Below are 143,457 nucleotides of genomic sequence, written 5' to 3'. Positions count from 1 at the left end.
GTTGAGGATTTCCTTACTGAGCATATTTTTGTGCTCACCCCTTATTTTGTTTTTGTTTTCAGGTTATGAACAGAGAGACGTAGGTGGCCGGGATGGGATCTAGGAATGCATTAGGACATTTCATTTATGTTACCCTAAAATATTCAGTTATTGTATCTTTTATAATTAAATTTTCTAAATGACCGTTTCCGCATTTATTAAAAACTCTGAGTTTTAAAATCATTATTATTTTTATTTATTTAAATCAGCATACTAGTTAAGATATTTGGCAGACCTTACGAATCTTTGCAGTTTTTAAAGAGAAAGTGACGAACCTAACCCTTAGCGGTTTGGGGGCGTTACATCCCCAGTTGAAAGGATCATAGTGCATCTAAGTGAAAGTAATATTAATTTCTTGGGTAAAGCAAAAATAAATCACTTAGTCAGAGTGCCTTTTGTAAAACGTCATTTTTTTAAAAAAAAAATATTCCATCCTTAAAGTTTTTTGCGAATTTGAAAGTAGTCCTTTTGTGATTTTTTTTGTCCAATTTTTTAACTTTCGTTAAGCTGAGTCATCGTTTGTCCATGTAAGCATCGACATATCAGCCTAAAAACGACGTCATTTCATTTTTTTCCTTTACACCTCTGATGTAGGACAATTCAAGGAAGCACCTTGGCAAGACACCTATTTTGCCTTGGACAATATCCATGTTGGGTATTCTGTCTCAGCAACTAACTGAGACACGTTGGGATATGTCTCAGAAAATAATCGAGACCCGTCTCGGTGAATAAGCACAGAAGTTGACATGGACAGCTGGTTGATGTGCATGATCGATGCAAGATTTATTGCTTTCTCAGTATTTTCCTTTTTATTGTAGATTTGATTTCAGTATCGTATTTTTCCTAAAATGGGTTTTACTTGTCAACCAAGCATCTCCTTTAATTAGGGAGTATTTGCTAACTCCTATTTGTTGACTCCCATTATTACCATAATATCGTTTATTTCCCACCTTGGGATATTTCTTTCCTTTACAAGTCTTTAGGTTTTCACTATAAATAGGGATGCAATGTAATGAGAAAGACAGTTTTGATTATCAATAAGAATACAGATTTCTCTTTCAACATGTGTGTTGAACGTTTGTGCTTTGATAACACAGCTTTTCAATCACGTCTATCTGCTTGCGCTAAGTCAATTGGTATCAGAGCCTTGACTATCCTGGTCTGATGGTAAATGACGGAAACGATGGCAACCGTTCCAATGACGAAGAACGTGGAGTTCAAGCCTTTTCAGCAGCCATGGACACCAGGAAACAGCAGTTTCTTCGTATGGAACACTCCATTCAAGAGTTACAGCAAGCAATTTCCGAACTTGGAGTTGATGGCAATAGGAACCATGAATACTATTGGAATCACGACCATGAAGAGGCTCATGGCCATCCCGGAGGTGAACGTGGCCCTGGACCTCGATGAGGGCATTGGGCCTTCAAAGAGTCATATAGTGACGAAGACGACCACTTCAGGGAGGACGTTGGTGATAGAAGAAGACTGAAAAATTCCCATAGTTTTCGGGTCAAAATTGACCTTCCTTGTTTTAATGGTCATCTCCTCATCGAGAATTTCCTTGATTGACAAGTAGTACCATAATTGTCGACAAGGGTTGAGTTTGGCTACGGATTATATTGAGGAGTTCTATCGCTTGGACTCTCGAAACAATCTATCCGAGATGGAGGGTCAACAAGTAGCTCCGTATGTTGGTGGGTTACGGTTGAACATCCAACTCTCGAAACAATCTATCCGAGGTAGAAAACCTGGCCATGAAGATTGAGATACAGATGGCATGCCAACCAGTTCGGTCACAAGCTTTTAAGTAGATCAAGAAGAGAAAGGAGAGTCAGTCACATTGCTGAGTCTACAGCAGAGCTCACAATCCCGACGGTTGCAAGGAGAGTGTAATAGTACCCAAGCTGATAAAGGAGTGTCCTTTCCCCCTTGGGAAAAGAGTCTGCCAGCAGTAATGCTTATGCCCGGCCTATTTATGAAAAGTGCTTCTGACGTGGCCAACTGGGTCACCGATCCAATGAGTACTCGAACCGGCACCAGGTGAATATGGTGGACTCGGCAGGAAAGGATGGGGTTCCACAGGAAGAATTCAAAGAGGTGGAAGAGGGCGAATGCACCAGGGGAGAATTCGCTGAGGGTGATGAGGGCGAATTTGTTAACTACATTGTACAAAAAGTGTTATTAGCTCATAAGCTAGAAGAGTCGATGCAGTGACACAACATTTTCAAGATCCATTGCATTATCAATCAAAAGGTGTGCAACTTGATCATTCATAGTGGGAGCTGCGAAAACATTGTCTCCCAGGGTCTAGTAGCCATTTTACAGTTGAAGATCGAGAAGCATCTGAAACCTTACAAGATCAGTTGGGTCAAGAAAGGAGCTGAGACGAGAGTGACAAATATGTGTCGAGTACCATTTTTGATCAGTCATTCGTACCGAGATGAAGTTACCTGTTACATGGTCGAGATGGATGCCTGTCATGTGTTGTTGGAGCGGCCATGGTAGTACGATGTAGACGCCACGTATAAGGGTCGGGATAATACCTACCTCTTTTGGTGGAAAGGGAAGAAGATCATATTAGTTCCAACCAGGACTAATAACTCGCTTCAAATGAGTACCACGACGGTCGGATTGTCTTTGCTCACTCTTGGGGAAGAACAATTCATGGAGGAAGTGAGAACTGCCGGGAAGATGCTCACCTTGGTGATCAAAGGGATAGAGGCGGTGTCAAGGGCAGTAATTCCGAAGATGATACAACCGATGTTGGAGGAATTCAGAGATCTCGTGCTAGTTGAGCTACCGACCGCATTGCCTCCCATGTCGGACATTTAGCACCAAATTGATTTGATGTCGGCAGCAAGTCTTCCTAATCTACCCCATTATCGAATGAGTCCTGAAGAGCATAAGATCCTTCAAGATTAAGTGGAAGACCTGATCTGAAAGGGATTGATCAAGGAGAGTCTGAGTCCCTGTGTTGTGCAAGCCCTACTTATACTGAAGGATGAGAGTTAGAGGATGTGTGTTGATAGCCGAGCCATCAACAAGATAACGGTGAAGTATCGATTTCCCATTTCGAGACTCAACAACATGCTGGACATGTTAGCCGAGGCAAAGGTCTTCTCCAAACTTGACCTTCGCAGCGACTATCACCAAATTTGGATCCGACCCAGGGATGAATAGAAGACAACCTTCAAGATGAAGGAGAGCTTGTACGAATGGCTGGTGATGCCGTTTGGGTTGTCCAATGCACTGAGCACCTTCATGCGTGTGATGAACCAGATGCTGAAGCCTTTCATTGGCAAGTTTGTAGTGGTCTACTTTGATGACATTATAATTTACAGCCAAGGTGTAGGGGAACACTTGAAGCAGTTGCGAGAGGTCTTGCTCATGTTGTGGGCCAACAAATTGTATGTCAATTTGAAGAAGTGCACTTTGCTCATGGACAAGTTACTATTCCTCAGAATTATTATGGGTGCAGAGGGCATTAACGTGGGTGAAGAGAAGGTCCGAGCCATCCGATGGTCGACTCCTACTGCTTTCACGGCCTAGCCACTTTCTACCGAAGGTTCATTCGTGAAAATTAAAGGACTTCTAATTTTAACAAGTGTGTACAAAAGAGTGCAACAAAATATCACAATGTGGAAAATAAAGAGACATATATTTTGTTGACGAAGTGGAAACTCAATTAAGAGAAAAACTACTCAGGGGTAGCCAAACACAGGATACCCACTATTCAGAAGACAAAGCTAGTTACAAAGCAGTAGCATTTACATACCCTTATGCAATGGTCGTACCTTGAACTCTGACGTGTAACCAAACACAAACGCTTTCCAACCAAGTCTCCTACTTGAAGGGGTCTTCTATTGAATCCTTTACCTTAGGGCTAACCCCTAAGATAGACTTCAGTTCAACACAGCACAACAACAACACTTGGCAACAGCTTTAGAGAGACTTTAGAACAATAATCCTCACAATAAACTCTCAAAGCTCTACGGAATTCAATACCGAATTCTTACAATTCTCAAGCCTGGAGGCCTCTATTTACAGGCTACAGAAGACCTAAATCGCATTTGATTAAGTTTTCCTAAGCCCCATATGGACGGTAGACATAAGGCGTCCGAACGGACAACTGTGCGATCGGCTTTCCAAAATTCGCTAAAATTCTTTCCTGAATTGAGCCGCGTCCGAACAATGTTGCCCTAGCATCCGGACCGTCGCACTTTAGCTGCACACAATTTCCATATCAAAGCTAGGCGCGTCCGTACGATAACATCTGTCGTCCGAACGGTTGATCTGATGCATGCAATTTCCACATATGAAGCTTGAGCATCCGGACCATGAATACTAACATCTGGACGTTTGAATTTTGAATGCACAACTTGCCTTATGAATGAGTGTGTTTGGACGGGAATACACATCTTCCTGACGGTTGCAACTATCTTCCCATATCTATGTTTTTGGAAAGAAATCTCATAGCTGATCGAACATTAGACGGGGTCCGAACATGCTGTTGAGATGTCTGGATGGATGAAAGCTGGAGTAGTTCGACGCTTCTCGACATAGAGGAAGGTTCGGACGAAAAGTTCTCATCGTCCGGACGGATAATGCTTGGACAGTTAAGCATCCGGAAGGTATAACATGTCGTCCAAACGGTTGTAAGGGAACTGAATTAACTGCTTTGAATTCTACACAGAGTCGTCTTTGAAGCTCAAAACTGAAGTGTAGACTTTGAATAAAATAGCATCCTTGTATAATAAGCATCATTGCATAAAAGTGATTTTGTCCAAAATGTAGCCAATCACAAACTAACAAACTCCCCCTTTGGCCATTCTAGGACAAAAATCACTTGATCGGTTAAAAATACAATCCCGGTCCGAATCAAAAATTACTCCCCCTTTTTGTCATAAGAGAACAAAGGGTAAAACTGAGTAGTAAGAAAAACCACACATAAATTACTCCCCCTAAATGTCTCAGTAGGACAAGGGTAAACAGAGTAATAAAATATCCAAGAGTTAAAAAGTTTAACAAAACATCCAAAGTCAGAACGATAAAATTTGTCAAAATAAATAAAAACCTAGCGTAAAAAAATAAAAATAAAAAAATAAAATGCAGCTTCAGCCATAGGCGCATCATCCTCATCATCACTGCTGGATGGATGGTGGTGCTTGAGATAGTCCTAGATGTCTAACTGAATCTGCTCCACATGGAGGGAGGTTGATAGAGTGCACCTCTTGCTGCATAGATGTAAACCCCTGTTACAATGATGAAATCGCCAGCTGCATAGAGATCATGCCCCCCTGTAGAGATGCCAAAGCCTCCAAAATTTGAGCATAACTGGCATCCTGCTGTGAAGGTGGCAGAGCAGTCTGAGAGGAGGATGATACGTCAGGTGCCACAATATGAATAGAAGGGGGTGGTGGTGCATCATCCGAATCATCTCGCCTCAGCTGAGCATTTGACTTCATCAATGTCTACTTACTGATGGGGTCCTGTATCTTCATCTTCGGCTCTCTAGCAACAGAAATGCCTGACTCCAGAATGATCTGAGTGAGCAGGCAGCCAAAGGGGAGACCGGTATTGCCCTCATCACGAGCCTCCAGGATAACTCCCAAAATATGCTTGCACAGGCAGAAAGGCAAGCGAAAACAAATGACGTATACAAACTGGGCCCTCTTCAAGATCAAATCATTGCGCCTAACAACGGGCTAGATATTTTGCTGGACAATCTAGGCAAGCATGCGGTGTGAGGCAGTCAGGGCACAGATCTTGATGGTAATGGCACGCTCCTCTCCTTGAGGGAAAGCATGGAAAAATTCTCTGAGATCATCCAGAAAAGGAGGCAATACTACCTCATTGTATGGGCTGGCAGAACTCTGGAGCACAGGCACCCCGATGAACTGACTGATGATTTGAGGATCAACAGTGATAACATGCCCTTCCGCAGAAGACTGAAGAACCTTCCCATGGTCATCATCTTGAACAACCTCGAGATTAGCATAAAATAGTCTGACAAGCCTGGTGAGCACAACACATGCACAATTGTGAAGCAATCCCCAGTGGTAGGTCTGGATAAGATTGTGGATGCTGTCCAGAGGAGCCACCATGATGTCCGCACAATCAACATTTCGCTCGGCAATGACGGGTCTGTCCATAATTTTGGCTCTAAGAGCTGCCAAATCTCCTTCTGTGCCTTGTCAGACTCTGCGTTGTGGACTTCTAGCAAACATGATTCTGAAAAAATAACCAACAGGGTATGCAAAAAAAATATTCTCCAAAATATTAGACCCTTGTTAGTTCCAAAAGAAAATTCGGAATTATAACGGCAATAAAATTGACTTTTCCAAAAATTACAACTAGTAAAAATCACAATACAATCCAAAATAATACAAAAACATATAATCCCAACACAGCAGATATCATGAATATGCACTTTATAATCTTAAAAACATTCCCAAATGATTCAATATTCTAACAGTTAACAAAACATTGAAAAGAATAACAAGAACTGAAAAAAAAACTTGGTGAGATGAGAAAAATGCCCAAACTGACAAAATAAGCTGAGATAATGTAATAACCCGCGAGAAAACAATCACTAGATGACAAAAAGTGAAGAAAAGTCGAAGAGAGTGTGGCAGCTAGGGGAGAAAGCGATGTTTAAACCTTGTGGGGTCCCCGTCTGGACGGATCACTAACTCATCCGGATGTGCGTTGACACTTAAGCATGTGATAGGCCACGTGTATCCTTATCGTCTGGACACCTAAGCCACATTCGTCCGGATGCAAGGAGAGACCGTTCGAACGCTTCACACTAAAAAATAGAAATTGAAGGAAAATTTGCAGAAAAAATATTTTCCCTAATGTCAGTTTCAGAACATGCATGTATAATTAACTGATAATGCAGTCAAATAGCTTCTCAAAACTATGCAGAGATATAAAAGAGAGGTCAGAGGTCAATCGGCATAAAATTTTCCTGTAGATAGAAAATTTAAATAGATTACTCAACTCAAGTAATGTGTGTGTGTGTGTGTGAAGACTTTCACAATAAGGTATAAAGTTCACTGATTTGACAAAAAGTAACAAATTTTCAAGACAAGTGAGAAAATCAATGAAAGATCAATCAAAAGTCAAACCTTATTATTTACTAGGGCCTAACCATCCTCATATGTTACACTCCCACTAATATGCAGCACCTAATTGTTTTTACTTGTACCAGGAAGGACAAGGTAAAATTTTTACTTGTACCATGAAGTATAAGATATAAAGCTAATTCAGCGTAGAAGTAGTGAATATAAGCATATAACACAGAATTCAGAAGAATAACTCTTGGTTCTTATTGGTGCTAGAGAGAATGCTAGAATTTTTAGGCTCTAGGTTCAACTAGCATGTTTGTCAATTTGACCATCTTATAAAAAACATCTCTCTTATTTAGAATTTCCAGAAGCAAGAAGTCAGAGAGGAAAAGATGTACCTTAGGGGAGCCTCGAAAAGTGCACATTTTCATTGCATGAGGAAAGTAATTTTCCAGCTTTTACATACACAGGAAAGACTTGGCAGATATATAGTCATAAACTATCAATCATATCTAAGCAAAGTCAATCAATGCACAATGAACTAAGATATCAGGCAAAAGTACAAGCAATATTTGACATGCCAAGAAAAGAAAAAATAAAATTCCCTGTATTGTCTCCCCAATTTTTTTATTTTTTATTTTAAAGAAATAAATAAATAAATAACAACATGCTATATGGAAACAACATTAGAGAATGAGCATGCAAGACAAGATCAAACCTGTGAAGGATCAAAGTTGCCAATACAGAAAAGCCGTCACACGACATGCTTTTTCTGTCTTCCCCAAATAGTACCTACAAGGTTCTCTTAAGGGGCAAATAACAGTGGTTCCAAGATTGCATAGCAAACACAAGTTATATCAAGTAAAAGATCATGCAATGCAATCAAACCTGATGCCTTAGGATTGGGAACCAAACCCTAGGCATGATAAATCTCACCAGCTAGGCGAGTCCACTCCCCCTTACGGGGTGAATGCTTTACTTCTTCCTGACCCATGCCTACCTTTCTGTCGGTGGTTGTTGGCAGGATCATCTGATGATCCATCCACTGTATCATGATATGCATCTAGATGGGTAGCTCTTTGCAATTTTGATCATTTGCCACCTTCTGCGGCTTTTTGAAGTGCTTGGATTTGTTAGTCTTTGATTTGTCATTTTGCTTGGCAGGAACAAATCTCTGCTGAGGCCGCTGATGCTGAGGAGCCTGGCATCGTGGGGCATGATGTCTTGGGTCTTGATGCCATGTGGCTTGATATTGAGGAGCTTGATTCCATGGAGCCTGATAAGGAGCTTGATGCCATGGAGTCTAATATGGGCCAGAGGTCTTGTGCCGTAATTTGCTTGTCTGGCACTTCTTTCTTGACCTTTGCTCTCTGAGCTTTGAGAAGGGAGCATTGGGGTCGGACATGCCCACTTAATCTACAATGATGGCACATGGGAGATTGTAGGTAGTTTCTGAGTAACCGGAACATCTCCATTGATTTTGTCTTTCCCTTTATCCCCAATAGTGCGTGGAGGCTCGGGGACTGTAGGCTTAACAAAGACAGTACTGGAAGTAGAGGGAATATCAGAAGGAGGAGCTATATACCCAAGTCTAGTCTTGTCAGTTGGGCTCTTCTGGATTGATAGCATGTGTGTCAGCTTTTCATTGGTGATCCTCTCCAATTGTAGCTGTGTCTCTACTTGCTTCTCCTCTAGACCCTATATCATTGAGTAGCAATGAACTCTTCTCAGTCTGTAAACTATTCAAATCATGAATGTGCTGCTTGTGAGCTTTCCTCAGGTTTTTGAACTTTATATAGAGAGTTTTATAAGCCTCCTTGAGTTCTTCCCCAACTTCATCATTGTGCTCTAAGTAAGAATCTTCCTCTTCTACATGCGGAGCCACAAAGGCTAGAAATTTCTCTTGCTTAGGAGCTTCTTCTTCTTTGGATTCATCACTGAGAGTCGCATTGTATGCCTTCCCCTTTCCTTGCTTTAGGTTCCCACAGTCAGCCCCTATATGCGCAAACCGTTAGCATTCAAAGCATCTTGGGCCTCTAGGATCTTTCTTCTCAGCTTTCTCAGGTTCAGATTCTCTGGGGGCCTACTTCCCTTTTTCGGAAAACTTCTTCTTGAACTGTTCATTTCTCATTAATCTTCTGAAATTTTTGGCCAGCATAGCCACAACTTTTTCTTCATCCTCAGAGTTGTCTCCAGATGAGACTTCGACCTTTTTTTTGAAAGCTTTCAGGGCAACGGTCTTCACCTTTTTGACCAGGGGCAGGGACAGCTCATAAGTTTGAAGAGATCCCAACAACTCTTCAATCTTCATTTCTTCCAAGTCTTTGCTTTCTTCAATTGTAGTTATCTTGATTCTGAAATGCTCAGGCAAAGATCTTAGAATTTTACGGATGAGTTTTACATTCGAGACAGTTTTCCCATGACTCACCATTGAGTTTCTTAGGTCGCTCATTTTGGAGTAAAACTCTCCGAAAAAAAAATAGAAGCCATAGTTCGTACCATCAAAAGCAGGAACAGTATTAAGATTTTGAGACATTAAAAAAAACTTGAAGTCAAAAGAAAGATAACACTCAAGAATTGAATCTAAACAGAGTGTTCCAAGCTCTGATACCGATTGAAAATTAAAGGACTACTAATTTTAACAAGTGTGTGCAATAGAGTATAACAAAATATCACAATGTGAAAAATAAAGAGACATATATTTTGTGGACGAAGTGGAAACTCAATTAAGAGAAAAACCACTCTGGCGCTGCCAAACTTAAGATATCCACTATTCAGAAGACAAAGCTAGTTACAAAGCAATAGCACTCACATACCCTTATACAGTGGTCGTACCTTGAACTCTGACGTGTAACCCAACACAAACGCTTCCCAACCAAGTTTTCTACTTGAAGGGGTCTTCAATGGAATCCTTTACCTTAGGGTTAACCCCTAAGATAAACTTCAGTTTAGCATAGCAACAGCACTTGGTAACGGCTTCAGAGAGAATACTTTAGAACAATAATCCTCACAATAAACTCTTTGAGCTCTACGAAATTCAATACTGAATTCTTACAATTCTCAAGCCTATGGGCCTCTATTTATAGGCTATAGAAGACCTAAATCACGTCTAATTAGATTTTCCTAGGCGTCGTCCGGATGGTAGACATAAGGTGTTTGGATGGACAACTGTGAGATCGGCTTTCTAAAATTCGTTGAAAATCTTTCATGAATTGAGCCGCATCCGGACGGTCACACTTTAGCTGCACGCAATTTCCATATCAAGGCTAGGTGCGTTCGGACAGTAACATCGATCGTTCGGACGGTTGTTCTGATGAATGGAATTTTCATATATGAAGCTTGAGTGTCCAGACCATGAATACTAACGTCCAGACGTCTGAATTTTGAATGCACCACTTGCCTTATGAATGAGCACATCCGGACGGGATTACACATCGTCCGGATGGTTGCAGCTATCTTCCCATATTTGTGTTTTTGGAAAGAAATCCCATAGCTGATCGAACACTGGACGGCCTCCGAACATGCTACTGAGACGTCCAGACGGATGCAAGCTGGAGCAGTTTGAAGCTTCTTGACATAGAGGAAGGTCCGGACGGAAAGTTCTCATCATCCGGACGGATAATGCTTGGACAGTTGAGTGTCCGAACGGTATAACACGTCATCCGGACGGTTGCAAGGGAACTGAATTAACTACTTTGAATTTTGCACAGAGTCTTCCTTGAAGCTCAAAACTATAGTGTAGACTCTGATTAAAGTAGCATCCTTGTATAATAAGGATTGTTACATAGAAGTGATTTTGTCCAACAGAATGTAGTCAATCACAACCTAACAATCCAGAATTTCAGCAATCTGGTAGCTCCACTTACCGAGTGTTTGAAGAAGGGGCAATTCCAACAAGAGGCTAGCTTTGCTGTGATCAAGGAACGGCTATCGTCGGCACTAGTCTTGGCCTTGCCTGACTTTGATAAATTGTTTGAGCTAGATTGTGATGCCTCCATTGTAGGGATTGGAGCAGTGTTATCACAAGAAGGTCAGCCTATCGAGTTCTTTAGTGAGAAATTGAATGAAGCTCGACAGAAGTGGACTACCTATGATCTTGAGTTTTATGCAATGATCCGAGCCCTGAAGCATCGGGAGCATTACCTAATTCATTGGGAATTTTCTCCATACAGTGATCACCAAGCTTTGAAGTTTGTCAATATGCAAAACAATTTTAACTAAATGCATGCCTTGTGGATCGCCTTCATGCAGAAGTTCACTTTTGTACTGAAGCACAAATTGGGTAAGCAGAACAAGGTGGCAGATGCCTTAAGCTGACAAGGGGCTTTGCTCATGATGTTGTAGTCCGAGATAACCAGTTTGGAACACTTGCAAGCTCTATATGCCAAGGATGAGGACTTTAAAGAAGTCTAAGAGAAGTGTATGTCAAAGCAGTCGAACGCCGACTTTCATATTTAGGAGGGATATCTATTCTAGGGAATCAACTTTGTGTTCCCCGAACCTTCTTCCGAGAATAGATATTGCCGGATTTACTTGGAGGAGGACTTGGTGGTCAAGCAGGTCGGGACAAAACTATTTCATTAGTGGCGGACCGGTATTATTGGCCCCAGCTCAAGCATGATGTCGGCAAGTTTGTGTAGAAGTGTCCTATGTGTCAGACCGAGAAGGGTAGCACTCAAAATACTGGGCTATACACTCCTTTGCCAATGCCTAAGACCATTTGGGAAGACCTGAGTATGGATTTCGTGCTTGGACTTCTGAGAACCCAGCGAGGTATGAACTCCATTTTTGTAGTCGTTGATCGGTTCTCCAAAATGGCACATTTTATCCCTTGTAGGAAGACCTCGGATGCTACCCATGTAGCCCATCTCTTCTTTAGAGAAGTAGTTAAGTTGCATGGTGTACCGAAGACGATTACTTCTGACTGAGACGTCAAGTTCCTCAGTCACTTCTGGAGAACTTTGTGGCAGAGGTTCGATATGTTAATATTTTATATTGGCAACATTCTGGTTAACAAAAACACTTTATGTAACAGCTGCTTTTTAACAGGATTATCGGTTCTATTTAGAGCCTTCAAGTAATATGGACAGTGTCTCATTTCATGCCATGTGTCTAGTCACAAGTTTCTAAAAGATGTCCATGAAGATTCCATACAATTATCAAGTCAGAACAATCAGTTCCTGTGCAACCGTTCGGACGGGCCTTTGAAGGCGTTCGAACTCCCCGCAATGTTTAGAAGCTTTAGCATTGCAGCTATCTAGACGACCAAGCTACACCGTCTGGACGCTAGGTCAAGCTACTCTGAGTTTGACACGGATTTTGATTTCAGACGACACTATTTGGGAAGGTTCTGCCAGACGTCTGAATGCTACCCTGTGTTCTAGAATATTTTGGGTCTCCTTTACGAATGCGAAAATGAGTGACAGCGTTGACTGTCCGGACGCTCTGTCAAGCCGTTTGGACGTGGTCCTATTTTGGGAAGAATATTGCTATTCTGGAAAGGAGGTCGCAAAAGACCATCCAGAAGCAACTAAGTGACCATTCAGACGCTACTCGCCAAAGTCTGAATTTGAACAAATTTAGGTTTTCTGTAAGCTTATAAATAGATGGCTCTAGGCTTGTAACTGGAAAGGCGGTCGCAGAAGACCATCCGGACAAGGCTATCTTCCATCTGGACTCTCCACAGCTAGAGTCCAAATTTGTCTAGAATTAGGTTTTTTGAAGCCTATATATAGATGGCTTTAGGCTTGTTATTTGTAAGAATTTAGTATAGAATTTCATAGTTGTTAGAGAGGGTGTTTAAGGGGAATTGAAGATCCACTAGCTCTCTAGCCGTTGTCAGTGTGTGCTCAGCTGTTCATGTGAAGTCTATCTTAGAGGTTGGCCCTAAGGTCAAGGATTCCATTGAAGACCCCTTCAAGTAGGAGACTTAGTTGGGAAGCGTTCATGATGGGTTTCGTGCCAAAGTCATAGGGACGATCACTGCATCGAGGTATGTGAGTGTTAATTTTTATGTACTAGCTTTGTCTTCTGAATAGTAGATATCTTGGGTTTGGCTGCCCTGGAGTGGTTTTTCTCTTCACAGAGTTTCCACTTCGTCAACAAAATATTTGTCTCTTTTAAATTCTGCAGTTGTAATATTTTGTTGCGCACTATCACACACTTGGTTCATATTTTATTTTCAATTGGTATTAGAGCTTGGTACACTCTGGTTAAGATTTATTTCTTGAGTGTGATCTCTTGACTTCTACTTCTCTTCTTTTATTTTTATTATGTCTCAAAATCTTAATTCTGTTCCGCCCTTTGATGGGACAAGCTATAGTTATTGGAAAGCTCGCATGCGCTTCTTTTTAAAATCAATTGACGTCTGGAAAATTGTTGAAACTGGTTGGATTAAACTAAAGGATACAGATGAAATTACTATTACTCAAACAAGCGCACGACTCTCAAATGATAGAGCCCTCCATGCTCTATGTCAAGCACTTTCACCATCTGAATTCGCAAGAATTTCAAATTATGAAATTGCCAAAGATGCATGGCAAATTCTAGAAACAACATATGAAGGAACGAAACTTGTTAAATCTGTCGAGCTTCAAAATGTTGATTTCTAAATTTGAAGAAATATTAAGATTCTCGAAGAAGAGACATTCGGAGAGTTTTACACCAAGATTAGTGACTTAAGAAACTCGATGATGAGTCTTGGGAAGTCAATCTCGGATGTAAAACTCATCCAAAAGATACTAAGATCTTTGCCTGAGTGTTTCAGGATTAAGGTGACTACTATAGAAGAAAACAAAGATTTGGAGGAGATGAAGATTGAAGAGCTGGTAGGATCTCTTTAAACATATGAATACTTTTTGCCTCCAGTCAGAAAGGCAAAGACCATTGTCGTCCAGGCATCTAAGAAGAAGACTAGAGTCTCATCTAACAAAGACTTTAACATTGATGAAGATGCTGTGGCAATGTTAGCCAAGAACTTCGTACGATTCATGAAGAATAATAAGTTCAAGAAGAAGTTCTCTAACAGACTGAAGAAGGCTCCCCAAACAGTTGAGCCAGAAGAAGCTGAGAAGAAGGATCCAAGGGGTCCCCAATGCTATGAATGTTTAGGCTTTGGGCACATTAAAACTGAATGTGCAAATTTGAAGAAAATAAAGGGGAAGGCCTTTAATGCTACTCTCAGCGATGAGTCTGAGAAAGAAGAAGAAACTCTTGAGGAAGAAAAGTTCTTAGCCTTCGTGGCCCCTTATGAAGGAAATGAGGATTCTCAATCCTACTACTCTAAGAACAGTGATGAAGAAGATATGAAGACAGCCTATAAGCTTCAATACATAGAATTCTTAAAGCTGAGAGAGAAGTACAAACAACAAGTGCTAGAGCTAAACAGCCTAAAGACTGAGAAGACCACTATGCTGATAAAGATCAATGATCTAGAAGAGAGGCTTCTAGAAACACAGCTGCAATTAGAGAGGGTTACTGACGAGAAGCCGACACACATGCTCTCTATTCAGAAGTGCCCAACCGACAAGATTGGTCTCGGGTATGTTCCTCCTTCTACTTCTGATACTCCTTCTACTTCCAAAACTGTATTTGTGAAACCAGCTATTTCCGAGTCTCCACCCTCATGTGTGGATAAGGGAAAAACTATTATGAAAGAAGTCCCAGATATCCCTCAGCCTTTAGCCAAGCCTCCTATAAGAAGAAAGCCTCCCACATGCCATCACTGTGGTGAGCTTGGGCCTATCAAACCTAGGTGCCCTTATCGGCAAGCTCATAAGAAGTTGAAAATAAATAATGGCTTCTAAATTACCAAGTGTGTGTTCGTGTGCAACAAAATATCTTAAATGCGAAATATAAAAGAGACAAGATATTTGTTGACGAAGTGTGTAACGACCCGCTTTTGACAAAAAAACGTAAGTAATTATATCTGGATAATTACGTATCATACACCTTTCAGAGATGATAAATCTGGCAGTGGAATAACACGAATATCTTCTTCTTCTTTTTTTTTTTTTTTTCTTTTTTTTCAAACATCATAGACAATTCCCTTACAATACATTCAGAGCTTTGACTGAAATTCCTTTAGAAATACATTTAAACTTCTTTACACTAATTACAAAGAAACATGTGTTACATATGACACGAAAGCATACATGAAAAATTTACTAAATACAAGTAAATACAAAGCACTAGAATCTAACTACAATAGATTTAAATCTCTTAAGCTAGCAATTAATCCAATCCATGATCTTCAAAACCTACACAAACATCTATGAGACGGTGGTAATAATCACAACCCCATAGTTCCATAAGTGACCTAACTGTCATTCAACAACATCATGATTTATGCGTTATTTAAGGAACAGAGATGACATAATGATTAGGTGACAGTTTTCTATGCAAAGTTTAACAGTTCAATATAGTCATTGAAATCCTCTTGTTTAGAGCCGTTACCAATCAATTTTGCCTTATTTGAGACGTTCGACGACGTGTCTGCTACATTACATTTTATTAGCATCTTTTTGCATAGGCAAAGTACGTTCCACGTCACTCTACTAGCACTTTGAAGGACAATAGCAATCAATACGAATTATTGGGTTTTCGGTTTCAGGCACTATTCCCATCCTGAACCTTTGGGAGACGTTGCACCCAATATTAATAGGTTGATTATTCACAGTATGCAATAATCAGTTACACGCATCCAATTAAAATAAAACATAAACAAAACACTATTGAAATCCAATATTACCCTCAGTAGGTAATTTATACTTACAGCCATTTCGTGCAGTCTCAGTTCATCATCTGCATCAAATACATACATATATGTGCATAGAAGGTCAATAACATTTCTTTTAGAAATTCATGCCTAAACATGAATCTTAATCACACACACACACACACACACACACACACACACACACATATATATGTATATATATATATATATACATAGGAACAATTATCTTTGGAACGTCATCTACATTAATTAACACTTCACATGGCACGGTTAAGTAATATTATTTCTCAATATTAACACTTAACACTTCTAACAAAACCTAATCATTTTTAAGAAACATCAATCCAAGCACCAAATTAACTCTAACAATTATTTCAACCAACATATATTAGAAATCACACCAAAATAGCATACTCAATTTCTATAATTAATTTCATATCAAATCATATAACTCAACAACAATACTCATATATTTTCCTTTGATTATAAAACTCATTTACATAATGTTCAACCCTTTTCATTTTAAAAGAATTCTCTTTATAGAATATCAATATCAATTTACTAACAACCAAGCATAATCTTTTACAATAAAATACACTATCAAATCAATCACCAAAAACCATGGTCATGTACAAGCACTCCAATAAGCTAACAGAGGAACACAAGCAACTCATATCCAATATACACAGCCAGATCATCAAAATACCATCCAAAAATCACAATCTAGCCAAAAATCATCAAACACTTAATCCAACCAAGAGATCAACAACTATCAAGTAAAATCACTACAATGGCATAACAAAGTACCCAAAATCATATCTTCCACATATCATCCAAACATCTAGTCTTTAAATACTACTAAACTTCCAATAGTTGAACAAAACCTGAACACTTACCAAATCACCCAAATCAAAACATCACCATACTCATAATTGGTCAAAACACTATACCTACATACCAAATTAATCAACTTAAACCAGCAGCCTCATTGAAAGCCATTAATCCTCAATTTAAACATTAAATCAACCAACAATAAAACTCATCAATTAATTTGGTTAGAACACCCAAATACCAACACCTATCTCTTAAAGATACCATAACTGAAATAGACACCAAAACAGTCAGCAAAACTCCTATCACAGTACACATAGCCATCCAAAATACCCATAGCCAACATACAATCAATTGAATCCCAAAACAGTACACGTATACATAGTCAGAGAACCACCCAAAATCATTCCCTAGTTTCAATCGGCTAACATCAAACCAAAATCTCCTACTCAATTACATACCCAATCGGCTACTTCAAATAAAACAGGGAGTTCATCAACAAATCACCCACACGGGTACATAGTCAATCGAAATAAGGAACACGACTACCAACAGGGAAGAACACAATCGGAACAGGGGTTTTCATGCTTTAACCGAAACAGAAAACCAATACACTATTAACAAGAAACACCCACTGCCATCCACTGAAATTCCATACGCAATACTCATCAAAACAGCATAGTACCCAACTGCCTAAGCCCACATCAATACAACCCTCACGGCTCAGCCAAAACAGAGGAAAAACACGGCTCAGCCGATCCAACAACAAGTGGGGACTACAATAATCCAATTAACAAATTAAACTAAATCATAGGGTATATATACCTTGGGGATTTTCCTCAAAAATCCATCAGAAATTGCCTCTGATTTCGCCGAAAAACTCACCGAAAATCGATCGGGAAATCGGGTCACATGGGTTCTCCCGAGTTCGTCAGGTTTAGCTCACGGGTCGCGGGTCCAAGCTCCTTGGTTCGTTGAAAATCGCGTCGCCGGCGTCGATCCATGGAGGATCAGCCTCCCCTGGGTCACAGGCTCGACGGTTCTCTCCTGGGTCTCCTACTCACAGATCCACCGGATCCTCTCTCTCTCGATCTCTCGGTCTCTCTCTATCTCACGCTCTCTCTCTCTCTGACTCTCAGTCTCAACTCTCTCTCTGATCTCACTCTCTCGATCTCACTTAGTCTCCATCTCACATCTCTTCGTTTGGTGTCTCTCGGGTGGAAGAGAAACGAAGAATAGTGAAGAGGAAAGAAGAAAGAAAGAAAAGGAAAGAAGGAAGAGTGGTGCGTGCGTTTTAGAGAAGAGAGTGTTTGATTTTTAGAAAATAATTAGGATATTATTTTTTTCTTAATCATTAAGTTTAGTAAAATATCTTCCATAAAAATATCTCTCATAAAAATATCTTGAGATACTTTACCCTTGGATATTTTACATTGTGTCTTTACTATTATGTATTAATCATTAAGATAATAAACTAAGTTCGTTTTAAGTCTAGTTCATTTCAATGATAATATTATTATCTCAATAATATAATAACACCATAAATATATATATCAAATATATATTTATATATATTACACGATAATATTATACACGGTAAATATTACACAATAATATTATTCAACAATATTATCATATCAATTAATCCACTGATTAATTCAGTCTGTCTATTTATTAATCTTGTAATATTATTAGAGTCTAATAATATTATTCTTTATTTATAAAATCATGGTTTATAAATAATAAGACCAAGGAATATTTATTTTCATAAATATTTATGTATTCCTTATTATTTATCGAGGATCAAAATATCGTGTTTAAAGCCACGTATTTTATTAACTACTGAATGCGATTATTGTTTCCTACAATATTAAGTCGTTCGAGCGTCGAGTCTTGAGAATCGAACGTCAATTCTAAACTTGTCTATTTTATTCAATCTTCAATTATAATTTAAGACATTTTATTTTATTACTTAAAATTTGGGGCGCTACAAAGTGGAAACTCTGGGAAGAAAAAAACCACTCCAGGGTAGCCAAACCCAGGAAATCCACTATCTAAAGACAAAGCAAGTTACAAAGCACTCGTACTCACAAAACCTATTGCAGTAGTCATACCTTTAACTATAACACGAAACTCATCGTGAATGCTTCCTTACTAAGTCTCCTACTTCAATGGGTCTTTGATGGAATCCTTTACCTTAGGACTGACCCCTAAGATAGACTTCACACGAACTGTCAAGTACACACCGGCAACGGCTAGAGAGCTAGCGGATCTTCAATTCTCCCTAAACACCCTCTCTAAGCACTATAGAATTCTATATTGAATTCTTACAAATAACAAGCCTAAAGCCATCTATATATAGGCTTCAGAAAACCTAAATCTAGACAAATTTAGACTCTGGCTGTGGAGCTTTTAGATAGAAGATAGCCTTGTTCGGACGGTCTTCTGCAACCGCCTTTCCAGAATGGCACGATTCTTCCCAAAACAAGACTACGTCCGGACGGTCTTCACTGTAACTCCTTTTTCGCTTTTGTAATGGAAACCCAGAAAATTCTGGAATGCTGGGTAGTGTCCGAACGTCTTGCAGAAACTTCCCAAATAAGTGTTGAGTGAAATCCAATTCCGTGTAGAAATTGAAGAAGCTTGACCTAGCGTCCAGACGGTGTTGCCTCGGTGTCCGGACGTCTTCAACACTGAAGCTTCTAGACACTACAGTGCGTCTGGACTCCTTCAAAGGCACGTCCAGAAGGTTGCATAGGAATTGACTAGTTGACTTAGAATTTGCATGGAATCTTCATGAACATTGTTAGTATTTTATGTTGGCTACATTTTGGATGACAAAAACACTTTATGTAATGGTTGATTTTTAATAGGATTATCAGTCTTACTCAGAGTCTTCATGTTATATGGACAGTGTTTATTTCAAGCCATGTGAGAGGTCACAAGTTTTTAGAAGATGTCCATGAAGATTCCATACAAATTCCAAGTCAGTTAAACTGGTTCTTATGCAACCGTCCGAACGTGCCTTTGAAGGCGTCCAGACGCCCTATAGTGTCTAGAAGCTTTAGCGTCGAAGATGTCAGGGCAACATTGTCCAGATGCTAGGTCAAGCTTCTCCAATTTCTTCACGAAGTTGGATTTAAGTCGACACTATTTGGGAAGTTTCTGCAAGACATCCAGATAAGGTGGCAACTTGTTCGAACGCTGTCCAACATTCCAGAATATTTCAAGTTTCCTTTACACGTGCAGAAAGGAGATACAACGAAGACCATCTAGACGCTCGGTCAAGCCGTCCGAAAGTGGACCTGTTATGGGAAGAATTGAACTATTTTGGAAAGGTGGTCGCAGAAGGTCATCCAGACGAGGCTATCTTCCATCCAGACGCTCCACAGCCAAAGTATGAATTCAGTATAGAATTCCATAGTGTTTAGAGATAGTGTTTAGGGAGAATTGTAGAATTCAGTATAGAATTCCATAGAATTCCATAGTGTTTAGAGATAGTGTTTAGGGAGAATTGTAGATTCGCTAGCTTTCTAGCCATTGCCGGTGTGTGCTACCACTATTCGTGTGAAGTCTATCTTAGGGTTCGGCCCTAAGGTAAAGGATTCTATTGAAGACCCTTTCAAGTTGAAGACTTGGTTGGGAAGCATTCACTATGGGCTTTGTGTCAGAGTTAAAGGTATGACTACTGTATAAGGGTATGTGAGTACGAATGTCTTGCAACTAGCTTTGTCTTCGGTATAGTAGATATCTTGGGTTCGGCTACCCCGAAGTGGTTTTTCTCTTCACAGAGTTTCCACTTCGTCAACAAATATCTTGTCTCTTTTATTTTCCGCATTTAAGATATTTTGTTGCACACGAACACACACTTGGTATTTAGAAGTCATATATTTATTTTTTAATTGGTATCAGAGCTTGGTACACTCTGATTAAGATTTATTTCTTGAGTGTGATCTCTTGACTTCAATTTTTTTTTCTTCTTCTATTTTTATTGTGTCTCAAAATCTTAATCCAATTCTACCCTTTGATGGGATGAGCTATGGCTATTGGAAAGCCCGCATGTGCTTCTTTTTAAAATCAATTGACATATGGAAAATTGTTGAAATTGGTTGGATTAAACTAGAGGAAATAGATGAAATTACAATTAGTCAAACAAGCACACGGCTTTCCAATGATAAAGCCTTCCATGCACTATGTCAAACGCTTTCACCATCTAAATTCAATTTCAAATTGTAAAGTTGCCAAAGATGCATGGCAAATTCTAGAACCAACATATGAAGGCACAAAACTGGTCAAATCTGCCAAGCTTCAAATGCTGATTTCTAAATTTGAAGAAATTAAGATGCTCGAAGAAGAGACCTTCAGAGAGTTTTACACCAAGATTAGCGACCTAAGAAACTCGATGGTGAGTTTTGGGAAGTCAATCTCGGATGTAAAGCTCATCTGAAAGATACTAAGATCTTTGCCTGAGTGTTTCAGGATTAAGGTGACCATCATAGAAGAAAGCAAAGATTTGGAGGAGACGAAGATTGAAGAGCTGGTAGGATCTCTTCGGATGGATGCAAGTTGGAATAGTTTGAAGCTTCTCGACACAGAGGAAGGTTCGAACAAAAAGTTCTCATCGTTCGGACGGATGATGCTTGGACAGTTGAGCGTCCAGACGGAATATCATGTCGTCCGAATGGTTGCAAGGGAACCGAACTTAACTGCCTTGGAATCTGCATAGAGTCTTTTTGAAGAACAAAACAGAAGTGTAGACTCTGGAAAAAAATAGCTTCCCTGTATAAAAGCATCATTACATAAAAGTGATTTTGTCCAACAGAATGTAGCCAATTATACACCCACCAACTCCCCTTTGGCCATTCTGGGACAAAAATACTTGACCGGTTAAAAATACAATCCCAGTCCAAATCACAAATTACTCCCCCATTTTTTTTCACAAAAGGACAAATGGTAAAACAGAGTATGGAGAAAAACCACACATAAATTACTCCTCTTAAATGTCTCATAAGGACAAGGGTAAACAGAGTAATAATATCCAAGAGATATAATGTTTTAACACATAATCAAAAAAGAAGAAGATAAATTGTCCCAAAATCACTAAAAACCAAGAACACAAAAAAATCAAGATGCATCAGCCATAGGCACATCGTCCTCATCATCACTACTGGACGGGTGATGATGCCTGAGACAATCTTGAATGTCTAGCTGGCTCTGCTCCACGCTGAGGTTATAAAGTGAACCTTCTACTGTAATGAAGAAATAGCCAGTTAGATGGAGCTCATATCGCCCTGAAGTGCAGCCAAAGCCTTCAATATCTGAGCATTGTCGGCATCCTGCTGTGGAGGTGGTAGAGCAGTTTGAGAAGAGGATGCGATATCAGGTACTGCTACATGGATAGGAAGGGGCTGTGGATCATCATCCTGGTTGTCTCGCCTCATCTGAGCATTGGACTTAATTAGCGCTTGCTAATGGAGTTCTGGATCTTCATCTTGGGCTCGCCAGTGACACCGATGCCTGACTGCAAAATGATCTGAGTGAGTAGGCAACCAAAAGGAAGATCGGTAATGCCCTTATCATGGGCCTCCAGAAAAACCCCCAAAATATGCTTGCACAGGCAGAAGGGCAAGCGCAAGCAAACGACATAGACAAATTGTGCCTTCTTTTCAGAATGAGGTCACTGCGCCTAGTAATAGGCCATATATTGTGTAGGATGATCTTGGAAAGCATGAGTTACGGAGTAGACAGGGCACTGATCCTAATGGTGGTGGCACGCTCCTCGCCCTGAGGGACAGCCTGGAAAAATTCTCTGAGATCATCCAGAAAAGGAGGCGAGACTACCTCATTATATGGGCTGGCAGGAAGCTAAAGCACAGGCATCCTGATGACCTGACTGATGATTTGAGGATCAATAGTGATAATATGTCCATCCATAGAGGACTGAAGAACCAACCCGCGGTCATCATCCAGAACAACCTCGAGATTAGTATAAAACAATCTAACCAGCCTGGTGAGCACAATATAGGTGCAGATGTGAAGATGTCCCCAGTGGTAGGTCTAGATGATATCGTGGATGCTGTCTAGAAGAGCCACCATAATGTCTACACGAACAACGTTTCGTTTGGCAATGACAATTTTGTCCATAATTTTGGCTCTCAGGGCTACCAAATCTCCTTCTATCCTTTGTCGGACTCTACGTTGTGGAATGCCAGTAGACATGATTCTACAAAAATAACCAACACGATTTGCAAAAATAATCTCAAAAAGGTTAGGATCTTGTTAGTTCCAAAAGAAAATCCAGCATCATAACAGTAGTAAAATGGACTTTCCAAAAAAAAAAATTACAGCCAGCAAATATCACAATACAGTCCACTGAAAGGAATAACAAGAATTGAAAAAGTACTTGGAGAGAAGAGAAGAATGCACAAATAGACAAAATAGGCCGAGATAATGCAAAAACCCGCTAGAAAACACACACTAGAAGACAAAAAGTACTAAAAAATCGAGTAAAAACAAAAAGGAATGCAGCAGCTAGGGTAGAAACTCGACTTATAACCTGTGGGATCCTCGTCCGGACGGATCATTAACCAGTCCGGACGCTCATTGCCACATAAGCATATGACAGGCCATGCGCGTTCGAACGTGTAACCTGACCGTCCAGCCTTTTTAGCTGCACCCGTCCAGATGCAAGGAGAGACCGTTCGGACGCTTCACACTGAAAAACAGAAATTGAAGGAAAAATTGCTGGAAATAATATTTTTCCTAATGTCAGCTTCAGAACACGCTTGTATAATTAACTGATAAAGCAGTCAGATAGCATCGCAAAAGTATGTAGAGATATAAAAGAGAGTTTTAGAGTTTAATCAGCATAAACATTTCTTGTAGACAGAAATATCAAATAGATCACTCAACTCGTGCAATGCGTGTGTGTTTGAAGACTTTCTCAATAAGGTAAGAAGTTCACTGACATGACAAAAAGCAACCCGATTTTCTAGACAAGAGAGAAAATCAATGAAAGATTAGTCAAAAGTAAAACCTTATTATTTACTAGGGTCTAGCAACCTTCATCTGATACACTCCCCCTAAGATGCAGCACCTAATTATTTTACTTGTACCATTAAGGACAGGACAAAATTTTACTTGCACCATTAAGGACAAGAAATAAAGCTAATTTAGCACAGAAGTAGTGAATATAAGCATATAACACAGAATTCAGAAGAATCTCTGCTTGGTTCTTGTTGGTGCTACAACCTAGAGAGACTACTAGAATTTTTAGGCTCTAGGTTCAACTAGCATGTTGGCCAATTTGACCATCTTATCAAAAACATCTCTCTTATTTAGCATTTCCAAAAGCAAGAAGTCAGAGAGAGAAAAAAATGTATCTTAAAGGAGTCTTGGATGGTGCACATTTTCATCGCATATGGAAAATAACTATCCAGCTTTTACATACACAGGAAAAACTTGGCAGATATATAGTCATAAACTCTCAATCATATCTAGGCAAAGTCAATCAATGTACAATGAACTGAGATATCAGGAAAAAAATACAAGCAATATCTAACATGCCAGGAAAAGAAAAAATAAAAATCCCTGCATTTTCTCCCCCAATTATTATTATTATTATTTTATTTTTTTTTAAATCATGCTATATGGAAACAACATCATAAGCATATAATGCGAGATCAAACTTGTGAAGGATTAAAATTGCCAATACAGAAAAATAGTAGCCCAACATTCTTTTTCTGTCTTCCCCAGATAATACCTGCAATATTCTCTCAAGAGAAATAGGGGGCAACCAACAATGGTTCCTAATTGCAAAGCAACACAAGATATGCCAGTAGAAGAATAAGCAATGCCCTTAAACCTGATGCCTTAGGATTAATAACCAAATCCTAGGCATAAATACCTTTATCGACTAGGTGAGTCCATTCCTCCTCAAGGGGTGAATGTCCTCCTTCTTTCTGACCAAAGCCTGCCTTCCTGTGGGTGGTTGTTGACAGGACTTCATCTGATGATTCATCCACTGCATCATGCTCTGCATCCAAATAGGTAACTCCTTGCAGTATTGATCATCCTCCTCCTCCTGCGGCTTTTTAAAGGATATGGATTTGTTGGTCTTGGATTTGCCACTATGATTGGTAGGAACAAATCTCTGCTGAGGCCACTGATGCTGAGGAGCCTGGGGCTGTGGGGCATTGTAAAGACCAAGAAAATAAATGAGGGGTTTAGCAATTAGTAAATGGTATTTATAAATAGATGGGATTAATAATTAGATTCTAAGTGATATTTATATTGTTTAAATTAAATATAGGATTGAGTATTGATTGATAAAAGATAGAAAGAATTAGATGGGGGCAAAATTCCAATTTAGAAAATATAGAGGCTAGGATTGGAAAAGACCAAGGTTTGGTCTTATCCACAGCCACGTGTGTGGCTGTGGATTGTTTTTTGGAGAAAGGATTTTCTCCCTTAAAGCCCCACGCATCAACCCCCCTTCCTCTTTTCTTTCTTCTTTCTTCTTTCTTCTTTCTCTTCTATTCTTCTTCCTTCTTCTTGGTTCTTCTCACCTGATCACACAGAGAGAGACGAGAGAGTGAGATGGAGTGATTCAGGGAGATTGAGAGGGAAAGAGAGATAGAGAGCGTGAGATAGAGGGAGAGTCAGAGATAGGGAGTGAGAGAACCGTCGAGCCAGGAACCCAGGGAACGCCGACGACTTGATTTCCGGCTGATGCTACCGGTGGGTCAACTCCAGTGGTGCCTAGGACGAGGAACCCGACGAGCCCAGGAGCTTGAACCCGCGACCCAGGAACCCATGGAAACCCAAAACTCATTGAACCCGAGAGAGAGACCCGTGACCGTGAGTGATTTGGTTGTATGTGGGTGATTTGGTGTTTGTTTTGGCTATGCATGGTATTTAGGAATTGATGTTTTTCTTGGATGAATTCACTGTGTATTATGGCCGGTTAGTGATAGTGTATTCATTGTGGAGGGCCATGATTATAGGTTTATGTTCAGTTAGGTATTTTGGCTAAACCATGCTCTATTATGTAGTTCTTTGATTATGTATATGTGTAGAGATTTTAGGTATGTCCTGATGATGGGTTGAGTATTGAAGTTGTTGAGGATTTTGCAGTGCTTCGCCTGTTTTGTTGATTTTATATCCCCTGCGTTGACTAAGTTTATGTATGTGGATTTAGATTCGATTAGTGACGATTTTGTGGGTCTTGGCTGAATCTGGAGGTGTTTTTGATGATGTTTAGTTTGAGCTTTGATGAGTGTATTTTGTTGTTGAAGATTGAATTTAATGGTTGGATTGATATTGATTTGGGTTATTGTAGGATTGGTTTCCATAGAGTTTATTTATTCCCAATTGTTAATTTTGAGGCATGTGTGTGATTATGTGATTTTTGGTTGTATTTTGAGAGCTTCGATTTAGGGTATGGGTGATTATTAATTGGTAGGGAATTCAATGAGTATTGCTATGTGATTTTTGTGTAGAGAATCTATGAGTGTTCCCATTAGGTATTTGGAGTTGATTTTGATATTTAGGGAGGGATTGTTAATTATTGATGTTGGTTCTCATGACTAATTGAGGGTTTGATGTTAGCTTGAAAAAGATGAGAGTTATGACTTCATTTTGGATGCTTAGGTTTAACTAAATTATTGAGTTGTAGATGTACGAGTTATATGTTGTTTAGGAGTTTAAGTGATATGGCAAAGCATGAATTAGACCTAGAGCCTAAGCCTAATGTTTAGCTTTGAAGTCTATGTATATGTGTAATAAATGAATATATATTACAATATAAGATCGTAGCCTAAGCTAATAGGTGTTACGAAATTGTAATGCTATGAGATTGAAGTCCTAAGTCTAAACTACCTATGTGGTTAGTAAGTAGTAAGAGTGTTAAAGAACCATAGACTACTCCAATAACCCTAAGTTAATAAGTATAAGTTAGTAAGCTTATAGGAACGCATAAATATAATATGAATCCAATATGTGGCAACATAGTAACTAATCCACCTATACAAGCACACGTGATATTTATGTGTCATCGGATTAAATTAAACGTTGTATGTATATATATGTGTGTGTGTGTGTGTATACACATATGCATGTAAATAAGTTAAATGTATACTGTTAACTTAGTAAATAAGTAACTAGCCATTAATGGGTTAACAATGACAATAAGATATTATAATAATAAATAAACAAGATAGGACACAAACCTATAACTAATGACTAATCTAATAATAGCTTAAGGTATCTAGCTAGCTTTAGAAGCAAGTGACATGACGTGGGAGCATACAGGTAGCTTTTGTGTCATAGAGTATAGCATTCAATAGCATAGTCTAATGTTACCAATGTTTGCAGGATTGAGTTATAATTGGAGACTTCAATGGGTTCTCCAATGTAGAGTTCGAGTTGGAGTCCAATGCAGCCAAGGTGGGTATTCCACTTACTGAGAAGATATATATTTTTATATGTATTGGATTGATAAAAAAATATATTCTGTTTATTAAACCGAACCGAACATATGATGAAATGTATATGCTTTGAGATGATTTGATTAGTTTCAATTATGTTTAAACTATATCAATGATGTTTAAGAAATAGTGCAAGAGTGAAAAGTATTGAATTGATTTAAAGTGTTAAGTTCTGCGGTTGGGATTTAAATTATGTAAAATTGTTTGAGAACATGTCATGTTGAAACTATTTATGTTTTATGAAACTATGTTTTGAGTTTGAGAACATGTCATGTTGAAATTGATTATGTTTTATGAAGAAATTATATTTTGAATGATTTCAAATGGTTGGATAAAATGTTGGATTTGTTTAGTTTTAAGAGGACGTGATTTAGCAATTGCATGATTTCAGCGTAATACAGTAGTGAAATATATACTGGTCAAGCACAGAACATTGAGCATGTAGTATAGAGCATATATACCAGTAATATCGGTATATTAGCAGCATAACAGTATCAGCAGCATATCAGTATCAGCAACATATCAGTATCAGCAGCATAACAGTATCAGCAGTATATCAGTATCAGTAGCATTATTAGTCCCAGTTCATGGATATCATGTATAACATTGTTTTATGTGTGATGTTTTTATGCTATGAGTAGTTTTGCTAGACGTATTAGTATGCATAAGAGTTTTAATGAAAAAGAGCTTATGCATATTTCTATGGGATGGTCGCATGTGTTAAGATCATACATTGAACTTGAAAGTACATGGATACATGACTACCCAGGTGCGAGTAATGGCATGTCTATGAGTAAGAAGGTTGACTGTTCTTGTTCTCCAGGAAAGACGTGTTAGCATGATTGAGTCTAATTCTAGTGCTCTCATGATCTACTGACGTTCAAAGCACGAAGTTGGAATACGATTAGAGATGGTGTTGCGAGTGTTTTGTTGAAGGATGTTATCCTAGTACGGAAGAGTAAGATGCCATGTTCCTTGCTTAAGACCTATGTGTATACGTAATATCTGTGATGGAGTGATCGTGTGGACATATGTCTGAGTGACCGATGAAAAGTATTATTATAGAGGGGACTATATGTAGAAACTTCCAAGGAGGGACGACTAGAATTTCTACATATGTTCACAGCTATATAGTATGTTTTAAATGTTTCTGAATAGTCGGTGTTTGCTGCATTAGCGATTGGTAAATTGTGGCTAATATAGTGCTCGTACAACTAAAAATAAACTAGAGTTTGGTTCTTTATGAAAACTCAGTTAGTCTTATACCATTGAGGTCTTAGTGTGTTTCATGCTAAGGCGGTGAACTCATTCTTTCACCTATACGGATGTGGATACCACCACAACCGTGTAGATGATGTTTCTTTGGCTGCAGGTACTTCGGTATAGTTGATGGATTGGTAGCAGTGTACTTGGGATATTATGACTAAGCTCGCCGCGACAGTTGTAATTGTCGGACCACGGGTTGTCCACTACTTTATAGGTTTGGTATGGCTTGTGACGTTTGTGTCACTTATTCTTTGTAAAGCCATTATTGTTATGTAAATATTATGTTAATAAGACTCAAACAGATAGATGTTTAAGTTGTAATTTCCGCTATTCAGATTTATGTCTTCCGCTGCATAGATCGATATATGTTATACTCTGATTATCAGGTACATGTTTTGGGGCATGTACCATATGCTGGCTGAATGACACATAGTCATGCCACTGCGATGACTCGTTTATGTTTGTATAAAAAAAAAAAAAAAAAAAAAAAAAAAAAAAAAAAAAAAAGGGTCGTCACAGGCATGATGCCTGGGGTCTGGATGCCTTAGAGCTTGATTCCATGGAGCTTGATGCCATGGAGTCTAATACTTGGCCAGAGGTCTTGTGCTGTAATTTGCTTGTCTAGGCATTTCTTTCTTAACATTTTCTCTTTAAGCTTTGAGAAGGGAGCACTAGGGTCGGACATGCCCACTTAATCTGCAGTGATGGCATAAGGGAGATCTTCTGATGGTAGGTACACTCTGAGTAACTGTAGTATCTCCATTGATTTTGTCCTTCCCTTTAACCTCAACTGTGGGTGGAGGCTCGGGGACTATAGACTTAACAAAGATAGTCCTGAAAGTAAAAGGAATATCAAAGGGAAGAGCTACATACCCAAGTCCAGTCTTGTCAGTTAGGCTCTTCTAGATTGATAGCATGTAAGTCAGCTTTTCATCGATGACCCTCTCCAATTGTAGTTATGTCTCTAGCAGCTTCTCCTCTAGCCATTGTATCTTGAGCAGCAATGAACTTTTCTCAGTCTGTAAACTATTTAGATCATGAATGTGCTACTTGCGGGCTTCCCTCAACTTTTGGAACTCTAGATAGAGGATTTTCTAAGCTTCTTTGAGTTCTTCTCCATCTTCATCACTGTGCTATGAGTAACAGGCACCTGATGAGTGCCAAATACTGTATATTTGGACTCCTTAATTCACATTTGTTAAACCTTTAGCTTTGTTATTTTTTAATGTTGTTGGTTAGTTTTTGTATTTTGGTATTTTCCATATCATGGAGAGAAAACAGTAGTTTTAAAGTGAAAAATGCAAAGTTTGGAAGTCAAAATCGGATTGGATTAAATTTCAGGTTTTGCACAAGTCATAGTATTTTGACCGTAACTTTCAGTTCAAGCATCGAATTAAGGTGAAATTAGTGGCATTGGAAAGCTAATTCAAAAATGCTACAAATCATTGTGAAATAAAATTTTCCTAATTCGAATGTCTGCTACGTTATAAGTGTCCCGCAATATAAGAACGCGAATTTCCTTGCTCCTGGTGGCTGCAGACACTCCAAACCCTAGCATTCTTTTCTTTTATTAGGGTTTTTGAAGGGTAGAGGCGCAATTTTGAAAATATGGTCCTAAACCCTAGCATTCTTTTCTCCAGTTAGGGTTTAGAGGGGTAGAGGTGCCATTTTATAAAAGTTAGGTTTAACCTAATCTTCTGTTATAAATACCCCATGCTAGGCACCACTTAGAGCATCGATCATTGTACATATCAATTTTTCTCTTCAGAGCACTTGTCTTAGCTCTTTTCTTTGTAAGTTACTTTGTTCTTAGTTCTTTTAATTTAAATTTTCCATTGTTCTTTATTTTCTTTGTTATTTAATTCATCGCTTTTATTTAAAGTTATTTAATTTTCAATTGTTCTTCTTTCTTTTTTATTTATTACTTATCTTTTGTTTATTGTTATTTCGTCTTCGTTCTTCCTTTCTTTCCCATTGTTTTAATTTATTGTTTTCATTTTACTTTTATTAAATTTTTGTTCCTGGTTTTCTTCTTCACTTTTATTATTTCATGATGTCATTTCAAGAGTTTTTTATGTTTTTAATCATGAGAGGCTAAAATCCTCAACTAAGGTTGAGGATGAAAGCTCATCAATGATAACACCTATACTCTTGTCATGATATTCATAGATTCAATGTTTTTATGTATATTCAAATTCCATGTCAATTTATTGAATTGTATTCTTTAAATTGACGATTTTTATTTGATGTTTGTTGTAATTTAATCAATGGATACATCGATTGAATTCTTTGACATTGGGGTATCTATTGTGATTTCCGAATACAATAGATGATTTTGATTAAAATGTGATAATAGTTGTGATTTGTTGAGTTGAATTCTTCAAATATTTTCATGCTTTGTTACTTAAGAATTTGAGTATCAAGTTTATTGAGTTGAATTTATGAATAAAATGCGAGAGTAGGCTGTTTGATTTGATTTGGTGAATTCCGATACCTTAATGTCTTTCTTTATAAATTGTTCTTATTCAGTTTTATTTTTGTTTGTTATTTTGTTTGACAAAAAAAAAAAATCAAAATCAAAATATTTGGCTCTAGGTTAAAATAAAGTTAATCTAAATAAAATTTATTTTTACAACGCAATTCCTTGTGGATTCGACCTCCCATTTGCCCACACACTATATCGCAAACGATTCATCCGCTTGCGAGTTATTAAAATTTGCACATCAGCACCTTCCTCTTCTACATGAGGAGCCACAAAGGCTAGAAATTTTTCTTGCTCAAGAGCTTTTTCTTCTTCGAACTCATCACTGAGAGTCGCATTGTATGCCTTCCCCTTTCCTTGCTTGAAGTTCCCACAATTAGCCCGTATATGCCCAAACCCTGAGCATTCGAAACATCTTGGGCCTCTGGGATCTTTCTTCTCAGCTTCCTCAAGTTCAGATTCTCTGGGGGCTTTCTTTATTTTTTCGGAAAACTTCTTCTTGAACCGCTCATTTTTCATTAATCTTCCAAAAAATTTGGCTAGCATAGCCACATCTTTTTCTTCATCCTACAAATCATCTCCAGATGAGACTTCGACCTTCTTCTTGGAAGCTTTCAGGGCAATGGTCTTCATCTTTTTGACCGGGGGCAAGGACAGCTTATAAGTTTGAAGAGAACCCACCAACTCTTCAATCTTCATTTCTTCCAAGTCTTTGCTCTCTTCAATTGTAGTCACCTTGATTTTTAAATGCTCAGGCAAAGATCTTAGAATTTTACGGATGAGTTTTACATCCGAGATGGTTTTCCCCAGACTCACCATTGAGTATCTTAGGTCGCTCATTTTGGAGTAAAACTCTCCGAATGTCTAATCTTTCAACATCTTAATTTCTTCAGATCTAGAAATCAATATTTGAAGTTTGGCAGATTTTACAAGTTTAGTGCATTCATATGTTGTTTCTAAGATTTGCCACGCTTCTTTAGCGGATTCACTGTTTGAGATTCTTACAAATTCAGACGGTAAAAGCGCTTGACATAGAGCATGGAGGGCTTTATCATTAGAAAGTCATGCATTTTTCTCAGTGACGAGTTCGAGAGTTGCATCCGCTGGCTTAGTCCAACCAGTTTCAACAATATTCCAACAGTCAATTGATTTTAAAAAGAACCACATACAAGCTTTCCAATAGCCATAGTTCGTACCATTAAAGGTAGAAACAATATTAAGATTTTGAGACATTGAAATAAAACAAGAAGTCAAAAGGAAAGATAACACTCAAGAATTGAATCTTAATAGAGTGTACTAAGCTATGATACCAAATGTAAAATCTGTGACTTCCAATTTAAACAAGTGTGTTCAAAAGTGTGCAACAAAATATCAAAATGCGGAATTAACAGAGACAGATATTTTGTTGACGAAGTAGAAAGTCAATTAAGAGAAAAACCACTCCGGGGAAACTAACTCCAGGATATCCACTATTTAGAAAACAAGACTAGTTACAAAAGCAATAGCACTCACATAACCTTATGTAGTGGTCGTACCTTGAACTCTGACGTGTAACCCAACACAAACACCTCCCAACCAAGTCACCTACTTGAAGGGGTCTTTAATGGAATCCTTTAACTTAGGACCAACCCCTAAGATAGACTTCAGCTCAGTACAGCAACAGCACTTGGCAACGGCTTGAGAGAGACTAACTCAACACAATAACTCTAGAATATAACTTTCTAAGCACTACGAAATTCAATACCGAATTCTTACAATTCTCAAGCCTAGGGGCCTCTATTTATTGGCTGCAGGTTTAAATGAGGGTCTAGCTTTGAAATACCTAGGCGCCGTCTAGATGGTAGACATAAGACGTCCGGACGGATAACTATGAGATCGGCTTACCAAATTTCGCTGAAATTCTTTCTTGAATTGAGCCGTGTCGGGATGGTGTTGCCCTAGCGTTCAAACGATCGCACTTTAGGTACATGCAATTTCCATATTAAGGCTTTGCACATCCTGACCATAGGATCTGTCATCCGGAAGGTTGATCTGATGCAATTAATTTCCATATATGAAGTTCCAGCGTCTAGACCATGAGGACTAACATCTGGACGTCTTGATTTTGATTGCACGACTTGCCTTATGAATGAGCACGTCCAGGCGGGAACACACATCGTCCGGACGGTTGCAGCTGTCTTCCCATATCTGTGTTTTGGAAAGAAATCTCATAGTTGATCGAACATTGAGTGTCATTTGGACATACTGCAAAAAATGTTCGGATGGATGCCAGCTGGAACAGTTCAAAGCTTCTCGAGACAAAGGAAGGTCCAGACGGAAAGTTCTCGTCATCCGGATGGATGATGCTTGGACAGTTGAGCGTCCGGGCAGAATATCACATTGTCCAGACGGTTGCAAGGGAACTAAACAGAGTCTTTTTGAAGAAAAAAACAGAAGTGTAGAAACTGGAAAAAAATAGCTTCCTTGTATAAAAGCATCATTACATAAAAGTGATTTTGTCTAATAGAATGTAGCCATTATACACCAACAAATTTCCCTACAGATAGAAATCTTTCAATAGTCAACTTAACTCAAACAATGAGTGTGTGTGTGAAGACTTTCTCAATAAGGTATGATCTTTGCTAATATGATTTAAAGCAGCTGAATTTTCTAAATAAGAGATAAATTCAAAGGTAGATCAGTCAAAAGTCAAATCTTATCTTACTGGGGCCTAGTCACCCTCATCTGATACTCTCCCCCTAAGAAGTAGCACTATTTTTCTTTTTACTTGCACTATAAAGGAGAAGATATAAAGTTGAGTCAGCACAAAAGCAGTGAATTTATTCATATAACAAAGTGCTCAGAAGTATAACTACTTGTTTCCTTTTGGTGCTGCAACCTAGAAAGAAAGCCAGAATTTTGGGGCTTGGTTCAACTAGCGAGTTGGTCAATTTGACCATCTTAGCACATAAAAAATCTTTCTAAAAAGAATTTTCAGAAATAGAAAATTAGAGATAAAAAAATGTACCTTAGGGGAGCCATGGATAGTGCACAATTTCATCGCATGAGAAAAGCAACCAAAGATGCAGCAGGAGAACTCAACACATATCAGACTTTAGAATCTTAAGCATATGAATGCATATTCTATCAAAGCACAGAGAACTGTCAAAATAGATAAATATACAAGAGATAGCTGAAAACCTGTAGAAGATACCTTGCATCAAATTCGCCTTTTCTTTTTTCTTTTTTCTTTTTTAAACAAAGCAACATGCATAAAAGGAAAAGAAAAGACAATCAGTCCAAGCATGTAAGGTAAGGGCAAACCTGACCTCAGGGAGAGAGGTTTACCTATACCAAGATAGAAAAGCAGTCGCCCGACATGCTTTGTCTGTCATCCCTATGAAATACCTGTAGAAATTTCTCAAGACAACAAGAGAAACTATATAAGGATAGACAAATTGGTTCCATAACAAATACGCAAAGCATGCACAGGATATGACAATATAAAAGATGCAATGCAAGTGTACCTGACATGCACTAGGATTTAGGAACCACAATCCTATGCATGTGTGACTTCACCTACTAGATGGGTCCGCTTCCCCTTGGGAAGTGAGTGTGCCTATCCTGTCCTCCATCATTCAATAGCAGTTCCATATATTTGATTAAGTTCCGCATAAAGCTGCCAGTAATAGGCAATTCTTCAAAGGATGGATCCTTTTTAGGCGTCTGCAGCTTTTCCTCATGATGTTGAGATTTGTTCTTCTTCGATAACCAGGCCTGTTTTATAGGAACTAACCTCTACTATTGTCATTGATGCCTTGGAGCAGGATATCTTGCATGAGGTTCAGACTTTCTAGGTGGGTCCTTCTGAGGCCGAGGACCCATAGGTCTGACATGACAATTAACTCCACATTGGAGACATATGAGAGTTTTGTGCACTAGTGGAGCATACCTTGATAGTTTCCTCTGAGCTTGACGCTTCCAAGAAGGTCTGGTGCAAACAGAATCTTTCTTTGGCAACTCCTTCTTCACTTTAGACCTCTGACCAAGTACGTGTGGGTACTTGGGTCAGATGTGACTGCTCAACCCATAGTGATGACAAATAGTGACAAACTTTTGAGTGGGTTGTCTCCTACGTGGAGGAACATATTTTTTCTTGGAATGTTCTTCAACATCTTTTTCCTCCTTGGAAGGATTCTTCTTATTCCAAGTTCTTGGAAATTTTAACTGACCATAATTTGGTTTAATATGTCTCATCATCCCACAATGATGACATGTAGGTAGGCTTCTCTCTGTAGAATGCTTAGATTTCGCAGGTGTAGTATTATCATTCTCACAAGAAACCATAATAGCCTTACCTTTGTCATTCTGAGGTTCTGAACCTGAGGGCTTCACAAACACAATTTCAGAAGTAGAAGCAATGTTGGAGGAATCAGTAGCTATATACCCAAGACCAGTTTTGTCAAATGAGCACTTCTGTCAGCATCTGAGCTAGCTTGTTGTTTGAGAACTTCTCCAACTATAACTGTGCATCCATCAATTTATCTTTCAAGTCCATTATCTTCTAAAGTAATGTGTCTCTTTTTGTTTTCATAGTGTTCATCTTCATCACCTTCTTCTGATTGGACTCTCTCATCTTCATGAGTTCCATGTACAAGACACAATATTCCTCTTTTAGTTTTTTGTCACTATGCTCAAAGTAGTGAAGATCGTCCTGGTCTTCATGCGGAGCCACACATGCTAGAAAATTCTAAGGAGATTTTTCTTCTTTCTCAGACTCATCACAGAGAGTTGCAATGTAAGCCTTCCCCTTAGCCTGCTTAAGATTTGCACATTCAGTTCTCATGTGCCCAAAGCCAGAGCACTCACAACATCTCTGACCTCTTGGATCTTCTTTTAGCTCTGCTTCACTCTGAGTTTCCTTCAGTCCTTCGATGAATTTATCAGTCTTCATCAATTTATTGATCCTATTGGCGATCATGGCTAATTCCTTTTCATTGTCTGAGTCTTCATCTAATGAGACTTTGCTTTTAGTTGCTTTGAAGGCCATCCCTTTTGCTTTCTTGACTGGGGGTAGGGAATACTCATAAGTTTGAAAAGATTCCACCAACTCTTCAATCTTCATAGAATCTAAGTCCTTGCTTTCTTCAATGGAAGCCACCTTAATCCTGAAACGCTTTGGCAAAGACCTTAGAATCTTTTTGATGAGTTTTACATCAGAGACCCTCTTCCTGAGACTGACCATCAAGTTTCTCAAGTCGTTGATCCTGGTGTAAAACTCACCGAATGCCTCATTCTCTAACATCTTAATTTCTTCAAATCTAGAAATCAACATCTGGAGCTTGGTAGATTTAACAAGTTCGGTGCCCTCATATGTTGTTTGTAAGATTTGCCATGCTTCTTTAGCGGATTCACAAGTCTTGCACTATTTTGAGCCACAGATAGTTCGGCAGTTGTAGCCTCTGGTTTAATCCAACCAATTTCTACAACTTACCAAACATCAATAGATTTTAAAAAGAAGCACATACTAGCTTTCTAATACCCATAATTCGTGCCATCAAAAACAAGAATGCAATGAAGAGATTGAGACATTATATAAAAAAAAAAAAGAAGTAAAAAAGATCACACTCAAGAAATAAATCTTAAACAGAGTATACCAAACTCCAATATCAATTGAAAACAAATAATGATTTCTAAATTACCAAGTGTGTGTCCGTGTAGAACAAAATATCTTAAATGCAAAAAAATAAAAGAGACAAGATATTTGTTGATGAAGTGGAAAATCTGTGAAGAGAAAAACCACTCCGAAGCAGCCAAACCCAGGAAATCCATTATCCAAAGACAAAGCAAGTTATAAAAGCACTCGTACTCACAAAACCTATTGCAGTAGTGATACCTTTAACTATAACACGAAGCCCATTGTGAACACTTTCCAACCAAGTCTCATACTTGAAGGGGTCTTTGATAGAATCCTTTACCTTAGGGCCGACCCCTAAGATAGACTTTATACAAACTGTTGAGCAGACACCGGCAATGGCTAGAGAGCTAGCGGATCTTGAATTCTCCCAAAACACCCTCTCTAAGTACTATAGAATTCTATACTGAATTCTTACAAATAACAAGCCTAGAACCATCTATATATAGTCTTCAGAAAACCTAATTCTAGACAAATTCGGACTCTGGCTGTGGAGTGTCCGAACGGAAGATAGCCTCCTCCGGACGGTCTTTTGCGACCACCTTCCCAGAATAGCGTGATTCTTCCCAAAACAGGACCACGTCTAGACGGTCTTCACCATAACTCTTTTCCATGTTCGTAAAGGAAACTTGGAATATTCTGGAACGCTGGGTTGCTTTCGAACGTCTTGTAGAAACTTCCCAAATAAGTGTCGACAGAAATCCAACTTCGTGTAGAAATTGGAGAAGCTTGACCTAGCGTCTGAACGGTGTTACCTTGACATTTAGGCGTCTTCAACGCTGAAGCTTCTAGACACTGCGGGGTGTCCAGGCGCATTCAAAGGTGAATCCGGACGGTGGCATAGGAACCGGCTAGTTGACTTGAAATTTGCATGGAATCTTCATGAACATCTTCTAGAAACTTTTGACAAGGCACATGGCTTGAAATAAACACTATCTATAACTTGAAGATTCTGAATAAGACCAATAATCCTATTTAAATAGCAACCATTACATAAAGTGTTTTTGTCATCCAGAATGTAGCCAACATAAAATAGTAACAGAAGTCATATAGGCAGGCTCCTAAAACTCCCATGTGTCACCAGTGTTGAGTTAACAGTCATGTCCGGCCTAGGGGTCCTTCACCTTAAAAGAAGTCGCCCAGGCATTATGGACCTCCTCCTAGAAATCCTATTCCAAGGCATCAGCAGCAGCAAAGGCCTATTCCAGCAAAGAAGGCTTGGGTTTCCAAGAAACCTCATGTGGAGAGACTGAAGACTCCAAAAAAGGAATCCTTCTATGAAGGAACACCCTTTGTCAGCTCTTTCATGCGAGATCTGGTAAGATATTTGGAGTTACAGCTAAAGAAGGGAGGACAAGACAAGGAAGAGGATGCCCACTCCCCTAAGGTACACTTGCATAATTTTTTTATTGACATATCTTGTAAGTGCTTTTGCATAGTTGTTATGGAACCATTTTTTCCAATCCTTATATTCTCTCTTGTTTGTCTTGAGATATCTCTGTAGGTATTAAATAGGGATGATAGAAAAAGCATGTCGGATGACTGCTTTTCTATCTTGGTATAGTTAATCCTCTTTCCCTGAGGTCAGGTTTGCCCTTATCTACTATATGCTTGGACTAGATGTATTTTCTTTTCCTTATTAGCATGCTTTTGTTTTTTTCTTGCTTTTATTTTTCAACAAAGAAAAAGGGGAGGAAAGATGCAAATTTTTATTCCCTTATTTAGCTTTCAAGATATCCTATGTACTTTTACCTGATGTTTCTGTTCTTGGTGCTTTAATTATGTTCGCTTTTATATAACTCAAAGTTCATGCTTGATATCTGCATAGGTTCCCTGCTGCATCTTTTTGATAGATAATTGATTTCCTCATGCAAAGAAATTGTGCATTATCCAAGGCTCCCCTAAGGTACATTATTTTTTTTATCTCTGATTTTTTGCTTCTGAATATTCTTTTAGAGAGATTATTTATGTGCTAAGATTGTCAAATTGACCAACTCTCTAGTTGAACCTAACCCCAAAAATTTTGGCTTCCTCTCTATGTTGCAACACCAAAATGAAACAAGTAGTTATACATCTGAGCTTATTATTATATGAATTTCACTACTTCTATGCTAACTCAACTATATATCTTGTCCTTCATAGTGCAAGTAAAAATTCAAAATAGCACTGCTTCTTAAGGGGAGAGTAATAGATGAGGGTGACTATGTCCTAGTAAGATAATGTTTGACTTTTGATTGATTTAACTATGAAAATTCTCTCTTTAGAAAATTCAGTTGCTTTAAATCATATCAGCAAAGATCATACCTTATTGAGAAAGTGCCCACACACACATGCATTGCATGAGTTAAGTATACTCTTTAAAAAATTCTTCTACAGAGAAATTTTTGCTAAAGGTGGGCAGAGCCCACCCGCACCCAAAGATCCGCCCCGCCCCGCCCTGATGTTCACGGATATTGCGTGAATTAAAGCTTATGAGGATTGAAGGATTGTTGATCCATGACTCACGGGGCAGATTACGAAAATGGATTTTCTCCAATCCTCAAACTCGCCCCGCCCCGAAGTCAGTTTTAAACCAAGTGAAATTTTCAATAAAACTGAAACCGTATAGGCATAGCATCAGATTTTCCCCCAAAGCCAAAGGCCAAAATCGTGAACCCCTAACCTAACATGACTTCTCTTTCTCTTCTTTCAGTCTCATATACCAAGTGTCGCATCTCCTCCTCCTTTTTACCTTCTTTCACTCGTTGTTGTCCAAGTCCTCTGTTGTCGTCAAATCTTCACTCGTCGTTGCGGATGCATACGCAACTTATAGATTTTATCTGCCAGCGTTCATGGACTTCCGTGGTAGAATCTACCACGTACGTGTATTGTGTCATGGGCATTCTACTGAAGCTTGGCTGAGAAGAGATTTGGGCAGAATAGGAGTATGTGGAAGCTTGGAGAAGGTCTAGGGATAAGGGGTTGTCTTGCGAAGGGAAGCTACATGGCAGAAAGTGGTGGAAGCTCTGGTGTGTGCGAGACAGATGGGTCTCACTCAAGCTGATTGAAACGGCAGTGCTTTGGAGCTTAGTGGCTTCAGTGTGTTTTACATAGATAAGCTAGTCGTTTTGTCTAAATAAGCAGCCTAGTCGTTTTGGGGCTATCTCATGCGTTTTGTAATAAAGCTGGGGAAGGCAGTATATAAGCCCAACCGGTAGAAATCTAACCTAACTTTGGAATTGTATTGAACAGTCTTTTGGAGGGATTGGCATCCTCGAACTTGCCTGATTTCTGTATTTCCATTTATGATTCAATCCATTTCAATTTCCTTCTTCCATTTTCATCTAGATCTTCTCTAAATAGCCTAATCAGAAAGAAACTTGTTCCAAATCGCATTTTCACAAGCGTGATTTGGCTAAAAGTTTGCTTTTCTTTTCCCCTAGTGCTAACAACCAAATCAAACTTTTAGGTGTTTAGATGTATTGTATTCATGTGCTTTAGCAGCAGAACCAAATAAGTGTGAGGAGTATAAGCTGACTGTTACTGCAGGTATTTCAGATTGTCTTCATCTCTATCTCAAATGGCTTTTGGTATTTCAAACTTTCAGTATTTATTTTTTTTATTTTGGGCCCAGGAAAAAAAAAAGAATACCTGAACCTGCATGAACCCGTCTCGATCCGTGCTACCCAAGTCCCAATGGGTTGACCATTCGTTATGCGGGTTGCGGATCTCAATTTTTAAACCCGTTCACTACGGGGCGGGTTGTGGAAAACATGCAAATCCAGCCCAATTCGGCCAGTGCCCACCCCTAATTTTTGCTAGTTAATTACTTAACTCCACGTCATATTTTAGTATCGATGTTAAAATGCTATTGAACTACATTATCAGTTTTTTATAGATGCGTGTTTTGAAAATTTTCTTGGGAAAACTTTTTTTGCTCTTTTTCTCTCTAATTTTAGCTTCTTTTTTTTTTTTTTTTTTGTGTGAAGCGTCCGGACAGTTGTTCTATATGTCCAGACGGTGTTGTAGTTTCGTTCGAACATTCCAACATCTGGTCCGGATGTGCGCAGTAGTGCCGATCACTTACGTGGCACGCTGGTTCCGGATGACTTTAGTGATCCGTTCGGACGGGGAACCCTACAGGGTTATATTGCATTCCCTATACGCCACACGACAGTCCTCCCTTTTCTCTTTGGTTTTTGGACATTTGTGCTGATAAGCGTTGAATGTTACACATTCAAGGCCTTTAACTTATATATGTTAATTCATTAGCATTGTTATTTGTTTGATTTTGTGTTGTTTTAATGTTTTCGGGTTTTAAATAAAGATGCAATTAATTCCATTAATTTTGGGCTTAAAGCAAACTTTGAGAAGACCTAGAAGATATGTTTAAGCTTAACCAATTATAATAAAAGACCTATATGATGTGGTTAAGTTTAATCAAATCAAGAGAATGATTAAATTGGAATTTCTCCATTAAGAGTCAAAATCGGATTGGGTTCAAATTTGGATTCTGCACATATCTCAGTATTTTGATTATAACTTTTGACTCAAATATTTTATTGCAATGGAATTGGTGGCGTTAGAAAGACAATAAAAAATTAAACAAATATGTCAGAAATAGCTTTTCCCTAATTCGGATGTTTACTATGCCAAAATCGCTCCACAATAAAAGACCGCAATTCTGGACGAATTTGGAATCCTTTTCCTACTTGGATTGAAGTTTCAATCTCCTACTTGGACAAGAAGACTCAAGAGACGATTTTTCTGAAATTCCAAGACCTTCTAGGCCTCTCATAGTCTCTATAAATAGACCCCTAAGCCTCAAGAGAAGGTGTACATGTGCTTGTGCTTGTACTTGTGCTTAGCTTTAGACAGAAATTCTTCTTGGAGGCCTAACAAGTTGAAGAGGAGAATACCATGGCAGGAGGTCATCCCAGCACTATGATGAGGGGCTAAATTCCTAATAGGGTGTTGATGTAGCCCTTTCCAAGTAATGATGGTTTAATTGTATTTTAATTTTGGATTTTTTATATGCATGATGGTTGTATAACTGTGAGAATTGATCTTAATGTTTATTTTCAATCATTATGAATTTCTTATCTTGTCTTAGAAAGTCTTTTATATTGATTGAACTCAATCCTTCATATTTTCTATGATTATGTGAATGATTGTTATACAACGGTTTTAATTGACAAATGATCAAGAGGGTTAGACAGGCCATGCCTAGGGAAGACAAATCGTACTACACCCTAGTTTAGTGTAATTTAGGTAGACAATTCGTGCCACCCGAAGATGGGTTATACTTTTCCATTGATTGTATGTATCCTATTAAAGACGTAGCTAATCCATGCCTAGGGAAGACGGGTCGTACCGCATCTTAGTGGTTAGGTGGACGGTCTATGCCAACCGAAGATTGATTATACTTATTCTTTAGAGGTAATTTCTTGACTACTCGAGTGAGACGAGTCCTTTATCATGCATAGTATAAATTTTTCTTGTTAATTTATTATTGACCATTGTTATGCGGTGAGTGGTGAAATCAATCCCCTATTTTTTATCTCATCCCTACTATCTTTATTTTTATGTCTTTAGTTTTATGCATTTAACTTATCTATAAATAAAATAAAAATCAAACATCTTTTTAATTAAGTTATATTTAATCTCGAAAAACTTGATAGTAATACCCCTGCAATCCTTGAGGTTCGACACCCTCATTATAGCCCTATCCTACAAGGATTCGTCCTATTGCGAGTGGTAATTTTATTATTGATATATTTTGCTATAGTCATTATCATCATGTTAAAGATTGTCCTACTGCAGAACAATTTTCTAACTATTCTTATGAGCATATGAACACACAATTCTCTAGACCGAGGAATGAGCCATACTGTGATTCCGATCATCCGGGATGGAGCAACCAGTCTAATATTTCGTGACAAGCTCAAGCTCAAGCTCCTGAAAATTATGCTCCACAATTTCATGAACTATACCATCAGGCATATCTGCAGTTTAATGATCAAGTAGTCTATCCACCATCTAACTTCCATCCTCCCCACCAGCAATGGCAATCATCTCCATATTGTGCTGACTTTGAGGATAACTGGTAGCCTTCTTATCAGGCTACACCATCTCCTCAGTCAGATTCTGACGTTTAAGCTCAAATATTAAAACTTATGGGCGAGATCAATCAGAGACTCACTCAGACAGTGACCTCTCTCAATCAAACATTGAACTCTCACTCTGAATCCATTGCCAAGATCAAAGCTCACGAAGAGGAGCCATCTCCCATCTACTGGCCTCTACAGCAACAGTCTCAATAGGAACAATATACTCCTCAATTCTTTGCCGAGATGGAAGCCAGGATGGATGCTCACTTTGAACAAATCATGAACCACCTCAATAGAGAAGAAGAAGAGCTTCAAAGACAGTTGGTGGCCAATCTTGATGGACACTACGTGGTAGATGAGAGTACATTTTATAATGAGCAAGCCATCACTACAATGAAGGATGGAGAAGTGGTCAAAACTCATGGGGAAGAGAGGAATGAGGAGCAAATTGATGCCCCACAAGCTCTACATCGGGCAAAAGGAGAGGAAGCGAGCACTATGGCTCTTTCATCACCCACTCTTATTCTCAAGACGCCATATGAACCCCAAGCCCCTATTGCTTGTGATTTACCAAAAGGTCAAGAGAGTAGTTTGTTAGGGATATTAGAAGAGAAAAAAGAGACCATCAAGGTAGAAAACTTCCTTGTGTATTCTCCTCATTCTATTCCAATTCATGATTCCCTTCCGGATGAGAAACTGTTTGAGAATACTCAAAAGAATCTACCTCGATATGCGGGCATTCAAAATTACCTTTCTGTAGGTAAAATTTATTCTCCTTGGTCAAAGAGAAGAAAAGATTGGTGCTTCAAATTTAAACTTAAAGGTCAGAGAGCACTGAGTGCATCAAGGACGTGGATTCCATTGGCTTGGCGGATCCCATATATTTTGACTAAATGAGTCAGCTTCATAGGTTCAAGCACATGCCCTGTACGCTCGAGTCCTCTATCAGGCTAGGGTACATGATCTTCGTCCAGGTTTATCTTCTCCATTGTTGCTTCATTCTTAGTTTATATTTTTACAAAAATGTGTTGCACTTGACTAGTATTTGGTTGGAGTATCACTCTCTTTTTCAAGACATGTGTTTTTACAATCAAGTTTGGGGGTATGATATGCCCCGCATATGCTCATTCAGGTATTCATATCATCTTATTGTTATGTTTAGTTCTATACACTCATTGGGGACAATGTGTGATTCAAGTTTGGGGGTATGGAAGAACAAAACACTATCCAATATTTTGCTATATTATTCTTGAGCTTGCTGTTGATTTTGAATTCTGATTCGTATTTCATTGGTGAGCTTAACATGATGAACACATGATCACTTGACTAAGGAATTAAGAAGTTTTGTTATTTTCTTTGGCAGCATGAGATAGTACTTGTTTCAATTTGATTCTCACAAGCACACTAGCACGTAGTCTGTGGGGTATGAAATTTGAAATCAGTTATGACTGTTATCAATATCTTGAATGCAACTGGGTAACTTATTAGAGGAATAACCTTGGCATAAAAAAAAAAAGAAAAAAAGAAGAAGAAGAAAGAATAATATTGATCACTTTGAGCTTTTCACTGAGTAACTGGATCTCTTGCCTCATTAAGCATTGAGTATTCACGTCAAAAGGTGAAAGTTTGTTTTGATTGATAAAATGGCTAAGTTTAGCTTCGTTGTCTTTTTTACTCGACTTAGTAAGTCGTTAGGGTGTTTTACACCTAATGTCCTAAAACCATCTGGTTTGGGAGTCATTGACCTAACACTCGTTATATGGGTCAATTAGAAAGCTTAAGGGAGCTAAGCATTGCACAGCCTGCAGAATAATAAATATATATGCCTTGGTTGTTTTATCTAATGGGGAGTCCAATGAATTTTGAGTGATTAATTTTGAAATCTCATGACTATGTGTTAAGTTCACTTTACACTAGTTGAATCTTGTGATATCTCATAATGCCATGTTAGTAACTTAATTTTTAATTCCTTGAAATTGTGAAGATGGAGTTTATTTTCTTAAGCTTACCAATGAATGAGAACCATTATTTTTATGATGCTACATTCTTGGGGATAACATAGTAGGAATAATGTTTGTGGGTATCATTACTGGCAAACCTTCACGAGACTTCACTTGTCCACTAGGGAGTCCTAGGGGTTTAAAAGGCTTGTTGCATACGCTAAATGCAATCATACATCCCACGAAAGAAGGATTTATTTTCTTGTTTTAGTTTTATTTCTTGTTTTGTATTGCTAAGGGGCTAGCAATACGTAAGTTTGGGGGTGTGATAAACGTTGAATGTTACACATTCAAGGCCCTTAACTTATCTATGTTAATTCCTTAGCAATATTATTTGTTTGATTTTGTGTTGTTTTAATGTTTTTAGGTTTTAAATAAAGATGCAATTAATTCCATTAATTTTGGGCTTAAAGCAAACTTTGAAAAGACCTAAAAGATATGTTTAAGCTTAACCAATCATAATAGAAGACCTATATGATGTGGTGAAGTTTAATCAAATCAAGAGAAGGACTAAATCGAAATTTCTCCATTAAGAGTCAAAATCGGATTGGGTTCAAATTTGGATTCTGCACATATCTCAGTATTTTGATCATAACTTTTGACTCAGATATCGTATTGCAATAAAATTTCTGGAGTTAGAAAGACAATAAAAAATTAAACAAATATGTTAGAAATAGCTTTTCCCTAATTCGGACGTTTACTATGCAAAAATTGCCCCGCAATAACAGACCACAATTCTGGACGAATTTGGAATCCTTTTCCTACTTAGATTGAAGTTTCAATCTCCTACTTCGACAAGAAGACTCAAGAGACGATTTTTCTGGAATTCCAAGTGCTTCTAGGCCTCTCATAGTCTCTATATATAGACCCATAAGCTTCAAGAGAATGTGTGCTTGTGTTTGTGCTTGCATTTGTGCTTGTGTTTATGCTTGTGCTTGTACTTGTGCTTAGCTTTAGACAAAAAAATTTCTTGGAGGCCTGAGAAGTTGAAGAGGAGAATACCATGGCAGAAGGCCATCCCAACACTACAATAAGCGGCTAAATTCCTAATAGGGTGTTGATGTAGCCTTTTCCAAGTAACGATGGTTTAATTATATTTTAATTTTGGATTTTTTATATGCATGATGGTTGTATAACTGTGAGAATTGATCTTAATGTTTATATTCAATCATTATGAATTTTTTATCTTGTCTTAGAAAGTCTTTTATATTGATTGAACTCAATCCTTCATATTTTCTGTGATTATGTGAATGATTGTTATACAACGGTTTTAATTGACATATGATCAAGAGGGTTAGATAGGCCATGCCTAGGGAAGACGGATTGTACTACATCTTAGTTTAGTGTAATTTAGGTAGACAGTTCATACCAACCGAAGATGGGTTATACCATTCCATTGATTGTGTGAATCCTATTAAAGACGTAGCTAATCCATGCCTAGGGAAGATGGGTCGTACAACATCTTAGTGGTTAGGTGGACGGTCCGTACCAACCGAAGATGGATTATACTTATTCTTTAGAGGTAATTTCTTGACTACTCGAGTGAGACGAGCCCTTTATCATGCATAGTATGAATTTTCCTTGTTAATTTATTATTGACCATTGTTATGTGGTGAGTGGTGAAATCAATCCCATATTCTTTATCTCATCAATATTCCCTTTAAATTTATGTCTTTTTACTTTTATGCATTTATTTTTAGAAAACAAAAATCAAACATCTTTTAAATTAAGTTATATTTAATCTCGAAAAGCTTGATAATAACACCTACACAGTCCTTGAGGTTCGACACCATCAATATAGTCTTATCCTTCAAGGATTCGTACTATTGCGAGTGGAAATTTTATTATTGATATATTTTGGTAAACAAAAGACCACATCATGTGCGTTATTTTTCTTGAGTTTTTCACGTGCTTTTCTCACGTGCACTTGTCCTTTTATGTTTAATCTCCATCCCATGTATGTTTCTCTATCTTTTTTCATGATCCTTTTCAGGTTTTATGTTTAAAATAGTGGAACTTTAGGGATTATTAGTTTTTTTTGGGTTTAAGTGAGTTAAAATGCTTTTTACTGATAATATTCTCTATTTTGGGTTGAGATATTGATATTGTCTGTGTTGTGGACTATATTTTGGATATTTATACGATCTGTAATTTTTGGGATAGTCCATTTTACAGTCGTCATAATGCCCAATTTTTTTAAAAAACTAACAGGATTTAATGTTTCCATGTTATTTCTTGGAATATTTTCTTTGTTTTAGTCCAGGAAAAATGTTTTCAGATAATTATCCACCCAGAGTCAGGCAAAGAGTTGAAGAATTTGTAGCTGACAGACGTCTCCGCATGGAGAAGCGACAAGTTCTATCCGAGCGGAATCTTCTATGTGTAGATCTAAGGGATCTAGTCTTACTCTCTATTGGCCAGATGATTCAAGAGAACCAGTGGGAGTATCTCTACAATTGTGCCTACCCGGCCTTTCCTAGACTAGTGCAAGAATTCTACGGCCATATGATTATGACTCAAGATGACGACAAAGGCCTGATCATGCAAAGTTTAGTCAGAGGGCACACCCTTCAAATTGACCCACATCTTATGAGTCCTGTGATCGAGGTCCTAGTGCTACCTATTCCAAGGGTTCCATTCCCTGAAGGAGTTGAGGCTCCTAGCATTGACTACCTCTTGGATTTCTTTGAGGCTTGACCACAAGGGGAGAAGAGAGACCACTCTCATATCAGGATTGGTTCCTTTGCTCCTATGCACAAGTTTTTGGCAAAAATTGTGGTGACAAACTTTTGGCCTCAAGCCCGTCGAATTGAGCTTACCCTCAAGAAGGCCAGCCTTCTGTATGCTATCGTGATGCAGGCACCCTTCTATCTGTGCAAGCACATTATGCACACATTGCTTGAGGTTCGTGATGAGACGAACACTAGTCTTTCCTTAAGGTGTTTGATCACTCAAATCTGTCTTCAGTTTGTGACAAACATTTCTGATTCTGAGCCCAAATCAAGGATACCAGATCCTCTTGTAAAACATACTCTCATGAAGTCAAATGCTCAATTACGGCACGAGGGTTAAGGCGAAGTTCCTTAGCCTCCACCAGTTCAAGTTGACTCTTTAGCTACTACATCATCATCTCAGACTGTGCCTCCTACCTTCAACATTGAAGATGCTTTTGCTCAGCTTAAGTCAGTATTATTGAAGAGTGTGTCGAGCAGAGTCAGATCAACATTCGGGAATGCTTGAGCTATCATCACCCTAAGCCTGATGATGATGAGGATTGAGAGTTTTTATTACTCTCTTTATTTGTTCTTATTTTTTTTTTGTTATTTAAGAACAATTTACCTTTATGAGACTTTGTGTATTTTTATACCAATGGTTTTTCTCTAATACTCTGTTTACCCTTTGTTCTTTTGAAACAAAAAGGGGGAGTATTTTTTGTTTTTGGACCAGGAATATATTTTCAAACCGGTCAAGTAATTTTTTGTCCCAAAATGGGAAAATGGGGAGTTTGTTAGTATTTTATATTGGTAACATTGTGGTTGACAAAAATACCTTATGTAACGGTTGCTTTTTAATAGGATTATCGTTCTATTCAGAGTCTTCAAGTAATATGGACAGTGTCTCATTTCATTCGATGTGTCTGGTCATAAGTTTTTAGAAGATGTCCATGGAGATTCCATGCAATTATTATGTCAGAACAACCGGTTCCTGTGCAACCGTCCGGACGGACCTTTGAAGGCATTTGGACGCCTCGCAGTGTCTAGAATCTTCGGCGTTGCAACTGTCTGGACGACCGAGCTACACCTTCTGGACGCTAGGTCAAGCTACTCCAAGTTCAACACAGATTTGCATTTCAGATGACACTATTTGGGAAGGTATTGCTAGACGTCCGGACGGTACCCAGTGTTCTAGAATATTCCAGGTCTCCTTTACGGATGCGAAAAGGAGTGACAACGTTGATCGTCTGGACTCTCGGTCAAGCCGTCTGAACGCGATCTTGTTTTGGGAAGAATATCGCTATTCTAAAAAGGCGGTCATAGAATGCCATCTGGACACAGCTAAGTGACCGTCTGGACGCTACTCACCAGAGTCCAAATTTGAACAAAGTTAGGTTTTCTGTAAGCCTATAAATAGATGACTCTAGGCTAGTAACTTGTAATAATTCAGTCTAGAATTCCATAGTGCTTAGAGAGGTGTTTAGGGAGAATTGAAGATCCACTAGCTCTCTAGCCGTTGTCGGTGTGTGCTCAACAGTTCGTGTGAAGTCTATCTTAAGGGTCGGCCCTAAGGTAAAGGAATCCATCAAAGACCCTTTCAAGTAGGAGACTTGGTTGGGAAGTGTTCACGATGGGTTTCGTGTTAGAGTCATAGGGACAATCACTGCATCAGGGTATGTGAGTGTTAATTTCTATATACTAGCTTTGTCTTCTGAATAGTGGATATCCTGGGTATGGCTGCCTGGAGTGGTTTTTCTTTTCACAGAGTTTCTACTTCGTCAACAAAATATTTGTCTCTTTTAAATTCCACAATTTAAATATTTTGTTGCACACTATCACACACTTGGTAAATTAGAAGTGATATTTTGTTTTCACGATACGTCCTTGAACTATAGCAGCACTTGCCATCCACAGATGGATGGACAGACCGAGGTGATCAACCGCACTCTCGGAAACATGCTCAAGTGTGTTTGTCGAGACAAGCCGAAGCAGTGGGATGTTAATATTCCTCAGGTGGAATTTGCCTTCAACAGCATGAGCAACAGGTCCACCGGCAAATCACTGTTTGAGATTGTCTACACCAAACCTCCAAAGCATGCTCTTGACTTGGTTCCCCTTCTGAAGCTTCCAAGGTTGAACATTGCAGCCTAGCATATGGTTGGCTGAGTGCAACAAATCCATGAGGAGGTGCGCCTGAATTTCGAGCAGGCCAATTGTAAGTACAAAGATGCAACCGATTCAAAGAGGAGAGTGAAGATTTTCCAAGAAGGAGATTTAGTCATGGCTCATTTGCGCAAGAATCACTTTCCAACCGGGGCCTGTGGCAAGCTGAAGAGTCAGAAGTATGGACCTTTTCGAGTCAAGCAGAAGATCAATGATAACGCTTATGTGGTAGAACTTCCCGAGGACATGTCCATTTCGAATACCTTCAAGGTTCCCGACTTATTTGCCTACCATCCGGATGACCCCCTGTATGCTAATCTAAACTCGAGGTTGAGTTTTTCTGAAGTTGAGGAGACTGATGTAGGACAATCCGAGGAGGCGCCTCGGCAAGATACCTATCTTGCCTCACACAATATCTAAAAGGGGTATTCTGTCTCAGCAACTAACCGAGACACGTTAGGATATGTCTCGGCAAATAGTCGAGACCTGTCTCGGTGAATAGGCACAGAAGTTGAGATGGACAGTTGGTTGATGTGTAGGATCGATGGAAGATTTATTGCTTTCTTAGTATTTTCCTTTTTCTTGTAGATTTGATTTCAGTATCTTATTTTTTCCTAAAATGAGTTTTCCTTGTCAACCAAGTATCTCCTTTAACTAGGGAATATTTACTGACACCCATTATTACCAAAATACCGTTTATTTTCCACCTTGGGATATTTCTTTCCTTTACAAGTCTTTAGGTTTTCATTATAAATAGGGATGCAATGTAATGAGAAAGATAGTTTTGATTCTCAATAAGAATACAAATTTCTCTTTCAACATGTGTGTTGAACATTTGTGCTTTGAGAACAGAGCTTCTCAATCACGTCTATCCGCTTGCGCTACGTCAACCTCAGCCCCAAATGATTTGGGGATTTTGTTGTTGGACTGTGGAGGTGCCGGCCTCTTGTTTTTGGAGTTTACTGTATGTTCAAAAATTTAAGGAAGTGATTTTGGAGATTTTGTTTATCGGCACTGGATTTTAGGGATTTTGGTGATTTGGGTTTGTCTTTGATTTTGTTCCAGTAGTGCTACAAAAACAAATGATCTGGAAAAAAAAAATGAAGCATAACATTTTCTGCAAATTCTCGGACATACCTAAAATCACTCTGCCAACTCCATGAACAAGAGGCCGACATCAGCGAAGAAATCAACATTTAGGTCTGCCAATTTGGGCATGGAGACTCCGAATTCTTCTCAGATTTTCATGGGTTGTCTCTCTACAATTGAAATGGAGCTCTCAGAGGACTATACTTGTGTGATATCTCATGGTCCTAATCCCAAAACCACTGATTTTTGAGGACTGCATTGTTGAGAGCTGTTGCGGTCGTGTTTTGGTCGCTCTGGGTCCTTAATTGAAATGTATTGACTCGAATTAATTGGGACTTAATCTCTAACTTACTTCAAGCTCTTTTCCCTAAACAAATGTCAGATTAGCATTGTAATTTGTATTTATTTTTGGACAAAGATGTAGATCGTGACAACAATTTTTTTTTTTTTTTTAAAAAAAAAAAAAAAAAGAAGAAGGTGTTTTATGTGACCAAACCACTTTTCATGGTCAAGGGGTAGTTTAGTTACTTTTGTTAGTTTTAGTGTTGGCTGCATTCTGTTGGACAAAATCACTTCTTTGTAATGGTGCTTTTGAACAGGGATTCCACTATTCAAAAGTGCTTCCAGAAGATTCAGCACAGTTTGCAAATCAGAAAAGTTAATTCCTTGTCAGCCATCCGGACGACGTGTCATCCCGTTTGGACGCTCATCTGTCCACTGTTCCATCCATCCGGACGACGTATCATACCGTCCGGACGTTCGACAGACCAAGCATCATTTGTCCAGATGACGTGGATTTTCGTCCGGACCCTCCACTGTATTGAGAAGCTTCTGTTCTAACTTGCATCCAATGACAAAATATTGTCCGCTTTTGGCTCCCCAAACCAGACTCCCCAGGAGGTCACCCATCCTTGGATTACTCTTGCAAAAGCATGCTTAACTGCGGAGTTCTTATAGGTTCATGACCATCACTGCTTTAAAACGCATTGTATCATAAATGGTGTATTTATACATATAAGCGCATCCCCATTCCCAGGCGATGTAGGATGTCACAAAGTCAGTTGTTGTTTTGAGTCCGGATGCATCAGCAGTCCGTCCGGATGTGCCCATGGGAATCCGATTTCTTTTAGAACTAGGATTAGTAAAGCCTATATATAGAGGCTTAAGGAGTGGTTATTTTGTAAAGAGTATCATATAAACTCTAGTGTGCTAAGAGAGGGTGTTTAGGCTAACATTGTTAGATGTTCTAACTCTCTTAGAGTTTATTTTAGTATTGTGTGTAATCAACCATTGAAGTTTATCTTAGAGATGAGCTTTAAGATAAAGGATTCCATTGAAGACCCCTTCAGGTAGGAAACCTAGTTGGGAGGCGTTTACGTTGGGTTACGTGTTAGAGTGCAAGGTATGATCGTTGCATCGAGGTATGTGAGTGTTACTGCTTTGTTACTAGCTTTGTCTTCTGAATAATGGATTTCTTGGGTTTGGCTGCCTCGGAGTGGGTTTTCTCTTAATTGAGTTTCCACTTCGTTACCAAAATATCTGTATTATTTAAATTTCGTACCTTTACATATTTTGGTATTTGGTTGATTGTTCACACACACACACACACACAAGGGATCACGATTATTCACTTGGTATCAGAGTAGATTCACTCGTTTTATTTGAATTTTATTCCTAAGTGTTTCCTTGACTCCATTTATCATGTATTTTGTTGAATCTGATAAGTATAAATTAGAATATGAATTTCAGAGTATCTATTCCTTGATTGAGAAATATACTAAAATTAGAAATTCCAACATCGAACATTTGAAAAGACTTAAGGATTTTGAAGCTGAAAGAATTAAATTATTTGACAAAATTAAGTCTTTAGAAGATGTGTTGAAGGAATCTCAAATTTCTTTGGAAAAGTCTTCTAATTCTGATATGAGTTTTGATTGTGTTAATTCCTCCTCGCGTGTTGTTTCTGATTCTAAAATCATGTTTGTTAAGTCTAGCATGCCTAATAATCAAACTCTTGAAAAGAGTAGGGAAAAAGATGAATCAAAATTTTCTCAATCAAGATTCATCCCTACTTGTCATCATTATGGCATCATAGGTCATACCCCACCAAAGTGTTTTCAGATTCGTTCTCAAAAATCTAGAAATAAACATCTTGTGCCCAAAAAGGATGAACCAGGTTTTGAGAATCAAGTTAAAGCCCTGAGTGAACAAGTGAAAAATTAGGGACTCTGACTACTGATAAACAAATTTCTGCCATGACGAGTAAAAAGATTATCCCCAAAGAAAAACAAGTTTGGATTAAAAAGGAAGATAATTTATGTTTTGTTACTCATACTGCCTTAAAGGTACTTGACACTTGTTTGTGGTATTTGGATAACGCTTGCTCTAAACATATGACAGGTGACAAGAATCTCCTAAAAAATATCAAGATGGGTAAAGGAGGAGAAATCACCTATGGTGATGGCAATCAGTCCAAGGTCATCGGAAAGCGCCTCCTAGAAATCCCAGGTTTTCCAGAATCTCAAGAAGCACTATATGTGGAAGGATTGAGGGCAAATCTCCTTAGCATCAATCAATTCTACAAAAATGATCTTGTAGTGCAGTTCTCAAAGAAGGAATGCAATATCCTCGACTCCAGTGGCAAGTGGTTGATGGGTTGAGAAACAACTACTGATAATTGCTATGGATTGTCGAGTACTTCCTTAGATCCTCAATTCAAATGCAACAAAACTATAGTTGATCATTGTGAGTTGTGGCATCAACGTCTTGGGCATTTGAACTATCATGATCTTGTTTCCATTGCCAATAAAGAATTCATCAAAGACTTGCCCAAGATTGCCAAGACCAGCAATGGAGTCTGTGGTCCATGCCAACTAGGAAAGCAAACTCATGCAGCTCACAAGAAGAATTCAGGTATTCTTACTTCTAGAAATCTTGAACTTCTTCACATGGATCTTATGGGGCCACCTAGAATTGCTAGCTTGGGAGGCAGGAAACATATTCTTGTTATTGTAGATGATTTCTCTAGAAATCTTGAACTTCTTCATATGGATCTTATGGGGCCACTTAGAATTGCTAGCTTGGGAGGCTGGAAACATATTGTTATTGTAGATGATTTCTCCTGGTACACTTGGATGCTTCTTCTTCGGGAAAAATTAGATGTATTTGATTAGGCTCAGCAGCTTTTCAAGAAAATTCAAATTGAGCAAAATTGCTCCCTCATGAGAATTCGCAGTGATCATGGAAAAGAGTTTGAGAACTCAAGCTTTGAAGACTTTTGCAATTCCTATGGCATCAAATAGGAATTTTCGTCCCCTATCACTCCTCAACAAAATGGCAAAGTGGAATAAAAAAATATGGTGATTCAAGAGATGACTCGAGTCATGATCCATTCCTATGATCTAGCTCAACACTTTTGGGGAGAAGCTATCAACACTGCCTGCCACATCATTAATCGAGTCTACTTGAGGCCTAAGACAAACAATACTCCTTATGAAATCTGGCTGGGAAAGAAGCCGATAGTCAAATATTTTAGGGTTTTCGGGAGCAAGTGTTACATTCTTCAAGTCCGGGACAATCTTGGCGAATTTGATGCTAAGAGTGATGAAGGGATCTTCTTGGGATACTCTTCCAACAGCCGTGCTTATCGAGTATTCTGCAAGAGGACTGGGACTGTCATGGAATTAATCAATGTTGTGATTGATGATGAAGAAATTGGAACAAAGGGGGAGCTTCTTCAGATTATAGATCCTTCCTTGGAAACCTCAGATGTTGTCACAGGTACTCTCAAGCCACCTTCTCCTTAAAGTAAAAAAGGTACGTCTTCTCAAGTCCCTGCTGCCCAAGATGCCGTGGTCATTGAAAATCTAGCAAGGAACTTCGACTCCCCTTAAGAAGACCTTGATCTTCTTGAGACTTCAAGAGAGCCCTCTTCTCGAGTTAAGCTGAATCATCCCCAAAGACAGCTTGTTGGAGATATGAATGAAGGTTTACAACTGTGAAATAGATTGGTAAATGATAAGTGCTGAATGTTACACATTCAAGCCCCTTAATTTACATATGTTAAGCTCTTAGTTTTGTTATAATTTGATGTTTTGTGTTATTTTTGTATTTTCTTATATTTTACAGGTTTTAGAAGAAAAACCGATCAAATTCCAAGATTATAATGAAGTCAGCAAACTCACTTTTGGATAGATTCAAACTCCAAATCAATTTTGAATTTAAGGAAAGAGAAGTTGGCAAAAATTCGTTATCTTTGGAAAGAATCCAGAATGAGCACGTTTCAGTAATTTAATTATAACTTTCGGTTCAAGTATCAGATTGCAACAAAATTGGTAGCGTTGGAAAGCTAATAAGAAAGGAAACAAATATGTCAGAAATAGGATTTTCCTAATTCGGACTTTTTCTATGCCAAAACTGCCCCGCAATAAAAGACCGCAAATCTGTACGAATTTTGGAATCCTTTTCCTACTTGGATAGAAATTTCAGAAAAGGAAAAGACTTGTAATTATTCTTTTTGGACTAGAAAACCTACTTAGAATTGTAATAGGAATTCTAGAGCTTCTAAAGCTTCTCTAATCCCTATAAATAGGCCTCTAGCCTTTGAAGAAAGACACACAAGCTTTGAGGAAGAATCAAAGACTACATCAAGGAGGTTCTTTCTAGTTTTTATTTTCTTCTTTTATTTATTTTCTGTATGTATATAATTTTAGTTTATATTAGTTGTAACTAATACTTTAGTTAGGGCTCGATTGAAGCCCTAATCATGTCTCTTTAAGTTTTTCAATTTGCTTTGCTACAATTTATATATTGATGCTTAACTTGATTCATTCTAATTTCTTGAATTCCTCGCATGTTTATGTTTGGCCATCATATGCATGTGGTATGGATTTGTTATTTATGTCAATTTGGATGACCGAGTCCTGGGCATAATAGAGTAACGAAAGAACCCCGACACAGGTTCTTGGATTAATCAACATAAAGATAACTGGAATAGATATCATATTCCAATCTGAGTGTGTTTACCGATTTCCATAGATTTATGCTTCCTTGAAGAACAACTTAGTAGATACCATGCTAAATCCTTCAAGGAAGAAAAGAGTTAGAGTAGATACCATGCCTAACTCGTTGCTTAGGGAAATCAATAGCTTTAGGAGAAGATACCATTCCCTTGTGGCTGGTAAACATTAAACATCATGTTATGATTGTAGTATTGTACATATTGCGAATCTTATTTGAGTATGATTAGCGGTGGATATCGAAGCCCTACCTTTTCTTCATAATATTTTATATTCAATCTTTTATCCCGTTTTATTCAACATATCGCTTTTAGGAATTTCTCTTTAAATACAATTTATACCAATCCTCGTGGGAATGATCTCGTATTTGCCTGCTATACTATTGTTTTGATCTTGTGCACTTGCGAGTAAAACGTACAAGTATTTGCCTATTTATTTAGGTAGATATTTGCACAACAGTAAATCGTGTTTCTTGTAGATGTTATCTCTCTCAGTTCGAACCCAAGAGAGTTGAGGAAACCTTCCAAGATGATAGCTGGATTGAGGCGATGCATGTTGAATTGCATTAGTTCACCAGGAATGATGTTTGGTCTCTCACTCCTAGACCTCCAGACCATAATGTCATTGGCACTAAATGGATTTTCAAAAATAAGTATGATGAACATGGGATTGTGATTCGGAATAGAGCTCGACTTGTGGCTCAGGGATACACCTAGATTGACGGAGTATATTTTGATGAGACTTTTGCTCCGGTTGCACGTCTAGATTCAATCCGAATCTTGCTGTCAATAGCTTGTCATTTAGGATTTAAGCTCTATCAGATGGACGTCAAAAGTGCATTTCTTAATGGCATTCTTCAAGAAGAGGTCTATGTTGAACAACCCAAGGGATTTCAAGATCCACATCCTCCTTAACATGTATACAAGTTGAATAAGGCGTTATATGGCCTCAAGCAAGCTCCCCGTGAATGGTGTGATCGTCTTATCTCTTATCTCCTGGCTCAAGGTTTTACAAGAGGTCAAGCAGATCAGACTCTGTTCATTAAGAACCAAGGTGAGCACAAGCTTATTGCCCAAATTTATTTTGATGATATAATATTTGGAGCCATTGTAGACTCTCAAGCTCATGATTTTGCTAAAGAGATGAAGCAAGAGTTTGAAATGAGTATGATTGGAGAGTTGACATATTTTCTGGGGCTTCAAGTCAAACAATCATCTAAATGAATCTTTATCTCTCAGTCCAAGTATGCTAAATACTTGGTCAAAAAGTTTGGACTTGATGGTAAAAGTCATGCTCGCACTCCTATGAACACAAATGTCAAGATTAGTGTTGATCACACAAGAAAAAGTGTGGATTCTACTCTATATCAGAGTATGATTGGGAGCTTATTGTACCTCTAGCAAACTTGGCATTGCCTTCAGTGTGGGAGTATGTGCTCGGTTTCAAGCTAATCTAAAAGAATCCCATCTCACTGCAGTCAAATGCATCATCAAGTATGTCAATGACACTATTAATCATGGTCTTTGGTATTCTCGAGAAACAAATCTTGTGCCTGCAAGTTACTCTGATGCAGATTGGGTGGGTAATGCTGATGATAGGAAAAGCACCTCTGATGGATGCTTTTATGTTGGTAACAATCTGGTGGCATGTTTTAGCAAGAAACAGTCTTTTATTTCTTTATCCACGGCAGAGGCTGAATACATTGCTGCTGGTAGTTGCTGCACTGCTATGGATGAAGCAACTTCTCTCGGATTATGGCTTCACACAACATACCAAGGAAATTCATTGTGACAACACTAGTGCCATCAACATCCACAAGAATCTTGTTCAGCATTCAAGGACCAAACATATTGACATCCAGTATCACTTTATTCGTGATCTTGTTGAGTCCCGGGTAATTTCTTTGTCCATAATGCCCATTGAAAATCAATTGGTTGATATTCTTACCAAACCTCTCGATGGTGGTAGGTTTGATTCTCTAAGACAAGCCATTGGTATTTGTGACATGTCCTAGACATGTCCTGTTGCATGCTAGGATTAAACTTTAGTGTGGTCTTTAGTCTTTTCCGTCAGAGCATGCCCTTTTATTTTTATTTTTTCTTGTCTTTAAATTTTTTTTTTTAAAAAAAAAAAGGTTGGGGGGGGGGGGAAGTTTTTGCAATTTATTCTTTTTACATACTTCAACTATCTTCTGTATTTAGAATTGATTTCTCATGTTGTGAGCTTCGATAACATATTCTTACATATTCTTGAGATGATTTATGTTTGCTATGTACTTAAATAAATTTACTGCATCTTCAAGCTGGATAGTTTATTCCTCTCATGCGATGAATTTGTGCGTTATCCAAAGCTCTCCTAAGGTAATTCTTTTCTCTCTGGTTCTTACTTTTGAAAATTCTTTTGTGAGAGATATTTATTGCTTAGATGGTCAAATTGACCAATTCGCTAGTTGAACTAAGAACCTATAAATTCTGGCATTCTTTCTAGGTTATAGCACACTGTATTAAAAAGCATGAATAAATTTTCAGAAAATATAGATTCAAAAAGGATCCACTGCTGAATGTGTTGATATATGCTTCTGACACTTGTCCCTATAAAAAGAGTCAGTGATCAAATCATTGTGGAAAGAGAAGATCATTAACAGACTACTTAAAGGAAAAAAGTGCTATGACTTAGTGGGAGTATATCAGATGAGGGTGATTATGTCCTAGTGAGATAAGGTTTTACTTTTGACCAATCAAACATTAGATTTTCTCTCATATTGAAAACGACATATATGGCATGAGTAGAGTAAATTTATCTTAGTTAAAATTCTGTAGGGATTTTGACTGCTCATATTTTACTCATATCTCTTGGATATGTTTGGTTATGTTTGATTTCCTTCATAACTGTGTTATGCATTCTTTATACATGTGTGCATTGACTCTATGTGTGAAAGAATCACTCTGCTTGTCTTTCCTTGTTGTTTCAGAAAGTTGCTAGAGGATTAAGTGTTGCAACACTTAATTTCATGTATGTTGATAATTTTTTGGACTGGGTATTTATTTATTTTTGAACATTTATTGTTTTGTTCAAACTTTTAAACCCTTTGTGGTTTATTTTATCTAGCTATTTTTACTCTATTTTACCCTTTGTCTTGTTGAGATAAAAGGGGGGAGTAATTTTTATTTTTGGTATAAGTCATTTTATCACAGAATGGCCAAAGGGGGAGTTTGTTGGTTTATTTTTATTGGCTCATTCTGTGTTGACAAAAACGCTTCCAAAATAAGGAATTTCTGTTATAGATTTTCTTTATCAGGGACACCGGTCTATTCAGAATTCTCCAGAATATTGCAAAACATTTAATTCCTACATGGAAAGTGCTCAACAAGGAATCAATCTTCTGATATTTTACTTAGAAGATTCTGAAGACTTTATGCTGCACAAAGTTAGTTTTCTCAGATTACCATTTGGACGCTCTATGCCAAAGTCCGAACGCTCAAGCCAAAAGACTTAGTGTTTCTAGATGGTCCGAACGCTACTCCAAACAATGAAGTTAGTAGCTCATGGTCCGGAATCCGTCCAAATGGATCAGCGCACGCTGAATTCAAAGAGTTCCCATCAGAAAGGTGTTCGGATGCTTATGCGATAGGTGCAGACGGTGGGACTTCCCAAAACAACCGTCCGAGCTCAAGTTTGCTTCGTTCGGATGCGCACTTCACAAAATCGACACGTGTGCTCCAGATTTTTAGATCTTGAAGTCGGTTGTTGTTCTGAGTCCGAACTCATCAGCAATCCATCAGGATGCACCCGTGGGAATCCGAATTCTTTTAGAACTAGGATTACTAAAGCCTATATATAGGGGATTAAGGGGTGGTTATTTTATAAGGAGCATCATATAAACTCCAGTGTACTAAGAGATGGTGTTTAGGCAGACATAGTTAGATGTGCTAACTCTCTTAGAGTTTATTTTAGTGTTGTATTATCAACCATTGAAGTCTATCTTAAGAAGGAGTCCTAAGGTAAAAGATTATATTGAAAAGCCCTTCAGGTAGGAGATCTGGTTAAAAGGTGTCCACGTTGGGTTATGTGTTAGAGTGCAAGGTATGATTGTCGCATCGGGGTATGAGAGTGTTATTGCTTTGTTACTACCTTTGTCTTCTGAATAGTGAATTTTTTGGGTTTGGCTGCCCCGAAATGGTTTTTCTCTTAATTGAGTTTCCACTTCGTTACCAAAATATCTGTATTATTTAAATTTCGCACCTTTACATATTTTAGCATTTAGTTGATTGTTCACACACACAAGGGGTCACGATTTTTCAACATGAGATAGGTATTTTGGCCATGTATGGGTTTTAAGTTAGGTTAAGCTTGGTCCTCAGTGAATACTAAATGCTTATTGGTAGTGCACCATCCTGCCTTTGTGATATCTGAATTATTCTTTTTGTAGTAGAGTGAAGTATTATAGGAAACTAATTATGTTTCTCTGTCACTTTCTCGTCCATAGATCTTTTTTTTTTTTTTTTTTTCAATTTTGCCCAAGAGAAAGTTATATTAAAATGGGATGAATTTTATTGGCAAAACTCAAGTTCGTTTCAGAGTTGGGTTTTTTTTTTTTTTTTTTTTGAAATCGTTTCAGAGTTGAGTTAAGTTCTCTTTAAAAGAACCATTATATTAACTGTAGGACGTCAAATCAACTAGCAAAACTAAAAAGAATACAAGCAAGTGCTTTTCACAATTGCTTGAGGCGAGGGGTAGTGAGATGCAATTGTTAGAGCAAAGAAGCAGGTAGAAAGAGATTTCTTATTATTTGGCATGATTGTTGTAGTGGATATTATTATGAAACGACCTATTTTGTAAACATGAACAAACAAGTCCAGTGTTCTTTTGTTACAATCGAACTGTAATTTACGTTTAAATAAATAGAAAAGTGATATACAAAGAGTAATTTTTCATTTATACACACAGTGCCCTTTTGAAACGCTCCATCCATCTATACACATAAGGCTTTCGATAGTAAAAAGGCAATAAATAAAACCACGAGTTAAAAAGGATTCCTGTTTCATTTGAGAACAAGTTTCAATGAACACAATCACCAATTCACTTTAGGGAAGAACCAATACTAGCACCAATAAGAGCACCAAACGGGCCAAAGGCAATCGCCCCCACTATACCCCCGAGTGCAGCAGTTAACCAACTAGGTCCTGTCTCCTGGGAAAAAAAAAATATCATTTATCAGTGTGCTAGATCGTTGCCAAGATAATGTGATAAGAATCCATTAGTGATTCTTTAATATCATGAGCAACTGCAGACAAGGGGGGAAAGAAAAGTAGGAATCACATGAAGAAAATTAAATTAGGCGTATTTTCACATCATATGAGTAAGAACTACATACCATCAACCCCCAATAAAAATTTTAGTTTTGTTAGAAGAGTTTGTTGGGATTTTTTATACGGGTATTTCGGTCAGTTTGGAGTATATGGGTATTTTGTCAGTATTGGTATATTTTTCAACATATATAATAAAATGTGTGAGGTAGGCTGCTACCTGCCAGATAACGAGCCTCATCTTTTTCTCCATATTTTCTCATGCAAATCGATTTGCATGGTATGGTTTAATCCCTCTTGGTTTTCCTGATTCCATCTCTCCCTTTCTTCTGGGCTAGATGATAAAACCAAAGCCTAGAAAGAATCTAGGTCATGATTTATAGTGGGGGTGTAGGTAGGGTACAATTTTGCCCTAACCACATGCCCCTTAGTCCTAGTGGTGTTAGGACTCTGCTTCTAGTTCCACGTGGATGGGAACTGCTTCTCATAGTACCACGTGGGTTAGAACTGATTTTCTTTCAATATGCTAAGCCTATAAATAGATATCTTGTAGCTCTCACTAATCACCAATTCACTCTAGTTCTTCAATGTTTACTAAGAATGTAGTGTTGCATGTTTACTAATCACCAATTCACTCTAGCTCGCAACTCTTGCAACTCTCGTCGTCCGCCATCTCTAGTTGCCCTAGCGATGACGCGTGAAAGCTCGTTAAGCTAGAGGTCTGAGTGTCATTTTTGTTCGATGGTTGCTCAAAGTCAAACCTCCAGCGATGGTTCAAGTATCCTTAGGGTTGGACGTCTATGTTTGGGTATGGAGAATCAAACTTTCATAGAGGCAAAAGATGATACGGGGAGGCACATTTTGGAGTGGTGGTTTTCTGTAAAGGCGAAAAGAAATTCTTCCCGGTGCGAGAAGATAGGGCAAAAGTTTGTCTGGAGGAAAGGAGGAAAGATTTTGTTGGGTGGGTGTTTTTGGGTGTACTAAGCTCCATCTTCCTGGTGGATACGATTGAAGAGGCATTGAAGTCTCTAGGTTTAGATGTCTTTCAAGTCTTTTCGCAAAGACGAGAAGATGATATTGGTTCGTGGGGGTGGTAACAAGGCCAGCCACTGTTTGAAGGTAGCAGTTTCTGCAGAGGGTGGTCGAAAAGGTATTATCCGGCTCCCTAAGGGTCATTGGTGGGTGGGGTTGGCATAGGTTTGTAGGTGAGTTACAGCAAACGATGGCTCTCCTCGAAGCTAAAGAGTGTTCTCAAGTTTCTCAAGTGCCTTTCTTGGAAAGGAAACAAAAAGGGGTTCAGATCGCTCCTATACAGCCGTTCTATGTTCGATGGTTAGAGTGTAAGAGAAGACGATGGGGTTGAAGTCGGTGTCAGCGAATCCTCTCAATCTATTTCCATCGATGTTGGCCAAGGACAGAAAAGAGGTGCAAACGGCGGTGAACTGCTATGAGCTTGATTTCTCTGGGTCGTCGGCGGCTCGATCCTGCATTTAGTGAAGAAGACGATAGTTTCCAAGGGTAGTTCCAAATTATACTGGTTGAAGGTGTTCCTAGGGTTCTCTCGTGTAGTGTTGGATCGGGTCAAAGAAGGACGAGGTCAGGTAGTTGGGTTGGGTTCTAAGCCCAATGGTTTTAGGTCTAAACCTGTTAGCAAGCCTATTATCCCCTTTAAACTGTTTTGGAAGTCTTCGGGCCAGGGTGTTAAGCTATTCTTCAGGTCTTCCCTTCAGCCCAAAGTCTGAGGGCATGATCCTTAGGCTCCAGTTGGAACTCTTAGAGCTTCTGTTCAATTCCCCTTTCTGAAATTCTTAACAAAAGAATGTTTTGGGTTTGGCTCGGTGGAAGCTTGGTGTTGGGATAGCCGGCGATTGAGTTCTCAAAGGACCACTAATTAGGTAGTGTGGTTTCGTATTCATCAGTTTGGGATGGGCTTGTCCCTGTGAGCTCTGGCCCCTCTCCTTTGATTTCTCTGTTTGAGTGTGAGTCAACTTTGGCGTCTTTAGAAGCTTCTCTCAAGCCATAGGGGCCGATTTTGAATCTGGTTCACTTGTTCCCCGATATTTCTTCCTCAGTGGCTGATGAGGTGGGAGAGAGGCTTTGTCTTTCTTGTCCTTTGGTTTCGTCCTCAAAGTCGTTTCAGAAGTATAATAGGAAGGCCAGGGAAGGTCGTGTTGTGAAATTGGATGAGAGCTCATTTTCCGATTTTGTGGCAACTAGGAGATCCGATTTTACTGGTGGGATTTCTTCTCCTTTCTTGGGTGCCACTCCCAAATTAGAGAGCCCTTGGAGCCCAAGCTAGTGTGAAACTCTCGGGTGTCTCCCCTTATTGACAAGGCAGCGTCTTTGAAGGAGGTCATTAAGCATATTCCTCCGGCAAAGGGTTTCTTAGGGAGGGGATTTCTCAAATGAGGATAGGGCATGTTAAGGAAAATGAGGTGGTCGGGACTCCCTCTCATTTGGGTAGTTGCGGCTTTTCTTCAGCTGACAAGGGCGAAGACCTAGGGTGAATTGTTTGGTCGAGTCTCAGAAGTGGCCGATAGGTCTTGGTCCATCAGGAAAGGTTGTAGTGTGGGATCCTGCTAATTAGGTGTGGCATGGGGAGGACAGAGCATCCTCTTTCCCTTTGAGTGTCTATTTTCCTGACGAAGAGGAAGAGGCTTATCTTCTGGCTATCATGGATGCCAGCGTTAGCGAAAAGTTTCATCGGGAAAGGGGGTGATTATAGTGACGATTATGCAACCTTCCGGCATTGAAAAGGCAAGACTTACATGTTGTAGTGTTGAGTGCCTCGTAGGTCTTAGGTCTTTTAGGGTTTTTGGGGATCGGGTGTCTTGCGGGTTTGTTGGGTTTCTTTCTATTTGGTATGGTTTGATTGCTCCTTTGTATACTCCCTGTGTACTTAGAGGTGCTTTTACACTTTTTTAATAAAATTTATTACTTATAAAAAATGTTTACTAATAACTTAATATTCTTGAAGTATTTCTTTTGCATATGCTTTTAGCTTATATTTGAGTATTACTGTAAGTTTTGGCAACTTTGGCTTTCATATGTGTGCTCATTTTGATAGAGGTTCATCTATATCGTTTAATAAGAAGACTGTTGTTTATTCAATACCCTTTCTTATGAGTAGCGCATGAAGATAGGGGCGGCGTGCAAGGAGTGTCGTGTAGGTCTATTATCAGAATTTTGATGGGTTATGTGGCATTTTTCTATGTAGAAGATAAATCTTTTGAGCTTTATTCTGAGTTTTGTGTAGGGGATGGCATGAGAATAGCAAAGTAGAGGTCTTTTCAGAGCATTGTTCTTGAGTAAGTTGAGTGTAGGATGGTTTAGGAGGTCGATGGAGGAATTGAGGCAAGGTGGGGAGATGCGTGATTTTTGCAAGACATTCCGGGTTGGTTCTACGGTGCATAATCTACAATGACAAGGTAACACCCATGGAAGATTTTTGGAGTTGTCGGAATATGGTAAGGTGTTCGTCGGACCTTTGTGATTATACCGAAGGGAAGAAAAGGTAGTGGATGGGCTAATTGTCTTGTGCAATTGAGGAAGTTAGAGAAATTCTTTGCAAAGACAGGCGATGGGGGGAATAAAGGTGGGAAGATACAAACTGCCTAGACAATGATGATGAAGTCGGCGAACCAGGGTGGCCGAACATTTGTGGAAGTTCTAGTAGGGGAGGGTCATGATTAGGAAAAATGTACATTGAGTTGGGGCAATTCGGGAAAACCCTAAGATCAAGCATTGTAGATTTTGGCAAGAGTGGAAAAGGAGACGAAAGTGGTAGATAGAGCTCGCTTGGTTAATGTTGGCGTGGATTTCACGCAGAACGATTTTGTGGAAGGCAATTTACAGCTGGAAAATTTGAAGAAGATGTTGATATCGATTAGAGAGGAAGATGCGAGGTGGCTGGGTCTGATCAATTTAGGCCTAGTTAGGGATGAGGCTATGCTTACTGCAGGCCCAATACAAGGTCCAACATACAACAAAGTGGCTTTGTTGGGAGAGGGAGAGAATAGTGGATTCGATCATTTGAAGGAGTAGGCTTTAGGCTTGCGGAAGGCTAAGGGAAAAGAAATACTTGAAGCCCACCAAGAACCAATTTGGAGTCTAGCGATGACAGTATACAGTCGCCGGACTCAGTCAAAGCAGTCGGACAAGCCTGGAGGGAAGGACGGGGTGTTGGGCAAGATGGTAGAGAATATCAGAGGGTGGAGACGATGACAACGACGAAGGCGGATACTGAGCTAGAGGCCGCCGATATGGGGTAAGGATGTCTGGGTGTTATGTTTGTGTGAAAGGAGACGACAATGGGGAAAACCCAGTCTTAAAAGGCACCAATGGTTCTTTGGGGGCACGAGGATGGCCAGCAAAGGGTTTGCACTGAATGGGTCTCTGGAGACAATATGTGCAAGGCATGGAGTGGCAGAAATCAACAGGGGGTCTGTGGCAGAGAATGCTGAGAAACAGTTATCCAATGGAGTTGCAACCGACTTTGATCTTGAGTATCAGTTATTCGAGTGTTGGTGTAGGCAAGGACAGTGATGAGGGTGATTAGGGGATGTGAGTCTGAGGGATGCAAATCCGAGTGGGGTTGTTTGACTTGGGAGAGATTGGTTCATCACATGTATGTGAGGGGTTAGAAGTGTATAAATATTTTGGATTTTTTAGATTTGTGTTCTTCTTTCTTTTTGGAATAGGGGTATCAAAAATATATCCAGTGTACCTTAGGTTGTGCACTCGACGCTTTTTTGAAATATATATATATATATATTCTTCTGGAGGTGAGACAAGCCTGGTTCCAGCCTCTATGTCGTTCGAATTTCCCACTTCGCTAGCGCCGAAGTTACTGGTTTCGATTTCTCTGGCTGCCCCTTGAATCATCTCCCTCTACCGAGCAGTTCTGGTGTTGTTTTGGCAACTCTGGTGTCTCCTATTTTTGTCGACATTGATAAAAAAAAAAATTTCAGGTGCAAAGCCTTCAGAGAAGAAAATTGCAAAGCCTTAGCTTCCAGTGAAGTAAGGTCTATTTAAAAAAGGGTTTCTCAACCCTCCCCCCCCCCCCCCCCCCGGACTGCATCAGTCACTCCCGTTTCGCATTGAGAGGTCATCGATGTCAGGGTGGTAGGCTATAAGGACCCAAGAAAAAGCGCTAGACATATCTGCACTATCACCTCAAAAGGACTAGTCAATTTGAAGTTTTTCCTAGAATCCATTATAAAGTCCAGTTTCACCTAATAACTAGGCGATGTGGAACTTAACACTTATCACTAACTTTATAAACCACCAACTCTATGTGGGCTATTCATCTTCTCAATATGGGACCGGGGTGTTATATAGGCCTTACCTCCCCCTCCCCCACCCCCCCCCCCCCCCCCCGCGACAAATTGTACCATTCCCTCATCTGTTGAGGAAAATGGTTTTTCCTAATCTCATGTTTGGCCTGTCAGTTTTGATCACAACGAGGAGATCGTTGTATGGGAGGAGGACATTGATTTTTGGGATAGTTTAGCCATGGAAGAGGATTCTCTGCGAGACAAGATGATAGAGCGCCAGAAGTCCAAAGGCAAGAGGGAGCTCTTGAATTTGCAAAGCTCCATCAATTATGGCGTCATTGAAACTTCTTCTAAGCATAGGAAAGGTAAGGCTCACATGATGTAGGATTGTGAGCCTTGGCTTGTTTTGCAGGCCCTTGGTTTTTTTTTCTTGCATTTTTGTTTGGGTTCCTCTAGTAGTTATTTTTGGGTGTTTCTTTCAAGTTCTAGGTTTAAGGTTTTGTGGGTTATATGGGTTGTTGTAGGTTAACTTTGGTTGCTCCTATGTATATTTTTTATATACTTAGGGGCGCCTTATGCTTTTTATTTAATAAAACTTTGCTTACTTATCAAAAAAAAAAAAGTACTATCAAGAATTAGACAAAGTATTGTTAGAAGCAAGTTAAGAGCACACTCTCGGTTATATTTAGTAATTGGTGAGAAGATCCAAAGGTCTCAAGATCCATGGATACATCTGAGGAGCAAGAAGAAGTTTCGGCCACACATCTGCCGTTTATGTAACATCCCCAACATTTGGGTGAGTTGGGCCAGATTTTGATTTGGGGCCATTTAGCCCAGCATCCAACCCAAAGTCCGTTTAGCTTTGGTTGTGATTTGGGCCAAGTCCAGTACACTATTCATCCCAAACCCACTTATTATTCATTCGGATCCGCCCAGCCCATCATCAAAGCGGGTTATCGAATCAACCTGACACCAATTGAGTCAACCTGTCTTCTGTCGAACCAATTGGGTGCCAACAACATTTTTTCGGCCGATTTCGATGATATCTGACACATTTCGGCCTACGGCAACTCATTTCGATCGGTTTCAATGATGGCCGACACATTTTGGCCAGCGACTACTCACTTTTGGCTGGTTTCAGTGATCTCCATCATGTTTCAGGAAGTTTCAGCCGGTTCAGGTTAGTTTTCTATCTATTTCGGTAGTTCATATCTTTTTTGAGTATTTTTCAATCGATATAGGTGTATTTTAGTCAGTTTTGTTGATTTCGGCAATTTTTGGGTTGTTTTACTTTGGTTTGGGCTGTTTCTTGTGATTTGTGGCTTATTTCAATATTGTCGATGGGGTTTTTTTGCTCGTTGGTGTGGTTATCTGGCCTGTTTCAGCATTGTTCGTGGGTCTTTCACCTAGTTGTTGTGGTTATTTACTGTTTGTACTGTTCTAGTTTGAGTTTCTTGGGGTTAACTATTGCTGTTAGTACACTTTGTGGTGGATTAGACAAACATTATGGCCTGTTAACTGAATCAGGTTTGATCACTTCAGCTGTATATGGTATCATTCCTACTAGTACTTCCCTATTAATTTTCTAGCTGTGCAGCTCCTCAGCTCAAAATCCCATAGTTCAAATATTCAAAATAGCTTGGGTTTGTTTCACAGAAACCACAACTCCAACTTTTTGGAAAAAACTCAATATTACATAAACAAATTAAAGTACGTCATGAAACAACTTTATATATTACAAAACATACTTTGTGTACATTAAAATTTAAAGCTTCCAAGTTTGAATCAGCACATAAAATTAAGGGTCAGTTCATGATAGACACGGGAACTTCCCAATTTAATAAAGAAAGTTATCCATTTCTTATGCAACACCATTAGCTAGCTAATAATTTCAGATACAATCAAATTAGAGAAGGAAAAAAGAAGAAGCAATAAACAATAAACTGTAGAAGAGTAATAGGAATAGAATGAACCGGTTCGCTCACATTAGCTTTCCTGATTTTATCCTCCGCCCATGCTTTGAACTCTCTCCACAAAGACGCACACTGTTCTAGTGTAATTAACGTATCCTTTGGAGAAACCTATATTATAGTTGCTCCTCAATAAGAAATCTGTTTGGTGATAAGAACATTAAGCTATGACCCTACCAGTAACCACTAAATAGTACCTCCTCCCAAGTGCTTGAGGCAAGACCATTTGTAGGAGCTCTAATGCTCCCATCCTCAGAAGATGGAAGAGCAACAGCACCATCCATGAGAGAGGAAAAAAGTAATTCTTCAATCTTATCAGGCTTCTCATCCAAGCGTATGGCAGCCATAACAGATAAAAGCTTTAGAGACTGCACAGTAAGATATAGATGAATCCATTTAAGCATAACTGGTAATTCATCTTAAACTCCATCAATAAAAGTCCTTTGCAGATTACCGCAGAGAGTGCATCCTTTCCATTGTCTTTTTTGAATACGGTTGAAAACCTGAAAAATTGTTAAGCAAAGAAATAAGCCACTAAAAAAGCTAAAGATTTGAACCAAAAAAAAAGAAGAAAACTTTCCACTACATAGTTTGCTAGTCCCTACCTAGCTTTCATACGAATCAAAACTTCTCCAGCTTTTTCTCTTGCCTTTTTCTCCACCAAGTCTCTTCCATAGTCCCTCAATTTTTGCACCTTTTTGTCAACTATCGCTTGGTCCAACTCAAAACCAGCAATGTTAGTTGAAAGCTTTGCTACAGCAACCTGAGTCTCACTTTTAAGAATTTCTCTTATTGAAGCCCAGGTGTCTGTCTGACCAGCTTCAAGTGAGGATTCTACCGGCTTCGTCAGTGCCAGGTTAAGTTGTTCCTGAAAAAACAAAACAAAAAAAAGCATCAGCATTTTCGCAACTATTGGAAACTATGAATGGGCTAAAATAGCTACCTTGTGTATGTTTAAGATATGATATTAATGTGTGCATCTGCTTAAAAGGTAAGTTTGTGTCCAACCCGATGATATCGTCCCTGTGTTGGTAGTTCCTATCTTCTTATTGCCTAGCAATGGGTTATTTGGGATATTTTTTTACGTAAAAGAAAAGTGTTGGGATATTATCGAGCGGTGATCCTGGGCAAGCCATGTAATGTCAAAGAAATTAATTAAGTATTAAAACCATAGATTAGACTAATTAAGTGATTAATTTGATAAAATGTGCAAGAAAAACACTTATGCTCCATTTATTTCGACGTAAAAACATTTCCGTCTTAAAATATTTTAATGATTTCCTTGAAAATATTTCTCGGCCTTCGACTCTAACGAAAAAATTACCAGCTGTGAAAAACCATTTGTGACAAGATATATTGTTCATCCTAGCAATAATAAGATGTACCAAGATCTGAAGAAGAAATTTTGTTGGTACGACATGAAGCGCAATGTAGCTGAGTATGTTGCACAATGCCTTTTGCGTCAACTTGTGAAAGCTAAACACCAAAGGCCAGCTGGGTAACTTCAGCCTCTCAAAGTGCTAATGTGAAAATAAGATCAAATAGCTATGGATTTTGTCGTTGCTGTACCAACAGTGCCAATTAAACAAGATGTCATATGTGTCATAGTAAGGCCATATGAAGTGCCGGTTTCCATTGTGTCAGACCGTGACTCACGGTTCATATCAAAGTTTTGGAAGAGATTGTATCACAAATTGAACTTTGGCACAACATACCATCCGCAAACCGACAGCCAATTCGAGAGAACCATTCAAACCCTCGAGGATATGCTTAGGTTGTGCATATTGGATTTCAACTTTTCAAGTGAAGCTGGATACGATACTTGCCTCAATTTCTGTCTCTAACTCACCTTCTCCGAAAGAGTAGCCCGACAGCTTTATCCTCCCTCAACTTCTCCTCAACACACAAAGCTTTCTCTTCTTCTCAGCCATCAAGAACTCGCAATTCATCCAAAAAAAAAAAAAAGCTTTTCCTATCTCTTTACATTACCAAACACTTCATTCTAGACTTTAAATCAGCTTTCAATACCTTAAATTTGCGACGAGGCAAAACAAAACTTGGGGAAGGTTGAAAGTAGTAAGATGTCTACCTTTTTTTCACTAAATAATGCTAGAAGTCCGGCTTGTGTCACTCTTGTGTGCCTCCAATAATAATGTGACTTTTTAAATTACTATTGGACTTGTGATTGATCATTATTGAACTTTAATCAAATTGTGATTTTAAAAGCCACCTCATTTTTGGGGGGACATAATAAAGACTTCTAGAATTACTCTTGATTTAGGCTTCATAAGGAATCGAAATAACAAGACAATCTTTTCAACTCTTTATTCTCTCCTCTCCATTGACAAATTTGGAACTGGAAGCAACAGGGGGCAAGATCATAGCGGCTTACAAAAAATGAGCTCTTCCCCCTATTGATAAAGGGAAAGGAATTGTATCCTTTGATGTGATTGGGAGTCATGTGGGTCGTGGTTTAATATTCTTGAAAATGTGACCCGCCTTTTCTGGATTGGATGATATGGACCCGCCTATAAGGGTCCTTCACAATAGGGAGCAAGGACCCATTTTCTGTGAAGGAGAACCCTTATAGGTACATAGAACTTAACCGACATTAAAGCAGTTGTTTTGGCAACAAAACCACCATTTTCTAGAGGGCTCAGTGTTGGCAACAATGTCATCGTTAGAACCAACTTTTTTTTTTTTTTTTTTATAAGTGCAATTTACTAAAAAAAAAAAAAAAAACGTAAAAGTGCCCCTAGTACATACAAAGAATACAAGAGGCAACAACCTTAATACAGACCCAACAAGAAACAACCCTGCCCTAAGCCCCTAACACTCACAATCCTTAATTTTATCCCACCGCCTATGAGCCTTATAAAAGGCAGAGAGGAAAGCCACAATTTTATCCTTTTCCCCCTCTGTCCCTAACCCAATCGAAGAGAAAAAGAAAGACCACTCCATAGGAGAGATAGGACGAGCTCTACTAGATCAACCCCAACCTGAGAGAGAGGATGAGCTCGCCTCTAGGAACCCTAGCCTAAAACAACCCATCTATTTGAGTACTCCTTGACCCACTGACGTCTTCGGTCTTCTCCCATTGGGTTTGTATTGAATCAGAGGCTTGGACATGGGTTCTTCCAAGGATGAGATTGGAACCCTCCCTTTCGGCGAGCCCACCTCAAGCGAATCTTGAGAACCCAAGACAGGCCCGACACAGTCCATAATAGAACCCTCACCATCCAGCATAAAACCATCACCAAAACGACTCCTCGTCTTTGATCCATGCCCTAAATCCACAAGACCAAGTGGCTGGGAATTACTCACTAATAGATTATCAACAAAAAGCTTTCGACCAACCTCCAATGATGCCCCACGTGAAACCGGAAGATGAAAATGAGAATTGGTACCCCAAATTCGAACCCGAACTCGGTTTTGAACCCGGATCCAAAATCACATTTGGACAAGTACCTGAAATAGACTCCATACCCAGACCCAAACCGAATTCCACAACTGCAAAATTTACAACACGTCCTATCAAGAATGTTCCTCTCTTCTTTTTTAAATGGGTTTAAAACCAACCCAGTACACTTTACACCTAAGGATTGTTTGGGCTTCAGACCTGGCCCAAAAAGTTGGGCCACAAATGCAGCAACTCGGTGCAAGACTGGCCTGAGGAGCCCAAGTAGAATCTTTTGAGGGTATGGGTATAGGTATGGTGTCATCGGGTTCTTTTGGGTGCCCTCTTCAGCCGAATTCCTCGTCGTATCCTCCTCTGTCGGCATCGGAGTTGTTGCTTCCGATGGCTCAAGCAACTTCTTTGGGTTCTGTCCCCTTATTGGTCGATTCTGAGTTGAACTCTTCTCCAGTGTCCTCCTCCTCATCTCTAGTCCTTGTGGTTCCTTCTATGCAAGCCCACGTAGCTTCTTTTGTACATGTCCCTATAAATCCAGTAGAAGAGAAGAAGTCTACTGAAGATCCTAGTCGGATTCCAGAGTGTGTTACTGCCCTTACGTTATCCATTCGTTCAACTTTGGGAGAGAAAGTCCGAGATGGAGTCTTTTGGTGGAGGAAAGAGGTATTAAAGCTTCTAGAGAAGAAGGATCAGCCTATTGTTTGCAATCAGAGTTGGGGGAAGATCTTCGAGATGTATACGTTGGTGACTAAAGAACAAAGACAGAAGCATTGGGAGATTTAGGGTGAGATGATTAAGAGCAAGAAACGCGAGAGTAAGAGGGAGCTTGGGAATCTACAAAGATCCATAAATTACAGAGACATCAAAGCTTCTTCGAGGCGTAGGAGAGACAAGACCAATAGGTTGCAGAGTTGGATGCTTTGGGGGTTTTTTGTGGGTTTCTTTGGTGCTCTATCCCTTTTTTTTTTTTTTTGGGTGGGGGGGGGGTTCTGTTTGGGTTCTTTTGAAGGTAGTCTTTTGGTTGTTTCTTTGTTTTCTGGGTTTTGCCTTGGGAGTTGTTTGTTGGGTTTTTGTTCGGGTTTTTTCAGGTCAGTTGTGGTTCTCCTATGTACATAGGGGCACCTTATGCTTTCTTTTCAATAAAATCTACTTATAAAAAAAATAAAAAAAGAACTGTAGACAGAGGGCAATCGGTCAGTTATGGTTCTCCTATGTACATAGGGGTACCTTATGCTTTCTTTTCAATAAAATCTACTTATAAAAAAATAAAAAAAATAAAAAAAAAAAAAAGAACTGTAGACAGAGGGCAATCGTCAAGATTTTCTCTTCCTCCCCCGCCCCCCAATAATGCTCTGATTTCCTTTCCGATCATCTCCCACATAAGCACCACAATCATCAAAATATGATGGTGAGGCTGTCAGAGATCCAACAAGATGGGCGGATCTCAAGCACGCACACTCAGAGCCTACACCCGCACCCTAACCAAGGCTTGAAGAAGAAGTAGAGCTAGCCCCTTCCTTCACCATCCACTGAAGCGCAGGTTTAAAACAGGGCCAAAATTCACGTTTTACTTAGGGGTAATCAGGCCATTACTCAATCCTTCTTTTTTGCTTTTGGCAAATTAGATTGGCCCAACCATAATGGTTTTGCTCCTTATAACCCTTCCCAAGAGACGTGGAATCCACCATATACCACCTTGGTCCAACCAATACCTCATCGTACACTATAAGACATCTTGATAGCTTCCCCTGCTCGCGCACACACCACGGACATTGAAGGCACAGAAGGGTTCAACTTGTGGCCAGACAAAGAGTACTGACCAAGGGGTTCCCCGGAATGATGAGCTTTCGGGACATCACCAAAGGAAGTTTGAAAGGTTTCTAGAACCTTCTATAACTCAAGCACAAAACCAGCCCATCCCCTACCACCTCTGCCTCCCAGAATAACCACAAAGCCCCTCAAACTGCCACCTCCATATTCTATGATAGCCAAATATCGTCTAAACTTGATGGCACACCACTGGACGATAAAGGGTTTCGAACCCTCCTGGAGGATTTTAGAAACTCCATCAAGGCCACTGCAGCTAGAAGAAACTCTTCCATGGTAGCCAACAACCAACTCAAACAGTCAAACTCTATCTACCCAAAAATCAAAATACTCAACTTCCAAATAGAACCAACTTCGTAAACCCATTGCATAATACTAAAAAGGAAAAACTAGACTAACGCCATTGTCGAAGAAGCCAATAGACAACTAAAGAACACCGAGACATGCCTACATGCGCCAACACGAGAGAGAGAGAGAGAGAGAGAGAGAGAGAGAGAGAGAGAGAGAGAGAGAGAGAGAGAGAGAGAGAGAGAGAGAGAGAGAGAGAGAGAGAGAAGCTTCCCAATCCAATCATTCCTAGGTCCATAGTGTTAGTGATATCACTTATATGTAATTTTTCATCATAATGAATTAAATTCAATTCAATTGTGAATTGGTTCCAAACAGAGTGTTGGTGATTTGGCTCAAAATATCATTATGGACATGATTTGAAGAAAACCCTGGTCCAGAAAGCAGTATTCACTCATTGGATTAATCAAGAACAATACCTCATAACTGGCTATCATTTTCAACAACTCTGCACTACGAACAGATGATGCATGTACATCAATATGACGCTGAAGTTCGTCAGAGACTTTTGAAGCATCCCAATTAGCCTGACTTATGGTAGCATCTGAAAATGGAATATAACAAGTCACTTATAGGAGGCATTGATTGTATGATGGATTAACATCCACATAGGATTTGAATATCAATCATCCCAAACAAATAAAAAGCTGGAATTAATAGAAAACATATAAGATATTCAGTTAAAATCTTACATCAGAGGAAATAATGGTCCTTCAAGGCAAGTAAAAGAGGTAGGTTCAAGAAGACCCATAACATCCTTTAAACAAGGATTTAATTGTTACACAACACCATGCAAACATGTAAGAAAAGTAGATACCAAAACTTTCAGCAACACTAAATAATCACATAAAAAGATGCACCAGAAACCCAAAATCTATATCAAACAACCACAACCATCACAAGATGAGTAGAAGAAAATATAAATCAGAAAGAAAATCATGTGCTTTAAGCATTAAAAATAATAATAAAAAAAAGGATGAGTTCCTATTTCAGGTAAGTAAAGTTTCATGGAAAGAAAAGTTGAGAACACTTAAGGAAGCTTACCAAAGATTCCCTTGGTCATTACAATCTAAAGTTCAAAAGATCAATAAAATCCAAAAAAATGAGTCAAAGGGACATTAACAAAGGCTAGTATCATCCAATTGTACAATAATAAAAAATAAAAAAAAAAACAAAAAAAAAAAACAAAGACTTAGGCAAATTCCAAATCATAAATCTAAACCTTTGCACAAAATAAGTCCCAATTTCTACAAACTATATAGACAACAATAGTAGCTAAGAAAAAGAAATGTACATGGACAGCATAGTTGTCAATTTAACCTTTTTTTTCTTTTTATAAGAGAAATTTTATTAAAAACGCAATGAGCGATCAAGTACACAAGGAGTATACAAGAATGGCAGCTAAGAAGAAGAGGAAAACAAGACAAGGAAATCATTATAACTAATCACTAAAGGGGCAAGGAACGCGGCCGTCCAAGAGTACAAAGAATAAAAGAAAAAAGAAATGAGCTCCTCAATGGTTTTTTCTTTGTCCTCGAATTGTCTATCATTACATTCCCTCTACAAGCACTATAAAAGGCAACAAGGAACCATCTTCCACACCACCGCACTCCGAGAGCGACCATCCATCCACTAACTAGCGAATAGATCTACGCCCCAACAAGGCATAACCCATGACAGACTGAAACGACCAAAAATGGCATTCTATAGAACGCAAGGGACCTCACAGTGAAGTAGAAGATGATCCACAGACTCCCCATTCTTTTTACACATACAATATCTATTAATCACAATGACTTGCCTCTTACTACGATTGTCCAAACTAAGGATCTTCCCTAGCGCTGTTGTCCGAACGAAAAAAGCCACTTTCAAAGGAGCCTTAGTCTGCCAAATACATTTTCAAAGGAAAAAAAACAATCTCCTTGTAAGCAAGAGTCTTATAGAAAGATCTAATATCAAACTACCCTTTGCGAGAAGGAGACCACCAAAGCTTGTCTTCCCCATCACGATCTAATCTAATAGAATACAATAAGGTGAAAAGAGAAGCCAAGACGTCCACCTCCCAATCGTGGGCCGCTAGAATGAATCTGACATCCCACTAAAAAGATCTGTTCTTCAGAATCAAATGCCCTGCAACAAGCATGCTCTTGTCACAAGCTACGTCATACAAACCTGGAAAAGCTTCCTTAAGGGGCATCTCTCCAACCTACACATCATCCCAGAAGCTAATTCTTGAGCCATTGCCCAAAATAAGTCTAGTATGGCTACTAAACAAACTCCACCCCTTCCTAATGTTCTTCCAAAGCCCTACTCCATGAGACCCAAAGGGGTCCAAGGAACACCAACCAACCGAAGAAGAACCATACTTAGTATCCACAACTGATCTCCGAAAAGCCTCTTTCTCGTACTCATATCACCACAACCACTTCCCTAATAAAGCTTTACTTAAGATCCTCAAATTCCGAATACCCAAACCACCTACTAAAATAGGAGTACAAACCGTGGACCAGCTAACTAGGTGATATTTGAATTTTTCACCTAGACCTCCTCACAATAAATCTCAATGAAGCTTCTCTATATGATTAGCAACACAGGAAGGGATAGGGAAAAGAGAAAGAAAATGCGTGGGGAGATTAGATAAAGCACTCTTTATAAAGGTAACTCTATCACCCTTTGACATGTACATCATTTGCCAACTAGCCAGCCATCTTTCAATTTGCCCACTACATCATCCTAAATGGACTTAACCTTAAAAGGGCCCCCAATGAATGACCAAGATACTTTATACGTAGAGAGGAAACACCACAACCCAATATGCCAGACAATTCATCCATATTGTCCACCCACAAGAACCAACACTGACTTGGCCAAATTGATCTTTAAACCTGAAACAGGTTCAAACAACACAAATAAAACAAGAAGAAAAGTTGATCAAGGTTAGCCCCGTAAAAAACTAAAGTATCATCTGCAAACAATAAGTGAGAAATATTAACCACTCAGTTACTACCAGAAACCACTAAGAAACCTGAAAGAAAGCCTTTGTGAATAGCAATAGTGAATAACTTGCTTAAGGCCTCCATCATAACGACAAACAAGAGAGGCAATAGAGGATCACCCTGTCTAAGTCCACGATAGCTGCTAAAAAAGCCTGAAGGGGTACCATTCACCAAAGTAGAAAAGCGCACCGAGGAAATACAATGTGCTATCCACAAACACCATCTCTCCCCAAAACTACATGTTCTCATCATATGTAGTATGAAAATCCAGTTGACATCATCATATGCCTTCTCAATACCTAGCTTGCAAATTAACCCTAGTTCACCTGATTTAATACGACTATCCAGACATTTGTTAGCAATAAGAACTGAATCAAGAATTTGCCTTCCTTTCACAAAAGCATTTTGCAGTTTCGAGATAATCTTATCCACAACCTTTCTAAGTTTGTTAGCAAGAACTTTTACAATGATCTTGTATATCCCACTCACAAGACTAATAGGTTGAAAATCTTTAAGATCCATAGCCCTAGATTTCTTTGGAATAAGGGCAAGAAAAGTGGCATTAATGCTTTTGACAAACTTGCTATGAGTGTGAAAATCCTGGAATACCCCCATGAGATCTGTCTTAATCACATCCCAACAATCTTGGAAGAACGCTATAGAAAACCCATCATGGCCTGGCGCCTTATCACGATTCATGCTCTTAATCACCTCAAAGACCTTCTTTTGAGAAGTTCCAAGGAAGAAGCCTCCACAACATCTAAAGTGTTAAAAGCAAGGTTATCCAACCTAGGCCGACAAGAATAAAGTTTTGAAAAAAGTGACTCATAAAAATGAGCTACATGATCCCTAATAGCCTGTTGATCGGAAGAAATATAGCCATTGATTGAGAGAGACTCCATGGCATTAGATCTCCTGTTCAAATTAGCAATCCGATGAAAAAAATTTAGTGCATTTATCACCCTCTTTAAGCCAAAGAACCCTAGACTTCTGTCTCCAGCTAATCTCCTCTTACAGAATAGAGTTTTCCAGATCTCTGATGTCCTCACATTTCCTTATCTTTTCTTCGAGAGTTCAAAATCGCGTTGTTCCTCCAACCGATCAAAAGCACACAGTTCTTCCAAATACGTACTACGTAGTTTTGCGGAGCGCCACATTGCCAAACTCATGTTCGTTCGACCTCTTAAGATCATTCTTTAAAGCCTTGAGTTTTATAGAGAAGATGAAACTAGGAGAGCCTTGAAAGTGGTAAGATGTCCACCAAAGTCGCACCCTTTCCACAAACTCTTTAGCCTTCAACCACATATTCTCAAACTTGAACGGTCTAGGACCCCATTGAATACGTCCACAATCAAGAATGATCATAACACAATCTAGGAAGCCTTTTCTACAAAGTCCTGGAAACTTAACTTCCCAATCCGGAGAAACAAGAAATTTATCAAGGCGAGACCAAGAAGAATTCTCCTGATTATTAGACCATGTAAACGACCCTCCTGCAAGCGGAAGATCCATAAGACTTTGCTCTAAAATAACGTCCGAAAACTCCATCATGGCGGCATTTAGACGAACATCTCTCAATCTTTTGGCAGGAAAGCAAGTGACATTGAAATTGCCCCCAATACACGAAGGTAACTCCCACCAAGAAGAAAGACCAGCCAATTCATCCCAAAGAGAAATTCTGAGAGCATCAATGTTAGGACCGTAGACTCCAGCAAAGGCCCAAGAAAATTCATCCTCAACACTTCTAATTTGACAACTTGACATGTTGCACATCAAATTTAAAGTATGTCACAAATACATACTACAAAGCAACTAGACAATGTTCCAGAACAGGGAGAGTACAACCCTAATTCCATCTAGAATAAGCATTTACACAAACATAATTTCTACATAAGCATGTGTATGTTGTACAGATTAAATTTTCATTTCTTACTACCTGCACATCCTTGGTCAAACTCGAGCAAACAAGAATGAGTACAAGTACGAACAGATGTAGCAAACCCTTCTCCTTTGTTCAGTGACTGCTCCAGTCTACTCTTAAAACTCTCGAAAGCTTTGGAACGCAGATGTCCCAACAAGGTGGTGAATGCAGAGTGAACAAACTGGACAAGTCATAAGACAACAAGAATCAATTAAGAAATAAAACATAACCATAGAATTGCAAACTAACAATAAGGCGTACTTCTCTTTAAGTCTTAACTTTAAGCACAAAAACTCTATATCCCACATCAGAATATGAACAGTATTATCTCTAAGACCCAAATGGGCAGTATAACAAGGCCTTGATATAATATAAGTCCAACAACCAGAAAACCTTTTGAAATGTAAAAAAAAAAAAAAATTGGTATCTCTTAGTCCATCAAAGGATATCTCTATTTGTTACTTCGGAATTTGAGAAATTGGCAATCATTCTTCATATACACAAGTTAGATATTATGATTGTTAAATCACCAACGCGTGAAATATTTAAATGGTGAATTTAATCATTTAATTAATATTCTTAAAATTCCGCCATATGTGTGGGCCAGAACTTTTCCCTTATTATTAGGTAGAACCCAACACATGAAATATTTAAATAGGAGCTACAATAGAGAGTCGAGGTACAAACTCGGAACCTCCGTTTTGATACTATATTAAATTGTCAATTGTCCCAAGAGCTTAACTGATAGAAAATGAAAAAAAAAAAATTGAAACAACCAAAATAAAACGTAAAGAGACATAACTCTAATACACATGGAATATACCCAAAAAAAAGACACCCTAATCTAAGGAAAAAGAACAAATTCAAAATATTTACAAAACTAGAAACAACCAAACTATGATGTGCATATATATCCAAGTTTAGAAAGTGTTGAACATTATCTTCCACAACTCTATCACCGAAGTCTCTACATCTTCAAAGCTCTGAGCATTCCTTTCTCTTGAAAGACACCACATTAAACACAATGGAGCCAACCTCCTTACTTCCACAGTTGTAGCACACCCAACAGGCCAACCTGTCCTCTCCAGCTGACCAACAAGTGAATCACCCTTCTAGGCATAACCCATTGACAGAGCTCCATAATTCCCTTGCTCTTCACAATGAATCAGTAAATGACCAATGAATTCCCTACTCTTCTTGCACATGCAACACTACTCAACCACCACAACATTCATCTTTCTCAAATTATCAAGCGTCAATGTTTTCCCTAATGTTGTTGTCCACACAAAACGCCACCCACAAAGGATCTTTTACTTTCATGTACTTTTCCACGGAAAAAAGGATCCATTTTGGCTAGTTAGTACTTGATAAAATGACTTCACTTCAAACTTGCTCCTTTTGGAAGGACTCCATCCTATTCCATCCTCCTCTCCTTGTCCTAGTTTGAAACAATACAACATCTCAAAGAAAGACACCACCACCTTCGCCTCCCAATTTGGAACTGGTCAAGTAAAAATTACATTCCACTGAATAATCCCTTCTCATACCTGAATGTTATCTACAACCCACGCATCTTTTCTCTGAGCAATACTAAACAAATCCAAATAAGAAATTTTCAACGAACTATCCTCACACCACACATCATGACAAAAACTAAACTTTGACACATCATCCGCCACCTCAAATCTAACAAATTTGGAAAATATATCCCACCTGCTTCTTATATGTTTCCAAACTCCCACTCGAAATGTCCCCATAGCCTCTTTAGAGCACCAACCACCCTCTATACTATCATATTTGGTCTCTATCATCAATCTCCATAAATTGTCTCTACCCATAGCATACCTGCAACAACTGCTTTCCCAAAATATGTAAATCCTTACCTAATTCACTAAGTGGAATTTAAACTCATCCCCAATACCACCCAATAAAAAATCCCTACTACAATCTCTCAAGGCTAGTGGCCACTCCCACTGGGATAGGGAAAAGATACAAGTAATACATGGGTAAATTGGATAGAATACTCTTAATTAGCGTCAATCTACCACTTTAATTAAATAATTTTTTTTTCCCATCTAGCCAACCAACGCTCCATCTTTTCAATAATGCCATTACAAATAGAAGTGGCCTTATAAGAAGCACCCAATCGGAAACCCAAACACTTCATTTTTTTTTATAAGTAATAAAGATTTTATATAAAAATTTTTTTTTAAAAAAAAAGCGTAAGACGCCCTCAAGTACACTGGAACTACCAAAGCAACCTACAACAAGAAAGGAAAACCCAACAACCCTCAAAAACCCAAGCCCTCAAGCCCAAAACCTTAGGGAGAACCCCCACCTTACACCAAGTGCATCTTGTCTTTCATAAGCCATGAGGTAAAACACCCAAAGGGTAAAGGGAGTCGCCATCAATGAAGAGACTCTACAACCAAGAATACTTGCCAGTTCTACAGCTTCCACTTCTCCTATAGGAACAATATCTGATTTTGCTAAATTGATTTTCAATTCCGAAGCTACTTCAGAACATAAGAAAATTTTTTTTTTTTGACAAGTAAGAGAAATTTCATTAAAAGTGTAAAGTGCAATCAAGTACACATGGAGTATACAAGAACGACAACTAATAAGAAGAGGAAAACAATACAAGAAAATCATTATAACTAATCACTAATAGGGCAAGGAACGCAGCCGTCCAAGAATACAAAGAATAAAAGAAAAAAGAAATTAGCTCCTCAATGATTTTTTTTTTGTCCTCGAATTGTCTATCGTTACGTTCCCTCCACAAGCACCATAAGAGGCAACCAGGAACCATCTTCCACACAACCGCACTCTAAGAGCGACCACCCGTCCACCAACATGCAAATAGATCAACCATCGACGAGGCATAACCCAAGATAAACTGAAGTGACTAAAAATGGCATTCCATAGAAGGCAAGCGACCTCACAATGAAGAAGTAGATGATCCACAGACTCCCCACTTTTTTTACACATACAACATCTATCAATCATAATGACTTGCCTCTTTCTGAGATTGTCCAAAGTAAGGATCTTTCCTAGATCTGTCACCCAAGCGAAAAAGGCCACTTTTAAAGGAACCTTGGTCCACCAGATAATTTTCTAGGGGAAATGAATTGTGTCCTTGTAAGCTAGAATGTTATAGAAAGATCTAACATCAAACTTCCCTTTGCGAGAAGGAGACCACCAAAGCTTGTCTTCCCCATCATGATCTAATCGGATAGTATACAATAAGGTGAAGAATGAAGCCAAGACGTCCACCTCCCAATTGTGTGCCCGCTTGAATGACCCTGACATCCCATTGAAAATATCTGTTCTCCAAAATCAAATGAGCTACAACGAGTGAGTTCTTGTCTCAAGTTATGTCATACAAACCTGGAAAAGCTTCCTTAAGGGGCATCTCTCCGCACCATAAATAATCCCAGAATCTAATCCTGGATCCATCTCCCAAAGCAAGTCTGGTATGGCTACTAAACAAACTCTACCCCTTCCTGATGTTCTTCCAAAGCCCTACTCTGTGAGACCTAGGTGGGTCTAAAGAACACCAACTAGCCCAAGTAGAACCGTACTTAGCATCCACAACTGATCTCCACAAAGCCTCTCTGATAAGTCTTGAATTATTCGATTCAAGACCCCTTAATTTGCATTTGTTAGACCTAGTTCGTATTGTATATATAACGTTTTATTGTAGTTTTTGTGTTTTATCTTATTTTCAGGTCTTAGTTGAAATCTAATTCAAAACTCTTGAATTAGACCTGGAAGTACATCAAGGGCATTTTGGTCACTTCCAGAGTTCGAGACTGACCCTGAGAAGATGGAAAATCATCCAAGGCATTTCAATCGATCTACTATTTGTACAGCCAATAATTCGATCGATCGACTCTTCGATCGATCGAATTCGCCGACTTCCAGAAAATCAGATATTTCCAGATCTTTGCATTCTTTATGCAATTCAAATCATAAGTTGGATTTTGTGGACGGAAATGGACGCCGACCAGCTCTGTTTGTGTGGCTAGGATTAGCTCTTGATGTTCTTTTGTAAATCCAATTCTCTATATATATGAGATTAGGGTTTTAGGTTAGAACATGCATCTTTTGGGGTTTGTTCGGATTTTCTCAGGTGTATCCCTTTAATTCTTCATGTTTTAGTTTACTTTGATGCACGTTTTCTAGGCTTAATTCCAGAGAACAATTTCCTTTCCTTAATTTCAAGTTCTAGCTTAGCTTGTTCTTAATTTTCTTCCTCTTTTGTAATCCGAATTTCTTTAAGTTTAATATAGTTGATTTCAATTCATTTCTCCTTTGTTCCTTTACTGTTTTCATTCATTTCCATGCTTAGATTAGTTTAAATTCATGTCTAGCTAATTTAGTCTTAGGGTTTGATCCAAATCCAATCCAAAAAACCATGAAGTGTTCTTGATGTTCTTAGGATTTTCTTTAGATGTTTGATGATTGTTGAGGGTTAGAGGATTTCAAAACCCATGCTAAAAGGTTTTGGTATCAAGATTCCAATCAAATTTATTCATGAAAAAGAGTTTAACTTGTCTATGAGTTTTTCTTGAAGTCTTGAGTAAAACCAACATTCTTGGAAACAAGAATGATGTCTTTTTCAATGGTGCTATTTGACATGATGTATGATTTCTCATTAGAGTCACCTTATAGGGTATGCTAAGGAACACCAATCATTTCACCCCATTGGTAGTCTAATTGTCTTTCAATTGTAGTTTAACTTTATGTGGAATGATTTGGTGTGAAACTAGATATTTTGTCATTGTGGCCTAGTTAGGGTTTTCATGTATTGTGTATACTCATTAGGATGTGTTATAGAGTAGTAAGCTAGGGAACATTAGTCACTCCACACCTTAGGTAGAGTAAATGTCTTTTCAATTATAGTTTAGTCTTTACGTGGAGTTGATTAATGTAAACCTAGGTGCTTTATGATTCCGTCTTAACTAGAGTGTTTTCACGTCGAGGTCGTCGTAATGGTTGACGCCTATTACTCGCTCATATCAAGCATGTTAGGAAGATCCATATAGACTTTAAGCATTGCATAGGTTGAGGATTGGATAGGATCAACACCCTAAGTTTTCTTTTAAGTCAATTTCATTTCCGTTTTCATTTCTTTCACCTTGTCGTTGTAGCTTCAATTCTACAACTCTTGTTTTTACTTTTGTTGATAAATTAAGTTAGATATGCTCTTTAGATATTCCATTACGCAAAACATCCAATAATCTCTGTGGTTCGATCACCCTTACTATAGTACAATCGATACGTACTATTGCGAGTGGTAAACTTATAAATTTAAAATCCACGTAGCCGCTTGGCGCGCTACCACTCTCTCTCATGCTCATAAGGCCACAACCACTTCCCTAATAGAGCCTTATTAAAGGTCCTCAAATTCCGAATACCCAAACGACCTTCTGAAATAGGGGGACAAACCTTGGACCACTTAACCAGGTGGTATTTGAATTCTTCACCTATGCCTCCCCTCAAAAAATCTTGATGAAGCTTTTCTATACGACTAGCAACACTAGCAGGAATAAGGAAGAGAGAAAGGAAATACGTGGGGAAATTAGATAAAGTACTCTTTATAAGGGTAACTCTACCACCCTTTGATAGATACATCATCTGACAACTAGTCAGCCGTCTTTCAATCTTGCCCACTACATCATCCCAAATGAACTTGGCCATAAAAGGGGCCTCCAACAGAAGACCTAGATACTTAAAAGGTAGAGAGGAAACTCCACAACCCAAAATACCAGCCAAATCATCCATATTAACAACATTGCCCATAGGAACTAGCATTGACTTGGCCAGATTGATCTTTAAACCCGAAACAGCTTCAAAAAAAAAAAAAAAAAAAAAAAAAAAAAAAAACAATTTGAAGAAAATGAAAATGATCAAGATTAGCTCCATAAAAAACTAAAGTATTGTCAGCAAACAATAAATGAGAAATATTAAGCACCCTGTTATTACCAAAACCCATTTAGAAACCTGATAGATACCCCCTATGAACAACAACAGCGAAGAACTTACTTAGGGCCTCCATCACAATGACAAACAAGAGAGGCGACATGGGATCACCTTGTCTTAGACGACGAGAACTACTGAAAAAATCTGAGGAGGTACCATTCACCAAGACAGAGAAGCGCACCAATAAAATACAATGCTCTATCCACGAACACCATCTCTCCCCAAAACCTCATCTTCTCAACATATACAGTAAAAAGCTCCAGTTGACATGATCGTATGCCTTCTCAATATCTAGCTTAGAGATCAACCCCGGTTCACCTGATTTAATGTGACTATCCAAGCACTCATTAGCAATAAAAACTGAATCAAGAATTTAAATACGTTTCACAAAAGCATTTTGGAGCTTTGAGATTATCTTGTCCACAACCTTTTTAAGTCTATTAGCAAGAAATTTTGCAATGATCTTGTAGACCCCAAGAACATGACTAATAGGCCGAAAATCTTTAAGCTCTATAGCCCCGGACTTCTTTGGAATTAGAGCAAGAAAAATGGCATTGGTGCTTTTTGCAAACTTGCTATGAGTGTGAAAGTCCTGAAATACCCCCATGAGATCTATCTTAATCACATCCTAACAATCTTGGAAGAACACTATAGAGAACCCACCAAGGCCTGGAGCCTTATCACGGTTCATGCCCTTAACTACCTCTAAAACCTCATTTTCCGCAAAAGGAAGTTCCAAGGAAGAAGCTTCAACCTCATCCAAACAGTCGAAAACAAGGTTATCCAACCTAAGCCTGCAAGTATAAGTTTCTGAAAAGAAGGACTCATAAAAATGAGCAACATGATCCCTAATAGCCTACTGATCAAAAGAAATAGAGCCATTAAATGAAAGAGACTCTATGGCATTGGACCTCCTGTTCAAGTTAGCTATCCAATGAAAAAATTTAGTGCATTTATCACCCTCTTTAAGCCAAAGAACTCTAGACTTCTGTCTCCAACTGGCCTCCTCCTACAAAGTAGCATTCTCTAGATCTCTAATGACCTCACGTTTTCTGATCTTTTCTTCGAGAGCTAAACCACGTTGTTCCTACAACATATCAAGAGCACACAATTCTTCCATAAGCCTTTTTTTGTGAAACTCCACATTGCCAAACTCCTGTTCATTCCATCTCTTAAGATCATTCCTTAAAATCTTAAGCTTTTGAGAGAACATGAAGCTAGGAGAACCTTGGAAATGGTAAGACGTCGACCAAAGTCACACCCTATCCACAAACCCTTCGGCCTTCAACCACATATTCTCAAACTTGAAAGGTCTGGGACCCCAATGAATGCCTCCACAATCAAGAAGAATCAGGAAATGATCAGAACACAATCTAGGAAGCCTTTTCTGGATAGAACCTGGAAACTTAACTTCCCAATCAGGGAACACAAGAAATCTATCAAGGCGAGACCAAGTGGGATTCTCCTGATTATTAGACCACGTAAACGACTCTCCTGCAAAAGGAAGATCCATAAGACCCTACTCAAAAATAAAGTCCAAAAACTCCATCATGGCTGTGTTTAGGCAAACATCGCTTGATCTTTCAGCTGGAAAGAAATGACATTAAAGTCTCCCCCAATACACCAAGGCAACACCCACCAAGAAGAGAAGCCAGCCAACTCATCCCAAAGAAAACTTCTGAGAGCGTCAATGTTAGGATCGTAGATCCCATCAAAAGCACAAGAAAAGTCTTCTTCAACACTTTTAAAAGAACAGGCAAGAACAAACTCACCCAAGAACACATCAATTTTCTCTACAATTATTTTATCCCACATAATCAACATACCACCAGAGGCACCACAAAAGGCTATGTAACACCAATTTACAAAAGGATAACTCCAAAGATTTCTCACAAGAGAATCAGAAATAAACTCCAGTTTAGTTTCTTGCGAACAAATAATATATGTCTTCCATTGCCTTAATAAATTTCTAACTTTTTACTGTTTCTCACCCTCGTTTAATCCTTTAACATTTCATGAAAGGATTTTAGGCTTCATGCGCTTACCACTAGAAGAGCTTCCGCTATATGTCTCATAATTAACATAATAGAAAAGTCTGCTTAGCTCCCTCGTACCTTTGGTGCCCGATTTCAGACCCTTACCCATTTCCTTCTTATCCTGACTAGCAATGAGATCCATATACAAGGGCTGAAACTGACCTTCGGAGCCAACACACGTAATCCCCATTGGAGGACTATACTTTAGGGCCATCTTCAGCAGCAACTCCAAAGACCCCTTACCAAAAAATCCCCTGACTGTGTCACTAGGGCAACAAGACAGAGGAGCAGGCTCTTCCTCAGGGATCATTCATTGCAAATGTCAAATTTGTTCAGAATTAACATCACAAACAATTAGCATATCATCAGCAAACAATAAATGAGACACTATAAACTGGATTATTCCTCGACGCCATAGAGAAACATATCGAAAGACCCATATCCATTGTCACAATCATCATCCAACTCAATGCCTCCATAGCCACCACAAATAATAGCAGTGATAATGGATCCTTTTGTCTCAATCCATGAAATCTAGAAAAAAATACGGACGATGTTCCATTTACAAGAATGGAAAATCGCACTATAGATATACAATGCTCTATCCAATCCGTCCATTTCTCCCCAAATCCCCATATCTTTAACAAATAAAGCATGAACTCCCAATTTACATGATCAAACGCTTTCTCCAAATTCAACTTGCACAACACCCCGAATTCCCCCAATCTAATCGGACTGTCTAAGCATTCATTAGGGATTAACATTGAATGGATCGTGTTTATAAGTTGAAAAAAGGCATTGTATGGTCTCAAGCAATCACCAAGGGCATGGTTTGGAAAATTCTCTCAAGTGATAGTGGATTGGTCTTCAGAAAGGTCAGACAGATCATTTAGTATTTCACTCATACTAGAGCAGGCTATATTCTCCTTGTGGAATATGTAGATGATATTATTATTACTGAAGATGATTTAGAAGGCATTGTCTGATTGAAACAATTTTTACAATGGTTTCAAAAAATTCATTTGTTAGATGAGACAGGAATTCCAAGTGCTTGTCCCATTGAGGTTTCGATGGATTCAAATTGTAAATTACTAAAGGATGAAGTAAAATTATTTGAAGATTCTGCCAGGTATCGTCGTCTAATTGGAAAGTTGAATTATATTACTATTACTAGGCCATATATTTCATATGTAGTTGGTGTTGTTAGTTAGTTCTTGGAGGATCCTCAAGTTTCACATTGGGAAGCTATTACATGCATTATTTGGTATTTAAATAGAGCCCCTAGTCTAGGGATACTGTATAGACCGAATGAACATCTTAAGGTAGAAGGTTTTACTGAGCAGATTGGGCTGATTCTCCTTCAAATAGACGGTCTACTACAGGATATTGTACATTCTTAGGTGGTAATCATGTAACTTGGAACTTTGGAAGAGTAAGAAAACAAACAGTCGTGGCTCAATCAAGTCTTGAAGCAAAGTAGAGAGCAATGGCTCAAGCTACTAGTGAGTTGACATGGTTACAACATTTTCTTTAGGAGATTGGTTTTTGGGCTCCTACTCCTATCCCTTTGTTTTGTGATAACCAGGCTGCTATACATATTGTACTTAACCCAGTTTTTCATGAAAGGACCGAGCATATTGAGGTCGATTGTCATGTCATTCGAGACAAAATATTCGATGGAGATATCTCTATAGCATTTGTGAAGTTTTAACATGCATTTCAGCTTGTCTTAGAAAGAGGCATTTAATTGTGATTGATAGGTGTTGTATGTGCAAGATGATGGGGAAATGGTAGACCACCTTCTTCTTCATTGTGAGGTTGCTTGTGTCTTATGGAATGCCATCTTTAGCCATTTCAGCTTGTCTTGGGCTATTCCTCTTTGGGTGGTAGATTTATTCACTTGTTGGTGGATGGGTGGCTGCTCTCGGAGTGCTATTGTGTGAAAGATGGTCCCTTCTTGCCTTATGTTGTGTTTGTGGAGGGAAAGAAATGGTAGGAACTTCGAGAACAAAGATAGAACATCTGAGGAGCTTAGAACTTTCTTTTTTTATTCTTTGTACACTTGGACTACTGCATTCCTGGGTCCTTTAGTGATTAGCTTTAATGATTTTCTTGTATACTCCCTGTGTACTTGGCTGCGCTTTGCATTTTTAATGATATTTCTCTTACTTATCAAAAACAAAAAAAAAAAAATGCATTGTTTGTAGTCTTAATATCTTCTTATCAGATGGAGGGAATGGATAAAATTTTGCATCTCTACGGTGAAATTTTCCATCTTGGTGAATGGCACTTCGAGTGGCTTCTTTCAGAGTTCTTGAGGGATTAGACAAGGTGATCCACTTTCTCCTTTGTTGTTTGTAGTCGTTATGGATTTGCTAAGCTGGATGTTGAATGCGTCTGTGCTCCAAGGTTCGTTAACAGGCTTTTCTATGGGAACTAGTAATAATGAAGAATTATCGGTCAATCAATTGTTGTTTGCATATGATACTTTAATTTTTTTTGGTGCACAGGCAGAACAAGTTCAAAATGTGAGATGTACTTTCTTATGTTTTAAGGTCACATCAAGGTTGAGGATCAATTTAGGTAAATCCAAATTGTTCCCATAGGCCAAGTGGAAGATGTTGATTATTTGGCTCATATTCTGGGGTGTAGACTTAGGTCGTTGCTGATGACTTATTTGGGTTTGCCGTTGGGGGCTTCTTTTAAATCTATTTCTATTTGGAATGGAGTTCTTGAGAAAGTGGAACGAAGGTTGGCTAGGTGGCAGACACTTTATGTATCCAAGGGTGGTAGGGTGACGTTGATTCATAGTACTCTTTCTAGCATTCCTACTTATTATTTATCTTTGTTCCCCATTCCTCTGAGTGTAGCTAAGAGACTAGAGCGGCTTCAATGGGAGTTCTTGTGGAGTGGCATGGGAGATGAGGCTAAATTTCATTAGTAAATTGGCATAGAGTTTGCACTCCAATTAAGGTAGGTGGCTTGGGAGTTTGAAATGTTATTAAATTTAATCAAGCTTTACTGGGGAAGTGGATGTGGAGGTTTGTTCATGAGCGCAAGGCTTTGTGGAGGTCGGTGATTGATGTGAAGTATGGGAGTGTGAGGGGAGGATGGTGTTCTTTACCGGCGACGGGGTCTTATGGTGTGAGTGTATAGAAGTATATTCAAAGAGGTGGGATACTTTTGCTAAGTATGTGCGATTGGAGGTGGGAGATGGGTATCATGTTCGTTTTTGGCATGATCTGTGATGTGGAAATAGGCTGCTTAAGCTATGTTATCCAATTTTGTACACTCTTGCTCGTTTTTCAGACGCTTGGGTGGTTGATAATTTGTTTGTGGTAGATGGATTTGTTCATTGGAATGTTGTCTTTACCAGTTATGCTTAGGATTGGGAGGTGGAAATGGTTCTTTCCTTTTATGAGCAGTTATATTCTACTTGGATTCGACATGAAGAGGTTGATCGGTTGATGGAATCTTTCCAAGAGGAGCTTTGAAGTGAAGACTTTTTATAGAGCCTTAGCTTGTCAAGAGGTGGTATCTTTTCCTTGGAAGGGTATTTGGCTTGTTAAGACTCCAAAGCTGGTGGCATTTTTTGTGTGGACAGCGGCATTAGGAAAGATTTTGACACATAACAATTTGCGTAGGTGTCATATTGTGGTGGTTGAGTGGTGTCATATGTGTAAGAAGAATGGGGAATCCATTGATCACCTTCTACTTCACTGTGATGTGGCACGGGTTGTTTGGAGCTCTTTCTATAGTTTGTTTAGGGTGGAGTGGGTCATGCCAAGAAGAGTGATGGATTTATTGAGTGGTTGGGGCACTTCGCTGGGTCATGGCCATGTTACGCGTCTTTGGAAGCAAGTTCCCTTGTGTGTTATGTGGGGTCTTTGGCTTGAGCGGAATGCAAGGCTACTTGAAGATGTGGAGTTATTGGTTGTGGACTTGTGTCGAAATATGCTTATTATGTTAGATGTTTGGGTCTCAGCTCATAGCCCGAGTCATGTTATATTGGCTGAGTTTCTCAATTCATGTTATTTTGTTTCCTCTAATTATCAGCACTTTTGTATACTTCCTGTGTACTAGAGTTGCGCCCCTCTGCGCTTTTTATTGAAAGCTTATTACTTATAAAAAAAAAAAATGTCCAAATTTATGTTATCATGATTTTATTGTTCTTTTTTCTTCTCTTAGCTAGGTGTTTTCTCATGTATACTTCCTGTGTAATTGTGGGGTGGGAGCTTACACTTTTAATGATATCTCAATTACCAATCAACCAAAAAAACCAAATATTCTACTAGTTGATGAAATGCTTCTCATCTCTATCTAGCTAAACTTGTTGGAGACAATAAGTTGGAGCTAGGGTCGTTGGACAATAGACTAATATAGAGAGTTCAAAAAATGTAAGGCTATAGGCATCAGTAGCTGCTATGATTTCTGAAACAAGTCACCTAAATGAAGCCCATTGTTCTTCTATTCAATAAGGCAGATCCCCTTGGCACATCTTTAAAAGTTAGATCCCATCCCTAGCCCAAAATGACCAGAGTTGAATAGACCCTTCATGATTGGAGGGCTAATTCCATTTAGGTGAAAGGTCCTTGCAATCAAATGGAACCCACCTAAAGACCATTTTGAGTCTACAAATCAATTCCAAAATGCATTTCTCTCCTTCCTTGCCATTCAAGGCATCCTCAAAAACGCTAATCAACATCCTTGAGGCAGACATAAAAAAGTGATGTAAAATTTGTTATGGCAGCAGAATTTCCCAGCATCACATAGTTTGCCTTAACTTTAGATCATATAAGTTACTTGTGGAGTTCAATCAAACTGAAATTATACTTGTGTGTTCAATTACTAAAAATGTGGTGTAATCATTTCAACCTTTTTTCCCCCTTTGTAGTTGTAACATTGAATCCTGCTCAGCAATGATGTTCGCATATTAAACTCTAGTCTAAATTCCTAGGGTATAGAATATAATGATTCCAACAACTCGCTAGAAAGGCCAAGGGGGCGAAGTCACAATGCTTGATTGTGAAAGCAAGTAAATTGGATAGCTAAACAGTTCAGAATGAATCTATAATAAATAGCGGAAGGAATAAAGGTAGCTTGAAGACGTGCAGAGAGGCAAAAGCAACCTTACCTGTTCAACTTGGATACTGGCTACATTAAAGAATCTAGGAGTATAATCAATAGCAAAACACGACACATGGTGGCCATGTAGCACACATACGAGAGTAGGGTGAAGGGATATAATATAGCAAAGTCCATTACAAGTCATAAAATTATTTATCCAGAAAAATATGCAATAAATTAAATGAATCTGTGTGTAACAGTTGAAACTAAGATAACAATTGAGAAAGAGTGAGGTCTTACATCCAATGCTTTTGACTCCAGTTGCCGTCGTTTTGCATTTCGTACACCTTCATCGTAGTATTCTGTCTCCATGTCATATCTATTTGGGTCATGGAGCCGGGGGGTGGAATTGCGTCCGAAAGCAAGGTTAGAACTCAAATCAATTCTAAAAAGGAACATAGTCCAAGACTATACAATGAACAATTAGCTCTATATATAGAACAACCACCCCAGATTGAGGAGCACCTGGCTGAATCTTATTGGGGTAAATCAATGATGGTCGATGGGCAGTAGAGGGATGCATTTAGATTCATAGAATAAAGCAAGAGGTGGATAGAGAACTAGATAATTAGAATTCATGCTCAAAGGTCTCTAAACATAGAAGCTCTTCTAAAAAATATATATATGTTTCTTGTCAATGAGTGTGAAAAAAAAAAAGGATCAGTAACCTCAAAGAAATATTTCCCAGGTAAATTGGGCATATTTAAAGAGTTGAATATTAAAAGACAAGCATAATGGAACTAACTCTGAAAAATATTTTTCTAAAATTGAGCTGAGTTGTTTCCCAAAACCTGATACTGGAGCTGCTTGAACAGCTTCCTCCAGTGCCAACCAAGCCTGATTTAAATTCAATAATGACTAATATGGAAAAAGAAAATTCCAAATTAATCTAGAATCAACTCTGGGAAAAGAGGATGGACAAAGGCGTACCTTATCAGAGGTCAAGCGACTTAACTTCTCATTGGCAATCTCTTCACACCGGACAGTGGCAACCATTACCTGATAAACAAACAGATAAATGCATGTGAAGATACCACAATCAGTTCCAAAAGGAAAAAAGAAGAGGGAGTCATAGAATAAAATATAAAACCTTGTGAGCAGGAAGATCCAGATCCTTGTTCTCTTTTATAACTTTCCATATCAGCTGTGCACTAAACGAAAATCCAGAAGCAGGGACAACACCACGTCTATCACCAGCAAGCCCTCCAGGAGAAATAGAATGGAAAAATCGCTGCCTCAGTTGAGCAACCTGTATAAGACAGGACATATAGCTGTAAACCTATATATTCCACTCTAAAATCAAGAAGAATGGAAATTTTCTAAGGATTGATCAAATGAGGTCTGGATGTCAAGGAGTTAAGTTCCATTTATTGCAAGAATTTAAACTTCCAGAAATAAGATAATTCATTAAACAATCCAAACAATCATCATTGTACTACAAGAGAAGTTTACAAATATCTCAAACAATCAAGGCACAATGTAGTTTACAAGATAAAGAATAAAAAAATTCTAGAAACAAATGGAGAAACAGCACAGGAGGCCTTCAAGTGAATAAGAATAGAGAAAATTATACATGTGTGTGTACATATATAAAAGAATATGGACAGTAGGAAAACAAACTTCTTGAGATTCTTCTTATATTAAATAGATTACCTCCTCTTTGAACTTCTCCTCCTTCTCCTCATAATTGGATAAAGCAGTGATCTCAACCTTCATGTCAAAGATAGTAAATCAACACATAAAATTAATTACCAAGAAAACAATGTGAACAATCGACCAGTTAGAGAGAGAGAGAGAGTATACTACATTAAAAAATTCACTAAGAGGAGTATTCTCATGGGCCTGGGGCTTGGGCACTGCATCCCATATCTGCAGAATATACAATCTCTGAGAAATACTGAATAAAAATAATAAAGAGAACGGGGCAAAAATCTGACTGTAAAAATAAACGACAACCTTCTGAATATCTTCCCTTAAAACAGGCTTCAAACGTTCAAGTGGGGTCTACATGGAAAGCCATGAAGACTACAAAGATTAATATGAAAAAATAGAGCATTTGAATAAAAGACCCAAAATATTTGTAAACATGTACATTCAGAAGAAGTTTACTTAGTACAGACCTTTGTTTTATCACGTATAACAAACAACAGGGTTGATTTATGGGGACTGAACAAACGCATCATGACCTACGTATAGCACAGTAACCAGAAGGTCATCATACACCAACCAACAAATGTTGACTGGAAAGAACATGGCTATACAGTACCTGAAAAACTGTTTTTAGAAGAGGTTTATTGGCAGCATGCTCCCTACCAATATCATGGCACCACCTGTAAAGAATATTCAATCTCTAGTTGCAATCTAACACGATTCCTCATTACATGTGTACATAAACTCCTAAAAAAGCATATTTATATTCCATGTATCTGTATAAGAGATTCCAATCCAAAAGCTCATTTTTATTTTTTTTTAACAGCCTCTATTTTCACGAAAAGCAGCCATTTCTAAAGACTCAAGGGTTTGATTAAATATTAAAGAAAATGCTTAAATCATAAAAACTTACATATTTATTAGCACAATGTCAGAAACTGCCAAAGCAAATAGAGCACTTTGTTTCTCAAATGTAGTATCATCCTGGAAGTGAGAGAAAACAAATTAAAAAAAAAAAAAAAAACTATGAGAACGAAAGAAATTCCCGTGGAGGTATAAGTTTCATAAAATATCATTTACTTATCCAAAATAAAACTCCTAAATGAAAGTTCAGCTATCCTACTACTCACACACGGATACCAGTTAAAGGAACTAAGAAATATGAATGGGCTTCAGAATTTCAAAAATATTCAGAATCATACACCATTAAAAAAATTGAAGTGCAAAGGGACTGCAGTGTTATTTTTTTTTTTTTTTTTTATAAGTTAGCCTGCAGTGTTAATTACATAATTAAATTAATGAGAAGAAGAATATCACACCACAATCCATCTTCGGTCAATGCAAGAAAAGGAAAGTGTTAAGCCTCGGACAGTAGCATCCATACAATGCCGAAGATGTAAAGATTTCCATATGAGAAAGCTTCAAATAGATAATGGTAGGGATTTAGTTTCAAATAGTCCATGTAGGATATAATGACCAAATAAATAAAAAGCAATCATCAGTTGAGGAAACAAAAGCTCAACTGTTGGGTTTTCTCAAAACCAGAGAAGGAACTATGCTCAAGGGGAAGGAGCAGGAACAATATTAAAAATTTTACAAATAAATATAGGTTTTTGGGGTTAAGGAGGCTGCAATATCTTCCAAATCCACTAATGCAAGTATTTGTTAGCATGCCTCTATGTTCCTAAAAATAACTTCACCATGGAAGAAAAACAACAATCTATGTCAAATAGGTTCAACATCTACCATAAACCAAGCTATCAATAAAACATGAATTCATTGGTCCTAGGAATAATATGGCAAGCTTCCTTTTTAATGCCACCATTATCTAACTTGGGCCAGGATTCTCCAAGAAAGAAAGAGGGAGGGAAAGAGAGGGAGGGAGAGAGAGAGAGAGAGAGAGAGAGAGAGAGAATAAAATTCGTTGAAATTCTTTTGGAATGCTGATATTAACTACTCTTCCTTTGATCACCCTCTACACTTGGAGGATTGGCACTATTCATTTGCATTTTGTCTATTTGGATTTTGCCTGATTCAAAAAAATCGCATCTCTCCTTTTTTCATTCCCGTCTCACTCACCCCAGTAGTGGCGCGTGAAGGCGCATACCGCTAGGGTTCCATTCTCTCTCGCTACTTTAAAGCTCAGATGGCATTGGTTTTTCGCCTAGCTCTCTGTTTTTTGCTTGTGTTTCTGGTTTAGTTTTGGCTCTTCAGTTCTGAGCTAGGTTGGTGCTAGCCTCCGGCTGGTAGTGGAGCAGGCTTGCACATGAAGTTACCATGTGGTGCTGATATGGAGTAGTGTTTCTCTGTGAAAGTGAAAAAAAAAAAAAAAAAAAAAAAAAAAAAAAAAAAAAAAAAATCTTCTTTTCAGTGCAAGAAGATAAGGCAAAATTTCGTTTAGAGGAAAGGAATAAAGTTTTTGTTGGGTATGTTTTTTTGGGTGTCCAATGCTCTGTTTGGCTAGTGGATACGGTTGAAGAGGTGTTGAAATCTCTCAGTAAAGAAGACTTTGCCAAGTCTTACTGCGAGGTTGAGAAGGTGCTAATGGTCCGTGCATGGGGGTGGTAATACGGCCAGTAGGTGAGACCAAAGCTTTGCAACTCTCTAAGGTGGAGGATCCTAGTAAGGTAGTTTCTATGAACACTGTTGTTGAGCAAACTTTTCTAGTGAGGGGATTCCTTTGGAGGGAATTTTTCAATTGGTCAGTGCAACCCACACTCTTGCCTAAAGTGTTGGTCGCGTCGTCATCGACTCTTGTTGCTAAGGATGTTGGGGTGGAAGGGACTCCTACCCTCTTGGGTGGTTGCGGGTCTCCTAACATTGAAAAGGATAAGTATTCCAGGTTTAATGATCTAATCCAGTCTCAAAAGTAGTCGATAGGCTTTGGCCCAGATAGGAAGAGCATAGTGTGGAATCGGGGCAACGAGATTTGGTATAGGGAGAATGGAGAATCCCCTTACCCTTTAGGTGTTTTACATCCCGACATACCCTTGGATTTGGCATTGGATGGTGACTAGGGCGAGGATCCGTACTTCGCAATCCTGGATTGCATTGATGAGGAGTTTCATCGGAAAACTATGGTTGCGTGCCAAAAGACCAAAGGTATGAGAGAACTGTTAAACTTGAAAAACTCCATTAACTACGGCGATGCAAGCGCACGCTTTCTATGTTGAAAAGGGAAGGCTCACATGATGTAGTGTTGAGTGCCTCATGTGGGCCTTGGGTTTTAAGGTCTAGTGGGTTTGTTGGTTTTCTTTCTTTTTTTGGGCTGGTTTGGTTGTTCTAGTGTATACTGCATGTGTACTTAGGGGTGTCTTATACTTTTTTTTAATATATTTTTATTACTTATCAAAAAAACATCTTGCCCAAAACTGACTAAAACTTGTTCGCGAGAACTTGGAAATAATATTATACACCCACCCTGCCCCCCCCCCCCCCCCCAAAACTAAAAGGGCGAAAATCCTTCACATCCACAGCACACGTCTTCTCTGTAATCAGAGAAACAAAAGTATCATTAAGACATTTCTTAAACTGTCATCTATTATGGAATTCCGCAAACACAACAATAAGATCCTTCTTTAGTAATCCCCAACACTTCTAAAAGTAAGCCATTTTGAAGCCGTCCAGACCTAGCGCCTTATCTCCATTCAAATCCCTTACCACATCCCACATCTCATTCTCCTCAAACTCTCTTTCTAACCAAGTACTCTTATCCGCATCAATGGATAGGAAAGATAGATCATTCACCCTTGGCCTCCAAGAACACTGCTCAAAATATAGATTATTGTAAAAATGTAATATATGCTGCTCCTTTATCTCCATAGGATTCTTAGACAATGCTCCATTTATATTCAAAGAGTCCACATGATTGAATTTGCGATGTGAATTGGCCACCCTGTGAAAAAAAATTTGTGTTTTTGTCCACGTCCTTCAACCACAAAGCTCATGATTTCTATCTTCAGTTCATTTCCTCAAAAAGGAGAGTTTTCTCCAACTCCCTCTACATATCTCTCTTTCTTACCCTCTCCTCCTCCACTAAGCAATAGCACTCTTCAATTATAACCAGCTCTTGAATGCCCTTCAATAATTCATTCTTTTTCTTCCCTACATCACCAAACACTTCATCATTCCATTTCTTCAAATCCGCCTTCAGAGTTTTCAACTTATTAGCCTGGTAATCCCTAAAGCTCATAGGACATCCACCAAGTTTTAACCTGATCAACAAAACCATCAGATTTCAAACACATGTTTTCAAATTTAAAATACGTCTCCCTCCTCTAGGCGCCCCACAATCCAACAGCAAAGGAAAGTGATCTGACAGAAGTCTTGCCAAGTTCCTCTGTGTCACTTTTGGAAAATGTTCTACCCATTCCGAAGAAATTAAGAATTTATCAATTCTAGACCATGTTTGATTTTCTTGATTATTCGACCAAGTAAACTGACCACCTTCAAGCGAAAGATCCACCAACTCCTCCATTGTTGCAGAATAACCGGAAACACTTGATCTCTCACTTGGAAATCAAACCACGTACATTAAAATCTCCCCCAATACACCAAGGCATCTCCCACCAGCTAATCATCCCAGCTAACTCATCCCACAGCTCCCTCCTATCTACTTCTACTTCTTTTGGACATATACCTTCTGGTTCTGATTCCCATGATGCACTCAATAGTCAGCTTAGAGAACTTGTTCAGTGCCTGTGTACTACACTTCCTTCTTCCACTGCTACATTTGCTGATTCAGATAATGTTGCATGTGTGGCCAATTCATCCTCGTCTTGGGTCATTGACTCCGCCGCTAATAAACATATATATGGTATATTATCTCCCTTTTCTAATTTGATTCCTGCTCAACACCATTTTGTTTTAGCTGATGGTTCTTCTCGACCCATTGTTGGAAAAGGTGTTCTTCATCCTACCAATTCTTTATCCTAACCATCTAGTCTCTATGTTCCAAATTTTCCTTTTAATTTGCTTTATGTTAGCCAATTAACTAAAGCCTTACGATGTAAAATTCTTTTTTCCCTACTTGTCTCTTTCAAGATCTCAAGACCAAGAAGATGATTGGTTCGGGACATGAGAAGGACAGCCTTTATTGTGTGGATCTTAATGGCTCCTTTTCTCTCGTTTCATCGAACTTGAGTGGGTGAGTTACATTAGATGCTGGCTTTCCTCGAAGTAAATGAGTGGCATCTAGTTTCTATGGCGCTTGTTTCGGAGGGGAAACAGAAGGGGGGTCTTCTATCCGGTCGCTCTTACATGGCAGTATTACACTCGGTGGACAAAGTTGATGAGAGGATGGTGTGGTCAAAGCTGGTGTCCGTGACTCCTCTCGATTTGCTTCTATTAGTGTTGGCATATGGTGGTGAGGAGGTGCGAACAGCGGTGAATTGCTACGAGCTTGATATCTCTAGGTTGTCAATGGTGATTTCCAGTGATGCAACGAAAAAGACGATAGATATATAGCTAAAGGGCAGTTCTGTCATTTAATGGTTGAAGGTGTTTCTAGGGCTTTCTCGGTTAGTGATGGATCAGGTCAGAGGATATGTGGGTCAGTTAGTTGGGTTGGGTTCTAAGTTCAATGGGTTCAAGCCTAAGAATATCAGTAAGAAACCCATTATCCGCCTTAAACCAGTTTGCAAGTCTTCAGGTCAGGGCTTTAAGGTTTATTCAGATCTTCCCTTCAGCCCGAATTCTCTGGGCCTAGTCCTTTGGTTTTGGCAAGTACTCATGGAGCTTTCGATGAGGTTTCTTCATCAGTGATCTTGACAGAGGAAGGTTTTGGGTCTGACTCGGTGCATGGCTCGGTGTTGGGGTTGCTAGAGGTTTGGTCTGAGTTGTTCTCAAAGGACCACTGATTGGGTAACGAGGTTTTGGTTTCCACTGCTCGAGATGGGCTTGTCCATGTGAATTTCAGTCTTTCTTCTTCAACATCTCAGCTTGAGCAAGAATCAGCTGTGTCTTTAGAAGCTTCTCTCAAGTCTAAGGAGTCTGCTACGACTCCAGTTCACCTTTTCCCCAGTGGTTCTTCCTAAGGGGCTGCTGAGTTGGGAGAGAGGCTTCGTCTTTCTCATCCAATGGCATCGACCTTAAAACCATTCTAGAAGTATTATAGGACGGCTAAGGAAGGTCAAATAGTAAAAATGGATGAGCCTTTTTTTCCCGATTCTGTGGCGGCGAGTTTGCTGATGGGATTCCTTTTCCTCCCTTGGGTGCCACTCTTGAGCCAGAGCTTCCTTTGGAGTCAAATTTAGTGCAAAGCTCTCAGGTGCCACCCCTTGTTGACAAGGCAACTTCTATGAAGGATGTCATTAAGCAAACTCCTCCGGTGAGGGGATTCTTATGGAGGGGTTTTTTTCGCCTAAAGTGCCAATCATGTCGCCGACGACCCTAATTGTTAAGGAAGATAAGGTGGTAGGGACTCCCTCTTATTTGGGTCGTTGTGTCTCTCCATTAGCTGATAAGGGTGAGGACCTTAAGGTGAACTGTCTGGTCGAGTCTCAGAAGTGACTGGTTGGTTTTAGTCGGTCTAGGGTGGATGGCGTAGCCCTTTTCCCTTTGGGTGTTTATCCGTCCAATGAAGTGGATGAGCCTTTGCTTTTGGCTATCGTGGATTCCAGCATTAGCGAAGAGGAGTTTCATCAAGAATCTGTGGTTGCCTGTCAAAAGAATAAAGGTCGAAAGGAGATGTTGAATTTGAAAAGCTCCGTCAATTATGGAAATGATTATGCAACCTCCCGGCGTTGGAAATGCAAGTTTCACATGATGTAGTGTTCAGTGCCTCATGGGTCTTAGGTCTTTTGGGTTTTAGGGTTTTTAGTGTCTCGCGGGTTTGTTGGGTCCCTTTATTTTTGGGCTAGTTTGGTTGCTTCCCTGTATATTTCCTATATATTTAGGGGCACCTTTAAGCTTTTTAATTAAATTTATTACTTATAAAAAAAAAAAAAAATCTACACTTATCAAAAAAAATATTCAAATTGTGATTCTCAACGAACATTAACTAGTGAAAAATAAGAGTTAACAGAATAAAATTGCTCAAAAGAATCACTAATTTGTTATAAAAGGTACACATAACTTAGAGGAGGGAAGATGAAATAGAAAAGTGATAAGTGAAAAAATACTTCAAAAAAAAGGAACAAAGAAAAAGGAGAGATGGGAAGCACAACTCAAGACACATCTAATTTGCTTTTGAGTTTTACATTTAGGTGATGTAAATCTCATTTCACCCCCACCCCCCCCCCCCCCCCCCCCATAAAGGCCTAAATATAGGCCTAGTAGACCTACTAAATCCCTAAAAACAAGAAGAAGAAAAAGTACTTGAAGACTCATCCAAACCATAAAGTTCATTTAGCAGGACCCAAATTCTAATTTCTAACACCACTAGACTTCCAAAAACAACAAAATTCCACCCTTTATATTTTCTCATGAGTCTCATATCAATTAAGGTGTATCACATCAGGCCACAAATGTACCACTTACAGTCGAAAATGAAGCAACAAACTTGTTAGAGTATACGAAAATATATGAAGATTCCGTCCCAAATTCTAATTTCTAACACCACTAGACTTCCAAAAACAACAAAATTCCACAATTATATTTTCTCATGAGTCTCATATCAATTGTGGTGTATCACATTAGGCCACAAATGTACCACTTACAGTAGAAAATGAAGCAACAAACTTGTTAAAGTATACGAAAATATATGAAGGTTTGGTAACAGGTTTTTAATTGTGGATGTGTGTGCATGAGCATGTGAAAGTGCATGTGCCTAAAATTGGTTATTTTCCTTGCATTCAAAATGAATAGATCCGTGTTGGATTAAATTTTGACATCTAATATACCATTCTTATCACAAAAACACCATAACTTTTGCCACATAAAGTGTATGAAAGCGTAACAGCCCTCCTATTTGGTAATAACTATGCTTCATTTCTCCTATTGTATCTTCTTAAATAAAATCAGAAATTCTAATGAAAATCTCATTACCTCACCCCTTTCCCTCCCATCAGTACCCTCCAAATCCATGGCAATTGTACAAGGCTCAATGCCAACACCCTTAGCTATCCAAATGCCTTTGGTTGTTTGACTCCTACAATAACACAAAACTATATTGGTTGTTTCTCATATGGAGGTGAATTAAAAAAGCCACGAGAAGCAATAGAAAGTGTCTTCTGGCTAACCATATATGAAGCAAATAAAAAACCAACCTTCCATTGTATGCGTCCATCTCCGTGAAATTTGTATGGAAAAGATGATTCAATAAGGTGCTCTTCCCTGCTCAGCAGAGGGCGTTGGGAAAAAAATGAAAAAGAAAAAAAAGAACATTAGCTCAATTCATAAGATTAAATCACACTCGAGAGACGCACGCTAAGAAAGGGGGAAGGGGGAAAGCGGCAGCCTAAGCCCAATTAAAAAATATGAATAGAGATTTATTTTTAAAAAGCAAATAAGGTCTTAATTACCATCAATACACTTTAGTAAGGCTCGAAATATGGTAAAAATAAAATTAATAAAGGCATTAATATAGTCCAAGGTCCTAATTTGTTAAGGCCTCCAATTACAAAATATTAATGGAGATTTATTTTCAAAACAAAAAATAAATAAATTGAAGGCCTTAATTAATTACCAACATTAAAAAAAAAAAAAAAACACTTAATTAAGTCCATCTGTCCAACGTTCAAAAAATTGAAGACCTTCCGCCTTAAGTTCAACGTTCAAGAATCAATATAGAATGAAAAATAAATAAATAAATAAATGCTAAGAAGTAAGAAGATGGAAAGTCTCATTCAAAAAATAAGACTTAAGTCCAACTAAGGCAACTATCTAAGGTTCAAAAAATTGAAGGCCTTACGCCTTAAGTCCAACGTTCAAAAATCAATACAAAATGAAATAAATAAATAAATCCTAAGAAGTGAGAATATGGAAAGTATCTAATTAAGTTTCCATTTCAAATCCTACTATTTATAAATTTTAATTTTTTATCTCAATTTTCCTATTCAAGTCGATCTTATTCAAATTTAAATTTATCTTTTCTTCTCCATTTTCATTATTTTTCAATAACTTACTATTCAAGTCCTTAAAATCATTCCATATCTGATCAATAATAATAAATAAATAAATAAAAAGCAAAAATTTCATTATAGCCTTCCAAACTACCAACCTTTTTGGAAGTAGCCCCCAAACTACCTACCTTTGGATTCTGACCCCCCAAACTATCAAAAAGTTTCAAAAAGAACAATTTTGTCAAAATATGCCTCTAATTATTACTTCTGTCATTTGTCATTTTTCAATTAAAAAATAATAAAAATTAAATTTAAAAATTAAAATTAAAAAAAAAAACTAAAAATAATAAAATAATAAAAAAAAAAAATTTGGGGTGTCGACAAGGACGAAACTACGGGAGGAAGTAGAGGCCTTGAACCCCCCTAAATTCTACAAATCCAATTGACATTGGCCTATTTTGCTAACTAACCATAATCTAAAACTTTATAGCACCAATATGCAGCTGTTACTCAAATGAGTTGAAGAGTTGAACCTTAAAACTTTGCATTACCAAATTAAGGAGGCAACATAATTTGTTGAATCTTGGAAATGTGGCGCCATGCAGCCAATTATTGGCACAAAGAATGATCAAAATCATGAGCATAATTAAGCAAGGGAACAGTAATCACTTAGCCAGAGAGAGCGCCGTTGTGTCGTTGTGTCGTTGTTCCTGCTAGTAATCAACAACCCATAGAAACGACTCCATTGTCGTTACACCTCTTGCAATCAAACAGCGTACACACATTTTTGGCTTCTCATGAAAAATCTCAATCCCATGCATGGGTACGTAGAGAATGAGAGAGAAGAAAAGAGTCTAAAATTAGTCTCTTTTACAAAATTGCCCTTAAATGAAATGGTCAGATTTTAAGATCAATGGCACATATGTCTTTCGGCTAGTCACCCTCCACACAAAACCCTCCCCATGTTTGCCTCACTCTCTCTCTCTTTGAAAGCCACACCACCAACGGATCGGAGCCCCACCGCGCCACTGCCGTCCACCCCTTGCCGACACACCCACAGAGAGAGAGAGAGAGCTAGAGAAGGAACTTATTGAGCCCTATTTTCACTCTTTCGTTTTCTTCTCTGAAACTTCCTCAGTGGCTCACTCTCTGGCTTTGCTTGGTCCTTCGATTCGCAGGTATGCTCTCGAAAGCTCAGACCATCTCTTTCTACTTAAAGCTCAGACCATGCACAGCAGCCTAAGCTTCCTTCAATACAATACGGCATCGCTAATCCGCGACTCTACCACCCACAGACTCGAACGTCTCAACGACGCCGTCGAGTCCTCACGCCAAGCGCTAGCGCTGTTTTCAAACTCCATTCCTTCGCGCTCTTCCACGACATCTTGAACGTACATGTCGGTCAATCGGTGGTAATGGCCCTTATAGAACACGTGTATTTTTGGCATGCACTTTGTGGGCATAATAGGTATTCTTGCTTAAGTTAATCATATGAAAGTCACGTGACTTGGCTTCAATCATGTTTTAACACCAAAATTAGATGGACTATCCTTATGTGATGGTTTTTTTTTTTTTTTAGTTATCGGTTCGAAAGAAATGATAGTTCAATATCCTGTCGTCAAAATGCATGATAGTTCAGTACCTTTTTGTAAAGTTCTCCTTTTATTTTATTATAGTCATAAAATATATATTTGTTTTTATTAGACATCGTGTTTATGTAATTTGTAAATACTTTTAGTTATACATGTCTACTAGAAAAAATGCTTCTAGATATGAAAAACTAAAAAATAATAATAATAATAATAATAATAAAATAATAATAATTGAATCTCAAAAAGGATCTTTAAATAAATTTGTTATTACCAATAAACAAAATATAAATGATAATTTAGTTGAAAAACACATAAATGAACAAAAAATTCATAAAAAGAGTTAGAAGATAATGAAATAATACAATCAAAAGATGACATTGAAAATAATGATATTGACGTTCAATTATGTAATATAACAATTATTGATGAAGAAGTTTTGGACAATTTAAAAGAAAATAAAATTATTAATGATGTATCTAATTCTATTGTTACAAATATTTATGACCCAGGTCAATGAAAAAATATTGATACAAAATTAAGAGATTTATTAGTAGAAAATGGTCTAATAAGAGACAACAATATAAATTTTCCTAAAGATGAAAACCCTAGACATTTTTCTATTACATTTTATGTACGAAAATTATCAAATGGGGAGAATAATGATAGAAAATTGCTAGTCTATTCAAATGATTTAGATAGAATCAGGGGCGTAGCTAGGTAAAACCTTGGAGGTACATACCCCCCAAGCCCCAAGATTTTCCACAAATAAATAAATAAATTTTACCCCTTTTTCTTTTTTAGTTTATGCCCCCCACCCTTTTTTTTTTTTCCAATTTGACCCCCCAAAGTCTAAAAGCTGGCTCCGCCCCTGGATAGAATATTTTGTTTTTGTTGCAAGTTGTTTAATTCAAATTCTAGTATAAGTCAACTAGCTAATGAATGAACTAATGACTGGAAAAATATAATCTTAGTGCTAAACTTAAAGTCATGAAACAACCAATGAACATATTACTAACATGAATGTTTGGGTTGATTTAGAAATTAATGAGATTGTCAAAAAATGAAACAATTGATAAAAATGTCCAAGAACAAATTAACAAAGAGAAAGATCATTGGAAAAAGAGTATTATTGAGAATTATCGTTGTAGTAAAGAATCTTGGTAAAAATAGTTTGGCATTTCGAAGCAATAATGAAAATATTTACCAAGAAAATAATGAAATTTTTTTAAGTCTAATTGAAATAATAGCATAATTTGATCCAATAATACAAGAACATATTCGGCGTGTTAAAGATGCATGGTGAAATTCATAACCATTATCTAGGACGTAATATACAAAATGAATTGATACATTTGCTAGCTAGCAACTGAAATTAAAAGTAATTATTAAAAACATTAAAGATGCAAAATATTTTTCAACTATGCTTGATTGTACACATGATACAAGTCATCAAGAACAAATGTTTTTCATAATAAGATGTGTTGTTATTTCAACAAATACAATCAAAATAGATGAACATTTTATAAAATTTATAAAAGTAGATCATGATATTACTGAAAAATGTCTTTTTAATGAAATTATAAACATAATTAAAAGTCTTGAACTAAATATTAATGTATACAAGGACAAAGAGGATAGGATAATAGGTCTAACAATAAAGAAAAAGTTCGAGAGGTGAAAAAAAAAAAAGACTTTTTACACAACATGTTATCCTTGTAAATACACAGAAGTGTAATTACTCATAGTATAATTGACGACGTCAACATGACAACAACTTAACACATGAAAAGTGATCAATGGGAACAGGAGAGATTCCAAATAATGCCAAGAACGTCCACCGATTGGCTCTAAACACAAACACTCTCATGAACACAATACGCGAGAGCAACCCATCAAGCTCAACTTGAACGATCAGGATTTCCTAAAAAATTTTAAACATTTGAGAATTTCAAATTGTTAAATTCTAGTCATGCTTTACATATATCTAATAATTCATAATGTGTTAACTGTCCATATGAAATAAATGTTAAAGCACTTATACTATTTTTTGTTGATAGCATTTATTTTATGGGGACAGTTGACATGTTGTGAACTGTTAAATGTAAAATATGACTAAAATTTAATAATTTGAACATGTCAAATGTTTAAAAAATATAAAGAATCCTAATCCAACTTGAAATGATTTATGCTAGGCACGCACGGCGGCGAATTGGATATCATTGAATAATGAAAAAAGAATGTAGAAGCGCGAATATGGAAATTCCAGAAACTTGCAATGAAATACAGACGTACCGCTACTTTGAGGGCCCATGATGGCGACGACGGCATAGGAGAGGCCGCACTCGGCAAGCTTCACCTTCTTCATGAAATTCTCAAGGCCTTGCACGTTGAAGTTGCCGTTGCCGTCGATGAGTTGCGTGGCGCAGCAGTCGTCCTCCATCACGGAGTCAAAATCGAGGTCGCTGAGAGTAGTGAAGATGAATTGGAATGATCACTCGGAAAGACAGAGTTTACTGGGAGTTGAAGCTTCTTTGCCCTTTGGGATTTCCTCTAGGCTCTAGATAAAGACGCAAAAACTTCTCTCAAGTTTCACTTTTTGTCTGTTTCTTCGTAAAGAAGGCGATGATGGGGAAATTAGAATGAGAATACGTGAGACTTGTGCTGACTTTAGCCAATCAGGTCTTCGCCGTGTCAATGATTAAGAATAACTGAGACTTCAGGGATCAACCGGGTTATTTTTTCTAAAAAATAAATAAATAATATATATATATATATATATATATATATATATATATGTGTGTGTGTGTGTGTGTGTGTGTGTGTGGGGGGGGGGGGGGGGGGGGGGGGGAAGGGATGGGATGCAGCACGGCATCCCTTAATTTGTTGGCCGAGAACATCGATTCTGTGTACCTCATACGCACTTCCTTAATTTGTTGGCCGGAGAACATCGATTCTGTGTACCTCATACGCACTTGAAATAAAGGCCATATATGGGAGTTATTTTATAATCAATATTAAAAGACTTGCAATAGTACAAAATTTTGGCCTCTCGACTTCTCTCTTTAATAGATACTCAAGATTTTTTTAGTTTCTTTCCTTTAAGGTAAAGGTATGAAGAATTTTCGAGTAACACGCAATTTAAAATTATTTTTTCATTTTTTCATTTTTTATTTTTGTTGTCTGAGCTTGGGTCGATCCACGAACAATGAGGAGAAAGAAGTGGAAGTGCAAAAGACAGTGAAGGGTAGTTTCAGAAAATCGAAGGCTCCAAGGGTGAAAGCCACGGCGAGGACTTCGACGAGGACGAGGACGAGGACAAGAATTGGAGGTGGGAGCAGGACACAGAGGGAAACGCAGCGATTTTCGATGCTGTTTTTTGCGACAACGGGACGGGCCTCGAAGTTGCCACGTGGAAGTCAGTTACCAGTGGTAGTAAACTGGGACACGATTTTGAGAACCGGTATATCGGGTCGAGTAGACCGCTTACGAAAACCGGAGGGTTGGTTTTTGCTGGGGACGAGTATGGAGAGGGAGTGGGTTGGAGGTTGAGCAAAGAGATGGAAGGGAGTGTGTTGAAGTGGAGGATAGGAGGGCAAGTTTGGGTGAGTTATTTCCCTAACGAGGTGAAGAGTTCATATTTTGAGACAAGGTGTATGGAGTGGTGTGATGAGGTTGATTTGCCTTTGATTCCTGGGAAATAGTGTGTGTAACTGTAACCCTGTAAGAAAGTCTATGATGTCAATAAATTTGAGGTTTTATATATATGCGTGTGATGGTTTTAATTTGATGAGTACCTATTTATTTATTTGCATATGGTAGCCAAATATTGCTTGCATTAATTAAGCCAATTCTCTAATAAAATTGGCTTGAATGTAGAACATGTTTTGCAAATTAAGTTGAACGTTAACATGCATCTGAAATACGTTTGAAGAGAAATGAACTCATGTTGATCATACAGTTTTTGCATGGCCGAATTGGATAACGACTACTTGAAAATCAAGGAAAGAACCTTGAAAAACAAGGAAAGAGCCTCCAACCAGTACTTTTTGTCTTAAAGAAAAATGAGAGGGGGGAATTTCTTTTGAGGTAGAAAATATATCTCCAAAACCCTGTTTTAGAGAGAAGTCTTCCATTTAAGGTTGTCTAGGGGCTTTCTTGGGCTTTGTGAAGGTGGGCCTTTAGATCTCCCCATTTGAAATCCCCTTTCCCTTTCTCTTTCCTTTGGAATTTTTTTTAATGATTGAAAAATAAGATTAATGTGATATAAAGTTGAAATAATTTATATGAAAAAGTGAGAAAAATTTGTATTGTAGTGAGTTTTTTATTTAAAAAGTAATAAAAAAAAAGTGTTGATATGATATAAAAAGTAAAAAAAGTAAGAATGTTTTTAAAATTGATATTTTTTGGGAGAAATGAAGGGAAGGGGAGGGGAGGGAAAGGGGGATTTCAAACGGGGCCTAATGGTCCTAAACACCCAAATGAATCTGATCTTATGCCTCCTGTTGATAGATTCTCCAATATAATACTGATGATGATGATTCAGATGCTGTTGTTGTGATGCATCGTCTATAGGCAATCAAAATATCCAATCACTATACTAGAATTACCTTTCTATTACTTGGATAATGTTAGATATGGAACATATTTCCTATGTTTGAAACGAGATATATTAAAATGATATGATACGTTACTTACCTTTTATATGATTAATTGTAATCATATTTGATTGATTTGATTACTATATTTATTTATATATTTCAATTCTCTTATAAATATGAGTATTATTTATTGTAAAATCATCATGAGATAAAAGAAAAATGTAGCCCTTTAAATTTTATCTTGTGGACGTAAGTCATAGACCAAACAACATAAAATTATTTGTCTTTATCTTAATTCATTTCTGCTATTGTCTTTATTTTTTTTTTTTTTTTTATTTTATCTTTTCTTTCGATCCTTTTAGTTCACATTACAAAGCTATATATAACTTATCCAAGTTTCACTGTTAAATTAGAGTTTAATTTGGGATTCAAATTCTGTGGGATCCATGGGAGATTGATTTGTTAGAGCATGCAGCTACTGAATTATTACCAAAAACCAAAAACATACGTCTTGGCAAAGTCACAAGATCATATATTAGAATTCGTTGTGGAAGCACGTACCAGATATTATTCATTAAACAACATGCATTCTATGGTACTGCTTCTTGGACCCCATGGTCACGTGGGATTGTTTAAGGGGTCCTAATTTTTTTTATTTTTTATTTTAAAGCTAGATCATATTTTAACTTTATTGATCAAGATTAAAAGGGTAGAACATTTAGTTCTACCACAATAGTATCATAGATACAATATGGAATGACCTTCCTCTATGTCTTATCATGGACGTATTGTACTACTATTTTTTGTAAAAGTTTATGGGCATTACTCACTCGCAAAAGACGTATTGAGAGAAGAGGGAGTATCCATGACTTATAAAGTCTCCAGGTCATGTATCTCTTGCCAATCTGGGACACTTTAACACGCCCCTTCACGTGTGACAATTTTAGTCAAACACGTGTTCAACATCGGGAGGGAAAGGTCCATAATCGTCCAAAAAACTTGCTTTAATTTGATGTCATGTAAAAGTTTATAGGCATTACTCTTAAAAGACGCATTGAAAAAGGAGGGGTGTCTATAGCTTATAAAGTATCCGGGTCATGTATTTTTTGGCGATGTGAGACACTTTAACACCTTTATCAAGGGCATGGGCTGCCTATACGAGAATCCCCGAATCCTCAGCTGCAATCTTTTTTTTTTTTTTTTTTTTTCTCTTATTATTATTTTTTTCTTTTCCATAAGAAAATGACAAACTTCTTTAGTTAATGTTACCTCGTGAACCATTGGGCATGGAGACATAGCGAATCCGGATTTCAAATACTAATTTTCTTCCTTGAGACGATATAGGATTCGATTAGATTATTTTCCCTCCATACTTTCTATGTTTTAATCTAATACGACCATATATATACACAATTCTATCGTGTTAACAAGTTCATCAACAAGTGAAAATCATCACTATAACGAATAAGAACATATATATTTTACAAAAAATTAAATATCTCTTCGGCGCCTATAATCTAGTCGAGCTTGGAGCTGTCAGATTCCATTCGAATACATAATTTGAGAACTCGAACTCAGCTCGAGCCAAGTTTTTAAGATATGTTCGAATTTGTCTTGTTAAGAGTCTAGTCAAATTCGAGCTTGACTTGAACAAGGTTAAGTTAACAAGCCAAGCCTCCCATCGATCTTAATTGAAATTATGTAAAATTTTAACTAAAAAATATAGAAAAATAAACGTTGGTTACCCCATTACCGATTGCTCGGTCCCAAGAGGGTGGGCTGGTGGCAGTAGCCACTTCCCCCTGCCACCTGTTGCTCCTCCTTTTACACCCATTTCTCTTCTCACACGACAACAGATCTGCAAGTCATGCACCCAACTGCTCCATATCTCCTGCACTGCCACACACGACAATTGGTGACCATCGATGGTGAAAATGAGTAATTTGTTATTGTATCTTGATTCTTGACCAACAAGGCAACATATATGGTTCTTGGAGTGAAATTGAAAGAGGTTATGGTTGACAGCTAAGCTTATAGCTGTTGTTGAATATCTTCATGACTCTTCGCTAGCTCTTCGGAATTTGTTTGTTGCCCATATTGGCCTTTTGTCATAAGGGTGTCTACATGGACTACACGTGCATACATGAGTCGTGCACGTTAGGCATAACATATGCACCCATATTTAAAAAGAAAAAAAAATAAAAATAACATCTATATATATATATATATATATATATATATATATATATAAAAGAGTATGTCTTGTTTAATATTCGAGGAGATTATTGTATTCACGAACGACTCGTTTATTATTCAAACCGATATCGAATCAAGTTTAACCGAGTTGAATTCATGAGTAATTGAGCTCATCTAACATCCCTAATGGTCGACATGCGATCGGTGTTAAAGCTATTTTTCTAAATTATGAATATTGACGAAATACACCCGACCTTTATTTATAATATCTATTAGGACCTTTAATCAGAATTTTCATTAATAATATTCTTATTAGAATAAATTAACAAATATATTTAATTTATATATTTTATAAAGAAAAATATTTCACTTACAACTCTCATACAAACAGAACCTCCTCTCATATGTTGTGTGAGACGTACATATAAAATTTATATGCATGAATCCTACGTAATATAAAAAAAATTGTGTTAAAAGAGTTACGAGAGAAATCCATCCCTTTTATAAAATCATACAAAATTACATGTGACATACGAGCCACCCTTTAGGACATAAAAAATCACATAAAATATTCTCTATTCTTGTCCCATGCATATTTATTTACTTAGTATTTTTTTATTCACAGCCTTTTTCTTATGGGTCGGAAGGGCAGCATAAAGAAGTCAGAATTTCTGACAATGGGAAAGACAAGAGAATCTCAATCTATCTAGGTTCGCGATGTGCTTGTGAGCACATCGCGCCGCGTGCACTTAATTATGATGTCAGACTCACACGCACATCATAAGAAAGGGGGAAATGATATTTAAACAGCACAATGTACGCAACATTTACACAATAAACCCACATAAGATGAAACCCATGAGACACGTATAAGTTTCACCTTCTGTAAATATTGTGTTGTGTGAGAATCACTTCATAAGCTTCTACAGAAAATGCCGTGTAGCGTGGACCCGGTTACTTCACTACATGCCATGTGAAATTCAAAGCCAAGGCCTCTCTGCCTCCCCAATCACGAACCACCCCACCTTTTTTACTGTATCACACTCACACAGAGAGAGAGAGAGATACACACAAAGCGTCTTTCTTGTTGCTGTTGTGGAACTCTTTCTGGGTTCGATTGTTTTGGTAATGGAGGATGGTGAGTGGGTTCTGGTGCGGCCACCGGCAGAGAAGGAACTCTGGAGTCCGAGTTTAGAGGATGCAGAGAGCTCTAAGCCTTTGAAGGTTACATTTTCTGGGCCGGCGAAGCACTGGACCGATGCGCTTCCTATTGGGAATGGGCGGCTTGGAGCTATGGTTTGGGGGGGTTTGGCAACAGAAACTCTCCAGCTTAATGGTAAAAAGCAATGCCACATTCCCTTTTGCATCGAAGAACTGTTAATTTGGATTTTGATAGTAAACTTCTTTAGTTATTATTTGTTTGGGGAAAAAAACGAAAGCAATGAAAAGAAAATTCTGGGTTTTGTGAAAGCTGTTGGTTTTGTTTATTCCAAAAAAAAAAGGGAAAAGAAGAAAATCAAAAAAGGAAAACAATTGAATAGGGTTGCTTATGTTGAACATTTTTTTTAAAGCTTAACTATATCTTTCCGTTTTTAATAAATTTCTAACTATTTTTAGCATCAAGGGGTTTGAGTTTATATAATTTGTCTCCTTATTGATTAGTAAATAGAATTTAGTTTTTTGTTTATATTTTTTTTGTTGCAATCCTACATCTGGATGGCCATGTGGAGGCTAAGTGTTACTGGATTTGGTGGAAATGCTTGTAGTGGACTCCAGTGATATCTACGATTTTCTTTTTCTTTTTCTATCCCCTTATTTCTAAGATCGAAGATTTGACATTGTGACTTGTTCATGTTGTAACATTTTCTAAGCAACCAAACTGTTGGAAATACTTCAATCATTTGGCTCTCAAGATACTTGAAATGCTTGGAGACTTGGAGTGACTAGGTTTGAAATGAAAGATTTACTTTTGCATTTACCAACAATCTTGGTGCACTCAACTTAGTCTCTGAGAATTTTGGTTATAATTAGGGGATTTTGTTCTTGAATTTGAGTTCACTTCTTTGATTCTACCTGTTTTAATAAATCATATTCAGCAAACTTATGTGTTATCTTATCTGTCAAGTACCTCTGCATTTGGTTGCTGAGATTCCTGAGGCAAAGAGAGTGGGGACTTGAGTTTATGTTTTTATTGTTTCTAAAAGATAAAAAAACGTCCATCACTGTCTGGATCATTATTGTTTTAAATGGTCCCAGACAATACACGCCTGGAAATCTTGATGGAGATTTCTTTTCTTGTCATATATTTCAGTAACCAAATGGAGTTTGTTACAATTATATGCATCTACTTCCTCTGCAATTCAATGACTCAGCTGACCTCCACAGGCATTTAGTAATAAGTAATGGCTGATTTATTTCAATTATTACGTAGAGGACACACTCTGGACTGGGACCCCAGCAAACTATACCAACCCAAATGCTCCAGAGGCACTAACACAAGTAAGGAAACTTGTTGATAATGGTGAGTATGTTGAAGCCACTGCAGCAGCAGTCAAGTTGTCAGGAGCTCCTTCAGATGTATGTAATTTCATTACATTTGATGCTGCTATTCTTCATTTCGTTACTCAGTATATATGATATTAAACAAGATTAATGGAGTTCTGCTATTCTTCATTTCATTACTCAGTATATATGATATTCAACGAGATTAATGGAGTTCTCGAGCTTATTCTATCTTGTAAAACAACCCATGCAATTCAGTTTGAACCTTTGTTGCTAGTCAGTAGTGCGTCATGTTTTCTATTTAATCTGTTATCTAGCATGAGGCACTGCTGGTACATATGCAAACTGTCCAATTTTTTTTTAAGAAAATTTTGTAATTGAGGCTTATACACTGCACAAATGAGATGTTAAATATGAAACATAATAGCTGAACATGATAGTTTGCGACTGTCTTGAGTGCCTGATGTATTCTTGCTTGCAAAATTCTGCATTTGGCTTTTACTGATCATACGGTGCCTCATGCTACACTCTGGCAAAGCATTTTAGTTAATTTTTGTCACGCTAATGTGCCTCATCTCTTGATGGTGGTCTTATGTATACGTGGTGTGCATCTTATACGTTACCCAAAACTTTCTGCATAATTTGTGAGCCTGTATGAGGGCAAGATTTCTATTACCGATGCTACTTGACAAGGTGAGCTTCCATGTTCCTAAAAAGATTGACTTATGGGATTTACATCCTAATGATTATTTTATGATGATGAAGGTTTACCAAGTTCTTGGGGACTTCAAGCTTGAATATGATGATTCACATCTTACATATGCCGAAGAAACTTACTACAGAGAGCTGGACTTGGATACTGCAACGGTAAGAGTAAAATATTCTGTGGGTGATGTAGAATTTATGAGGGAACATTTTGCTTCCAATCCAGATCAAGTGATTGTGACAAAGATTTCTTCAAGCAAATCAGGTCTCTGTCATTTACAGTGTTTTTAGACAGCAAGTTACATCATACTTCACAAGTAAATGGGAAAAATCAGATAAGAATGGAAGGAAGTTGTCCTGGAAAAAGGATCCCACCTAAAGTGAATGAAAATGATAATCCTAAAGGAATTCATTTTTCCGCGATTCTTGATTTAAGGATTAGCGATGGCAAGGGGGTGATACAGGTTTTGGATGACAAGAAGTTGAGGGTGGAAGGTTCAGATAGGGCTGTGTTGCTTCTTGTGGCTTCATCTTCATTTGGTGGGCCATTTACTAAGCCTTCAGATTCTAAGAAGGATCCTACTTCAGAGTCAATCAATGTCTTGGAGTCAATAAAAAATTTGTCATACTCTGACCTTTATGCACATCATTGGATGACTATCAGAATCTCTTCCATCGTGTCTCATTGCAGCTTTCAAAAAGCACCAAGAGCCTTTTAGGAAATAACTTTTTGAAGATGAAGAAAGTAATGTCTTCTGTAACTAATTCAAATTTCAAGGAATGTGAAGCTGATTCCATTTCAACTGCAGAGAGGGTAAATCTTTTCAAACTGATGAAGATCCTTCCTTAGTGGAGCTTTTATTCCAGTATGGTCGATATCTACTTATTTCTTGTACACGACCTGGAACTCAAGTGGGAAACCTGCAGGGTATATGGAATAAGGATATTGAACCTGCATGGGAGTATGTTTTTTTTCTCTCTCTCTCTCTCCACCATAGTATTAGTGTGTGTATTAATTTTCCTGAAATAGAGGAAGTTAGGCTTTGTAGAGGCACATAGACAAGAGTGAAAGATATTTCGATAAAAATGTACATTCTAGGAATATTACCCCTTCCCTCTCTACACCTTTTTTTTTTTTTTTTTTTTTTTTTTTTTTTTTTTTATATATACATGAATTAGATGCATGGCATGGGTAAACTGTTCCCTTTCAATGATAGTACATAAACATAGCATGTGGTACCTTACAATTCATGTGGCTAATTGCATATGATTTTGTTTGAATAGTTACTTATTTGACCCCTTCCTTTTCTATTCAGTGGCGCTCCTCACTTGAACATTAATCTTCAAATGAACTATTGGCCTTCCCTTCCTTGCAACCTTTGCGAGTGCCAGGAACCCTTGTTTGATTACATTTCCTCTTTGTCAATCAATGGGAGCAAAACTGCAAAAGTAAGAATTTTCACTTTCTAGTGTACAGTCCTTTGACCTGTTTATTTTATCTATCTATATGTTTTGTTCAAGGTTAAATATATTTTTTTTCATCGCAACTATTGTTCTATTAAGTATAACAAATATTGTTCTATTAAGAACCAATATTGAAAGATACATGGGTGCTGTAAGTAGCATTTTATGTTCTTTAGGAGAGGGAACACTATACAACAGCTCTAAAGACACAGCTTTTGAATTAGTAGAGGCCCTGGAAATCTTATAACATTTGAAATATTGTGGAAATGAACTTGTCCAGACCGGTCGAAGTTATCTGTCCACTAAGCGAAGTCCTTTGGTAATCAATTCTAACATTTTAGTAATTGTTGAAGTGGAAGGGCGTGTTGCTGCAACATAATAGAATGTCTGAACGACTGTAGAATCTTTTTTTACTGCACTCTTAATCATTGGACATTGGAGCTAATGCACATTTTAGTAACATTTAAACAAGGTGAAGCACTTTTTCAGAAAAAAACAATTTCTATAGAAATGATATGGACTAGAAAGGCAACTAGAGACTAGTTCTACTCTCAATTCATGTGAATCATGATAATAGATGCAAAAGCAATCTTAACCAGCTTAGGTTAAAAGAAACTAGACATTATTCCTCTATCTCTCTTGTCGGCGTGTTTTAGTGCGTGCCGACTTTTCTTTGCTGTTATGGGAATCTCGAGGTGGTGTCTCATTCAATCCAGTCGTTTGAGTTGGTGGTTGGTGGAGGGCATGTCCTCAACGTTACGGATTTTCGGAAGGAGTAGGGGTTGTGTTCGATCCATTTGCTTCGGTAAAGCTTGTCTCATGGTTGTTAGCCACTGTAAAGGATTTGATTCTAGAGTAGGGGATGGAGTTCTAGAGATGCTCCAAAGTTGGAATCTCAACTCTTATCGCCCATTGATGCTTGAACATGCATGGGTGCTTCAGAAGAGGTAGAAGGAGCAGATGTATTCTTGTGCCGGAAGGAAGAGGTGGTAAAGGTTGGAGATCCTTTGCCACTGAGTTGCGCTTGAATCTGCAACTTATCTAATCGTCATCCGGTTGTGGGTTTGCTGGGGCTCGTTTTGATGGACGATCGTCGTTGGGCTTGGGTGGAAGTAGGTCGGTTCTGCCATTGAAATCACAGGGGGAGGTGGTTGGGAATAGGTTGTTTGGGGAGGTTCTTGTGGGGCCGAGAAAGTTTTTCGGCATCATCCTCTCTCTTGTGTGTTTGGGGGGGGGGGGGGGGGGTAAACTATAACCAAGTCTTAGAGTATTCCCAGTAGCTACCCAACTGTTTTTTCTTAATATAGAGAATAAAACTACTTTTTACTTTCTTATTAAAATAAACCCTATAATAGCTTTCCTTTACCTTTCCATATATTAATTAAATTTTTTTTTTTTTACCTTTTTTTTATTTTTATTTTTATACTTTATTATTTTATCAATACTTTTCAACTGCTATATTATCTCTCAAGACTCTCAAAAACTTTAAAACTAAAAGGAATAAAGGGGGACCAAATAAGGAGTAGTTCTTCCCCCAAAAACGCTTACTTTGATAGTGAAATTATAGATAGTCTTCTCCGTTGCCTCTTTGGTGTTAACTTCGAAAGAACGAGATTTCAAAAGATACCCAGGAAAAGTTGATGATTGCAAAGAGAGCCTGTGTTGAAAAAGGGCTGATTTGGAGGACCCAAGTGAGGTTTTGATGGATGGGATTGAAAAAGCCATTGAAGGCCATAGAGTAGAAGAAGAACTTGGGTTTATTTTGGTTTGCATGAAACCATTTAAAGGGGCAGAGAAAGGCATGGCAGCCATTTTTGTTTGCCTTTGGAACATTGGTGGCTTAAGAGTTGCACAACATACCCAAAGAAGCTTTCTATTTCAATGTGAATCCTGGTCTCTCGCTCTCTCTCAATCTCTCTACAGAGGTACTTTAGTGGAAGTTATGGTTAATAAGGATAAATCCAAATCAAATCCCAATAGCACAACAACACGGTCAAGGGGAAGAACATAGCAAATCAAGGAGAAATCAAACAAAGGGGAAGAACAGTGCAATGGAGTCTGCAAGTGTGTGGAGATTTTGGAAAGAAGGGACGATGTGATGATTTTTTGATGTTGCGTGTAGAACATGTTTGAGCGTATAGGGAGTTGTGAGATAGGAGAGAGAGTATCCGTTTTTTTTTTTTTTTTTTTTTTTTTTTTTTTCATTTTAATATGCATTGGGTAGAACTGTATCATTCCTGGTGTTTAGGGAACATGTAAGGAAGCTGCAGCAGACACATTTTTATAGTTTTTTGAGATTTTCCCTACATATAGGAAACAAAAACAATTTTAGGGTAACTGTTGTGAATGCTCTAAAGGAAAAGCCACGATGGGCCCTAGTGGTGTTCTAGCTAAGTTCTATCTCAATCCTAAAGCTAAATGTCCACTTAAGTGGACAGTGACAGCGGGACCTGGGCCTTTTTGTCTCGGGCTTGGGTGCGGCGGAGGGTTTGGGTGTTCATGTTGTTCAACCCGGTGGTCCTTCTGCATTGCACAAAGCGACCGTCTCTACTGCCGATATTCAACCTCCGCTAGGAGTGGCTATCAAGAGTCTCCCCACCGGCCTTCCAATGCCCTTAGATCAGTGTATTGGCTCACAGTTGCCATTGCTTGTGTAGGGGAGCACTGCAAGCTCCTCAAATTACAGATTACAGTTGCCATTGTAGTCTCTTCATTCAGCACTTGACTAGTTTGTTTTGGGGGCCATAGTCCAAGAGTGGGATATCTCTAGTAACTCTGTGTCTAAGGTGTTACACCTAGATTCCATTTTGCAGTTGCTTCCTCTTTCTCTACCTTCAAAAATATGAACAAGGAAACAAAGTTGGTAGCTTCCAAGAATGGGCTCTTTGGTAGTGGTGTTATTGGCTTGCTTCATTAAAGTGAAGCTATTGGGAAGATGATTCCGCTATTCTAGATGTGGTGTATTTGGAGAGAAAGAAATGACCGAAACTTTGAAGACAGAGAAATGATGGTAGCAGAGTTAAAGGCCTTCTTCTTTAATCCCCTTTTCCATTGGATGGCTGCGTATGATTGTTGACATATTTCTAATTTCCTTGACATTTTTTGTTATTGTTTCTTTTTCTGGTTAGGTGTTTCTTTTGTATACGTCTTATGTACTTGGTGCATCCTTTAGTTTTAAAGAAATTTGATTACTTACAAAAAGAAAAATAAAAAAAGATGCAGCCCATGTTGCTGTTGTTGCGTAATTGAAGCTGGTTGACTTAGTATCTGTTGTTTTGAGGTTAAACTAATTAAGAAAATGAGGATTCAGGGACTTTAAATATTGGTAAAACTGAAATGTCAGTTTTTTACCAAGATTCATATATGACATTTTCTATGTGTTGGTGATAATTTTTGACTGAAAATATCTAATATATATATGATCGCTGGTAATTTCTGCATATTTAGGATTTTCTAAAAAATAAGGCACAGCCTTTGTTGGAAGGATGTGCATCATTTTTGTTGGATTGGTTGATTGAAGGCCGTGGAGGATATTTGGAAACCAACCCATTAACTTCTTTGGAGCACATGTTTATTGCTCCAGATGATAAGCCTGTAATGCCCCGCTTTTACAAAAAACGTAAGTGAATATTTTTGAATTTTTACGTGACATTACTAACTCATCAGAGTTAAATGTTGACAACGAAATATATAAATGTAATACAGACATGGGAATGAAATAACACTTTTAAGAGCTTTTAATTAAAATACCTCAAAATAGATATATGAAGTGAGTCAGCATAATTATGCAAAGTAGCAGTTACGCCTCACAGGGCTCATATAATTATACAAGTCAAAACACTAAAGCTTAATAACATAACGATAGGATTATAATTATTGTCTTTGATTCTAGGTTAATGAATTATAACATAGTAGTTCCCAAAAAGAGAGGCAATCTAGCCTCAAATACTAGTATTAGGACCCATCCAAGTGTCTGAATAGTCATGATATTCTTCTTCTTCATAACCTGTTTTTGCACATAATTCAAAGAGAAAACAACACAAAATACTAAAGTGAGTCCACTGTTTCTCATAATAATATGAGTGCTGATTTATTTAATAAATGCAACATAATGCAATGGCTTTATAATCACATGTATATGCAATATATAATCTATGGTCACGAATCATAGACATAAATTGAATATAAACATAATCATAAAGTAATGATAATTTTAATTGTATAGTTTTAGGTATTGCCCTTTTTCCACACCTCTGTTGGCCTAGGCACGGTTAGCGTTTTATTTGAAGCCTGGGCTTCCTCCCTTTAACTTTTAATTATTTTCTTTGGGAGCCTAGACTCCTAGAAACTTCGATTTCCCTGATGACTTAGGTATACTAGTTTTTGTATTTATTATTCTCTTTTCGGGTACTTCCTCATTCACTGAGAACCTAGGAACTCCTGTGAAGCCTCATGTACCCACTGTGGATCTAGATCCAACAACTTGTTATTAAACAGTTTATTAAAAATAAAATATGCAAAGTTACATGCGCAAGCAAGTAAATAAAGCAGTAGACATAATATTATAGGAAAAGTCAACCAACTTCGTCCTCAGTAAGTATAGAGATACTTACTGTTTCTGCTCTAAAGATTTTCCTCTAAAATTGCATAATTACAATCATGTAATAATAATAGATTAATAAAAAGTACTATGAAAATATTTATTATTATAACTGTAATTATTCTCAAGAAATTATTTTCCATTACAACGGCTACATGATTAAAATAAATATAACATTATATCATTTTATTCCGATTTAATTCTATTTTATGATGGTGTAAAATATCGATATCCTGTTCTTTCAATTTGGATATTGAATATTATTTACTATCCAAAATGTTTGGGTAGTGTAGTGTTACCATCATAATTAAAATTATATATATATATATAAACAATATACTCACACATACATTTCATTTTCTTTGAAATCTCTCACATACGTTCACCAATTACACACACTCACTGTCTTTCCTTTTGAAGCACACAAGTATGTCTCTTTCTTCTTCACCCCACTTCTCTATTCCAATCTCATTCACTCTATGTAATATTTGCACATCTATATAACACACATCTCTCTCTCTCTCTCTCTCTCTCTCTCTCTCTCTATATATATATATATATCACAAGTTAATAAACCCATAATTTCCTCAACACACTCACGTCAACATGCATTAATAAAGCACATATTCCTATAAAGTCACACACCCACGTCCTTACTAATTCATATATCAAAACCTCAACACACATTTATTTACAAGCTTTATACTTACAGATTGTTGCTCAAAAGTCAGCTAAGAACTTCTCTTCTAATACTTGCTTGAAAATGACCCAAATGAAAAGAGAAAGGTTGCTGTCCAGAAAAGAATTCCCACTAATTCATGCTCTGTTTTGGATGTTTTCCAAAACAGAGACAGTTTTTGTTCTAAGTTCCCTACTGATTTTGTGATGGAATGAGGGTGATTTGAGGCTTAAATCTAGCTTACTAGATGTTAGAAAGTAAGGTGAAACAAGAGGATTTTCGTGCTCAGAGTTGCTGCACTAGAACATGGAAGAAGACAACATGTACGTGAGAGGAGTTTGGCTGAAATCTTGGTTTTTTCTTCATGGAAATCAATCACTCATGCATCCTATATATAGCAATCTTGAAGGGTTGAGATCAAGCCAGCAATGGGACACTTCAATGGTCGGCTTTAAGCCAAATAATCCTCCAAATTCGTAGTTCAAATCTCCTAGGTTACTATTCCACATCTTTAGGCATTGATTGCTTGATATCTATGAAAATCTAGTTGGTTTGGAGCCAAATTGGAGTAACTAGACTAACTAGAAGGGGATATGATCATCTGGAACCGAGAACATGGCATGGGTTCAAGAATCAAAGGTTGAAAATCGTCTATTGCCGTTTACACGTAAACTGCATCGCACTGGATAATTAAGTCGCTCGATCGACTTCGACCTAGAGTCGCTCGATAGATTTAATATCCGATCAGTCGACTTCGCTTCTAAAGTTTCTTGATCGACTTCGCTTCCAAAGTCACTCGATCGACTTTAGTTAGTAATTTCTTTACTAATCCGATTTCTCTACTTATATATATATATATAAATACAATTCTATTTAAACTAGCAATAATAATTATTAGGCCTTTATACTTATGCATGTATGTGCACATTTTTTTTTTATTTTTTTTTATTTTTTATTTTTTTTTTATGCATTATCATCCTAAGCGTAGTATTTTCTCGGGTATTACATCCCACCCCTCTTACAAAAATTTCGTCCTCGAAATTTGCAATCTTACTAATCATGATGCTAACTAATAACAATCAAGAAATAATAATTTCTTTCTTGTTACCTAGTCATCTTCATCATCAATGAAGATATCTATGGGTGGGGCCTCAGGAATCTCCTCTGCTTGGTCAATAGGAGCATCTGCCTCAGGTTGGTCTTCGCCTTCTTGAGCTGGGGCAAAATCCTTCATCGGAATATGCCATCCCATATCCTGTTGTATTTGGACCATCCTATTAAGTATTACCTCGTTAAGAACCTGATTGTTAATAAAAGTCTGACGCAGTAACATGAACTCTCCTACTGGATCAAACACGCCTAGAGGAATGGGTCCTTACATAGACAGGTCTGAGGCAGTAGGTTGCTCCAAAGGAATATCAGCAGGCCCCGGTGGATCCTCAGGAACATCAACCGGTGCAGGAGGCACTAGTGGAAAACCAGGTGGCATAGGATTCCCTTCTAGGTGCATGCCTGAAAACCAAATATATAAGTACAAATGTATGACATTTAAAAACATAGCAAGTATTTCAATCAAATACTGCAAAGGGTTTTTATACCTCAAAACAAATGTGGATATTTGTTCCTCATTTCATGTTCAAGTTCCCAAGATGCTTCCTCAACATCATGGTTTTGCCAAAGGACTTTGACTAAAGGAATAGTTTTGGTCCTTAATCATTGTTCTTTGCGATCAAGGATTTGGACTGGTATTTCTTCATATTTGAAGTCGTCGGCACTTGAAGGGGTTCAAAATCCATGATATGACGCGGGTCATGAACATGCTTTCTCAAGGTCGATATATGGAAGATGTTATGAATCCCGGCTAAAGCTGGTGGTAGCTCAACTTTGTATGCCACAGGTCCAACCACTTCTTTAACTTCAAAGGGGCCTACAAATCTTGGGCTCAGCTTCCCTTTCTTGCCAAACCGCATTACCCCTTTCATTGGTGATACCTTTAGATACACAAGGTCACCCGTATTAAATTCTAGCTGGCAGCAGTGTTTGTCTGCGTAACTCTTTTGCCAGCTTTGTGCTGTTAACATTCTTCTCCGAATAATTGAGATTTTGTCCTTCATGTCTTGTATCATTTCCGGCCCGATGAGGTATTTTTCACCCATTTCATCCCAATATAGTGGGGATCTACATTTTCGTCCATACATCGCTTCATATGGTGTCATTCTAATAGTTGCATGAAAACTATTGTTATAGGCAAATTTGACTAAAGGTAAATATTTAATCCACTTACATTTAAAGTCGAGCACGCATAACCTCAACATGTCCTCCAAAATTTGGATAGTTCTTTCTGATTGTCCGTTGGTTTGAGGATGATAGGCAGTGCTAATATTCAGCTTCGTTCCCAATGTGTCTTGTAAGCATTTCCAGAATCTAGAAGTAAAACGGGAATCTTTGTCAGATACAATAGAGACAGGCACTCCATGTAATCTGACGATGTCCCTAATGTACATTTCAGCTAGCTTAGGCACAGAGTAAGTAATGTGGAATGGAATGAAATAAGCACTTTTGGTAAGCCTATCAATCACAACCCAAATGGAATCTAGGCCACCGAGTGCTTTTGGCAAACGTACCACAAAGTCCATGGCAATCTGATCCCATTTCCACTCAGGAACACTTAAAGTTTGAAGAGGTCCCACAGGTCTCTGATGCTCCACCTTCACTTGCTGACAAACATGACATTGAGCCACATATTCAGCAACGTCTCGCTTCATGCCATGCCACCAGAATTTCTTCTTCAAATCTTGGTACATCTTAGTGCTTCCTGGATGACCCATGTATCGTGTTTTGTGAGCTTCATCTAAAATATATTTTCTCAGCTCCAGATCATTAGGTATGACAATCCTGGCATCTCCCATTCTTAGTAAACCATCGTCGGTGAAATGGAACCCAGGAGCATCGTCGTGATTAGCCTTCTCCATTAGTTCCTGTAATTCAAGATCACTTCCTTGGACCATTTTGATCCTATCAGAAGTTAATGGTTGAATTACTAGAGTCGCCAAAGCTACTTGTTCGTCTACGACGTTCAACTGGATCATCTCCACATGCTCAATGAGTTGATCTGGGGTGGTGATGGAATTTAGAACTCTACTGCACGACTTCCTGCTTAACACATCTGCTACAATGTTCGCCTTCCTAGAGTGGTACATGATATGGCAATCGTAATCTTTGATTAACTCTAGCCACCTTCGTTGCCTCATATTCAATTCCTGCTATGTAAAGATATACTTGAGGCTCTTGTGGTCTGTGTAGATTTCGACGGTTTCTTGAAATAAATAATGTCTCCAAATCTTCAAAGCATAGACGATTGCTGCAAGTTCTAAGTCATGCGTGGGATAGTTCTTCTCGTGGTCCTTCAGTTGTCTTGACGCGTAAGCGATCACCTTGCCTTGCTGCATAAGCACGCAACCTAGTCCTTCCATTGCATCGCTATAGATAACGAATTTCTCTGACTCCTTGGGTAGGGTCAGGACAGATGCATATACTAATCTCCGCTTCAGTTCCTGAAAACATTCTTCACATTTGTCACTCCAGATGAACGAGCATTCTTCTTTGTCAGAGCGGTTAAAGGGCCTGAAAGCTTGGAAAAACCTTCAACAAATCTTCGGTAGTATCCCGCAAGCCCTAGGAAACTCCGAATCTCATTTACATTCGATGGTCGCTCCCAATTCATCACTGCTTCGATCTTCCTTGGGTCAACTGCTACTCCATTTTCTGAGATTACATGACCTAAGAAAGAGACTTCCTGAAGCCAAAATTTGCACTTCTTAAAGCCAAAATTTGCACTTCCTGAATTTGGCAAAGAGCTTCTTTTCTCTTAGAAAACTCAGCACCGTTTTCAAATGCTCTTCGTGATCTTCGTAAGTGGCAGAATAAACTAAAATGTCGTCTATAAACACCACTACAAATTGATCAAGGTACTTGTGAAATACCCGATTCATCAAATCCATGAACACAAAAGGTGCATTAGTCACTCCAAATGGCATGACTAGGAATTCGTAATGACCATAGCGCGTACGTATCACCGTTTTTGGTATGTCTGCTTCCTTCACCTTTAGTTGGTGATACCCCGATTGAAGGTCGATCTTAGAGGAAACCGTAGATTCTTTTAGTTGATCGAAAAGATCGTTAATCCTCGGTAATGGGTACTTGTTCTTGATTGTCACCCGGTTTAGTTTGCGATAATCAATGCACATGCGCAAAGACCCATCCTTCTTCCTTACAAACAAAATGGGTGCTCCCCATGGTGAGATGCTAGGGCGAATAAAACCCCAGTCTGCCAAGTCTTCAAGTTGCTTCTTTAGTTCCTTTAATTCCGATGGTGCCATACGGTATGATGCTTTATGAATGGATTGGGTTCCTAGCATCAGATCGATAGTGAACTCGATCTCCCGATCAGGCGGTAATTCGGTTGTGGCCTCAGCAAAAACGTCTGGATAGTCACGCACTACAGGTATATCTTCTAGCTTACGTTCTCCCTCGGGTTCAGCCTTAATATAAGCTAGAAATGCTGGCGTACCACATCGAATGCTATGTCTCGCTTGAATCATAGAAAGAAGAGGTGGAGTGGTTTGTACTCGAGATCCACAAAATTTGAATCCTTCTTCACTCGGTGAGCGAAAAATAACTTCTTTCTTTCTACAATCAATACTAGCATAGTATTTCGACAACCAATCCATTCCTAGGATGATATCAAAACCTAACATTTGAACTACTGCTAAGTTTGCTGGTAGAACTCTATCTCCTATAATGATAGGACAGTTCTCAATGAATTTTCTACATGTAACTACATCTCCAGCAAGTGTTGATACAATCATGTTTTGTTTCAAGGGCAAAGTGGTCATGCTACATAATTTAACGTATGTAGATGATATGAAGGAATGTGTTGCGCCCGAATCAAAAAGAGTATTTGCTAATTTACCGAATAGAGGGACGGTACCTGTCACTACATCCGCATCTTCTTTACCTTCCTCTTTTTCTACTCCTCCAGGTGTAAGAGAATATACCCATGCCTGTGCTCTGCTTCCTTGGAATTTTGTTCCTTCAGCAGCATTTGTAGGGCAGTCCTTTAGAAAATGTCTGGGCTTACCACATCTAAAACAACTGGACGTTCCCTGCTTACAATCCCCTTCGTGTATTCTTGAGCATTTACTGCACACAGCTTTTCGATTCTTGATTATTGGCAGGAACTTCTTACCTGTGTTCGGTCTAGAACTGCTTCCAGTGGCCAGCCTTTTGACTGGGTGTGCCAACTGCTGCTTCAAACGTTTCTTCAATTCATATGCCGCTGCTGATTCTCCTATTCCTCTTTCAGCCAGTGATGCAACTTCCACCAATCTGGCTTAGTCTTTTATTTCCAAACAGATTACCCTTTCTTTGATATGAGAGTTGAGGCCATTCTCAAATCACTCTGCCTTCGTTTCTTCATCAGGGATGAGATTGGCCGCGAATCGAGCTAACTCCATAAATCTAGCGGAATATTGTTCTACAGTCATGTCCCCTTGGTGATATTGCTTCGGCAAGATGCCTAGTGGCGTCGGCTATAAGTTGTATTAAAGTTGGGTGTATCTCATCGTTGTATGGTAGTGGTGGAGGTGGAGGTGGCAGCTCTCCTTCACCATTATCTTCGAGGCAAGGGTCATGGTTAAAGTCACAGGGAGGGCGGCGTCTAGGAGGCATGATTCTGTGTTTTAAAGGAACAGTCATTCCACATTTTGTAGAATAGAATCAATCTTCTTTAAATGACTATGTAACATTTAAAACCAACCAATAATGCTAATAAACTAATTAATCATTTATAAATAATTTATAAACAAATCAGATTGCAAACAATTATAACACTCAAAATCAGTCAAGTAAGCAATCATTATAAGCAATAAAATTTAAGTGCACAAATGCATATACTCAATGAAGCATGTTAAAAGATTTTATTCTCATGCTAATTAATAAAATATATATATATATATATATATATATACATACATACATACAAAGATTTATTATTATTATTATTTTTTCAAGGTCCTCAGAGCAGACCGCTCTGATACCAAACTGTAACGCCTCGCTTTTACAAAAGCGTAAGTGAAGATTTTTGAATTTTCACGTGACATTACTAACTCATCAGAGTTAAATGTTGGCAACGGAATATTTAAATGTAATACAGACTTGGAAATTAAATAACACTTCAGAGCTTTTAACTAAAATACTTCAAAATAGATATATGAAGTGAGTCAGCATAATTATACAAAAGTAGCAGTTACGCCTCACAGGGCTCATATAATTATACAAGTCAAAACACTAAAGCTTAATAGTTACATAACGACATGATTATAATTATTGTCTCTGATTCTAGGCTAATGAACTACAACGTAGTAGTTTCCAAAGAGAGACAATCTAGCCTCAAATACTAGTATTAGGACTCATCCAAATGTCTGAATAGTCCTAATATATATATTTTTTTCTTAACCTGTTTTTGCACTTAATTCAAAGAGAAAACAACACAAATACTAAAGTGAGTCCACTGTTTCCCATAATAATATGAGTGTTGATTTATTTAATAAATGCAACATAATGCAATGGCTTTGTAATTACATGTATATGCAATATATAATCTATGGTAGCGAATCATAGACATAAATTGAATATAAACATAATCATAAAGCAATGATAGTTTTAAATACAGAGTTTTAGGTATTGCCATTTTTTCATTCCTCTGTTGGCCTAGGCACAGTTGGCGTCTTATTTGAAACCTGGGCTTTCTCTCTTTAACTTTTAATTATTTTCTTTGGGAGCCTAAGCTCTTGGAAACCTCGGTTTCCCTGGTGGTCTAAGTACACCAATTTTTGTATTTATTATTCTCTTTTCGGGTATTTCCTTATTCACTGAGAACCTAGGAACTCCTGTGAAGTCTCATGTACCCACTGTGGATCTAGATCCAACAGCTTGTTATTAAACAGATTATTAAAAATAAAATATGCAAAGTCACATGCGCAAGCAAGTAAATAAAGCAGTAGACATAATATTATAGGAAAAGTCAACCAGCTTCGTCCTCAGTAAGTATAGAGATACTTACTATTTCTGCTCCAAAAATTTTCCTCTAAAACTGCATAATTACAATCATGTAATAATAATAGATTAATAAAAAGTACTATGAAAATATTTATTATTATCACTATAATTATTCTCAAGGAATTATTTTCTATTACAACGGCTACAAGATTAAAATAAATATAACCTTATATCATTTTATTCCGATTTAATTCTATTTTATTATGGTGTAAAATATTGATATCCTGTTCTTTCAATTTGCATATTGAATGTTATTTACTATCCAAAATGTTCGGGTTGTGTACTGTTACCATCATAAGTGAAATTAACTCTTTAAACACACACACACACACACACATACACACACATACATATATATATATAACAATATACTCACACATACATTTCATTTTCTTTGAAATCTCACACACGCTCACCAATTACACATACTCACTGTCTTTCCTTTTGAAGCACACAAGTATGTCTCTTTCTTCTTCACCCCACTTCTCTATTCCAATCTCATTCACTCTATGTAATATTTGCACATCTATATAACACACACATCTCTCTCTCTCTCACTCTCTCTCTCTCTCTCTCTCTCTCTCTCTCTCTCTCTCTCTCTCTCTCTCTCTCTCTCTCTCTCTCTCTCTCTCTCTCTCTCTCTCTCTCTCTCTCTCTCTCTCTCTCTATATATATATATATATATATATATATGTCACAATTAACTAGAGCATCTTCTCTTCTCTCTCTCGTCCTTTTCTCCCTCACGGCAGCGCGTTCAGGCGCGTCCCGCTAGGGATTCTATAACACTCCAGCAAAATTTAGTTTTTTTTTTAAGAACCCAAAGAATTTTTTTAATATTAAATATTATTAAAAGAAGTTTAAAAGGTCACTTGCTAAAATATATATATATATAGTAATAATAAGAGTACTTGTAATATTTTTCACCTCATTTTCTTCACTAGTCGTAATTTCTATTTTTGCCCCTATCCACTACATCTGACGCTATAACCTAAATCAAAGAAAAACAACTAATTTTTCTTTCCAAGGGTCATAAAGCAACTGTATGCTCTAGAACAAAGAAAAAGAAAGTCTTTTTAGGACAAGTGGAACATCTAGCCTTAAACGTGTCCTAAGCTTTTGACAAGTTTCAAACATGCACCATACTCCTTTAGATTTTAGCCACGTGAACACACACACATCTCCCCTTTCATTTTCTTTCTTTCTTTCTTCCTCTTATCTTCCTCTTCCCTGCTTTTCCTTCTTCCTGTTCTTTCCCTTTCTATCCACACACCGAAAGAAAGAGGCAAGGGAGACTGAGATACAGTGATGAGGGAGAGACCGAAAGAGGGAGAACGAGAGAGCCGGTGGGTCAGCTACCGGATAGAGCGGACAGAAACACCGGGCCGGTAGGCCACGGCTTGGCGCTGACGAAGCCACAGGGAGTCTGATTTCCATTACTTTCTCAGTACCCAAACCAAGAGGAAACCGTTTTAGGTAAGTAAAATTCTCAGATTTTGATTTTTAAAAGACGGGTCTTGGAAATTTTGGGGATTTCTCTTGAAAATTAAAGGGGTTTTTCTGGGTTTCATAGTTTGATTTTTATAAGAATTTTTGGAATAATGAAGATGTACTGCCAGTAGAGGAAAAAAACGGATGAGTATCATTGGGTGTTTTTGATTCTTTTCCTTTGATAATAGTGATATTGTTTGGGTTTTCTAATGTTTAATGAATGGGTGTTTTGATTTTGGGTTTCGGTTGTGTAGCTTAAATTCTAGTAGATGGGTTGTTGATTATAAGGTTGAAATTTAAATTGATGATGGGATTCGGTTTTCTTGATTTTTGGGGTTTCAATTTATATTGCTTAGATTTTTCAGTTGATGGGTATGGAGGATTCTAGATATTCTAATGGGATTTTGTGATGCTGATTGTTGGATTAATTGGGATTCCTGGGTTTTGGGCAGCCAATTATTGAGGACTTTTGGTTATAATAACAGAGTGAATATTAGAGATTTTAGACATTAATTTATGTTTGAATTGTTGAATTTATATTGGTTAATTCAACGTATAACTTCCGAGTATTGATGATTGAGTGATGAATATTACTGTTGAATTAGGATCTTGATGGCAGAAAAATTACTCTTAAAAAAAAATTGAGTTGTAATGTTGTAACTTGAGTTTGGAGATACTTTATAGAGGATTTTGTGAGAAGTACTGAATAGATGTATTGTTGGGTAATTATGATTCTTTGATGGTTTTCTTGAGTTATTGTGTGACTTTTGAATGTTGTTTTTGTAAATGGTTTGGGTGATTTATTCTGAAAGATGACATTGGTAAATGACTTTGATATGAGTTACGGATTTGGTGATTTAAGAATTTATGCGGTTAAGATTTCATGGATGTCTAGTTAGGTCTTATGCTAAGGTACACATATATTTCCTGTTTTAGTGCTTGCTGGATTTTATTGGCATGAGTTTGGTTTATTATCAGGTTGCTGGGGTTGCTGTTTTTGGAAGATTTTCCGTGATTTAGGCTGAGTGGGTTCATGTTTGTTGGTGATCTAGTCACTAAATAATAATATGGACCTATGGTTATTGACAGGTAGTACAATTTGGAGTCCCTGGTTATGTGTTTTGTAGTATATATACAAAGTATACTTTAATTAAGTTTTAGACTTCAAATTTCAGAATATTCTTTTAAGCTTCGTCTTTCAATTTATTTAGGTAACAACTCGACTCCGATGCTAATGGCCAATCCAGGTAAGGGAACACAACTTTAAAACCCGGCGAATTTTAAATAAAATCTTTTCAAAAGAAAAACGTTGGGAATTTTCAAAAGACTCTTTCACGTGCTCTTTTTCTTTAGTTATAATGATTCTTTTATGAAAAGTAATTGAACCTCCATATGATTATATGATGACTCTCAAGAATGAAATATTGAATATGTTACCTGTGAACCACATAAATGAATGCGAAGACTATGATATGAATATTCGTACATGTGCACCATATGAAAGAAGATGATGATGAGATTGTGATTCTCAAAATATGTATATGTTACATGTGCACAATATGAATGAGGATGATGATGAGATTATGACTCTCAAAATATATATATGTGTTACATGTGCACTTCATGAACAAGATGATGAAACTATGTTGAATGTATGTTTTATGTGCATCACACAAAGTTTTGTTCTACGGTACCATAATACTGTGATTCGGATCTTATGATGATGATGATGGGTAGCGAGGTAACCACACCAAAAGTGTGGGGCTATCGGCCGGAGGGTTCTCACCTAGGGAGCTTCCTAACCCGGCAGCTTTCCCCTGTGACGACAGGATGAGCCTATGGGTCCTTCGGGATCGGTCCTTTGGACGAGCCCAACGTGCACCGCTCATGGTAAAAATGCAGAAGTAGGCCAGTGGTAGACAAAACTTACACACTATGAATGATGATTGCATATGCATATTTATTATTGATGCTGATGTTTCAATATGTGAACTCTGAAAATTCTAAGTTTCTAAACTAAAATTTTTATACTACCTTGTACTATGTTGTGTTACTTACTTGTCAAACTCACCCCTTACCCCTTCAACCTTTTTCAGGATGTAATAATCAGAGTCACCTTCTGATAATAGCATAGACCTGGCTAACAGCAATAGATGGTATCTTGGGGAACTGATGTAACCTTCGTAATGTATATAATGTTTCCTTACTAGAAATTTATAACTTTGTGAAAAGCTATTCTTTTATGGATATATATAAAATAGATGGATAAAATTTATATCTATTAGAGGTATGCTTTACGTAAATGTATATTTTTTTTTCTCAAGTTTGCGTTCCCCTTATTTTCCAAAACGGGGGCGTGACAAGTTCATTCTCCCTTAGCGATCTGTTTCTCCGTTTCGTTCACATTTCATTTCTTGGGTTCGCTGTTTACGTTCGGTTGAAGGGATGCGTTCCCTATAGGGGAGCCGGTTTCGGCTTGATGGAGAACCGGTTCTTTGTGGAGGCGAAGTCCTTCCAATTCTCGGTGGAAGCAGGGTCTGCTGAGCTTCAGGTGGAGGAAAAGAGGAAAGGGTTTTCAGGTTCTGCTGTTTTCGAGTTGAGTTGCACTGCTTGGGTTCTGTCAAGGGTGGAAGAAGTTTTGGGTAATCCTGGGATCGAGGATTTCGTAAAATCCTTTAGGGAGGGGTCTAAGGTGACCATCACTCGGAGAGGTGAAAACAGGTCTGGGCGGTTCTTGGAGGTAGCTGTTTACGGCGGAGGCCGGAGATGGCGTATTCTCTTTCCTGAAGGTCGAGACGAGCGAGGGTGGAGCCGTGTTTCTGGGGAGCTGAGCAAAATTTTGGATTTTCTGGGAAACGATTGAGTCTTCGTCTTCTGGCGGTCTGCCTCCCTCTAGTGATTCTCCGCCTGGAGTTAAGCTGGGGAAAGGTACAGGATGTCCGTCGTTTGCGGAGGTGGTGAGTTCTTCAGCAACCATCTCTGCCTTGGGTTGTCGGATTCCGGCTCAGGACTCAGGAACTAGGGTTGCGGCAAAGATCGTTGGCGCTTGGCCTTTGCCGGACTAGTGCGGGTTGGAGTGGACGAAGCCGCTGGGTATGGAGGTGGAGGCGGTCTGTCAAGTGATTGATTGCTCCGCTCTGGAGAAGCAAGCGGTTGGTCCCTCGGGTATGGGCCATCGTGTAGTTGATCGTATCCGGTCTCGAGGTAGTGTCTGTAGAGTGGATGGTGTGTCCAGGGATTCAGCTGCTAAGGGCGACGTTTCGATGCAAGGGGATGGCGTGTTTGGAGTGTTCGAGAAGTTTTTTGAAATTCTGGGTCGCTTCTCCAAGGCGCTGGTTTGGGCTTGTGGTTTTTCGAAACAGTTGGGCTTTAAGTCTTTGTTTGGGTTTAATCGAAGGGTGGGCTTTGTGGCTGGTCGGGTGCTAAAGAGGGTTAAGTCTATTTTTAAAGGGATTCGGGCTGGGCTAAAGTGATTAAACCTAATGCCAAGTTGGACGCGATTTCGGGCCATAAGCTGTCTTCGAGTTTTGGTGCAATTTCGGGGCGGGGATCGGGTCCGGGATGTCTTCTACGTCCGACAGAGGTCCTTGGGAGCGTGATTCGGCCGGAGGTGACGTCTGTGGCAGATTTAGGGGTGGATCTGCGTCTGTCACCTTTCGAGGGTGGATTTAGTGATCGGCAGCTCGATCCTGTGGTCGAGTCCGTCAAGCAGGCCATTCTTCCCCCCCTGCCGGCGCCGGTGTTGCTTCCTTCGGTGCTTCTGAGTGATTTTCCTTCTAGGGCGCGGTCTTCTGTGGACTTATGTTCTTCCAGTTCAGGGTTCATCCTTCGGCAGGCAGTTCTGTCAGCTGGCTCTGTCTTGGTGAGGTCGGGTTTTGAGGACTATCAGTTGGGTAAGCATGGTGCCTTGTCTGGCGGTGCTGGGCATCCAGAGTTTGGGCGTCCTTTGGTAGGCAGCATTGCTTCTGGTACTCCTTCTGGTTCTCTCCTTCGGCAGGCAGTGGTGTATTCGGATGCCCTTGCCTTGGTAAGGAATTTTGGTAGGGGTCCTCATTTTGGGAAGTTTGAAGGTCCTCTTGGGGTTTCGGCTACCATTCCCCCTTTTCAGTGGGTTTTGTTTCCTCTGTGGCCAAGGCCGTTCTCCTCTATGTATAGGTGTTCCCAATTTGTGTTGTCTGGAGTCTTTGAGGTGGGGAAATCTTCAAAGGGGGCCGGTCCGAAGGAAAGAGTTGTGGTTTACCCCAGGGTTGTGCAAGATGCTAGATCTTGTTTTCGCACGATGGGGGTTTCGTTCTTGGGATCTGATGAGAAAGGTTTTTGGGACTTCTTGACTTGGACCGAGGATCAGCGCTATGACTTTGACTCCCATCTTAAGAAGGAAAAGAAGATAAAAGGAAAAAGGGGAAAAGAGAGGTCAAGAATTTAGAATGCTCGATTAATTTCGATGCTAGGGGTGTGGGTTCCAGTAGGGTTAGAGGCAAGAAGTTGGGAGTTTGATGTAACTTTTCTACTGTCTTTTAGGTTTTTCGGGTGTTCTTTTATTTTTGCTTTTCTTTTGTTTTGGTATCCTTTTTGTATACTTCATGTATGTTTAGGGGCGCCTTTACACTTTTTTAATGCAATTTGTTTACATATAAAAAATATATATATATATATCACAAGTTAATAAACCCTTAATTTCCTCAACACACTCACGTCAACATGCATTAATAAAACACACATATATTCTTACAAAGTTACACACCTACGTTCTTACTAATTCATATATCAAAACCTCAACACACATTCATTTACAAGCTTTATACTTACAGATTGTTGCTCAAAAGTTAGCCAAGAGCTTCTTTTCTAATGCTTGCTTGAAAATGACCCAAATGAAAAGAGAAAGGTTGTTGTCCAGAAAAGAATTCCCACTAATTCATGCTCTGTTTCGGATGCAAAACAGAGACATTTTCTGTTCTAAGTTCCCTACTGATTTTATGATGGAATGAGGGTGATTTGAGACTTAAATCTAGCTTACTAGATTTTACAAAGTAAGGTGAAACAAGAGGATTTTCGTGCTCAGAGTTGCTGCACTAGAGCAGGGAAGAAGATAGCATGTACGTGAGAGGGAGTTCGGCTGAAATCTTGGTTTTTTCTTCATGGAAATCAATCACCCATGCATCCTATTGATGTGGTCTTTTGTTTACCAAAATATATCAATAATAAAATTAACCACTTGCAATAGAACGAATCCTTGTAAGATAAGGCTATATTGAGAGTGTCGAACCTCAAGGACTGCAGGGTTATTGTTATCAAGTTTACGGGGATTAAAAATAACTAAAGAAAAGATTGTTGAATTTGTGATTAACTAAAGCGCATAAAATAACCGTAAAAGAGAATTATAAGAGAGAAAGAGTAGAGTATTGACTTCATCGCTACCCGCACATTAATGGTTAATCATATTTAATTAGAGAAATTCAATCTATGCATGCTATAAATAAACAAGAAATTACCATATTAAAGAATAAGTATAATCCATTTTCGGTTGGCACGGACCGTCCAGCTAACCACTAAGATGCGGTACGACCCGTCTTCCCTAGGCATGAATTAGCTACGTCTTTAATAGTATACATACAATCAATAGAAAAGTATAACCCATCTTTGGTTGGTACGAATCGTCTACCTAAATTACACTAAACTAGGGTGTAGTTTGATTCGTCTTCCCAAGGCATGACCTATCTAATCCTCTTGATCAAATGTCAATTAAACCCGTTGTATAATCATCATTCTCATAATCACATAAAATAAGAATGATTTGAGTTCAATAAAGGTAAAAAGCTTTCTAAGACAAGAGAATAATTCGACCAATATTGATTATGAATTAAAGAACAATTGCATTAAAAGATGAAGAACAATATCAAATTGTAGCAATTCTCATAATTATACAACCAATATGCATAAACTAAAATTCTCTAAACTAAAATACTATCAAATTATTGTGCTTGGATAGGGCTACACCAATACCCTACAAAGGTTTTTAGCCGCTCATGACGTTGCTGCAATGGCCTCCTGCTATGATTACTTCTCTTCAATTCTTCAAGCCTTCAAGAAGTTTTTCTCTAAATTTGCTATGGGTAGCTGTGTGTCTTTCTTCGTTTAGAGGCATATTTATAGAGATTAGGAGAGGCCTAGAAGCTCTTGTAATTCCAGAAAAATTATTTCTTTAGTCTTTTTATCCAAGCAGAAGATTGAAACTTTAATCGAAGTAGAAAAATGATTCCAAATTCGTCCAAAATTGCGGTCTTTTATTGCGGGGCGATTTTGGCATAGTAAACGTCCGAATTAGGGAAAAGCTATTTCTGACATATTTGTTGCATTTTTTATTAGCTTTCCAACGCCACCAATTTCATTGCAATCCGATATCTGAGCCAAAAGTTAGAATCAAAACACTGTAACATATGCAGAATCCAAATTTGAATCCAATCCGATTTTGACTCTTAGTAGAGAAATTCCGATTTAATCCTTCACTTGATTTGATTAAACTTAACCACATCATATAGGTCTTCTATTATGATTGGTTAAGTTTAAACATATCTTCTACGTCTTCTCAAAGTATGCTTTAAGCCCAAAATCATTGGAATTAATTGCATCTTTATTTAAAACCTGAAAACAATAAAACAACACAAAATCAAATAAATAACAATGCCAAAGAATTAACATATGCAAGTTAAGGGGCTTGAATATGCAACATTCAATGCTTATCACACCCCCAAACTTCTATATTGCTAGTCCCTTAGTAATACAAAACAAGAAATAAAACTGAAAAACAACAAGATAAATCCTTTTTTCGTGGGATGTACGATTGCATTTAGCGTATGCAACAAGCCTTTTAAACTCCTAGGACTCCCTAGTGGACGAGTGAAGTCTCGTGAGGGTTTGCCAGAATTGATACCCACAAACATTATACAAGATCATGTTATATATAAGATTGAAGTGTCATAAAGACAATGATTCTCATTCATTAGCAAGCTTAACAAAATAAACTTCATTTTCACAATTTCTAGGAATTAAAAATTAAGCTATTAACATGGCATTATGAGATATCATAGGATTCAATTAGTCTAAAGTGAACTTAACACGTAATCATGGGGTTTCAAAAACTAATCTCAATCATGAATGGTTCAACACTTAAAATTCGCTGGATTCCCCATTACAAAAAAAAAACCAAGGCATATATATTTATTATTATTATTATTATTATTATTATATATGCAGGCTGTGCAATGCTTAGCTCCCTTAAGCTTTCTAATTGACCCATGTAACGAGTGTTAGGTCAATGACTCCAAAACCAGATGGTTTTAGGGCATTAGGTGTAAAACACCCTAAAGACTTACTAACTCGAGTAAAAAAGGCTACGATGCTAAACTTAGCCCTTTTATCAATTAAAGAAAACTTCCACTTTTTGACATGAACACTCAATGTTTAATGAGGCAAGAGATCCGGTTATTCAGTGAAAAGCTCAAAGTGATCAATATTTTTTTTTTTAATATTTATTTATTTATTTTTATGCCAAGGTTATTCCTCTAATAAGTTACCCAGCTGCATCCAAGATATTGATAACAGACATAAGTGATTTCAAATTTCATACCCCACAGACTACGTGCTAGTGTGCTTGTGAGAATCAAATTGAAACAAGTAATATCTCATGCTGCCAAATAAAATAACAAAATTTCTTAATTCCCTAGTCAAGTGATCATGTGTTCATCATGTTAAGCTCACCGATGAAATACAAATCAAAATTAAAGTTCAACCAAATTCTTAGAAATAGCATGATCAGGCAATCACAATATCTATAACAGGACAACAAAATGTTTTCCCACCCCCAAACTTAAACGATACATTGTCCTCAATGAATAGATAGGGATATAATACCGAGTGGAAGGAAAAAAAAAAATGGGGCTGGTTGTACTCTCCCAAACTTCAACGCAAGAATGTTTGTCCTTAAAAAAAAAATACTACTCCAGCTTTATAATAAGCATCAAGAAAATCAACAAGAGAAATGTTAGTAAAGTGGGTTGCCTCCCATTAGCGCTAAGTTTAACGTCTTTAACCAAACAAACCAGATCCACAAAGAAATCAAAAATAGAAACGAGGAAGGGTAAGAAAAACTCCTCTAGTCCAAGTAGATGGGATCCGTCAAGTGGATGGAAGTAGCATCTTCATTCTGTGCAATGCTCTCTATGTAGGACTTCAATCTTTGGCCGTTGACTTTGAACAAAATGTCGTCCTTTGAGTCCTGTAATTCAACGGCGCCATGTGGAGACACTAATGTGACTATGAAAGGGCCATCCCATCTGGAGCGAAGCTTCCCAGGAAAGAGCTGAAGTTTGGAATTGAAAAGCCATACCTTTTGTTCTGGCACAAAGGACTTGGGCAGAATATGTCGGTCATGAAATGCCTTTGTCTTTTCCTTGTAAATGCGGGCATTGTCAAATGCATCATTGCGCAGCTCCTCCAATTCTGTCAACTTAAGTTTCCGGTGAGAGCCAGCTTCTTTCATGTCAAAATTCAATTGCTTGATTGCCCACAAAGCTTTGTGCTCTAGTTCCACAGGGAGGTGGCATGCCTTGCCATAAACAATCCGGTATGGAGACATACCAATTGGTGTCTTGTAAGCTGTACGATAGGCCCATAGTGCATCATGGAGGCGCAAGGACCAATCCTTGCAAAAGTGCTTACCTCCATCACTAATGATGGCCCGTGGGGTACTGAATCGGCTGAAAATGTTGGCTTGGATGAATTTGACCACTACCTTGTGATCATTAGTCTTGGTGGCCATAGCCTCGACCCATTTAGAGACATAATCCACACCTACAAGAATATACTCAAACCCAAAAGATGGCGGGAAGGGTCCCATGAAGTCGATACCCCAAACGTCAAAGATTTCAACAATTAGGATAGGGTTTAGTGGCATCATGTCCCTCTGAGACATAGGTCCAAGGCGTTGGCACCTCTCACAAGCCCGACAAAACCCATAGGCATCTTTGAACAAGGCAGGCCATGTGAATCCATTCTGTAGAACCTTGGCTGCAGTTTTCTTGGCATTGAAGTGTCCTCCACATGCTAGTGAATGGCAGAATGTAAGAATACTGTGGAATTCACTCTCGGGATCACAACGGCGGATTATCTGATCAGCACAATACTTGAATAACTCTGGATCTTCTCAAAAATAAGATCGGACTTGCTTGAAGAAGCGGTCCTTGTCTTGTTTGGACCAATGAGAAGGGATCCGACCAGTAGCTAAATAGTTAACAATATCAGCATACCAAGGCGGCTCCCTCAAAGTAATCTCAAATTGTTGCTCATCCGGGAAGGAATCATTAACTCGAATAGGCTGAGGTTTCTCAAACATAATCTGTGACAGGTGGTCGGAAACAGCATTCTCAGATCCCGTCTTGTCCTGTATTTCGATGTCGAATTCTTGCAAAAGAAGTATCCATCGAATCAACCGAGGCTTAGTTTCTTTCTTGGCCAGCGAATGAGACAGAGTTGCATGATCTGAGTAGATGATTACTTTGGATCCCAGAAAATATGAGCGGAATTTATCCAAGGCAAAGACAATGGCTAGCAGCTCTTTTTCTGTTGTTGTGTAATTGACTTGAGCATCCATTAGAATCTTGCTAGCATAGTAGATGACATGAGGAAGCTTGCCTTCATGTTGTCCTAGGACCACACCCACAACATAATCAAATGCATCACACATGATTTCAAACGGCAAAGACCAGTCAGGAGGCTTCATGATAGGAGTAGAAGATAACATAGAACGAAGCTTATGGAATGCCTCTAGACGTGCATCATCAAAGTGGAAAGTAGTATCCTTGGCAAGTAAATTACACAAGGGTCTTGAAATCTTACTGAAATCCTTGATGAAGCGGCGATAGAAGCCGGCATGCTGAGGAAGGAACGAATTTGCTTCACTGAAGTAGGTGGTGGTAGATTTTCAATCAGCTCAACTTTGGCACGGTCCACCTCAATTCCTCTTTTAGACACTATATGGCCCAGAACTATTCCCTCTTGCACCATGAAGTGGCTCTTCTCCCAGCTTAATATTGGATCTGTTTCTTTGCAACGTTGAAGCACAAGTGATAGATTGTGGAGACACGTATCAAAGGAGGAACCAAAAACAGAGAAATCATCCATAAATACCTCAAGAAATTTTTCTACCATGTCTGAGAAGATCGACATCATGCATCGCTGAAAAGTGGCAGGTGCATTGCATAATCCAAAGGGCATGCGCCTATAAGCAAAAGTACCAAAGGGGCAGGTAAAGGTCGTCTTCTCTTGGTCTTGGGAATCAACTACCATTTGATTATACCCGGAGTACCCATCTAGGAAACAGTAGTAGCTTTGCCCAGCAAGACGCTCTAGGATCTGATCAATGAATGGGAGTGGAAAGTGATCCTTCCGAGTATGGGAGTTGAACTTGCGATAGTCAATACAGACACGCCATCCCGTGGTTGTGCGCTGGGGAATCAATTCACCAACTGAGTTCTCTACCACTGTGATGCCAGACTTTTTTGGAACCACTAGGGTGGGGCTCACCCACTTGCTATCGGAGATAGGGTAGATGATACCTGCATCGAGTAATTTGACCACCTCCTTCATCACTACCTCTTTCATATTGGGATTCAGCCGGCGCTGTGCCTCACGAGACGGTCGAGCATCTTCCTCTAAATGAATCTGGTGCATACAGATGGAGGGGTCAATTCCTTTCAAATCAGCTACAGTCCACCCAATAGCCTCTTTATGCTTCTTCAATACTGCTAATAAACTATCTTCTTGGTCCTTTTGTAGATTTGAAGCAATGATGACTGACAAGGTATCATTAGAGCCGAGGAAGGCATACTTGAGCTTGTCTGGCAGTGGCTTCAATTCAAGCTTCGGTGGAGACTCAAGGGAAGGAACGAGAGGAGTGCTTGAAGTTGGAGCTATGGGCTCCTTGGGTAGTCTCCATGGATGAAAATCTACATTGGCAGCTGTCTCTAGCAAGGCATTTACCTCATCAATGTATTGATTGGTGTTGAAGTCTTCAGAGCCAAAGTGAGTTAGGCAGTCTTCCAAAGGATCCCTTGCCAAAATACTGGGGAGTGAATCTTCTACATATTCTTCAATGTTGTCCACAAAGAAACACTCATTCTGATCAGGTGCATGCTGGAATGCATTGATGATATTTAGCCTGACCTTTAAATTACCAAAGGAGATCTCCATGACTCCTGTACGACAGTTGATGCATGCATTGGCCGTGGCTAAGAAAGGGCGCCCAAGGATGATCGGGATTAGCTTCTTAGGATTGGGAACAGGCTCAGTGTCAAGTACGATGAAGTCCACTAGGAAGAAAAACTTATCTACTTTGATGATAACGTCTTCTATTACCCCTCTTGGTTTCTTAATAGACCGATCAGCCAACTGTAGAATCACTGTGGTGGGCTTCAGTTCCCCTAGGCCAAGTTGCTGACAAACGGAATAGGGAAGTAAATTCACACCAGCTCCTAGATCTAGGAGTGCTTTATCAATCTCACTCTGTCCGATGATACATGAAATTATAAGGGATCCAGGATCCTTGAACTTCAGAGGAGTGTTGTGTTGAATCAGGAAGCTCACATGCTTAGTAAGAAGGACTTTCTTGGGAATATGATTTCTGCTTTTCCTTTTCTGAGTACACAAGTCCTTGAGGAATTTTGCATGGGCAGGTACTTGCTTGATGGCATCAAGGAGTGGAAGGTTGAATTAAAGGTACTTGACACTTCTTTGTGGTATTTGGATAATGCTTGCTCTAAACATATGACAGGTGACAGGAATCTCCTAAAAAATATCAAGATGGGTAAAGGAGGAGAAATCACATATGGTGATGGCAGTCAGTCCAAGGTCATCGGAAAGCGCCTCGTAGAAATCCCAAGTTTTCCAGAATCACAAGAAGCACTATATGTGGAAGGACTGAAGGCAAATCTCCTCAGCATCAGTCAATTCTACGACAATGACCTTGTAGTGCAATTCTCAAAGAAGGAATGCAATATCTTCGACTCCAATGGCAAGTGGTTGATGGGTGGAGAAACAACTTCTGATAATTGCTATGGACTGTTGGGTACTTCCTCAGATCCTCAATTCAAATGCAACAAAACTATAGTTGATCATTGTGAGTTGTGGCGTCAAGTCTTGGGCATTTGAACTATCATGATCTTGTTTCCATTGCCAACAAAGAATTCATCAAAGACTTGCCCAAGATTGCCAAGACCAGCAAGGGAATCTATGGTCCATGCCAACTAGGAAAGCAAACTCATGCAGCTCACCTGAAGAATTTAGGTATTCTTACTTCTAGAAATCTTGAACTTCTTCATATGGATCTTATGGGGCCAACTAGAACTGCTAGCTTGGGAGGCAGGAAAGATATTCTTGTTATTATAGATGATTTCTCCTGGTACACTTGGGGTGCTTCTTCTTCGGTAAAAATTATAAGTATTTGATCAAGCTCAGCAGCTTTTCAAGAAAATTCAAATTGAGCAAAACTGCTCCATCATGATAATTCGCAGTGATCATGGAAAAGAGTTTGAGAACTTAAGCTTTGAAGACTTTTGCAATTCCTATGGCATCAAACAGGAATTTTCTTCCCCTATCACTCCTCAACAAAATGGCAAAGTGGAGCAAAAAAATAGGGTGATTCAAGAGATGACTTGAGTCATGATCCATTCCTATAATCTAGCTCAACACTTTTGGGGAGAAACTGTCAACACTGCCTGCCACATCATTAATCGAGTCTACCTGAGGCCTGAGACAAACAATACTCCTTATGAAATCTGGCTGGGAAAGAAGCCGATAGTAAAATATTTTCGGGTTTTCGGGAGCAAGTGTTATATTCTTCAAGTCAGGGAAAATCTTGGCGAATTTGATGCTAAGAGTGATGAAGGGATCTTCTTGGGATACTCTTCCAACAGCCGTGCTTATCGAGTATTCAACAAGAGGACTGGGACTGTCATGGAATTAATAAATGTTGTGATTGATGATGAAGAAATTGGAACAAAGGGGGAGCTTCTTCAGATTATAGATCCTTCCTTGGAAACCTTAGATGTTGTCACAGGTACTCTCAAGCCTCCTTCTTCTCCTTAAAGTAAAGAAGGTACGTCTTCTCAAGTCCCTGCTACCCAAGATGCCGTTGTCATTGAAAATCTAGCAGGGAACTCCGACTCCCATTAAGAAGACCTTGATCTTCTTGAGACTTCAAGAGAGCCCTCTTCTCGAGTTAAGCTGAATCATCCCCAAAGACAGCTTGTTGGAGATATGAATGAAGGTTTACAACTGTGAAATAGAGTGGTAAATCATGTTTCTTGTAAATGTTATCTCTCTCAATTCGAACCCAAGAGAGTTGAGGAAGCCTTGCAAGATGAAAGCTGGATTGAGGCGATGCATGTTGAATTGCATTAGTTCACTAGGAATGATGTTTGGTCTCTCACTCCTAGACCTCCAGATCATAATGTCATTGGCACTAAATGGATTTTCAAAAATAAGTATGATGAACATGGGATTGTGATTCGGAATAAAGCTCAGCTTGTGGCTCAGGGATACACCTAGATTGAAGGAGTAGATTTTGATGAGACTTTTGCTCCGGTTGCACGTTTAGATTCAATCCGAATCTTGTTGCCAATAGCTTGTCATTTAGGATTCAAGCTCTATCAGATGGACGTCAAAAGTGCATTTCTTAATGGCATTCTTCAAGAAGAGGTCTATGTTGAACAACCCAAGGGATTTCAAGATCCACATCCTCCCTAACATGTCTACAAGTTGAAGAAGGCATTATATGGCCTCAAGCAAGCTCCCCGTGCATGGTATGATCATCTTATCTCTTATCTCTTGGCTTAAGGTTTTACATGAGGTCAAGTAGATCAGACTCTATTCATTTAGAACCAAGGTGAGCACAAGCTTATTGCCCAAATTTATTTTGATGATATAATATTTGGAGCCACTG

General features: G+C 38.4%; 1 protein-coding gene and 1 pseudogene across 1 annotated transcript; one reads left to right on the top strand and one right to left on the bottom strand.

The window, feature by feature from the left end:
• Positions 1–68,384: 68,384 nt before the first annotated feature.
• Positions 68,385–103,912, bottom strand: LOC133881257 (protein ROOT HAIR DEFECTIVE 3 homolog 2-like). The gene is made up of 18 exons (XM_062320186.1): positions 103,813–103,912; positions 101,721–101,787; positions 101,500–101,602; positions 94,427–94,497; positions 94,130–94,193; positions 93,984–94,049; positions 93,820–93,867; positions 93,670–93,732; positions 93,517–93,573; positions 92,954–93,112; positions 92,794–92,862; positions 92,609–92,700; positions 92,104–92,182; positions 78,731–78,896; positions 74,218–74,342; positions 68,817–69,079; positions 68,666–68,714; positions 68,385–68,579 (listed from the first exon to the last, which is right to left on the bottom strand). Exons 1-18 carry the CDS (start codon positions 103,910–103,912, stop codon positions 68,385–68,387), a joined length of 1,836 nt encoding a protein of 611 aa, XP_062176170.1.
• A 7,839-nt stretch (positions 103,913–111,751) lies between these two features.
• LOC133881564 (alpha-L-fucosidase 2-like) lies at positions 111,752–115,647 on the top strand (annotated as a pseudogene).
• The last annotated feature ends 27,810 nt before the right edge of the window (positions 115,648–143,457 follow it).

Source organism: Alnus glutinosa, chromosome 11 (assembly GCF_958979055.1).
Source record: "Alnus glutinosa chromosome 11, dhAlnGlut1.1, whole genome shotgun sequence".
NCBI classification, from domain to species: Eukaryota; Viridiplantae; Streptophyta; class Magnoliopsida; order Fagales; family Betulaceae; genus Alnus; species Alnus glutinosa.
The sequence above is the reverse complement of the archived record's forward strand: the minus strand, read 5'-3'. Positions and strand labels throughout refer to the sequence as shown.

What these genes read in the sequence shown, in the direction of transcription:
- LOC133881257 (XM_062320186.1), bottom strand. Translation starts at nt 103,912, where the DNA reads ATGTACGTTCAAGATGTCGTGGAAGAGCGCGAAGGAATGGAGTTTGAA. An exon ending in GTTTGACCAAGGATGTGCAG is followed by an intron (nt 74,343 to 78,730) that starts GTAGTAAGAAAT and finishes TTCCATTTTCAG; the next exon opens with ATGCTACCATAAGTCAGGCT. An exon ending in AAATGATAGCCAGTTATGAG is followed by an intron (nt 69,080 to 74,217) that starts GTATTGTTCTTG and finishes TTGTTTTTTCAG; the next exon opens with GAACAACTTAACCTGGCACT.